The sequence below is a fragment of the Amblyraja radiata genome, chromosome 1 (assembly GCF_010909765.2).
Source record: "Amblyraja radiata isolate CabotCenter1 chromosome 1, sAmbRad1.1.pri, whole genome shotgun sequence".
In the NCBI taxonomy this organism is placed as follows: Eukaryota; Metazoa; Chordata; class Chondrichthyes; order Rajiformes; family Rajidae; genus Amblyraja; species Amblyraja radiata.
In genome coordinates, this window is record NC_045956.1 from 168,920,971 (window position 1) to 169,035,250 (window position 114,280).

The 114,280-nt window shown below is 43.6% G+C and overlaps 2 protein-coding genes across 3 annotated transcripts in view; both read left to right on the plus strand.

The window, feature by feature from the left end:
- LOC116981912 (vomeronasal type-1 receptor 51-like) overlaps positions 1–619 on the plus strand; it is a 1,549-nt gene extending 930 nt beyond the window's left edge. The window contains exon 1 of the mRNA XM_033035105.1: positions 1–619. This exon is cut by the window's left edge and continues 930 nt beyond it. Within this exon, the coding sequence (XP_032890996.1) occupies positions 1–192 (192 nt within the window). The 3' untranslated portion in view covers positions 193–619.
- Positions 620–26,518: 25,899 nt separating this feature from the next.
- On the plus strand, positions 26,519–105,768 carry ddrgk1 (DDRGK domain containing 1). Of its 2 annotated transcripts, none has more exons than XM_033035117.1 (9): positions 26,519–26,636; positions 68,272–68,424; positions 73,589–73,701; positions 81,893–81,994; positions 95,823–95,945; positions 98,644–98,682; positions 103,117–103,173; positions 104,128–104,176; positions 104,532–105,768. In XM_033035117.1, the coding sequence occupies exons 1-9, from the start codon at positions 26,549–26,551 to the stop codon at positions 104,702–104,704; spliced, it is 897 nt and encodes a 298-aa protein (XP_032891008.1). In that variant the 5' UTR covers positions 26,519–26,548; the 3' UTR covers positions 104,705–105,768. The 2 variants fall into 2 exon arrangements, with proteins under 2 accessions (XP_032891008.1, XP_032891019.1); XM_033035128.1 differs by having other exon boundaries at positions 68,275–68,424.
- The last annotated feature ends 8,512 nt before the right edge of the window (positions 105,769–114,280 follow it).

Here is a 114,280-nt window from a genome sequence, read left to right on the forward strand (position 1 = left end):
GCGAGAATAGCGCCCGGACAAGATCGGAACCAGACACTAAAATACACTTCCAGTTTCCTCTCCTCTCTCTACTACTCCGCCAGCTCATACGTTCTGGTTTTTGGCCACAGGAACGTTAAAGATGTGTTCAACCCTGTCTGCAAACTCTTGAAACAGAGGAAGACCACGCAGTTTCAAGATGTGGAAATATAGTATACTGTTTTGGCGTTTAAAATAAAATAGCAAAATAACGAGGCAATAGAATGTTAACACCATCTGACTGGATAAGCATGGATATCAATATATCACCGGTATTGAATCACTAATAGACTAATAGAAATGGTCATTTGTAATTTTACAGTAGAAAGGAAGAATAACATTAGGACAGATTGATACAGAACAGAAGGTGTGCATTGGGTTATGTGGGTTGGTGTATTTACCCCATTAATCCCATCAGGAGCAGAAGGCCATCAGGATGGTTTGTAGGTAGGAACTCAGTCTGAGCCACTCGAGGCCTGGCCACTGCTCATGCAACCAGGGTACTGAGGCCTCCTGGACGTTGGGAGCTCCCTGGTCACCATGGTAAATCCAACCAGCGGCATCACCTGGGTGGTGAGTCTATGGAATTAATTGTCACAGAAGGCAGTGGAGGCCAAGTCAATGGATATTTTTATGGCAGAGATAGATAGATTCTTGATTAGTAAGGTTGTCAGTGGTTATGGGGAGAAGGCAGGAGAATGGGCTTGAGAGGGAAAGATAGATCAGCCATGATTGATCAGAATGGTGGTGTAGACTTGATGGGCCGAATGGCCTAATTCTGCTCCTATCACATAAACTTATGAAATCATGCAGAAGGTGAACACAAGTTGCAGGCTGGGTTAAACCGGATCCAATCCAGTACTCAGCTGAGGCTCAACAGAAGTTTGTAAAGATTCTGCATTACTTTTATTGTTTATATTCTCAATATTTTTGTTAATAAAGCCAAGATTTCATTTATTTTTAACATAAACTTCTCAATCTGTTCTGTCACCTTTAGCAACATTGTAGATATCATCTCTGTTGCTGAATCCCTTTAAAATGCTCAGATTGCTCACCTCATTATTCTCATGAAAATATATCATATTAAGTTTCATCCACCATGTGAATGCCCATTTGACATCCTCCTGAAGTCTGTCGCTGCTTACCTTACTACTTACTTCATTCCTAGCTTTCGTGCCTGGAAACGTTGTCACCCTTATGGTATACCATTAACACTACTTTCTGTAAAAGACCCGATGAATTAATTAAAATATATTTTATTGGATTATGGTAATTGTTAAACTGTCAATTTTATGTTACTGCAAAGGATGGTACCGAGCTATGAAAGATATATTTGTAATAGAAGGTACACCAGATTGATTCTGAACCATTCATCGAGGATAACATTTACACAATAACCTGATTTTGCAGTTCATGTTTTCCAACCAGACTCGAAGGCTAGAAGGCTGAAGTGGGAGCCTGATAGAATTATGCTTTGTAAATCAGAAATTCTGGTTATGCGTGAGACCCCCTCAACATTCTCCTCCATCAGCCCCCATCTACATGCATGCACACACCCACACACCCAAAGGCTCACCCTCATGCTCACCCACACACACCAGATGATGGACACAAACCAATTTGATGCAACCAGGGGCCACAGTCTTAGAATAAAGGGGAGGTCATTTAAGACTGAGGTGAGAAAAATCTTTTTGTGAATTTATGGAATTCCCTGCCACAGAGGGCAGTGGAGGCCAAATCACTGGATGGATTTAAGAGAGAGTTAGATAGAGCTCTAGGGGCTAGTGGAGTCAAGGGATATGGGGTGAAGGCAGGCACGGGTTATTGATAGGGGATGATCAGCCATGATCACAATGAATGGCGGTGCTGGCTCGAAGGACCGAATGGCCTCCTCCTGCACCTATTTTCTATGTTTCTATCATATGGATGATACCAAACAAGAGGTCATTAAAACAGTTTTAAATGGCACAGGATAGACACAGGATAGATACATTTACTGTTGGTTTGATAGGGTTTAAGATATGGATGCAGCTCTTATCGAGTCCTGAGCATTTAGAACCAGAGAGTTCCATATGGTTCTGTCGGGCGGTATTGTAATCAGATTCAAATTCAGATTGTCAGCATTCTTTGTCACTGAAATAAAAAATAATCGTAAGGTTTCTCCTTAATTGGCTGTGATATTACTTAGATCTTCATTTGTTGAAATACAATTGTTGGCATACACCAAAAAGCAAAATCATGGAGGAACTCAGCGGGTCAGGCAGCCTCTGTGGAGGGAAATGGACAGGCAATGTTCAGTTGAAGACTGAACTGCTGTCAACGATGCTCTTGTGTTGAGCAGGTTGTGCGATGCCCGTAGCTCCCTGTGAGTGGATGGATGTGGGTGACATTTATGAAGCTGACCATCACCACTATGTGGAAGCCAATAAGGATGTGTATTAAACAATGGTCTTTGTAGTCCATGTTCCCAAAATGATTGAATAAAAATTTACATGAAAAATATGATAAAAAGATCACCAAGAACTGCTGTTTGTCCTTTTCAGTGCAAGTAAAATTTTAATATTGTGGTTAAGGGCATGGTAAATGTCCTATAATGTGGAGAAATGTGAGATCATGCAATAAACAATGTGATGAATGATCAGGCAACATCTATGGAGGGAAATGTGCAGTAGAGGGATATTTCTGGTCGAGACCATTCATCTGTTCAGATGAAGGGTTCCTCCAGAAGATTGTTTGTTGCACCAGATTCCAGCATCAACAGTCTCTAGTGCCTCAGTGAGATCAATCATCCACTTTGGTATTAAAAATAGAAAGTCAGAGGTTTATTAAATGATAAATGATTGCATGGTGATTAGTGTGGGTGTCAGAGGTTATGGGGAGAATGCAGGCCAATAGGGTTGAGAGAAAAATAGATCAGCCATGATTGAATGGTGGAGCAGAATTGATGGACCGAATGGCCTAATTCTGCTCTTATGAGCTTATGATCTTCAGAGAGGCTTTGGGTGTCCAAGTGCATGAATCACTGAAGATTAACAGATGGGTTCAGCAAGCAATCAGGAAGGAAAATGGCAATAGACCAGATCTGCCATCATTAATATTTGGAATTAAATTATAAACATGCTAATCTGTGTTAATCGCGTAACATTATGACCCTGGCTAAGAAGGCATCGAGAGGATTATATGTTCTGACCTGTCTTCTGTTCTCACATTGACTCGCCCACACAGGAGAAGGTGGGGTAGAGGTGGGTGTCTATGCTTTAAGATCGTGCCATCTGGTGGCACAATATAAGCCTTCCGTGACCAATAAGTAGTTCAGGGATTGAATTGTTAAGGAGCCCAGGCCAGGAATATTATTGTTTAAATTACGGGTTGCCTTTGTTTTATCATTTAATTTTCAATAGTTGTGATTATTTAAGAGTGACCGTGCTTGTTTAATAACTCTGAGGCACCCCATTGCTCCTTCTTTTTCAATTACTGTTGAATTCACTGCCTTCTTATTGTTCATTTAAAAAAAAAGTTAGCATGACATTTACAAGGCTGTTGCCAGGATTTGCGGGCCTGAGCTATAGGGAGAGGCTAGGCAGGCTATACTTTATTCTTTGGAGCACAGGAGGCTGAGGGGTGATCTTTTTGAGGTGTATAAGATAATGAGGGGAATAGATTGGGTAAATGCACAGTCTTTTACCCAGAGTAGGGGAATCAAGAACCAGAGGTCATAGCTTTGAGGTGAGAGTGAAAGATTTAATAAGAACCTGAGGGGCAACCTTTTCCCACAGAGGGTGATGGGTATATGGAACGAGCTGCCAGAGGAGACAACATTTATAAAATATTTGGACAGGTATATGGAGAGGAAAGGTTTAGAGGGATATGGGCCAAATGCAAGCAGGTGGGACCAGTGTAGATGGGGGCATCTTGGTCGGCATGGGCAGGTTGGGCTGAAGGGCCTGTTTCTGTACTGTATGATTCTATGACATTACTTACGTGTATATAAAACTGCCATTATGTACTTGCTGCTTTTTTGTTATTTTTCTCTGTTGATGTCCATGTACTGATACACCGTTTTTTTTTCCTGTTATAATTCTCCAAATAATGGAAATGTAGTTGTTGATCTACCACTGAAAATTGTGCTACATCTGAAAGATACAGTTTCTCGTTAGTTTAAAATGTATCCAATTTTTAGAGACTTAATTTCATGCTTAATAAGGCACTGCCCATTAGTTTAAAATTCATTGATCTATTGTCTTTGGGAATTATGTAAGGATCTCTGGGATTATAAATAAGAGACACACACAAGAGACACCAGAGACTGGAAACTTTGAGGGAGAAAAATACTGATGGAGGAACTCAGCGGGTCAAGGGCCTGTCCCACTTTCTCGACCTTATTCACGACCTCTGCCGAGTTTGCCCTTGACTCATACTCGCAGCATGGTCGTCACGAGGTCGTAGGAAGTCATAGGAGGTCATAGGTAGGTCGTAGCAGGCCGTGATGCTAGTCGTAGGTACTCGTGGCATCAAGTAGGTCGGGGTGTTTTTTCTAGCCTGATGAAAAATGTCCACGAGTAAAAAAGGTCGTGAATTAGGTCATGAAAGTGGGACAGGCCCTTCAGGCAGCTTCTGTAGCGGGAAATGGACAGATGACTCTTCGGGCCATAACCTTCTCCAAACTGCCTGAAGGAGGATCCCACTCAAAAAGTCTTCTGTCCATTTCCCTCCACAGATGCTGCTTGGCTTGCTGAATTCTTCCAGCAGTTTATTTTTTTGCACTGGAATTTGATAATTGCACAAGGACTGCGGTCAGCTTTTAAATGGAAATATTTATTTTGCACAATTTTTCATCATAACACACTGATTTTAATGCTTTAGACTTAGAAATTATATTGTAGAATTACATTGTACAATTACTTTACCTTGATTTTTTTGACAGGGTGAGATTTGTTTGAAATGTACACAAGTACTGTAAAACCCGACAAATCTTCACTGTACCTGTCAAACTATATTCACATTCATTCATGTAAAAATAACCTTATTAGCCATTGGATCAAATCCTCAGTTGTTGGTTTTTTATGCCGACTACAGTGATATTGTTACAGTGCAGAACTTGTTTTTTACATATTCAATTCTGTCAAATGGTATTACAAAACGATTGTTGATATGAGATGAATGCAACAGAAAACCTTTTACACATTTTTAAGGCAATAAAAATGTATCTTAACATTTCATGAAATATTCATGATTTAACACGAAAATATAGATCTGATCAAAAGAGTTATCTAAAAATACCAATTATATAAAGCTTTGGCTGAGAACACTAAAACTGACATACAAAATTCCTCTTGTCAAATAGTTATTTTTTTCAGTTGATCATAAGGTCTTAAGGAATAGGAATAGAATTAGGCCATTTGGCCCATCAAGTCTACTCCACCATTCAATCATGGCTGATCCATCTCTCCCCCCTAACCCCATTCTCCTGCTTTCTCCCCATAACCTCGGTGTCAGAGGAACTAATCAAGAATCTATCTCTGCCTTAAATATCAACTGACTTGGCCTCCACAGCCTTCTGTGGCAAAGAATTCCACAGATTCACCACCCTCTGACTAAAGAAATTTCTCCCCATCTCCTTCCTAAAAGAACGTCCTTTAATTCTGAGGCTGACCTCTTGTCCCAGACTCTCCCACTAGTGGAAACATCCTCTCCATATCCACTCTATCTAAACCTTTCACTATTCCGTATGTTTCAATGAGGTCCCCCCTCATTCTTCTAAACTCCAGCATGTACAGGCCCAGTGCTGAAAAACGCTCATCATAGGTTAACCGTTAACCTACTAATTCCTGGGATCATTCGTGTAAACCCCCTCTGGACCCTCTCTAGAGCCAGCACATCCTTCCTCAGATACGGTGCCGAAAAATCACAATATTCCAAATGCGGCCGTACCAGCACCTTAAAGAGCCTCAAGGTTACATCCCTGTTTTTGTATACAAGCCCTCTTGAAATAAATGCTAGCATTGAGTTTGCTTTCTTTACTACCGATTCGACTTGCAGATTAAATTTATGGGATTCCTGCACCAGCACTCCCAAGTCCTTTTGCACCTCAGATTTCTGGATTCTCACCCCATTTATAAAATAGTCTACGCCTTTATTCCTATTACCAAAATGCATGAGTCCACTCATTGCTACACGTTATTCCATCTGCCACTTCCCTGCCCACTCTCCCAACCTGTCCAAGTCCTTATGCAGAGTCACTACTTTCTCTACACTACCTGCCCTTCCACCTATTTTTGTATCATCCGCAAACTCCAAATCATTAATATACAACGTGAAGAGTAGCGGCCAATCTGCTAATGAAACTGTGGGAACACCTGTCTTTGAAACACATTAAATCATATCATTATTGAAATAGTAAACGGAAACAAGCCATTTCAAACATAGAACAGTAAACACAGAAATTGGTCCTTTGGCTCACAATGTTTGCACCGATCGTGATGTCAAGTTGAACTGATCTCATCTGCCTGTAACTGATCTATCTATATATTACTAAAACTCTCATCTTGACCACTTCCTGTCTGCGTTGTAATTAAATTTGCGCAAAACGATCGCCACCTCACTCACCATTATTCTCCACCTTACTCACCATTCTCCTCTGCTGCAAGTCGAATAAGTTTGGTGAAATAGTACAAAAGTTATGTTCCCCCTCCCCCACTACCACCCCTCCCCTACCTCCCCTCCCCCACGCCCCCCTCCCCCATGCCCCCCTCCCCCACATCCAAGGTTTTATAAAATTGGAGTCTATCCTCCCTGCTATCAATGCCCTACCGATGAAGATCAGTACTCCATAAGTCTTCCCGACCATGTTGTCCACTAATGCCTTCAAAGATGTATGAACTTATATTCTAAAGTCCCTCTGTTCCTCAATACACTTATGACCCTACCATTCATGGTACATATTCTAGACTCATTTGTGCTCCCAAAATGCATCACCATATTTTGTCTGAATTAAACTCAATTTGCCATTTTTCAACCAATTTCACGAACACACTGATATCTTTGCAGTCTAAAACTACTTTCCACACTATCAACAACTCTACCAATTTTTGTGCCATCTGCAAACTGGCTGATCTTGCCTCCCACATCCACACATTCATGTACATTACATTACATTGCAAACAGCAAGGGTCCCAGCATAGATCTTAGCAGGACACCACTAGTCACAGCCCGTTACCATCACCCTCTGTTTCGAATTGCTTTGTAGCTTTTAGTTTAGTTTAATTTAGGTTCGAGGAACAGCAAGGAAACAGGCCCTTCGGCCCACCGAGTCTGTGCCGACTAGTGATCCCCACACACTAACGCTATCCTGCACACTAGGGCCAATTTACAATTATACCAAACCAATTAACCTACAAACCTGTACGTTTTTGGCGTGTGGGAGGAAATCGGAGCACCCGGAGAAAACCCGGGCGGTCATGGGGAGAATGTACAAATTCCGTATAGACCGCACCCATAGTCAGGATCGAACCCGGGTCTCTGGTGCTGAACGGCAGCAACTCTACTGCTGTGCCACCGTGCCGTCCCATATGTATATGCAGGGAATGGAAGGATAAAGTTTATGCGCAGGCAGATAAAACTTGGTCTTAGCATCATGTTCGGCACAGACATTGTGGGCCTTCCACATTTTCCTTCACTGCATATTTATCCAATTCCCTCTTGAAGGTCACAATAGTATCCACCTTCATACATGTTCCTGAAGTCTATTCCAGATGCCAACACATGCTGTGTAAAGAAAGGAAGTTGTTTCCGATCATGGCACAATGGTGTCACAATACAATACAATTCAATTTATTGTCATTTGGACCCCTTCAGGTCCAAACGAAATGTCGTTTCTGCAGCCATACATTACAAACAAATAGACCCAAGACACAACATAATTTACATAAACATCCATCACATTGCTGTGATGGAAGGCCAAAAAAACTTCTCTCTCCACTGCACTCTCCCCCCCGATGTCAGAGTCAAAGTCAAAGCCCCCGGCGGGCGATGGCGATTGTCCCGCGGCCATTAAAGCCACGCCGGGTGATGCAGGGTCGCACACCGGGTCTTGATGTTAGAGCCCCCGGCGGGCGCTCGCAGTCCCGCGGCCATTCCAAGCCGCGCGGGGCGATGATGTAAGGCCCCGCTCCAGGAGCTCTTCAACCCCGCAACTCGGGCGGGAGAAGTCGCCGTTGCGGAAGCCCCGAAAAGCGGTCTCCCTCCAGGGACCCGCGGGCTCCCGGTGCCGCCCGCCAAACCCGCAGTTGCAGCCTCCGAATCTCCGGGGGTCGGGCCGCAGCAGCGTCCACCACAGCTCCACCCGCTCTGGACTCGGCCAGCTCCGCGACGGTGAGGTGAGTAGTCGGCACCACAGCCCCCGGTCTTCCTGTTGGAGGCCGCTCCTCGTTGCAGCCCCAACGACAACGGAGACCCGACAAAGAAAAGGTCGGGTCTCCCGTGCAGGGAGAGATTTAAAAGTTACCCCCTCCCCCCCACACACATACCCCAACAAAAAATAACAAAAACTACATAAAAACAAAGACATAAAATAATAAAAACGCAGACGGACTGCAGAGGCCGCTGCTGACGAAAGTCGCGCCGCCCGCCGCATGGTGACTCTTGCCTGCTGGTCCCAGAAGGAGGATATACTATCACCTGGTACACAACAATGCTGGAGAAACTCAGCAGGTGCAGCAGCATCTATGGAGCCATCCATATCCTATGGAGCCATTCCAGCATCTGCAGTTCCTTCTTATATACTATCACCTGTTATAATACTCCTCTCCATTAAATCCCTATTGTGCTTGAGTTTGGGTTGATTGCATTTATGTATAGTATTATCTGATTTGATTGGATAGCATGAGAAACAAAGAGTTTCACTGTATCTCAGTACAGGTGAAAATAATATTAAACTTTAACCTAAATCTCATGTCACTCTTCCCCTTTATTATCCATCATTCAATATTTGTTGGTCTTAACTCTTTGCTGCATAATTCCTGTGTTTATTATAATGATACATTTTAAACCAGGATTGCTCATAGTTGCTTGCCAAACCATGATTCATGTTTAAAATGTGATTCAGTATCTTTAATGATCTGTGTAGTGCAGTCCGTCATTGTTAGTGATTGAGAAACAATATAATATAATAAACACAGGAATGATGCAGCAAAGAGTAAAGACCAGCAAATATTGGATAATGGATACTGGGAGTTGTACAAGGAACTAATCCAATTGAGGAGGTCATAAATTGTGAGATGTTGAAAATGTAAACACATTAGTGAGCAGTGGCTTATGCAAAATAAACTTCCAAATGATACACATTGCATTAACTCCCAGGCACTGCATGGATGAGCGAACCATAACACATCATCTTTCATAAATGGCTCTTACCCTCGTCGTGTGTACTTATTTGTACAACCTTTCACTCATTTTTTTTTTTTATTCCGATGAAATCTGACTGTGTTGCTGATTGTGGACATGTTGCAGCAGCAGTTTTTACCAAGAAATCCTGGGATGATGAATGTGGTGTCAAGTACCTGGATGTGAAAACGGTCTGAAAAACAGTGAGAAATAAGTTAACCTGTAAATACATGCTCTCGCATTGTGAAGTATTCTTGAACATATAACATGCTATGGGCACAAAGTTTGTGACCTGGTTTGCAGCAGACCGGGCATAATGTAGTCATTCAATTTTCCTGATTATTCATTAGAATTCCGACCATTTTGGCAAATGAAGTACAAGCTAATTGGAACACATTTGAAAAGTGTGGTAGAAAGGGAGACCTGGACCATCAAGCACTATTTACACAAATCATACAAACATAGAAAAATAAGTGCAGGAGTAGGCCATTCGACCCTTCGAGCCAGCACCACCATTCAATATGATCATCTAAAATCAGTACCTCATTCCTGCTTCCCCCCCCCATATCCTTTGATTCCTTTAGCCCTAAGAGCTAAATCTAACTTGCTCTTGAAAACATCCAGTGAATTGGCCTCCACTGCCTTCTGTAGCAGAATATTTCACAGAATCACAACTCTCTGTGTGAAGAAGTTTTTCCTCATCTCAGTTCTAAATGGCCTACCCCTTATTCTTAAACTGTGACCCCTGGTTCTGGACTCCCCCCACATCGGGAACATTTTTCCTGCATCTAGCCTGTTTGCGATATATATAAATGACTTGGACATAAATTTAGATGTGTTGGTTAGTAACTCGGCAGATGACACCAACGTTGCTGGGGTTGCAGACTGTGAGGAAGGCTGTCAAAGTGTGCAGTGGAATGTGGATCAACTATAGAAATAGGCAGAGAAATGGCTGATGGAGTTGAATCCGAGCAAATGTGAGGTTGCACTTTGTAAGATCGAATGCAAGGGGAAAGTATACAGTTAATGACAAGACCTTCAGTAGCCTTAATATTTAGAAAGATCTTTAGAAAGACCATGCCCATAGCTCCTTGAAAGAGGAAACACAAGTAGATAGATTGGTCAAGAAGGTTGGGGTATTGTGCCTAAAAGTCAAGAAGTTATGATGCAGCTTGATTGGACTTTGGTTAGGCCACATTTGGAATCTAGCATGCAGTTCTGGTTGCCCCATGACAGGAAGGGTGTGCTTGGACAGGATGCAGAAGAGGTTTACCAGAATGCTGCCTGGATTACAAGGTACTGTATTAGCTATAACGAGAGGTTGGGTAGAGTTGGATTGCTTTCTCTGCAATTCCGTAGAGTAAGGTGAGACATGATGAATATAAAATTATGAGAGGCATAGATAGGATAAGCAATCAGAAACTGCTTCCAGCGTGGAGATCTCAAAGACAAGGTGGCATCGTTTAAGGTGAAAGGAGCAAAGTTCAAAGGAGATGTGTGGGGCAAGTATTTTACACAGAGGATGTTGTGTGCATGGAATGTGCTGCCAGGGCTAGTGGTGGAGGCAGATCTAAAAGTGACGTACACGAGGCGTTTAGATAGGCAGATGGATATGCAGAGAACGGAGAGATATGAGTCATGTGCAGGCAGATGAGATTATTTAATTGCAACAGGTTTAGTACAGACATTGTGGGTGGTAGGGCTTATTCCTATGCTGCACTTTTCTATATTCTATGTTCAATTGTGTAAAACTCAAGTTGCTTGGTTGCCTTCTCAGAATTCACCAATGGCAAATGGTGCCTGTATTGTGTCGCAGCCAAGGGATGCAAGTCAGAAATATCTTTAAATTTATCATCCATCCATTCAACTATGATCTTGTGCACTTATGGTTTGCATGGTTTTTCTATTTGCGCAAAAACGGTACACAATAGCGCTATGGTTTTTTGCCACCTTACTCACCATTCTCCTGTGCTGCAAGTGCAACTAATTTTGTTCCGATCGGTGTAGTGAAATGCTTATTGTCATTGCCGCACATTAAAAAGAATACAACTTAACAATAATAAAGACATTTAAACATAAAACCATCCCCCCACAATGGTTCCCCATTATGAGGGAAGGCACAAAGTCCAGTCCCTATCCGCTAGGGGGCGCCACCCTGTATGATATGGCTGCCCAGCCTGCAGCTGTCCGTTTTTTCATCTCTTTTTTTTATTTTTAGTTAGTTAAAGTGTTTTGTTCTGGAGTTCTAGTCTTTTTTTATGTGGGGGGTGGGGGGGGGAAGGGGGAAACTGCTTTCTAGGGTCCCTACCTGGTCGGAGAGGCAGCTTTTCTCCGGGCTGCAATTTCGACCCGTCCTCGCGGCCTACCAGCGGGCCTGGAGTGGCGTTTCCTGTTGGGGACCGCCCAGAACCTCGGCTTCGGTGGCGGCACAGCGCTGGAGCGTTATCGCGGAGCGGGTGATGTCTTGCCCGGGTCGCCGCGCTGGAGCTCCGGTGAGCTGGGACTGCCGATGAAACATTGCGGAGCTGCGGGACTGTGGAGCGGCCAGCTGCGGGTGGCGGCGCTGATTTTAACATCAGGAGCCTGGGATCTCTCACCGAGATCGCCAGTGGTGGAGCCCCATCTCAAGTAAGGAGGCGGCCGTTCCAGGTGTCCCTTGCCACTGAGAGGATTCTCCCGGAGAGGACCCTGAAAAGCAGTCCCCCCCCCCCCCCCCCCCGCCTCATCCTGGGTCCTAATCCTTCCTCTACCAAAGTCCACAATCAGTTCATTGGTTTTACTGATATTAAGAGCCAGGTTGTTGTGCTGGCACCATTTGGTCAATCGGTCAGTCTCACTTCTATACTCTGACTCATAACCCTCTGTAATTCGTGCAACAACGGTGGTGTCGTCGGCGATCTTGAAGATGGAGTTCGCACTATGTCCGGCTACACAGTCATGAGTATAGAGTGAGTAGAGCAGGGGGCTGAGCACACAGCCTTGAGGTGCTCCCGTACTAACAGACTGTGGTCTGTGGATGAGGAAGTCAAGGATCCAATTGCGGAGGAATGCGCAATTCCTCCAAATATGCCCCATTTCCTTACAGGGAATGGCACCTTGGGCGCTCCGATGTCCAGAAAATCACGCCCATCCTGCTGGACACAGAAGCTCCCGTCAACTACATCCTCCCAGTCCAGCATCATCATCAGCTGGCGCCGGAGGGAAAGAACTTTGCGCAGCTCCTTCCTGTGGAACACCTGGGATATCGGGGTAATATCTGTGAATACCGTCCCCAGGGTGTGAGAATGAGGGCCTTGTTTGTGATGCAGGGCGGGACGTTGGACAGGACCACACGCTGCGCGGTGGTCACCAAGGAATCGACCTGCAGGAATGTTCCCCCCACTGAGATCCCTTTACTCACGGACGCCTTCACCCGCTCAACGGACTCGAGGATGAACACGGCGTACCCGAACATCCTGCCCATGTACAGGACGCCTGCGGGCTTGGCTGCCACGGCCACGACAGCCGCGGGCTCACCAGCTCGCTGAACTTCATCGTCTAGGTTCATCTGGGGGGGCAAGTAGCACCTTATACCATGCTTGAAAGGCAGGGTTCCTCATGGGGAACCGGGCCCCCAAGGGGAGCAGCTGAAGCAGCCACCTCTGCATAACTCACGGAAGACCCCGATCCCCAGAACACTGCATGGTATCAGGTGCTACAATTTAAGCAAAGCACTTAAACAAAGTGCCAGACATACATGGACAGTCCAAATAGCCCGGGGCCAAGTCCACACACAAAACAATATGGAACTGTTCAAGGGAGGGAGGCAAGCTGGTGTTGCCTCCAACGTTGATAATGGCGGCTCCCACGAAAAACTGCTCCGTCACCACCTCTTCGCCCGACTATCTTTGCTCTCCTGCGTTCCCTGGCGAGCTGCTAACCTTTGCAGATAAACCCAGTTGGCCTTTACTGCTCCTGCAGCAACTAAAGGGATTTGCCTGCAGTCTTTGTTGTTGGAAGCCTCCTATCTCTGCTGGAGTTGCCGAGAGAAAGGAGGCTTCGTCATCTCCAGGTTCCAAGGCCGCAGAAGGAGGTCGAGACGGTGCGGTCCCACACCGCACGAAAACCAGAACGGCCTGTTCAGCATCGACGAGGCAGTAAGCAGGGGTTGTTCCGGACGCAGGTGTAAAAGTCCAGAAAAGACTTTCTCCCCCTTTTGGTGCGCCACAGTTTCCTAGCAGGTTGCCAGCAACAGGTAGTGGGAGCTACGCAGTTAGCTGATAATACTGCTCGCAGTCCCAAAATATGCACACACTTTAAAACAAATCTCTGCAGCGTCGCAGCGATACATAAAGATGTTTAAATGTACTATTGTACCTCCTCCGAATTACAAAAAGATGTTTAAACACACTCTTTGTTATGTTTGGACAGGAGCTCCGCAATACCACACCTCCTCGCGTAACCAGCTTTTTTTGGTATCAAAAATAATTAATTTAATTACGAACACGATACAAAAACTAAAAAAAAACTAAAAACCGTGGCAACACACCCACCACCACAGTACAAAATCACAAAATTATCCAAATTTTCAAAGAACTATGTTACAATCCTAACAAATATACTACATAACCACTATACAACTATGTCCCTCTCTAACACCTCCCGGGCACGGACGTAACCTCGGAGAAGGGGAAAGCATCTTGCTCGGGCAAAGCCCTCTTCCGCCTGGCGCTGTGACTTGCGGATGGCCAGCTTGACTAAGAGCAACCCAATCAGGACATCTTTGGCCCTGCCCACTCCCTAGAACCCGTCACCAGTCCTTTGGTCGCTGACAGCAGAGCCACTCCTCCCCCTTCAGACCCTAGATGGAGTGGAGGTGCTCTTTGCCCTCCGGACCCTGGCTACAAGGGGGACAACAACAACAATCTGTTTTATTTGTCACATTGCACACAAAGTGCAAGTGAAATGAATTTGCCAGCAGCGGTACAATGAAAAAGAACACACAAAAACACACTAAAAATTTAACACAAACATCCACCACAGCATTGATCACTGCGGTGGAAAGCACAAATATTGGCCAGTCCTCCTCCATTTTCCCCCGTGGTCGGGACCTCAACCCTCCGCAGCCGTCGCTGCGGGCGTCCAGATCTGCAGACAGGGTAAAAAGTCCAGGTAAGTCCTGAAACGGTGCCTCCCCCACCGGAGACCGCGGCTTCAAGTTGGTGTAGGCCGCAGGCCGGCGGTCGGAGATTTAAAGTTCGTGCCGCAGCCAGAAGCACCGCAGACCGCAGGGCCGGCAGTCGAAGCTCCCCTGCAGGGATCCCCGGCGAGGGAACCCGCTCCTGATGGTAAGTCGCCGCCGCGCCCGCGGGCCAGCAGTGGTGGCTACTTCTTCTCCCCGGATCCCCCATGAGGGATCCCAGGCTGCGGACGCCGCGCCATCTGGAGCTCCGCAGACCGCGGCCTCAGGCTGGCTCAGGCCAGCGAACGGACCGCTCCCCTCCGGCGAGGGCTCGCCCGCTCCACGCCGAGAATCCACGCGGCTGAAGTCCCGGGCGCGTCTCCGGGAAAGGCCGCACCGATCCTTGCTGTTAGGCCACGGGGGAGGCGACATGGAAAAAGTCGCCTCTCCGTGGAGGAGGCGACTAAAGCGGTTTCCCCCTCACCCCCCCCCCCCCCCCCGCACACCACCCCCCACACAAGACACACCAAGAAACATTAAAACCATACATACTAAAAAAACAAAAAAAGTAGGGAAAAAACAGACACGCTGCTGACAGGGCTGCCGGCTTGCTGCGCCCCCACCTCTACTGGTCCCTCTACCCTCAACAGGAACGAAGCTGCTCTTAGTCTTGGCATCCTTCTCCAGGTTGTCCAAGAAGGACCTGAGCCGGTCGTTCCCCTTCACCTCCTGCTGCAGCTCCTTCCTGTGGTACCCCTGGGATATCGGGGTGATATCTGTGAATACCGTCCCCAGAGTGTGAAGGTGCGGAATGAGGGCCTCGTTTGTGATGCAGGGCGGGACGTTGGACAGGACCACCCACTGCACGGTGATCGCCAAGGGCTCGACCTGCAGGAATGTTCCCCCCACTGAGATCCCTTTACTCACTGCCGCGTTTACCCCCTCAACGGACTTGAGGATGAACACGGCCTTCCCAAACATCCTGCCCACGTACAGGATGCCTGCGGGCTTGGCCGCCACCGCCACGGCAGTCACGCAGTCCTCCAGGTTTATCTGGAGGGGCAAGTAGCACCTTATCCCATGCTCGAAAGGAAGGTTCCTCATGATGAAGCAGCCGCCTCTGCATAGTTCCCGGAAGGCCCCGCTCCCCCAGAACACTGACCCTGCATGATATCAGGCGCTACAATTTAAAAACATCGCACTTAAACATAATGCCAGACAGTCACAGACAGTCCAAATGGCACAAGGCCAAGTCCACACACAAAAACAATATGGACCAGTTCGAGGGAGGGAGGCAAGGTGGTGTTGCCTCGAACGATGATAATGGCGACTCCCATGAAAAACTGCTGTGTCACCACCCCTTTGCCCGACTATCTCGGCTCTCCTGCATTCCCTGGCGAGCTGCAGACTTTCGCTGGCAATCCCAACTGGCCTTCGCTGCTCCTGCAGCAACGAAAGGGATTTGCCTGCAGTTGTAGTTGTTGGAAGCCTCCTCTCTCCGCCGGTCTTGCCGAGAGAAAGGAGGCTTCGTCACCTCCAGGTTCCAAGGCCGCAGAAGGAGGTCGAGACGGTGCAGAAATCCTCCCACACCACACCAAATCCAGACCGGCCCGGTCTGCACTGACGAGGCAGTAAGGGGGGGGGGGGGGGGTTGTTCTGGATGCAGGAGTAAATGTTCAGAAAGTTTTTCTCCCCCTTTTGGTGCCACAGTTTCCTGGCAGGTTGTGGGAGCTACGCTGTTAGCTGATATGGTGAAACCAAAATGTATAAAAATGGCCTTTAATAATATCTGATAATGTGCACTTTAACTACATGTGATTTTTTTCTATTACAAATCTCAACTCGTGGAGATAACAGAGGCAAATAAATAAATGATGGGTCTTTCCAAACTCACATGAACTTGAACTTGTCCCAAAAGTTATGGAGGGCATTGTATGAACCATAACCAACCTCTCAAAGCGCTTGATCATCACGGATGTAAGTGCCACTGGCCGCTCGTCATTGAGGCGCGTCACCTTACTCTTCTTGGGCACCGGTATTATTGATGCCTTCTTAAAGCAAGTGGGAACCTCAGACCTTAGTAATGAGAGGTTGAAAATGTTGAGAACTCGAAGTAGTATGATTTGAATTGACTGGATGAGGTGCTAATAAAAGCTTTTCACTGTATCACAGTACATTTGACAATAATAAAATAATACCAATACCAGAGGTTCCCCACATTATTGACTATAAGTCTAGATAGCTCACCTAAAATTAAACAGCTTGTTTTCCCTGATCTTCAAGTTTATTTGCCACCTATACCTATAGAAACCACCAGAGGGAGCCACAATGCACATTATAACAAATCTTGCAGGCAGACAAAAATGCTGGAGAAATGCAGCGGGTGAGGCAGCATCTACGGAGCGAAGGAAATAGGCGACGTTTCGGGTTGAGACCCTTCTTCAGACTTATAACAAATCTTGCTGTAAGTTTTCCAGTCGTATCATTAGGTAGACAAAAATGTTGGAAAACTCAGCGGGTGAGGCAGCATCTATGGAGCGAAGGAAATAGGTGACGTTTCGTGTCGAGATTCTTCTGCCACTTTGTAGGGTACGTCGAACAATCCTTGTTCGAGGCGTACTGTGGCCCTATCCCCGAACTCTTCCACCTCTGCTACATAGCCAACTGCTTTGGTTCTACCTCCTGCACCCATACAGAACTCACTGACTTCATCCATTTCACCACTAACCTCCATCTATAACAATTACAGCACGGAAACAGGCCATCTCGGCCCTACAAGTCCGTGCCGAACAACTTTTTTCCCTTAGTCCCACCTGCCTGCACTCATACCATAACCCTCCATTCCCTTCTCATCCATATGCCTATCCAATTTATTTTTAAATGATACCAATGAACCTGCCGCCACCACTTCCACTGGAAGCTCATTCCACACCGCTACCACTCTCTGAGTAAAGAAGTTCCCCCTCATGTTACCCCTAAACTTCTGTCCCTTAATTCTGAAGTCATGTCCTCTTGTTTGAATCTTCCCTATTCTCAAAGGGAAAAGCTTGATCACATCAACTCTGTCTATCCCTCTCATCATTTTAAAGACCTCTATCAAGTCCCCCCTTAACCTTCTGCGCTCCAGAGAATAAAGACCTAACTTATTCAACCTATCTCTGTAACTTAGTTGTTGAAACCCAGGCAACATTCTAGTAAATCTCCTCTGTACTCTCTCTATTTTTTTTAATATCTGGCACTCAAATACACCTGGACCATTTCCGACATCTCCCTACCGTTTCTAGACCTCACTATCTCCATCGCAGGTGACAGACTACTGACCGACATCCACTATAAACCCACTGACTCCCATGGCTATCTGGACTGTACTTCTTCCCACCCTGCTTCCTGTAAGGTAACCATCCCCTACTCCCAATTCCTCCATCTATGCTGCATCTGCACCCAGGATGAGGTGTTCCACACCAGGGCATGTCCTCATTCTTTAGGGAACGAGGGGAGGTTCCACTCTTCTACTATAGATGAGGCTCTCACCAGGGTCTCTTCTATACTCCGTAACTCTGCTCTCACTCCCCATTCCCCCACTCATAACAAGGGCAGAGTCCCCCTTGTCCTCACCTTTCACCCTACCAGCCGTCACATACAACAAATGGTCCTCCGACATTTTCACCACCTCCAACGGGATCCCACCTCTGGCTACATCTTCCCATCTCCTCCCCTTTCGGCTTTCCGCAGAGACCACTTCCTCCGTAACTCCCTGGTCAATTTGTCCCTTCCCACCCAAACCACCCCCTCCCCTGGTACTTTCCCTTGCAACCGCAGGAAATGCTACACTTGTCGCTTTACCTTGCTCCCTGCATTCAAGGACCTAAGCAGTCTTTCCAGGTGCGGCAGAGGTTCACCTGCACCTCCTCCAACCTCATCTATTGCATCCGCTGCTCTAGGTGTCAGCTGCTCTACATCGGTGAGACCAAGCGTAGGCTTGGCGATCGCTTCGCCCAACACCTCTGCTCGGTTCGCAATAACCAACCTGATCTCCCGGTGGCTCAGCACTTAACTCCCCCTCCCATTCCGAATCCGACCTTTCTGTCCTGGGCCTCCTCCATGGCCAGAGTGAGGCCCACCGTAAATTGGAGGAGCAGCACCTCATATTTTGCTTGGGTAGTTTACACCCCAGTGGTATGAACATTGACCTCCAATTTCAGGTAGTCCTTGCTTTCTCCCTCTTTCCCCTCCCTTTCTCAGCTCTCCCACAGCCCACTGTCTCCGCCTCTTCCTTTCTTCTTCCTGCCCCCCTACCCCCCTATCAGTCTGAAGAAGGGTCTCGACCTGAAACGTCACCTATTTCCTTCGCTCCATAGATGCTGCCTCACCCGCTGAGTTTCTCCAGCATTTTTGTCTATCTTCGATTTTCCAGCATCTGCAGTTCTTTCTTAAACAGTCGTATCATTATATCCTTCTTGATAGACATAGAAACATAGAAACATAGAAATTAGGTGCAGGAGTAGGCCATTCGGCCCTTCGAGCCTGCACCGCCATTCAATATGATCATGGCTGATCATCCAACTCAGTATCCCGTACCTGCCTTCTCTCCATACCCTCTGATCCCCTTAGCCACAAGGGCCACATCTAACTCCCTCTTAAATATAGCCAATGAACTGGCCTCGACTACCCTCTGTGGCAGGGAGTTCCAGAGATTCACCACTCTCTGTGTGAAAAAAGTTCTTCTCATCTCGGTTTTAAAGGATTTACCCCTTATCCTTAAGCTGTGACCCCTTGTCCTGGATGTTCTTGTTCCTGTGTTAATTTGGCAGTCATGTCTGTAATGCACCCAGCTCTTTCTCCAATGATTAAACGTCAAACACACACATAGGATACGTTTTCACGAACCTGCACTTGCTCTCCACAAAGCAGTGAAAATTCTGCTTTTCTCTGAATAGGGGGAAACTATTTCAACTGATAGTTGTCAGTAAGATAATTGGCAACGTAATCAAAAGGGAGATTAGAGAACATTTTACATGCCATGTTTATGATTAAATTGAATATTCTACTTGTAAGAATGGAGAAGGTGGTTCAAAATTAACTTTGAAAAGATGATGGGACAGCATAGTTGTGCTTGTGCAGCAGTTAATGCTGCTGCCTCAGACTTGGTTCGATCCTGATCTTGTATGCTGCCTGTGTGGAGTCTGGACATTCTCTTTGTGACCTTGAGGGTTTCCTCTGTGTTCTCTGGTTTCCTTTCACAAACCATAATGTGCTGGTAGGTTAATGGGCCACGATAACTTACTCCTTAATGTAGGTTAATGACAAGGGAATCAAAGGGGAATTGATGCATATGTGAGAGGGAATAAATTGCAGAGGTATTGGGAAATGAGGAAAGGGAAAACAGATTACTCCCCTTGGAGCCAGCATAGACCTATTACACTATTACACTATGTTTGAATTTCCTAATCTTCTAATCGATCTTGTTGCAACTCTTGCATTCTTTTTAAATCCTTGTTTTCTCTGCAGCTTTAATGCCATATTTTGGACTATTTATTTTCTCTTTCGCACCACCGGATGCATAATACGACTTTCCTGGATTGTACACAAAACAAAGGAACTGCAGATGCTGGAATCTTGAGCAAAACACAAAGAGCTGAAGCAACTCGGTGGGTCAGACGGCATCTGTGGAGGCAATGGACAGGCAACGTTTCAGATTGGGAACCCTTCTTTTTCACTGTATTTCTGTACACGTGACAATAATAATCAACCCCAATACTAAAGGGCCAAATGACCTCCTTCTGTGTCAAAATAACTAGAATAATTGAATAATAAATGCTTATGTTGGTATTGTATCTTTCAGGATGTTTTAAAGCTATGAAGTTTGTAATAAGTTGTCAGTTATAATCAAAGAAATAAGCTCACACTAAAATCAACATGGCAATGAGCAAATATTAACTTTTTGCCCGCCTCTAACTCAGCCTGAGATGCTGCACCACCATACTCCGGAACAGCTTCTTCCCCTCTGTTATCAGGCTTCTGAACGGTCCTTCCAAGAGCTAGGATACTGGCCAATTCACCTCTACCACACTTGAGTAATTAATTGTGGACATTGGACTTTGTCTATTTAACTGAAGCACTGCAATGTGTTACTTTGTTCTATCTATTGCACTTGAGTTTGACTTGATTGGATTCATGAATGTACATCTGATCTGTTTGGTCAGCAAGCATGTTACAATAATAAACTTAAACCTATCTAGGGGCCAAGAGCTTGAAAATGGAATGAAGTATAGATAGGTAGTTAATTGCTGGCACAGACACAGAGACACAGAGAACACACCTCTGACATACGTTTATCCATATTTCCCAACAAGGAACCAGCATTTTCTGATCTGGAATTTCCCTTGTGTTGCCTATATGAGTGCATTTATGCTTGGTTAACAGATGTGGTGGATTGTTACGTGTAGGCAATATAAAACATCATAACCACACTTGAGTAATCCTTTCACCTACATTCTGACTCAATTTGTCAATAGTTCATTGTACAAGCTATGGAAACAACCTCAAAAGTCTCTTCCCATATGCCACTTTTTAACCCACAGGCAGTGCCAACGATGGAAGGGCACCCAGAGTAAAAAATCTTGTGTTGATTCTTAAACGTAATTTAAAACAAGATTTTTAAACTTAATTCATTCAAGTGATATGAATGTAGTTTGCATGCCAGCAGTCATTGCCCATTCCCAGTGTGTCCAAAACAGGCAATTAAATGACAGATATCTGGAGTCTCATTTAGTTCAGGAATGATCCAGGAATGAGTAGGTTAACCTATGATGAGCGTTTGTCGGCATTGGGTCTGTACTCGCTGGAGTTTAGAAGAATGAGGGGAGGGGGGGGGAACTCATTGAAACGTACAGAATAGTGAAAGGCTTGGATTCAGTGGATGCGGAGAGGATGTTTCCACAAGTAGGAGAGTCTAGGAAGAGAGGTCATAGCCTTAGAATTAAAGGACATTATTTTAGGAAGGAGATGAAGAGAAATTTCATTAGTCAGAGGGTGGTGAATCTGTGGAATTCTTTGCCACAGAAGGTTGCAGAGGCCAAGTCAGTGGATATTTTTAAGGCAGATAGATAGATTTTTGATTAGTACAGGTGTCAGAGGTTATGAGGAGAAGGCAGAAGGCAGAAGGAGGGGGAGATAGATCAGCCATGATTGAATGGCGGAGTAGACTTGATGGGCCTCTGACATCCATACTAATCAAGAATCTATCTATCTCGGCCTTAAATATATCCACTGACCTTGCCTCCACATCCTTCTGTGGCAAAGAATTCCACAGATTCAACACCAAACAAGATGAGAGCCCATGGTATTAGAGGGAACATACTACCATGGATAGAATATTGGCTGAATGGCAGAAGGCAAAGAGCGGGAATAAAGGGGGCTTTTTCTGGTTGGCTGCCAGTGACTAGCGGTGTTCTGCAGGGGTCCGTGTTGGGTTCGCTACTCTTCACGTTACATATCCATGATTTGGATGATGAAATTGAAGGCTTGTAGCCAGGTTTGCGCATTATTCAAAGATAGGTGGAGGGGCAGGTAGAGTAGAGGAAGCAGGAAGTCTGCAGAAGGACGTGGGCAGGTTGGGAGTGGGAAAAGATGTGGCAGATGGAATACAGTGTAGCCATTGTGTGGAGTCATGCATTTTGGTAGTAGGAATAAAGACTATTTTCTGAATGGGGATAGAATTCAGAAATCTGAGGTGCAAAGGACTTGAGAGTGCTGATGTAGGATTCTGAAAAAGGTTAATTTGCAAGTTGGGTGACAATTACTCCAAAGTGGAGTTGATGGTGACAGTGAATAGATTATGCAGATGCTAAAGTTGCTTGATGAAAACACAAAGTGTCAGTGGGCATCTCCATATAAACTGGCATTGGGCTAGAACAATGGACCTTTATGGCCAAGCTACAACTCTAACATTCCCCCCCTCCCATGGGTACGGAGCTTTTGCATTTTACAGCTTGAAATTGTGCAATCTGGTGCATACTGTAGCGAGTCTTTTAACTTACACTTGAATGCAATATTTATGCTTTAAATTGGATTAGCTATGAATAAGGTTAGGCTAAATTACATTCCACAGTAGAGCCAGGCTCCGATCAACAGATGCAGCACATGAATTATCTTAGTATATTCATGTATGGAAATCAGATTATAATCAAACACTTGGCCCATGTTAATCAACCTGGGTCTCACTGCATACCTGGTACTCCTCCTGCCGCTGACTCCAGTTGCATACCTTCTCTCATTCCTGACCCTGAATCCAGCCTTACACCTGGCTGCCTTTACTACCCTGATCATAGCTGCTTACCTGCTTAGGTTCCCAGTGCTGAACACTCCCATTGTCCCAGCTTTGACTGCACACCTTGTACTATTCCAGACCTTGACTCTGGATGCACACTTGGCCTTACTCCTAGCCCCTCTGCACTGACAATATATTTGGCCCACACATAAAGCCCCATATCTGACACCCTGGACTTAACCTAGTACGTTCGAGTCCACAGGTGCTTATCTAATGATGTAATCTTTTATGGGGTACTTCACAGAATTGTAATGTGTAACAAAATTGTTATCTTCCTTGTTATCTAACATACTAGTTACTTTGTCAAAGAAGTCATCAATCGGTTGAACACAATTTCTCATCCATAAAATTATACTCACTCAGTTGTATAAGTATTCTGTTACCATTTCCTTCATTTTCCTAACAAACGGCCCTGAAATCATTTTCACCCCCAATATTTTCAGTATTCTGCTGTCTTCCTCTCTGCTGGGACTTTTCTGAAATGCAAAGTCCAATAACTATATATTTAAGCAATATTATTCGATTAAATGCGATCTTGAGAGTACATATTTTCTGTGGTATTCATAACACAATGATAAACACATCTTTGTTTTGATTGCACCTACCAACATGCATACATTATTATATTACAGTTAATATGTACCGAGGGCAAATTTTTGTTCCATTGCTCCCCATTCCCAATTACTTTTACATTGAAGTGATTCAAATCCAAGTGAAGTTTAAATGGCATCAGAAAAATAAAACCTCCGGAATGGATGATATTCATTACGTGGTTGGCTGGAGTCAGTATCAGCACAATTACTATATTAAACTTTGAATCTTCAGATGTATCTCTGTCACTCCTTTAAAATATGCCCCTTCTTTGAACAAGCTCTTAAACATCACATCTGAAACAGTTTCCATCTGATTACACTTCTTGAGGATGTTCATCTAGTGTTCAATTAATAAAACAATGAGATTGGGGACATTTCCATTCAACCTGCCAAAGGAATTTGAGGGGGGTTTAGAAATAGTCAGTGAGGTAAACAAACATAATAGTTGAGTGGCAAATGACAATAGTGCTACCTGCCCAATGTTTAACTGAAGGAAATAATGGGTTATCGGAGCTGTATGTTGTGACAGACAGATTGACACCTTGCATGTCATTTTAATATTAAACTTATCCCATCCCCCTGGATATTCCGGATTAATAAATTAAGGTTTTGTCAACAAATTACAAATCAGGCTAATTACATATCAATAATATTAGTCAACTCCGAAACACGAAGCGCTGAGCATTGGGATCCAGACATCACGGACAACCGGCCTCAGTTCCCCGCTCACATCTGGCAGTGTTCTCTGTCTGAACCAGAGGCCACGGAGCGTTTTTGAAAGTGGGGGGGGGGGGGGGGCTGAGCGTCATTGATCACTGGCCTTGGGGGTACCCAGTGAGGGAGTGGAGCAACGGAGTGGGGAGAGGAGCAACCGAGTGGGGAGAGGGTGTGGGAGGGGGGGGAGGGTTGCCCCCCTCCCATGGTAGGAACATTATGAAATCGTGTTTTAGTGCATTGTAGAAGTATGATTTCAATGTTTTTTGTTTGTAGTATTTTTAAGAGGTAACTTTTTACGGGGTAACTTTTTCCACAAAAAGGATGGTGGGTGTATGGAACAAGCTGCCAGAGGAGGTAGATGAGGAAGGGACTATCCCAACATTTAAGAAACAGTTAGACTGATATATGGATAGGACGGGTTTGGAGGGATATGGACCAAAAGCAGGTAGTGTAGTTGGGACATGTTGGCGGGTGTGGGCAAGTTGGGCCGAAGGGCCTGTTTTCACACTGTATCACTCTATGACTACATTAGACCTCCACCATGCATGAATGCTTCTAAATCAAGTGGTTGAGTTTTATTGCCATATACTCAAGCATAGAAACATAGAAAATAGGTGCAGGAATAGGCCATTCGGCCCTTCGAGCCAGCACTGCCATTCAATATAATCATGGCTGTTCATCTAAAATCAGTACCTCTTTCCTGTTTTTTCACCATATCCCTTGATTTCCCTAGCCCCAAGAGCTAAATGTAATACTCTTGAAAACATCCAGTGAATTGGCCTCCACTGCCTTCTGTGGCAGAGAATTCCACAGATTCACAACTCTCTGCATGAAGAAAGTTTGTCCTCATCTCACTCCTAAATGGCCAACCCTTTATTCTTAAACTGTGATCCTCTGGTTCTGAACTGCCCCAACATCGGGAACATTTTTCCTGCAGTTACAGTAAGTGAAAATCTAGCAGGCAAGCAGGATGCTTTCTCCAACCACCCCCATTGGAAGGCCACTATCTTCCACCGTTTCTACCCAGTGTTTGGTACTTACTTCCAGCAGCCACTGATTTTCCTCCAGAATGCACCGAGCCGTAGCCTGGTCCATGCCGGTCACCTGGGCAAATTTGGTGCAGAGACTCTCACGGCAGCAGCACAACGCTTCCGATGCCCCGGGACTCTTGCACTGAGGCTGCTCCATGGCCGGAGTGTAAGCCTTCGACGGCCCCGTGGCTTGCATTGAGGCTGGTCCATGGACGGAGCTGCAGCGAGCGACTCGCCAGCCCGGCAAACACTCGCCAGCCCGACAAACACTCGCCAGCCCGGCAAACACTCGCCAGCCCGGCAAACACTCGCCAGCCCGGCAAACACTCGCCAACCCCGGCAAACACTTGCCAGCCCCGGCTCCCCGTCCGCATCTGTCTCCACTACTGCTTCTGCTTCCATCCCTCATTCAGCCCCGGCTCTCTTAACACCCGCGGCCCATGCAGTTGATATGCGTTTTTAAATTTTCGTTGTTCATAGAATTTCTCACGACATAGCATCAGAAATTTGTGATCAGTGTGAGAATTTGTCGAAATGCGTGATTATCACTCTCAAGCGTGAGAGATGTAATCCCTGCTATACTGACTAATGTCTCATCCCATCTGCCTGCATTTCGCCCATATCCCTCTAAACCTATCCTATCCATGTCTGAAGAAGGGTCTCCACCCGAAATGTCACCCATTCCTTCTCTCCAGAGATGCTGCCTGTCCTGCTGAGTTACTCCAGCTTTTTGTGTCTATCTTCGGTATAAACCAGCATCTGCAGTTCCTTCTTACACACAATCCATGTACCTGTCCAAATGATTGCACCTAATGTATAGCAGGATTGTCACTGATCTGTATGCAAAAAAAAAAGATTTTCGCTGTATTTGGGTACACGTGGCAATATACTATTGAGCCATTGATACTGCTTCAGGTACACACACATACACATTGACAGGTGAGTCTTTGGCCAGAGCCCACAATGATGACAGTTCACTCTTCCAACCGAGCGATGGCGCTGTGAGTGACATCCAGGTTTCTGCCCGCTCCAGGTTGGAACCACGCAGCCTGAGGGGGTTATTAATTTTGTTTAAAATTACTTAATAGCTTTATGCACCCAAAGAAAATACGGCATAAGGCAGATGGATAATTTAGTTGAATGGTATAAAGGAGTTGATTTTATCAATAGCCGGGGCTAATGTTTTTTTGCCACATGGGATTTCCCGCGCTCCTCCCCCCCCCCCGGTCGGGCGCATGGTTTGGCCCAGGGGTAGCTGACGTCAGAGGAGGGTGGGCGGGGCTGGCGCTAGAGGGGGCGGGGCCGGCGCCAGGTAAACATGGATCCCGTGCTGTACGTCCTGGCCGCCGTCATCATCACCGTCTTAATCTTCTTCGTCTCGCAGTTCCGACGGCAGTTGAAGAAAGGTACGAGCTCTGCGCCCATTGTCTGCTCTGTAGGGTTGAGGTGAAGGCGGCCGCTGGCACCAGGCGGCGGCGGCGGCGGCGGCGGCTTCAGCAGCAACAGGCGGCCGTTGTCACCGTCACCGCCACCGCCGGCTGAGGGGAAAATGGCCGCCGCTCCCCGGCCTCTGACCTCATCGCCCCCGCGTCCCTCATTGGAGCAGCGGGGTCGGTGACGGCCGTCCATCCCCCACCTGGACAGAATTCACTCCAACAAAACTCAAAGTGCTGGAGGAACTTAGAGGGCCAGGCAGCATCTGTGGAGGGAATGCAATGCAATGCAATGAAATTAAATTAAATGCAAGGCAAGGAATAAAATGCGATGCAATGAAGATAGACACAAAAAGCTGGAGTAACTCAGCAGGTCAGGCAGCATCTGTGTAGGGAATGCCATGCAATGAAATTAAATTAAATGCAATACAATTCAAGTTCAAGTGAGTTTATTGTCATGTGTCCCTGTATAGGACAATGAAATTCTTGCTTTGCTTAAGCACACAGAAAATAGTAGGCATTTACTACAAAACAGATAAATGTGTCCATATACTATGATATAAATATATACACACATGAATAAATAAACTGATAGTGCAAATAACAGAAAGTGGTTGGTAATAATCAGAGTTTTGTCCGAGCCAGGTTTAATAGCCTGATGGCTGAGGGGAAGTAACTATTCCTGAACCTGGTTGTTGCAGTCTTCAGGCTCCTGTACCTTCTACCTGAAGGTAGCAGGGAGATGAGTGTGTGGCCAGGATGGTGTGGGTCTTTGATGATACTGCCAGCCTTTTTGAGGCAGCGACTGCGATAAATCCCCTCGATGGAAGGAAGGTCAGAGCCGATGATGGACTGGGCAGTGTTTACTACTTTTTGTAGTCCTTTCCTTTCCAGGGCGCTCAAATGAAATGAAATGAAATGAAGATAGACACAAAAAGCTGGAGTATCTCAGCAGGCCAGACAGCATATGTGGAGGGAATGCCATGCAATGAAATTAAATTAAATGCAATGCAATGGAATAAAATGCAATGAAGATGACACAAAAAGCTGGACTAACTCAGCAGGTCAGGGAGCATCTGTGGAGGGAATGCCATGCAATGAAATTAAATGAAATGCAAGGCAATGGAATGAAATGCAATGAAGATGACACAAAAAGCTGGAGTAACTCAGCAGATCAGGCAGCATCTGGAGGGAATGCCATGCAATGAAATGCAATTAAACACAAAAAGCTGGAGTAACTCAGTAGGTCAGGCGGCATCTGTGTAGGGAATGCCATGCAATGAAATTAAATGAAATGCAATACAATACAATGAAGATAGACACAAAAAGCTGGAGTAACTCAGCAGATCAGGCAGCATCTGTGGAGGGAATATAATGCCATGCAATGCAATTAAATAAAATGAAGATAGACACAAAAAGCTGGAGTAACTCAGCAGGTCAGGCAGCATCTGTGCAGGGAATGCAATGAAATGCAATTAAACACAAAACGCTGGAGTAACTCAGCAGGTCAGGCAGTATCTCTGGAGAAAAGGAATAGGTGACGTTTCGGGTCCGGACCTTTCATCAGACTGATGTCTGAAGAAGGGTCTCAACCCGAAACGTCAGATATTCCTTTTCTCCAGAGATGCATTCTGACTCACTGAATTACTCCAGCTTTCTGTGTCTATGGTTTAAGCCAGCATCTGCAATTCCTTCCTACACATGGTTTGAGTTTTGTTTATTGCCACCTGCACTGAGGTACAGTGAAAAGCTTTTGTGGCGTGCTAACCAGTCAGCGGAAAGACAATACATGATTACAATCGAGCCATCCACAGTGTACATAATGATGAAGGGAATAACATGATGAAGGGAACATACATGATGAAGGGAATAACATGAATTATGTTTAGTACAGATAAAGTCCAGTAAGATAGACATAAAATGCTGGAATAATTCAGCGGGACAGGCAGCATCTCTGGAGAGAAGGAGTTTATGACGTTTTGGGTTGAGACCCTTCTTAGAAGTCCCTTCTGAGAAACGGAAAGAATACACATGATTACAATCGAGTCGTCCACAGTGTACAGATACAGGTAAAAGGGCTGCTCAGTTGACAGGATGGTTTAGTTGTTGATAGGATGGTTCAGTTGCTTGATAACATTTGGGAAGAAACTGCCCCTGTATCTGGAGACAGGCAACGTTTCTGGTTAGGACGCTTCTCAGTCCGTTCCACAATCCCCTCCACAAATGCTACCTGACCTGCTGGGTCATATTCCAATATGAAGATATTGGAATATTGAGTAAAACACAAAGTAAAGCACAAAGTGCTGGGTTCCTCCAACAAAAACATAACATGATGGAAACAGTCAGGCAGTTTCTTGGAAAGTGTAGTGGTTAATGTAATGTTTTAAGTTGAACAACCATGTGAAGCTCAATTTGAATAAGGATCCTGTGAATTAAAATATTCCCAATTTTGTAAAGATTTACTTTTCTTAAGAAGGGTCCCGGCCCGAAATGTCACCTATCCATGTTCTCCAGAGATGTTGCTTGACCCACTAAGTTTCTCTAGCACTTTGTGCCATTTTCTTCCTATGATTCTACATGTGTCATGGGAATGTATAAGCAAAAAGTAAGCAACAGCGAGTTTTATTTTGTACAGTATAATTTGTCAGCAGTGGTGTAATTTTTAGAAATATAATGGGGTAAATTGGACAGTCATTCGGAGTGCAAATGCCATGATAGCTAATGCAGCTCTTTTAAGTCATCATGAGTCTCTTGTAAGACTATAAGACATAAGAACAGAATTAGGCCATTCGGCCCATTGAGTGTGCTCCGCCATTCGATCATGGCTGATCTATTTTTCCCTCTCAACCCCATTCTCCCTGTAACCTTTGACACTTGCTAATCAACAATCTATCAATCTCCACTTTAAAAATATCCAATGACTTGGCCTTCACAGATTCACCACCCTTTGGCTAAAGACATTTCTCCTCATCTCCATTTTAAAGGTACATCCTTTTATTCCAAGAATGTGCGCTCTGGTCCTAGACTTTCCCATTACTGGAAACACCCTCTCCCCCACCCTATCTAGGCCGTTCATTATTTGGTGGTCATTACACCATAAAAATATAATTGTGTGTTTACTTTTGTTCTGTTCTACACTGCTTTGCTAAGTTATAGTGGAGTGTCCTTAAATAGTGTAATAGAGACTTGTGATGAGCCATTCCTCCTAGATTAGTAAATATCTAAGCTATTTTTCACTTGAGTCACTGCAATGTCATGATACTGAACTTTTTTCTTGATGTCTGTACCTCGAGAATTGAGGGTGATTCTGACGAAGTCAAAAACAGATACACACTCACTCTCAGGATCCTTGCAGGAAATCTCTGCTGAAATATAATACATTGCTGCATTGTGGAAGTTAGATAAAGCTCAACTGACACTTTTGGTAAATGTTTTTTCATCTGCTTCCCGATAGGGCACTGCGTTGCAAATATCACTAAAGTGCAGGCAAAAAGCCCACACAGAAGTCTCCGATATCTATTCTTTCGCAAGTGCCATTCACATAAGGAGGCTCCAATCCAAGGAAGGTTTCAGACTCACGTAGATATGCAGGGAATAGAGGGGTATGGATCACTTGCAGGCGGAGGAGATGAGAATAACTTGGCATCATTTTCAGCACGGTCAATGAAGGGCCTGTTCCTGTGCTCTATCAATATGCACTGTCCTTCAGATTTCGGGTTGGGTTTCTCTACCATCCCTCTCTCATCATTGTAGCATGCACTCATTCCTGACATATTCGAACCAGCCATACAAAATGATCATGGCTGATCATCCAAAATCAGTACCCCATTCCTGCTTTCTCCCAATATCCCTTGATTCCGTTAGCCCTAAGAGATCTATCTAGCTCTCTCTTGAAAACTTCCAGTGAATTGGCCTCCACTGCCCTCTGTGGCAGAGAATTCCACAGATTCACAACTCTGGGTGAAAAAGTTTTTCCGCATCTCAGTCCCAAATGGCCAACCCCTTATTCTTAAACTGTGGTTCTGGACTCCCCTAACATCGGGTACATTTTTCCTGCATATAGCCTGTCCAATCCCTTAAGAATGTTACATGTTTCGATAAGGAATCCCCTCATCCTTCTAAATTCCAGTGAATATAAACCCAGCAGTTGACCCATTCTTTCATCATATGTCAGTCCCGCCATCCCAGGAATTAACCTGGTGAACCTACGCTGCACTCCCTCAATGGCAAGAATGTTCTCCCTCAAATTAGGAGACCAAAACTGCACACAATACTCCAGCTGTGGTCTCACCAGGGCCATATCCAACTGCAGTAGGACTCCTTGCTCTTATCCTCTCGCTATGAAGGCCAACATGCCATTTGCTTTCTTCACTGCCCGCTGTACCTGCATGCTTACTTTCAATGATTGATGTACAAGGACACCCAGGTCTCGTTGCTCCTCCCCTTTTACTAATCTGACACCTTTCAATGCATCCGCTGTTCAAGGTGTGGACTCCTGTATATCGGATAGACCAAGCGCAGGCTTGGCGATTGTTTCGCTGAACAACTCTGCTCAGTCGGCCTAAACCTACCAGATCTCCCGGTTGCTCAACTCTTTATCTCCCCCTCCCATTCCCACATTGACCTTTTGTCCTGGGTCTCTTCTATTGTCAGAGTGAGGCCCAGCTCAAATTGGAGGAACAGCACCTCATATTTCGCTGGGCAACTTACACCCCAGCGTTATGTACATTGAATTCTCTAATTTCAAATAGCCCTTCCTTTCCCTCTCTCTCCATCCCCTCCCCTACCCAGTTCTCCGACCAGTCTTACTGTCTCCGACGACATTTTATCTCTGTACCTCCGACTCCCCTGACATCAGTCTGAAGAAGGGTCTCGACCAAAAACGTCACCGATATCTTCTCTCCAGTGATGCTGCCTGTCCCACTGTGTTACTCCAGCATTTTGTGTCTGTCTACAATTCAGATAATAACCTGCCATCTTGTTCTTGCTACCAAAGTGGATAACCTCACATTTATCCACATTATACTGCATCTACCATGCATCTGCCTATTCACCCAACCTATCCAAGTCACCCTGCAGCCTCGTAGCATCCTCCTTGCAGCTCACACTGCCACCCAGCTTTGTGTCATCCGCAAACTTGGAGATGCTACATTTAATATCCTCGTCTAAATCGTTAATATATATTGTAAATAACTGGGCTCCCAGCACTGAGCCTTGCGGCACCCCACTACTCATTGCAATTCTTAAGGACTAATTCTTCAAGTCCGAGTTGTGAGAGAAGGAGCAGGAAATTCAACACCTAATCCCCATAGTTTTTGACAGAACAAACGTTGCAATAGGCTCCACATATTTAGCAGTTTAAAAAATAGTGTTAATGTTTCTTTCTTCTTTCGATTTCGGATAAACCTAGTGGTGGAGCAAAAAAGGCTTAACTACCACTGAGAAAGAGAATTCCAAAGACTCATTGTTATACAAGAATTTTCCTGAAGTCTGTGACATATAGCGCTGTGGCCATAGTGCTATGTGGAAAGCCCATAGCGCTTTGTTTAAAGCCCGTAGCGCTCCAGCCGGTAGCGTTATTTTTAGAACCCATAGCTCTGTAGCCGATAGTTCGCTTAAATTCCCACGCGTTAAACTGACACCACTCTGTTTAAACCTGGAGCGGGACAGGTAGCCTGGGAGACCAAACTGTATGCTGTACTCCAGGTGTGGCCTTGCCATCATTCTGTAAAATTGCATCAAAACGTCCCTACTTTTATCCTAGTAACAAAGCATTCTGAATCGCTTGTCACACTTGAATGCTTTTTATGGGCTTCGTGTACGAGCAACTCCCTCTCCTCTTGTACCGACCACAACATTTTTGTGGTTTCACTCTCTGTGTGAAGGTGCTCAAATACTGAAAATTTATGTGGGAAAGTAGAAATTGACACGGGTGTTTTCTGTGGGCAATGGATGTCTCTCCAATATTCATTTGATCTCTTTACCAAATTGGTTTTCAATTTCAGTATAAGTTCTCATCACACCAGATAACATGTATTGGTTTCAGGGTAAGAACTTGAATTCCCAAACAAATGACATCTATGTATTTTTTTGTCTTATTTTAAAATAGTATTCACATCCTGTGCTTATAGAAGATACAGTGCCCTCCATAATGTCTGGGACAAAGACCCATCATTTATTTATTTGCTTCTGTACTCCACAATTTGAGATTTGTAATAGAAAAAAAATCACATGTGGTTAAAGTACACATTGTCAAATTTTATTAAAGGCCATTTTTATACATTTTGGTTTCACCATGTAGACATTATACATGTTTATACATAGTCCCCCCATTTCAGGGCACCATAATGTTTGGGACACGTGGCTTCACAGACGTTTGTAATTGTTCAGATGTGTTTAATTGCCTCTTTAATGCAGGTATAAGAGAGCTCTCAGCACCTAGTCTTTCCTCCAGTCTTACCATCAACTTTGGAAACTGTTATTGCTGTTTATCAACATGAGGATCAAAGTTGTACCAATGAAAGTCAAAGAAGCCATTATGAGACTGAGAAACAAGAATAAAACTGTTAGAAACATCAGCCAAACATTAGGCTTACCAAAACCAACTGTTTGGAACATCATTAAGAAGAAAGAGAGCACTGGTGAACTTACTAATCGCAATGGGACTGGCAGGCCAAGGAAGACCTCCACAGCTGATAACAGAATTCTCTCTATAATAAAGAAAAATCCCCAAACACCTGTCCGACAGATCAGAAGCACTCTTCAGGAGTCAGGTGTGGATTTGTTAATGACCACTGTCCGCAGATGACTTCATGAACAGAAATACAGAGGCTACACTGCAAGATGCAAACCACTGGTTAGCCGCATAAACAGGATGGCCAGGTTACTGTTTCCAAGAAGTACTTAAAAGAGCAACCACAGTTCTGGAAAAAGGTCGTGGACAGATGAGCCGAAGGTTAACTTATATCAGAGTGATGGCAAGAGCAAAGTATGGAGGAGATAAGGAACTGCACAAGATCCAAAGCATTCCACCTCATCTGTGAAACACAGTGGTGGGGGTGTTATGGCCTGGGCAGTATGGCTGCTGAAGCTACTGAGTGGCCAAGTCAATCACCTGATCTGAACCCAATTGAGCACGCCTTTTATTTGTTGAAGAGAAAACTGAAGAGCCCCGAAAACAAGCATAAGCTAAAGATGGCTGCAATACAGGCCTGGCAGAGCATCACCAGAGAAGACACCCAGCAACTGGTGATGTCCATGAATGGCAAATTTCAAGCAGTCATTGCAAAGTACATGTGTATTTTTACAATACTGGCACACAATAATGTGACAAGGGGTCAAATTTCAAATTTCTTCAAAAAAGTTGACAAGCACTTTATTGGGTTCATGACTAACATAGCTCAATAAAAAATATAAGAAAAGATAGGATATTGATTGCAAGTTTCCGAAAATAGCATCAGAATACACAAATACATTTTGGTACAAATCAACTCAAATTTCACTACACCAATTGTGACAATAAATGTTCTTTGTCCTTTGTCCTTTGTAATGGCTGTCATGTGGTATCCACCAGTGACCTTGCTGGCACAGTAAGTGCACTTATTTAGACAGAGGTTCACCTGCATCTCCTCCAACCTCATCTATTGCATCCGCTGCTCTAGATGTCAGCTGATCTACATCGGTGAGACCAAGCGGAGGCTGGGCGATCGCTTCGCCAAACACCTCCGCTCGGTCCGCAATAACCAACCTGACCTCCCGGTGGCTCAGCACTTCAACTCCCCCTCCCATTCCCCATCCGACCTCTCTGTCCTGGGTCTCCTCCATGGCCAGAGCGAGCAACACCGGAAATTGGGGTACAGTACCTCATATTTCGCTTGGGGAGTCTGCATCCTGCGGGCATGAACATTGAATTCTCCCAATTTTGTTAGCCCTTGCTGTCTCCTCCCCTTCCTCAGCCCTCGGGCTGTCTCCTCCCATCCCTCAGCCCTCGGGTTCCTCCTCCTTTTTCCTTTCTTCTCCCCGCCACCCCTCATCAGTCTGAAGAAGGGTTTCGGCCCGAAACGTTGCCTATTTCCTTCGCTCCATAGATGCTGCTGCACCCGCTGAGTTTCTCCAGCATTTTTGTGTACCTTCGATTTTCCAGCATCTGCAGTTCCTTCTTAAACACAAGTGCACTTATTTCTTTGTTTCTATGTTTATGAAAATCACATGGAACAATAAAATTGCAAACACGGTTTGCATTTCATTCACCTGATCATGTAGTAAAATACTGCATCCATCTGAGTGGACACCGCAACGCGCGTTACACGATCGTACATACAAACGTACGTTGCGGTGGACTCGCAAAGGTTTGGTGTCCCAGAAAACGAACGTTACATTATTAGAGAAAACCAAATTACATCCATAGATAGAAAAAACGGTACATTACCTTATGGATTTGAGCTATATCGATGGCCGATGATTCGTCGGAAGGTTTGATTTGGGATGATTTTTTAGTAAAGTTAAATATCTCTGTAACGGTCGTTGTGGAGCTTCCAGAGGATGACACGAAGGAATGAAGTAAGCGACTTGGTCCGTACGAAACGTAAACAAGAGATAGTGTGATGCCAAATATAAGATTGGCTCAGTTCTTAGTTTGGATGACCAATTTATGCCCCCAAATTTTTTTTTATCGACTTTAAGATGTCGTTTTTGACACCACGATGTTTTTCATATATTAAATGTGAATATAAGAAAATGAATTAACTCGCCCAAAAATCACTACTACCATAGGATATATTGTTCGGGTTTGTGAAAAGCAGTAGAGGTTTGGAGCCTCCGTGGTTTAACTTACGGAGATACCGTCCCCGATAACGGTTGTTGTGACAAAGGACACCAAGCACAACTACCGTTACAGGTTCTTTGCTGGGTGGAATACCAGACATGTTACTGCATTTTTCTTCTGGTATTGATGAAGATACTTCCCTAGATCAATTTCAAAACATATATGCACGAGGGGCCATATGAAGTTTATTTATGAATTAAATATTCATGACTAAATGTGGCAGAGTTTTTATGTCACATTTTTGGTGTCCAAAATGGTGGTAAAACGATGAAAATTTGTCTGTTATGAAATTAATTTTGACTTTCGGTCTTGAAGTTATCTAATTTATATCTGTTATTTGTAAGCTTTCAGATGATGGGTAGATTTTTGTTAAGAACAGTGTATTGGTGTAAAAACCTGAATAATAATCTTGTTCCTCAAAATCTCTCCAGTATTGTAAAAATACACATATGCAACAAAATACTAAACATGACTACTTTCATTTACATTATATTGCTGTTCCAAACATTATGGTGCCCTGAAATGGAGGTCTATGTATAAACACTGCTGTAATTTATACATGGTGAAACCAAAATGTGTAAAAACGGCCTTTATTAAAATCTGACAATGTGCACTTTAACCACTTGTGATTTTTTTCTATTACAAATCTCAAATTGTGGAGTACAGAGGCAAATAAATAAATGATGGGTCTTTGTCCCAAACATTATGGGGGGCACTGTACTTTGGTTAAGATAATTTCTAAAAATAAATCGGGAGCTACCATGGATGTTTTGCTTCTCCTTCTGTAAAGTGCACAGGTTGCTTTAATCTTTAGAAATGATTGTATCCAGTACTACCTGTCAATTACACATTTTGAAAATATGCTTCAAAGAATTAAAAAAAAAACTTGTAGATGACTCTTAACACAACCAAAATCATTTTGAAACCATGAGGGGGAAAAAGCTGAAAGTCCTTGGTTTTGAGGGAGGGTGATTACATCGTACCATTGTTGAGAATGACGCTCCCTGTTCCCCCACAATGGCAGTGGAAACGAATTTAGCTTTACCTTGTTTTTGATAAATCAAGGGGGTAAAGGAACAATAAATCTGTGGTGAGCTTTGTTTTAAGGCTCATGTCTAATTTGCCAGGCTTTCTTGGAAATTCTTATTTTTGAGTCACCGCCTAAATATAGGTAAGTTGCAATGATACCGGCACGCTAAAAATAAGGGGACATTTTACTGCACAGGATGGTTAAAAAGAAACCATGTAATGGAACATGTAATGTCCCTATAGACTAATCATGATTGAAAACTACATTACTGGTTAGGCAAAAAGTTTCATTCACCTTGGGTAATCAAATGACTAGAGCTATACATCATGAAAACGATCTCTGGCCTAACTTGCCCATGCCGACTAAATTGCTTAACGAACTTCCTGTGCCTGGGCCATATCCTTCCAAATCTTTCTTATCCATATATCAGTCTAAGTGTCTTTCAAATGTTGTAATTTTACCTGTCTCTGGTAGCTCGTTCCATTTATGCAACACCCTCTGTGAAACAGTTGCTTCTTAAAAATCTGAATTGGATCAATTAACTTATCTGATTTTTTTTTAACGTATTCATTCTTTATATGAGAAACCCAATGAAATGTGAGATATGGAAACATTCTATAAATCAAACAAAAATAAGTGATAGCCACATGAGTGAACATAACTACAGAATCCACGTAGAAACAAGGATCTGCAGATGCTGGTTTATACCAAAGATAGACATAAAGGGCTGGAGTAACTCAGCAGGGTCAGGCAGCAACTCTGGAGAAAACGGACGGATGACGTTTCGGGCCGGGATCCTTCAGAATCGATTTCAGTTGCATCCTGGAAACTAGAGCATCATTCTTTTTTTTATTGTTGGTTGAGTTTTTGCATCTGTTTAGCAATTTGTGCACGATTATATCACTCTTATTGCAATTTGCAAAGTTCTCAGGAAAGCTGTCGTCATAATTACTAATTAAGAAATTAATAACTAATTAATGTTATTAAGTTTCTTCACTGGAACTTTTGCCTTCTTGCCACTAATTCCGATACATATTTTCTTCTGAATTCTGTTTTCATACGGTACGTTCCTGCCAACTGTTTTCTTGGCTGTCACTGTGTTGTAATATTTTAAGTATCAATCTCATCTGTGGTTTCAGAACTGATTACTGTTATTAATTTAAAATAATCTCTTGCTTTTTGGCTTGATTGTATAGAATTACCTGATCTGATTAGATAACAAACAAAACAAGCTTTTCACTGTACCTCGGTGCACGTGACATTCATAGAAACATAGAAAATAGATGCAGGAGTAGGCCCTTCGGCCCTTCGAGCCTGCACCGCCATTCGATATGATCATGGCTGATCATCCAACTCAGTATCCCATCCCTGCCTTCTCTCCATACCCCCTGATCCACAAGGGCCACATCTAACTCCCTCTTAAATATAGCATAAATCTAAATCTAAGAAAGGTCAGGGCGGCACAGTGGCGCAGCGGTAGAATTGCTGCCTTACAGCTCCAGAGACCCAGGTTCGATCCTGACTATAGGTGCTTTCTGTATGGAGTTTGTACTTTCTCCTGGATAGACGATACCTGCATTACTGATAAATGTGAGATTAAATAAGTAATGATGAAGCCACTTAATGAGGGCGAAACTGAAGTAAGTTTATCTGGAAGATTAAATAATTAAAAACTTTGGAAAATAGAGCTGTGTAAAGAAGCATTCAGATATAACCCTTCCTTCACAGCACTCCATGCAATGAGCCAAGATCAAGAATAATTTGCATGTCATGTTGATTTAGGAGGTAGGGATTTAACTGGACCCAGATCTGAGAGGCAAAAGAGAAGAATGTAGATGTGCAGATGAGGATGGGTAAGGAGGGGCAGATGAAACGTGTTGCAAGAACTAAGAATGGTGGATTGTGGTATGCCAGGACTGATTTCCTTTTCTGGAGTTCTCATTTAATAATCCTTCCCTTAATTATCTAATAAACACATGTTGGCAGGCACTTCGCATGAGAGCACATGGACCAACCCTTTTTCCTTCATGTTATTTTTAGATTGGATTTACATTGACAATCATGACTATTCCCTTGGGTTGTCAAATGATCTCACATTCAGAAAACCGATCACATGAACCGCAAAGTACTTTAAATACTTTTTGCAATGGGTTCTTATTTAGTTGAGGAAGTAAAAAATATATCTAATATGTATTTTTCAAGACCACAACAGTGTAGCTGTATCACGTACAGTGTATTGTATAGAATAGAATAGAATAGAATAGAATGCAATTTATTGTCATTCAAACCTAGGTTTGAACGAAATATTATTTCTACAGTTTTTTACATTACAAAACAATCCAAGACCCACACTTAACACAGTTTACATAAACATCCATCACAGTGAGTCTCCAACATCTCCTCACTGTGATGGAAGGCAAAGTCTTTATCTCTTCCCTTTGTTCCTTCTCCCGTGGTCCAGCAGTCCAACTGCAGTGTCGAGGCGAACTGGGGCTCCAATGTTAAAGGCCCCGGCGGGCGATGGTAAGTCCTGAGGCCGTTTAAGCCACGCCGGGCGATGTTAGGCCCCGGCTCCATGTCCTTAAACCCGCGATTCCAGCGGGAGAAGTCGCCGTTGCGGAGCTCGGAAAAGCTGTCTCCCACCAGGGAGCTGCGAGCTCCCGATGTTCCCGTCCACCGGGCCTGTGGCTGGTGCCTCCGAACTCCAAAAGTCGGGTCGCAGCCGCGCGCCACCACAGCTCTTCCCGCTCCGAAGTTGGCCCGCTCCGCGATGTCAGTTCCGCAGGCTCTGCAACTGGAGCCCTCAGGTTAGTTCCGGCCGGAGGTCGCCGCCGGCTCCACGATGTTAGGCCCAACGACATCCGAGACCCGACAGGGAATAGTCGGGTCCCCGCACAGGGAAGAGATTTAAAACGGTTTCCCCCACAGCCCCCCCACCACCCCCAACATATACACAGCTAAAAAAAAAATAAAAACTAACTCAAGACATAAATTTAACAAGACAAAAATAAAAAAAGACAGACGACTGTAGTCGAGCCGCTGCCGTTAGGCGCCACCACTAACCCAATTATAGTGCAGCTATATGTGCACACTAATAATGAATAATAATGGATGGGATTTATATAGCGCCTTTCTAATACTCAAGGCGCTTTACATCGCATTATTCATTCACTCCTCAGTCACACTCGGTGGTGGTGAGCTACTTCTGTAGCCACAGCTGCCCTGGGGCAGACTGACGGAAGCGTGGCTGCTAATCTGCGCCTACGGCCCCTCCGACCACCACCAATCACTCACACACATTCACACACAGGCAAAGGTGGGTGAAGTGTCTTGCCCAAGGACACAACGACAGTATGCACTCCAAGCGGGATTCGAACCGGCTATCTTCCGGTTGCCAGCCGAACACTTAGCCCATTGTGCCATCTGTCGTCCCACTGTAATTGAAATTTGAGCTATATGTCCACATATGAAGTTTGAATGCAATGTTTTGTATTTGAAATTAGCATGCATGCATTGTATGAAAGCAATGAGCCCTTCTTGGGAGATTTCAAATTTGCATTAATTTTCTTTCCATGCGTATGCGGAATTTATATAAAACATGGGGGCATGAAATTTGCAGGAAATAAGGAAAACAGAAGGCATTGACTGTGCTGCATAGAAATAGCTGCTTGGTTGATCTATAGAATGGAGAAGTAAATCCATATCTTTTTACTCCTTTAAATTCTTCTTCAGAGGAAGGCAATCTTTTGAATATGGCCCAGGCATTCCTGAATTTCATCTACATGGCATTCTTCATGGTTCGAGTAGCCTGTTATTCAGCTGTATCCTATTTATCGCTAAATATGCAGTTCCATTTGGATTTGTCATCAAAGAAGTTTGGCTGCATTGTTCGTTCACATTTTAACCTCGTAGCCAAGTGCTCTTCTGAATGAATTCAGCAAATATAGCTGAATATGTCAATATACAATCTTTTAGCAATAGTTGCAGCTATTAAAAAATTGAAGTATTATTAAACTCTGGATTAGACACGTTTTTTTCATATGGTTAATGCAAAGTGGATGGATGACCTTTAAATTTCCCTGTTGCATAGTTGGTGGTAGACGTGTGGTTTTTATCAAGCATACTATCAGGAACCACCCATCTTCAGTTAAATACTTTGTTTTCTCCCAACAATGACACTTAATTCATACAATGACAGAGATCAGCTTGTGAGGGCTAGACACAAAGCTGAAGCATTCACAAACATGTTTAACCAGATGTATCCATCTTGATCAGACTTTACTGGCTTGATCTTGCGCTAAACATTATTCTTCCCTTATTATACGATACGATACGACAACACTTCTATTCATCACCAGATGGAAATAGGTCTGCCAACAGTCACAACACACAGCGAGGTACACAAAAACTTGAAATTAAAAGTGAAAAAAAAGGAAAAGGACAAGTGGCTGTTGGTTGGTTGCCACGTGTACAGTGCCTTCACCGGAACAAACTGTAATGACCAAACGAATGCAGACTTATCCCCTGGGTAGAGGATTCTAAAACTAGAATGCCACCCCCCCCACACCGGGTCCCCCTTTGTTCACCCACCGTCCCTCACGGCGGTCCCCTCACGCTGGGACCTTCATTGTCTTCCCCATCCCCCCCCTCACGCTCCACCACCGCCGAGGCTCCCGCCGCCGCTGAGCGTACCGCTGTTGCCGAAGCTCCCGTTGCTGCCGAGGCCCCACCACCGTCGAGGCTTCCGTTCCCATCGAGGCTCCCACTGTCGTCGCTGAGGCTCCTTCGGCCCAGGCAGACCTTCGCAGTCCCCTGGGAGGCCTGTGGGGCGAGGCGTGTTCTGTTCGGCGCCGAGATTGTTTGGCGTATGGATCGGGCCCACGTTGCTCTTCGGGACACTCCCGCCGATTGCGTGACTCCGCGGGACACATGTATCTGCACGCTGTGAATGGCTCAACTGTAATCATACAGATCCTTTCTGATCTTTTATGACCATTAAATGTTTGGTGCCTCGAATTTGCTTGTGGAAGTTTTGAGATTGGGGAGGTGGGAGAAGAAGCAATCAAGCTGAGTTATTTGAGCTATATCAGAAAATTCGACTATTTTGATTCAGCTTTTGTTGTAAGTTTAAGTTACCTATGAAACAAGCAATACCAAGAAGTGACGCATTAGTAATATATCAAATTGATTGAGAAAAAGCAAATGAAACCTCAATGAGATTATTGTATTACTGAATTTACTAATGTAACCCACATCGAGAATTACAAGTTTCATACAGGAAAATGAATTTTGTTATGGTGTATTTCTTAATAATTGCAGTGGATATTTTATCTTTGACTTGTAAGAGCGCGGTGCATAATATTTCATTAGAAGTAGACATGCCGTAAACTAATACCCAAAACAATGCATTTGCTTTGAACAACTTGAAGTGAAAATGTTATAGCGGCGCATTTGGAAAGCATTGACAGGATTGGTCAAAGTCAGCATGGATATATGAAGGGATAATCATGCTTGACTAATCTTCTGGAATTTTTTGAGGATGTTACAAGTAAAATGGATAAGGGAGAGCCAGTGGATGTGGTGTATCTGGACTTTCAAAAAGCCTTTGACAAGGTCCCACCCAAGAGATTAGTGTGTAAAATTAGAGCACAGGGTATTGGGGGTAGGGTATTGCTAAATTTTGTAAGGTGTCCTTGAGACTCTTGAAAGGCGCCCATAAATAAAATTTATTATTATTATTATTATTATTGACATGGATCGAAAACTCGTTGGCAGACAGGAAGCAAAGAGTAGGAATTAACGGGTCCTTTTCAGAATGGCAGGCAGTGACTAGTGTGGTGCCGCAAAGCTCAGTGCCGGGACCCCAGTTATTTACAATATATATTAACGATTTAGACGAGGGAATCTCCAAGTTTGCAGATGACACAAAGCTAGGCGGCAGTATGAGCTGCGATGAGGATGTTATGAGGCTGCAGGGTGACCTGGATAGTTGGGATGAGTGGGAAGATGCATGACAGATGCAGTATAATGTGGAGAAAAGTGAGGTTATCCACTTTGGCGGCAAGAACAGGAAGGCAGTTTATTATCTGAATGGTGTCAGATTAGGAAAAGGGGAGATGTAACAAGACCTGGGTGTGCTTGTACTTCAGTCACTGAAAGTAAGCATGCAGGTACAGCAGGCAGTGAAGAAAGCAAATAGCATGTTGGCCTTCATTGCGAGAGGAATTGCGTTTAGGGGCAAGGAGGTCCTACTGCAGTTGTACAGGGCCCTGGTGAGACCGTACCTGGAGTATTGTGTGCAATTTTGGTCTCCAAATTTGAGGAAAGACATTATTGCTATTGCGGGAGTGCAGCGAAGGTTCACCAGGTTAATTTCCAGGATGGCGGGACTCAAGAGGGGATCTTGTAGAAACATATAAAATTCTTAACGGATTGGACAGTCTCGATGCAGGAAAAATGTTCCCGATGTTGTCCAGACCAGGGGTCTCAGTTTAAGAATAAGGGATAGGCCATTTAGGACAGATGAGGAAAAACTTCTTCACCCAGAGAGTTGTGAATCTGAAGGTAGTGGAGGCTAATTCACTGGATGTTTTCAAGAAAGTGTTAGATTTAGCTCATTGTGCTAAATAAATCAAGGGATATGGGGTAAAAGCAGGAATGGGGTACTGATTTTAGATGCTCAGCCATGATCATATTGAATGGCGGTGCTGACTCGAAGGGCTGAATGGCCTGCACCTATTTTTGTAAGTTTGTTTCATCACTTTCTATCTTTATTTTATGTTTTTATTGTCAACAATTTTTTTAATCTAGGTGGTTAACTAGACTATGCAATTTAAATTTAAGGAATAAGCCTTTTGCTAAAAGTTAAAACTCAAGCCAATTATCAGCTATCTTAAAATCTACTCTATATAGAATTGATTTAATTTCTCATTTCATTGATGCAAGAATTTAAATCCTGCCATTTTTGGTTATTAAAAGATCAATATTTCAATCTGATGCATTGCTGTTATATAGTTGTGATCATAGAAGAAAGAATAGTTTAGCACAGGAACAAGCCCTTCAGCCCACAAGGTCTGTACCGAACATCATGCTAACACCAATTTTTTCCAATGTGCTTGCAATACTCTGTGAAACTGCAGCAAGAATGTTAAGAAATAAGAAATTAATTTTGCAGCAAATGTCAATATCAAACAGTCTCTGGGAGGAACCAAGCATTCTGGAAAGCTGCCAAACGCAATGCTGAATATAAAAATATTATGTGTAAAAATTGTTTAAAAAAAATGTCATTAATTGAGAAACAACAAAAAAACACATCTTGTCCAGAAAGATGGGGGACAATTATTGGTATTGCTATATTATTGTGACGGGTACTGAGATACAGTGAGAAATTTGTTTGTTTGCTGTCCACAGTTTAGTTTACTTTATTGTCATGTGTACCGAAGTACGATGAAAAGCTTTTTGTTTTGTGCTAACCAGTCAGCCAAAAAAGACTATACACGATTAAGGTCGAGCCATCTACAAGTGTACATGTATATTATAAAGGGAATACCGTTTAGTGCAAGATAAAGTCCAGCAATGTCCAATTAAGAATAACCCAAGGCTCTCCAATGAGGTAGATAGTAGCTCAGGACCGCTCTCTAGCTGTTGATAGATTGGATCAGTTGCCCGATAAACAGTTGGGAAGAAACTGCCCCTGAACCTGGAGGTGTGCGTTTTCATACTTTTACACTTCTTGCATAATGGGAAAGAAGAGAAGAGGGAGCGATCGGGGTGAGACTTGTCCTTGACTAAGCGTGAGTACAATCGAGCCATGCACAAGTAAAATTAGTCGCTAAATAGAAAAACATACTAGAGTGTAGAATATAGTGTTACAGCATTAATCACTTAATGGGAAGAGGAGGCTCCTTGAATACCCCTAACCCCAATAATAACAATGCCTAGCATGTGATTTCCAGGTATAATTCAGAACCATGTTCAGCCAGATGTATCCATCTTGCTTTCTCTTGAGATTCCCCACCCTCACATAAGCCAGTCTTCAGCCAATATCATTCATTCCATATAATGTCAAGAAACGGCTGAAAGCATAGGATGCAGCGAAGGTTATGGAATCAACCACCAGCTGTTGTACTAAATACATATACTGCAGAGCTTGTTGTGCCTCGAGTCAAACTGCTCCAGCACAGTTACAACAGATATTTACCCGACCATGTGGAAAATTATCCTGTTCACAAGAAACACGACAGATTAAATAGAGCTAATTAGTGTCCAATCGTTTTCCTGATCATCAAAAAATCAGAAAGTACAGCTCTTTGCATCAGCCTGCCTGTGCCAAGCGTCAAGGCAAAAACACTCGAGTGGTCGGAGTCCTTCCTTGCACAAAGGATGTTGGCTGGAGCTAACGAAATGCCTGGATAAATTGGATGTTGGGAGGATGTTTCCAGTCGAGGGAGAGTCTAGGACCAGAGGGCACAATGTCCGAATAAAAGGGTGTGGCTTTAGAATGGAGATGAGGATATCTTTGGCCAGAGGATGGCAAATTTGTTGAATTCATTGCCACAGATGCCGTGGAGGCCAAGAGTCATTAGGTAATTTTAAAGTAGAGATTGATAGCTTCTTGATTAGTGAGGGCATCAAAGTTATGGAGAGAAAGCAGGAGAATGGGGTTGAGATGGAAAATATATATCTGCCATGCTCGAATGGCAGAGCAGACTTGATGGGCCAAATGGCCTAATTCTGCTCCTATGATTTATAGGACATATTATTGTTGCCTTTTTTAAAATTCAATAATAGTGAGAGCACTTAGCACTCCTTAAGAGTTTTTCACTGTTTTCATCTCAGGCGGTCATTGAAAACTGATGCCACTATTGTCTCCATAAACATTTCTTGATTTCTCTCTTATTTTAAGATACTTCTCTGACCAACTATTTTGACATCATCTGTGAGTAGTTTGGCACTAAATTTAGTTTGATTGCATTCCTGTGTTAAAGATGTCTTTATGAATGCAGTGCTTTGTAACACTTGGTTGCACACCACTTGTGTTATGATGAATTTTCAACTTTTAGTTCTGGTGACATTTAGTGACATTTTGTGAATTTTATCTCTATAGTGGGAGACTTGGCTATCCCTCAGTACAGCAACATCAAGAACGATGTTGCTGTACTGAGGGATAGCCAAGTCTATCCCTCATTGCTGGCAGCTGATGGGAAGCAGCTGTAAAGTGGGCCTGGTCAGCACCGCCTGAGCGGCACAAATTGGCTGGGCCACCAGGGGTAAAGTTGCGGGGAGGGCAGGAGCGTTGAGAAGAAGGGGTCGGGGATCATGCCAGCAACTCACTCACTCGCCGCGGCGCTCCGAGCGCGGAGCCACCGCATTGTGGCCGGGGAGGGAAGTAGCTCGGGTGGCTGCGAGTGGCCGCCGGGACTGGACAGCGGAACCGGCCGCCACCTCCGTGCCTTCTGCCGGCCGGCCAGCCACGGTGTCCTTCGGCACAGGCACAACTGGTTCTCTCTTTCTATCTCTCTTTCTCTCTCTCTCTCTCTCTCTCTCTCTCTCTCTCTCTCTCTCTCTCTCTCTCTCTCTCTCGCTCTCCCTTTCTCTCTCTCTCTCTCTCTCCTAGTCCCGGGGCGGGCGACCTGGGCGCGACAGCCCGTCCCGAGGCTCGGAGGCGACCTGGGAACTGCAGCCTGTCACGGGGCACGCAGGCGATGTTGCCGACCCCTGGACTAAACCAAACCCTTGATTCTGTCCCGCAATCCTTTTTTCAAAATGTAGCAACTTAAATTGGGGGTGCGTCTTCGACGCAGGTGCGTCCTCATTGCCGGGAAATACGGTACTTCAAAACACGTGACAATAAACTAACCTCGGTACACGTGACAATAAACTAAACTAAAACTAAACTGAACTGCAGGTGCGGGTTTACAACAAAGGACATAAAGTTGTGGAGTAACTCAGTGGGTCAGGCTGCATCTCTGGAAAACATGGAGGGGTGGCGTTTCCGATCGGGACCCTTCAAAGACGCTTCTTTGTTTGTACATTTTGACTGCTCCTCTACAAAATATCCTAAGGGTATGCCTACTTTGAAGAGGTTCTCCAGGAAGAAGGGTCCTGATCCAAAACGTGCCCTATCCATGTTCTGCAGAGATGCTACCTGGTCCGCAGAGTTACTCCAGCAATTTGTCTTCTTAATTTGTATTCACTATTTCACATATAATAGAGCTTCATGTTGATATAGTCTCTGCCATCTATGTCAATTATGACTGAATAATGCAGGCCAACTAAAATGGCACTTCAGGCAAGAAAGTACTTGAAAGTCAGGTTTGCCAAAATGTCTTCAAGAAATACTACAATTTGACTAAGAAATAACATTGGTATGTGTAATTAGAGGAGCATTAGATTTGCTAATCAAAGCAGTTGCACATGGACTCAAACGCACAGTGTGAAAATGGCAGGTGTACAGAGAGGCAGAAAGATATGGGAGGTGCACAAATGAGTGTTGTTAGCTTGTTTTATTGTGCATCATTGCTGAGCTATTCTGGTCTTACTAAGTATCCGTGCATGTCTGTTTCCAGCAGTTTCATTCCGTTTTTATCTTTTTCCTGTGCTGTGTCCATATAGGGTTAAATAAAATAATGAAGTAGACAGGTTATGTTTCAGTTGCCATGTAGCTCTGTGTAAGATAATAAAAACCTCAGTACGATAAGTAAAGCAAAATATATTAAGATTGTACAAAAAAATGTTGTTATCCAATCTAACTTAATTCAAACCCACTAGATAGATATTCGATTGACATCGACATGTAACCATTTCCATTGGGCACCATTACATTATGTAATGAAACATCAGTTCATGTTTCCTTACGACATATAAAGTGCAACTCAGCCTATTGAGTCTATGCTGACACACAAAACAATCCCATTAATCCCATTCCCCCACATATTTCCCTGTAATCTATTCTTTTACACACCCCGCACCAATTCTCCTATCACCCACCCACACTAGCGGCAATTTATTGTGGTGAATTGACCAGCCTTACAAGTCTTTTGGATGTGGGAGGGAATCCTTGCAGTCCCAAGGATGTGTAGGAATGAACTGCAGATACTGGTAAATGCCGAAGATGGACACAAAAGATTGGAGTAACTCAGCGGGTCAGACAGCATCTCTGTAGAAAAGGAATAGGACATTTCGGGTCGAGACCCTTCTTCGGTCTGAAAAGGAATAGGTGACATTTCGAGCCAAACCCTTCTTCAGACTGAAGAACAGTCTCGACCCGAAACGTCACCTATTCCTTTTCACCAGAGATGCTGCCTGACCCGCTGAGTTGCCCCAGCAGTTTGTGTCGTAGCTTCAGTTACAGGGATGTGCAAGCTCTGTGATTACTGCACCAGAACCACTTCATAACAAGAGGATTTCAGTATAGGAGTAAAGAGATTCTTCGGCAGTTGTATAGGGCTCTGGTGAGACCACATCTAGAGTATTGTGTACAGTTTTGGTCTCCTAATTTGAGGAAGGACATCCTTGTGATTGAGGCAGAGCAGCGTAGGTTCACGAGATTGATCCCTGAGATGGCGGGACTGTCATATGAGGAAAGATTGAAAATACTAGGCTTGTATTCAGTGGAGTTTAGAAGGATGAGGGGAAATCTTATAGAAACATAAAATTATAAAAGGACTGGACAAGCTAGATGCAGGAAAAATGTTCCCAATGTTGGGGAAGTAGAACAGGAAAGTAGACTATTATCTGAATGGTGGCCGATTAGGAAAAGGGGAGATGCAACAAGACCTAGGTGTCATGGTACACCAGTTATTGAAAGTAGGCATGCAGGTGCAGCAGGCAGTGAGGAAAGCGAATGGTATGTTAGCATTCATAGCAAAAGGATTTGAGTATAAGAGCAGGGAGGTTCTACTGCAGTTGTACAGGGTCTTGGTGAGACCACACCTGGAGTATTGCGTACAGTTTTGGTCTCCTAATCTGAGGAAAGACATTCTTGCCATAGAGGGAGTACAGAGAAGGTTCACCAGACTGATTCCTGGGATGACAGGACTTTCATATGAAAAAAGACTGGAAAGACTCGGCTTGTACTCGCTAGAATTTAGAAGATTGAGGGGGGATCTTATAGAAACTTACAAAATTCTTAAGGGGTTGGACAGGCTAGATGCAGGAAGATTATTCCCGATGTTGGGGAAGTCCAGAACAAGGGGTCACAGTTTAAGGATAAGAGGGGAGTCTTTTAGGACCGAGATGAGAAAATCAATTTTTACACAGAGAGTGGTGAATCTGTGGAATTCTCTGCCACAGAAGGTAGTTGAGGCCAGTTCATTGGCTATATTTAAGAGGGAGTTAGATGTGGCCCTTGTGGCTAAAGGGATCAGGGGGTATGGAGAGAAGGTAGGTACAGGATACTGAGTTGGATAATCAGCCATGATCATATTGAATGGCGGTGCAGGCTCGAAGGGCCGAATGGCCTCCTCCTGCACCTATTTTCTATGTTTCTAGTTTCTATGAACTGAATTAAAACATACAGTAGCTGTAAAGGGGGACATAGCGTCACTTAGTGATTTAAGACTGAAAATGGATAGTTTCTTTTTTTTTAGTAACCAAAGTTATCAACGTATAATTTTTTGTGTGTTGGAAAACAGAATATAGTGGCACAGCTGGTGGACTTGCTGCCTAACACGCCAGAGATCTGTATTCGATCCTGTTCTCGACCACCGTCTGCATTGAATTTGCACATTCTCTCTGCAAGTGTATGGGTTTCCTCTCACATCCCAAAGACACATTGGCTTTGTAGGTCAATTTGTCTCTGTAAAATTGCCCCTAATGTGCAGGGAGTGGGATAACAGAACTTGTGTGAATGGATAGATAAAAATGCTGGAGAAACTCAGCGGGTGAGGCAGCATCTATGGAGCGAAGGCAATAGGCGACGTTTCGGGTCGAGACCCTTCTTCAGACTGATGTGCGGGAAGGGGAGGGGGGGGCGGGAAGAAGAAAGGAAGAGGTGGAGACAGTGGGCTGAGGGAGACCTGGGAAGGAGAGGAGAAAGCAGGGACTACCTGAAATTGGAGAAGTCAATGTTCATACCGCTGGGGTATAAATTTCCCAAGCGAAATATGAGGTGCTACTCCTCCAATTTAAGGTGGGCCTCACTCTGGCCATGGAGGAGGCCCAGGCCAGAAAGGTCGGATTAGGAATGGGTGGGGGAGTTGAAGTGCTGAGCCACCAGGTTGGTTATCGTGAACCGAGCGGAGGTGTTGGGCAAAGTGATCGCCAAGCCTACGCTTGGTCTCACTGATGTAGAGCAGCTGACACCTAGAGCAGTGGATGCAATAGATGAGGTTGGAGGAGGTGCAGGTGAACCTCTGCCTTACCTGGAAAGACTGCTTGGGTCCTTGGATGGAGTCATGGGGGGAGGAAAAACGTCAAGTGTAGCATTTCCTGAGGTTGCCAGGAGTGGGGGTGGTTTGGGTGGGAAGGAACGATTTGACCAAGGAGTTACGGAGGGAGCGGTCTCTGCGGAAAGCCGACGGGAGGAGATAGGAAGATGTGGCAAGTGGTGGAATCCCGTTGGTGGACAAAAAAGCTGGAGAAAATCAGCGGGTGAGGCAGCATCTATGGAGCGAAGGAATAGGCGCCGTTTCGGGTTGAGACCAGTCTTCAGACTGATGTCGGGGGGGGCGTGAAAAAGAAAGGAAGAGGCGGAGACAGTAGGCTGTGGGAGAGCTGGAAATGGGAGGGGAAGGAGGGAGAAAGCAAGGACTACATGAAATTGGAGAAGCCAATGTTCATACCGCTGGGGTGTAAACTACTCAAGTGAAATATGAGGTGCTGTTCCTCCAATTTACGGTGGGCCTCACTCTGGCCATGGAGGAGGCCCAGGACAGAAAGGTCTGATTCGGAAAGGTAGGGGGAGTTGGAGTGTTGAGCCAACGGGAGATCAGGTTGGTTATTGCGAACTGAGTGGAGGTGTTGTGCGAAGCGATCGCAAAGCCTGCGCTTGGTCTCACCGAGGTTGATCATACGCTGAATAATCCAACCACATTTTTGTTTGAAAGTGGAAAGAAATAATAGAAATTGCATTCATTGCAACGTGTAAAAAGAGTTGAGATACTGTATTGTAATTTTGCTGCGTATATATCATGTCTTGATTGATGAATATGTTGTTTGTGACTTTATTTGAAGCAGAAATAATATGTGAATGCTTCATTGGGCATAATTCCAACTGGTAACTAGGCACTTCGTCCGAGCACATTGTCGCACGCGTCAAGCAAGCAGTCTTAAATAACCACCTGAACTGTCATTTGGCAACCTAAAAACCTGCCGAGGTTGCCCGGCTGGCAACAGGGAAAAGAAGTTAAGTGAGAGCCCTGAAACAGGGCTTTGGTTCTGTCTTCACTAAGGAAGACATAAACAATCTCCCAGATGTACTGGAGGACAGAGGATCTAGGGAGACAGAGGAACTGAAATAAATTTGCATTAGGCAAGAAATAGAATAAGTGGGACTGAAGGCTGATAAATCCCCAGGGCCAGATGGTCTGCATCCTAGCATACTCAAGGAGATGGCTCTAGAAATTGTGGATGCATTGGTGATCATTTTCCAATGTTCTATAGATTTAGGATCAGTTCCTGTGGATTGAAGGGTAGATAATGTTATCCCACTTTTCAAGAAAGGAGTGAGAGAGAAAATGGGGAATTATAGACCAGTCAGCCTGACATCGGTGGTGGGGAAGGTGCTGGAGTCAATTATTAAAGAAGTAATAACGGCGCATTTGGATAGCGGTAAAAGGATTGGTCCAAGTCAGCATGGATTTATGAAGTGGAAATCCTGCTTGACTAATCTTCTGGATTTTTTGAGGATGTGACAAGTAAAATGGATGAAGGAGAGCCAGTGGATGTAGAGTATCAGAAAGCCTTTGTTAAGGTCCCACACAGGAGATTAGTGGGCAAAATTAGAGCACATGGTATTGGGGGTAGGGTATTGACATAATTGACAGAATTGGTTGGCAGACAGGAAACAGAATAAACGGGTCCCTGTCAGAATGGCAGGTTGTGGCAAGTGGAGTGCCGCAAGGCTCGATGTTGGGGCCACAACTATTTACAATATATATTAATGATTTAGATGATGGAATTAAAAGTAACACCAGCATATTTGCAGATGACACAAAGCTGGGTGGCAGGGTGAACTGCGAAGAGGTTGCTAGGAGGTTTCAGGGTGACTTGAACGGGTTGAATGACTGGACAGATGCAGTATAATGTAGATAAATGTGAGGTTATCCACTTTGGCAGCAAGAATCAGGAGGCAGATTATTATCTCAATGGTGTCAGATTAGGAAAAAGGGAAGTGCAATGAGACCTGGGTGTCCTTGTACATCAGTCACTAAAAGTAAACATGCAGGTACAGCAGGCAGTGAAGAAAGCTAATGGCATGTTGGCCTTCATAACAAGAAGATTTGAGTAAAGGAGCAAAGAGGTCCTTCTGCAGGTGTACAGGGCCCTGGTGAGACCACATCTAGAGTATTGTGTGCAGTTTTGCTCTACTAATTTGAGGAAGGATGTCCTTGCTATTGAGGCAGTGCAGTGTAGGTTGGGATGGCGGGACTGACATATGAGAAAAGATTGGAAAGACTGGGCTTGAATTTACTGAAATTTCAAGGGATGGGAGGGGATCTTATAGAAACATATAAAATTATAAAAGGACTGGACAAGCTAGATGCAGGAAAAATGTTCCCAATGTTGGGGGAGTCCAGTACTAGGGGCCGTAGTCTAAGAATAAAGTGGAGGCCGTTTAATACTGAGATGAGAAATAACTTTTTCACCCAGAGAGTTGTGAATTTGTGGAATTCTCTGCCACAGAAGGCAGTGGAGGCCAATTCACTAGATTAAATTAAAAGACAGTTAGATAGAGCTCTAGGGGCTAGTGGAATCAAGGGAAATGGGGAGAAGGCAGGCACGGATTTACTGATTGTGGATGATCAGCCATGATCACAATGTATGGCGGTGCTGGCTCGAAGGGCCAAGTGGCCTCCTGTACATATTTTCTATGTTTCTATCACAATGAATGGCGATGCTGACTCGAACGGCCAAATGGTCTCCTCCTGCACCTGTTTTCTATGTTTCTATGGGTTTGCTCTGCAGCAAATAAACAAACTCTCTGCCGGCTTGCAGTGTGCAGAAAATTTCCCACCTCCGACTCCTGCACCCGACTTGGCTCACTGATTGGCTTGAAGAAGGATCGCGACCCGAAACGTCACCATTCCTTCTCTCCAGAGATGCTGCCTGTCTGCTGAGCTGCCTGTCCCGCTGAGATACTTCAGCTTTTTGTGTCTATCCTCGGGTCAATGCAGACATTGGCCTGACTTACTACCCGAGACCTAGACCTAGCCCACGTTCCAGCCTTGGCTTCCAGAAACTGGCCTGTTGTCCCAGGTGGCAACTCTGTGCCTTTGACCTGCTTGATGTAGATTTATCCAGATGGAATGGGCTGGGCCCTCAGTTGCAACATGTTCAACCAATCTGGTAGCCATTACCAACAGCTTGGTAAGCAATGACAAAATGGTTCTTAATAACCTTTAGGAAATTTAAAAAAAACAGATGAGTTTGAAAGCCTCTAACCCTTTTCTTCTACTGTCAGCGCTTATATGTGGGAAGGAAGAACACAAAGAAACACTGCAAAAGAAATGCGTGGGACAAAAGTGTTTTGAAACAGACGCTCTCCAATATTTATCATATTTTTTAAAATTTTTTAATTTGTGTCGCCCATTGTTCAGTATTCACAAATACTCCTGTTTGACTCAGTATAACAGGCAATAATTTACTTTTTCAGAAGAGGCAAATGCTCACTTTTAATTTATGGTTGGAGCTACATTCTTGACTTGTGACATATGTGGTTGATATATTAGCAGCATTTGCAGCCCCACTTTCTTATCCTTCTCATATCCAGCAAGCAACATTTGAAAGCTTTGTAAACTGATGATGAGCGATTTCGTTTTTCCAGACAGTCCTGAAGATTTGAGGAAAACCTGTGTACGCTTCAGTTTGTGGGTTTTGCTGTGGCTCACAGGGCCATTTTGGGACCTGTACAACTTAGACCTTGGGACTAAAGAGCTGCTTGAGCGGGGAGGGCAGGAAGTTGATAGTTTAGCTTAGTTCAGTGATACAGCGCAGAACTTGTCCTTCGGTCCACCGACCAGCAATCCCCGTACACTAGCACTAAGCTGGTTACCAAACTCGCAGAACTGGTCTCTGCGCATCCCTCTGCAATTGGATCCTCGACTTCCTCATCCACAGACCACAGTCTGTTCGTATTGGTGGAAATGTGTCAGACTCGATAACAATCAGCACGGGAGCACCTCAAGGCTGCGTGCTCAGCCCCCTGCTGTACTCACTCTATACTCATGACTGCGTAGCCGGTCATAGTGCGAACTCCATCATCAAGTTCGCTGACGACACCACTGTCGTGGGACGTATCACTGATGGGGATGAGTCCGAGTATAGAAGAGAGATTGAGCAACTGTCCATATGGTGCCAGCACAATAACCTGGCCCTCAACACCAGCAAAACCAAGGAACATGATTGTGGACTTTGGAAGGAGTAGGATGGGGACCCACAGTCCCGTTTATATCAACGGGTCAATGGTTGAAAGGGTCAAGAGCTTCAAATTCCTGGATGTGCACATCTCTGAAGATCTTTCCTGGTCCGATAACACTGATGCAATTATCAAGAAAGCACATCAGTGCCTCTACTTCCTGAGAAGATTACGGAGAGTCGGTTTGTCAAGGAGGACTCTCTCTAACTTCTACAGGTGCACAGTAGAGCATGCTGACCGGTTGCATCGTGGCTTGGTTCGGCAACTTGAGTGCCCTGGAGAGGAAGAGACTACAAAAAGTAGTAAACACTGCCCAGCCCATCATCGGCTCTGACCTTCCTTCCATCGAGGGGATTTATCGAAGTCGCTGCCTCAAAAAGGCTGGCAGTATCATCAAAGACCCACATCATCCTGGCCACACACTCATCTCCCTGCTACCTTCAGGTACCTTCATCTCCCTGCTACCTTCAGAGCCTGAAGACTGCAACGACCAGGTTCAGGAATAGCTACTTCCCCACAGCCATCAGGCTATTAAACCTGGCTCCGACAAAACTCTGAACATTAATAACCCATTATCTGTCATTTTGCACTTTATCAGTTTTTTTATTCATGTGTTTTGTAGTCAATTATGCCTATGTAGTGCCTATTATGTTCTGTGTGCTGAAGCAAAGCAAGAATTTCATTGTCCTATCAGGGACACGTGACAATAAACTTGAACTTGAACTTGAACTATCCTATACATTAGGGACAATTTACAAATCTTACCAAAGCCAATTAACCTACAAACCTGTATGTCTTTGGAGTGAGGGAGAAAACAGGAGCACCCGGAGAAAACCCACGCAGTCACGGGGAGAACCTCCATACAGCCAACATCAAACAGTCAGTATCAAACTCAGGTCTCTGGTGCTGTGAGGCAGGAACTCTACTGCTGCGCCTTCATAGAGTGGTGCATTTGTTCCCTCATTTATCAATGCTTTATTGTGCTCCCAACGAAGGAAATGAATGTTGTCAGTGCCATCCTGAATGATCCATTTCCACTTTGTGGGTGGTCTTGAGCAGAAATTTCCACATACCAGTGAGAACATTGCATTTTTTCAAGGGATCTTTGAGAATATGTATAATTATTTTCCTCTGTCTAATTGTAATCTCTTGCCTTGATGGTTACTGCAAACATCAAAAGAAAACTGCACAAGCAGTAGGAGGACCAGAGGCAATAGCCTCAGAATAAAAGGACGAACCTTTATAAAGGTGATGAGAAGGAATTTCTTTAGTCAGAGGGTGGTGAATCTGTAGAATTCATTGCCACAGATGGCTGTGGAGGCCAAAGGCGTGGTGGAGATTGACGGATTTTTGATTAGTAAGGGTGTCAGGGGTTATGGGGCAAAGGCAGGAGAATGGGGTTGAGAGGGAAAGATAGATCAGCCATGATTGCACGGCAGAGTAGAGCTGATGGGCCAAATGACCTTATTCTGCGCCTGGAACTTATGAACTTTTGAGGCGGGAAATCTAAAAAATAAACTGAAAATGCTGGAAATTCGTAGCAGTCAGCCTGATGAAACAACCTGATAAACACTCTTCGACCTGAAACACAACTCTGTTTCATTTTCCACAGATGTGGCCTGACCTGTTGAGTATTTTCAGCATTTACTCTTTTGATATTGGAATAATGTGACTGTTTTAAGAAGCCTGGCATTGGAAATGGCAGTTACTTTCCTTGTCCCAATAGAACCAACTGAACATAATTAGTGTCTCAATCACTAATCGCAACATGACCCCAGACTTAATATCCAGTCAGCACCACAAGAATTAAAATAGATCCTTAGTGTATCTTGATTGCAGTCTAACGATTCTTTGTGTGGGGAACTCCATATGTGGGTGTGAATGTCATGCAAGTGTAGGGTTATATCTCTTGTGATGCCTCTGATGGTTGAATTGTCTTTTGACTGTCTGGCTCCTCATTTGAATAATGTCTACTTGACGGCTTAACTGAAGAGCATTAGGTGAATTGCAATATTTTTCGTCAATGAGGCGATAAAATAAATTATTAAAAGAATTGTACGATTCTTTCCTGAAATTAAGCATTTCATTCTTACTGCAGTAGAACGCTGGAATACAAGCACTTTGCTGAAGTGTGTGTTCTAAGTGTAGGTCATACATAATGTGTGCAATACACAAGAGCTGAAAGTCATCAGTTTTCCAGCTTCACCGACTGCATTGTGTGATTTCACGGCAGTGGGCCACATGGGTGGCAAGGGTGGGGGATAAATTTGTGTAATTTGTGTAAACAGTAATGAATGTATGCATAGCCTCCAAGAATGTTGGATGGAGTCGTGTAAAGATCGTGTATTGGATATCTTTATTTCTCGAATAAAGTATATTTTGAAATTTTTTTAAATTAAAAAATGCATAGTGTGATATCCAGAGAACTGGTACCATGATTTTCAGCCCCTTCTGGTGTTGCCCCGTAAATATCCATGGAGGGACAGTCTGATGATCTGATCCTTCACTTGAGCAGAGCTCAATCATGGAGTCATAGAGCATGGAAACGGGCCCTTCAGCCCAACTTACCCATGCTAACCTATACCAGTCCCACTTGCTCGCATTTAGCTCATATCCTTCTAAACCTTTCCAATCCATGTACCTTTCCAAATGTCTTTTAGATGTCAAAGATAGACACAGAAAGCTGATCACACAGCATCTCTGGAGAAAAGGAATAGGTGACGTTTCGGGTCTCATTGGTTTAAACCAGCATCTGCTGTTCCTTCCTATACACTCCTTTAAATGTCACCTGCCTCAACTACCTCCTCTGGCAGCTTGTTCCATTTACTCATCATTTTCATAACCCACATCAAGTTAAGAAAATAATTATGAATAAACTGGGATCTACAGCTTTAAAATGCCTTCGCCGTTGAGTTGTCACACTTTACATTGTGGTGATGTTAATCTTGAATATTAATTCAAGTTGTGTCCACCAGCCACTGATGTGTTTGAAAGGATAAAATACATGGTAAGAATGGGCCATTGAAATATAATTTCAAAAAAACAAAGCTAAATTCCATGGGCATGAGGTATATGAGGTAGTTTTAAAATTCTGAGCCAGACCTCTTAAACACTGCTTGTGTTTGCTGTGCAGGAACACAAGTGAAGTATTGCGATGTAGAGATGTAGAACATTGTAATAGGCCTTTCTCATGGGGCGACTTGACGCAAGATGTAACCAGAGTGAAGTGGTCGTGGTCTAGCACGATATCACACGATATAACGGGGGGTAGATAAAGAGTTCCCACGGGTACTCGGCATTTCTGTTATTTGTGCGAGTGACTTGTCCGTCTCCCGAGCTTTCCCGTTAAATCTTGAATAAACATTGTGAACTGTGAAGTGTTGTTAAATCATCACGTGGCACAAATTATGTCCCTTTTTTTTTCACACACTATTATCCTCCCTTGGTTGAATTGGCTTATTTGGAGAAGTAGTTTCGAGTACAGGATGGTGGTGTTTTTAATTGACGCGCTGTATGCAGCAGCCCTCTATGTGAATCGAGGACGCTTGCGTGAAGGCAGAAGGGTGAGATTAATTAAAAAGAGAATTAAGAGGAAGTCTCACTGGGTGAAGCCCATCTTTCAACGGAGACCTCTATTTGGACAATATGATAAACTGCTTAATGTGCTTAATCCACAGAGGAATCTAACTAGGGAACAGAGGATCTTCAATTACAGGCTGTCAAGGGCTAGGAGGGTTGTAGAAAATTATTTTGGCATCTTGGCAAACAGATTTAGATGCTTTCTCAAGACAATGGAGCAGAAGCCCAAGAATGTTGAGACTATAGTATATGCAGCATGTGTTCTGCACAACCTGATCCGAATGAGAGGTGCAGCTGCAGGATCAGCAACAGCCATCCAGGACGGTGACCTAGTGGATAGTGACACAGGGGGAATAACACTAGGTACATCGAGAAGTGGTGCAACCAAGGCGGAAATGGTCCCACTACAGCGTTTCAAAGGTAACTCGGGCACATACAGTGGGAAAGAGCAAAGAGGCCATCTCTGCGCTTACTACAATTCACAATTGGGGAGTGTGCCGTGGCAGGACAGCTCTATTGATGGGTAGCCGACCACAGGAACACTACTGCATGTTAGCAGACATGCATAGAAAATAAGCTGATAATAATGTCCCGTTGTAATCCTGCTTACTTCTCTTTGTTTCACTTTCTAGTGTTGTCCTCTGAAAAGTGCTTCCTATAAGATGGTCGTCCGCAAAACCTGCCATTTAGCACATTGCATTGTCCCTTTTATTGCCTGAGTTTAGGCTTGTTGCGGAGGTTAATGAATAGAATCTGTTTTAAAAAATCTAGCGTGCCTCATTTGTTGATTTTCATGTTTGCGAAGCCCTTTTTTAGACAAATGTTGTTTGGTGTGATGCACCTTCTCTCAATATGTGCAAGAAGTCGTCTTTTTATATTGTCAAATAGGAATAAAGACTTTGTCTCACATTGACCGTGATGATTGTCTTATTTAATTACCTACTGAGAGGTGAAACTTTCAAATGTTTAAATAGCTCAGCAATTGAGGGACATGAACACTCAAAAATGAAAAAGAATGAAAATGTGATTATATCACCTCCCTTCAACTATTTTGTGTTTCAACATGAGAGGGATTATAACATTAGAGACATTCATCTTGTAGTGATGTGTTAATGCAGAATTGCAGACATCAATCTGATAGTAAAAAATATATTTATTTAACATAGAAACATAGAAATTAGGTGCAGGAGTAGGCCATTCGGCCCTTCGAGCCTGCACCGCCATTCAATATGATCATGGCTGATCATCCAACTCAGTATCCCGTACCTGCCTTCTCTCCATACCCTCTGATCCCCTTAGCCACAAGGGCCACATCTAACTCCCTCTTAAATATAGCCAATGAACTGGCCTCGACTACCCTCTGTGGCAGGGAGTTCCAGAGATTCACCACTCTCTGTGTGAAAAAAGTTCTTCTCATCTCGGTTTTAAAGGATTTCCCCCTTATCCTTAAGCTGTGACCCCTTGTCCTGGACTTCCCCAACATCGGGAGCAATCTTCCTGCATCTAGCGTTTAACAATGAGGTAAACAAGCACTGACAATCAAACTGCTGAGTTAAAAGCTTTATCACACTTCAGGCTATAATAAAATGTGGAGCCTCCAACAGAAACAAAGTAATGCCCAAGAGGAAAAAACACACATTAACATACAGACATTTATAAAGGACTCTAGATGTCACACCAAATGGTGAGTGGCCAACAACTAAAATAAACTAAAACTCAAACTTCCGGGTTCACCGTTCGCAGGAGTTCCCACGGTAAACGCAAGAGTTATTACGGATATCGCACTGGCCACTACGTCCATATAATGTTTCAATGTTCAACCACAAGTGTACAAGTCACTCTTAGAGAAGTTCAAGCTTGCTTGAATTTTCTCCCGAGTCGACAAGTTACACGAGTACCTGCCGTTAGCGCCACGGTGGTCCACGAATGCCGTACGGTTATCGTACGAGGTTCCCACGATGTTCAACTCTGGTTACCTCTTGCGCCAAGTCGCCTCGTGAGAAAGGCCTATAAAGATGTTACAATTTACACATAGTTCTCTGAGCAAATGAGGAAAACCGTATGAAATTGCAACCTGCCACTTTCATTTGTGGTTTCAGGGCTTTGAAGAGATCTGGCACCGTTTTGCCCTCCTGAGTGACCTAGGATTCATCACCCTTAAAGTCTGAAATGTTGATATATGTCTGTGCTTCATCATGACTTCGAACATGAGCGCATTGACATTTTGAATGAATGAATGAATGATTGTCACATATACCTTGGTACAGTGCTGAGTGATTCTCCATCTAGAGCTTTTCAGCGTATTACATCCAGATCCAGATCCAGTGGAATTTTTTGTTTTGCAGTAAGTAAGTGTCGCCATGTGTTGGCGCCGACAAAGTTACAAAAGTACCGAACAGTCCTGTCTATCGCATGCAGCCTCTCGTGGCAGCAGCCTCCCCCACCATGCTGGGCCCCCCTCTGTTCTCAGTCCATCCCCCCCCCCCCCCCCCCCCCCCCCCCCACACCGGTTCCCCCCATTGTTCTCGGCGGCCCTCCGATTCCCTTTCCCAGTCTTTGGCAAAACGCCGATCCCAAGGGATTGCTTAAGAAGACCAGGAAGGAGAATCCACACTACGTTTATTTCCATTAATAATCTTCACTCTCTAGCAACTTATCATGATATGGTCATGGAGAAGAATGTTCCATGTGAAGGCCAATCAACACCTAATTGGCCCAACAATGTCCATGCCAATCATGATGCTCAGTTAAATTAATTCCATCTTCCTGCACATGATCTACAGCCTTCCATTCCCTACATATTTGTGTGCCTATGTAAACGTTTTCTAAATGCGACCATCATATTTGCCCCTGCATCCTGGCAGCGAGCTTTATGCACCCACCATTCTTTGGGTAAAAAAAGATGCTGCACACATCTCCCTGAAACTTTGCCCCTGTCATCTTAAAGCTCTGCCCTCTAGTCTTTGACATTTCCACCCGGGGGAAGAAAAGTTTTGTCAACCTTATTTTTGCCTCTCACAATTTTTATAAATCTCCACCAGGTCACACTCTGACACTCCAGGGAATGCAATTCAAATTTGTCCATCCTCTGTAGCCAAAACTCTCTAATCCAGGCAGCCCTCCTGCACCCTCTCCAAAGCCTTCATATCCTTCGTGTAATGGGGCAACCAGAACTGCATTCAGTTGTCCAAATGTGGTCTAACCAAAGTTTTATAAAGCTGCATCATATCCTCCTGACTCTTATATCAATGCCGACCCATGTAGGCAAACTCTTCTTGCAGCTCCCTGAAAGTAGCAACACAAAATCTATGTATTATTAGTTAGTAAAATTATTCAAAATTCTATTAAAGACATTAGTTATTTCAGAATAGAATCCAATGCCTTATTGGTCCTTTTATAAAAGCATTTGTTTCCAAATTATGGGTAAAAAGTTTTGCTTTGGTTTCTTGGTGACCATTAGAGTGCACAATAGGCTAGCTTTGGCATTTTCTAAAGCTGAACTTTTGCAAGCTGCTTAAATGTCAAAATGCTGCAATCTTGCATATCTTGGTGCACAGCTAACTGGTAAATTGTTTTGTAGACATTACCAAAATGAGAACACTCATGGCTCCCATCAGTCATGTCAGCCATTGTATGTAATTGTTTGTGAGCTAACATAAAATAAAATTCAATTAAGTTTAGTTTTGAAATACAATGCGGAAACAAGCTACCGAACCCATGCCGACCAGAGATCCCCGTACTATAGCACCATCCTATACACTAGGGACGACCGAAAGCGGTTCCCCCATTCCCAAGACACAAGACACACCAAGAGACACCTAAACTAACTTTTAGACTGATTTACCTCTATCCCATTGTGGACATTGGACGTGGTTGATGGAACTGATACAAAGCTGAGAACTATATTCTGCAACTATCGATTGTACGTGAGTTTGGGTTGATTGTATTTATGTATGGTATTATATGATTTGATTGGATAGCATACAAAACAAACCTTCTAACTGTTCCTCTGTACGTCAATAATAAACCTAAACAAACCAAGGCCTGAGATGATACCGTACTTCGGCAGTTAAACCCTCTCATAAGAAAGGCTCATGTACTATTTATGCTCATGATCACTTGCTTTGCATGTTGATCTTCTGAAACTTGTCTGCAATTACACAAAGATCCCTTTAAATATCCATACTAACCAATCTATCACAATTTAAAAATAGTCTTCAGTTCTGTTGTGTGCAAACTGCCTTTTAATTTTAAAAAGGCGGTCACGGTGGCGCAGCGGTAGAATTACTGCCTTACAGCGAATGCAGCGGCAGAGACCCGGGTTCGATCCTGACTATGGGTGCTGTCTGTACGGAGTTTGTACGTTCTCCGCATGACCTGCATAGGTTTTCTCCGAAATCTTCGGTTTCCTCCCACACTCCAAAGATGTACAGGTTTGTAGGTCATTGTAGGTTAATGTAATGGCTTGGTAAATGTAAAAATTGTTCCTAATGGGTGTAGGAAAGTGTTAATATGCGGGGATCGCTGGTCGGTGCGTACCTGGTGGGCCGAAGGGCCTGTTTCAGCGCTGTACCTCTAAACTAAAACTAAACTGAACTAAACGATTGCATATATTTCCTCTCTTCCTTATACCTTATATTCTATCTTCCGATAAAAATAGTTTTCAAAAAGTCAGTATCTTGATCTTCTGGGTAGGTACTGAATGTTTTCGAGTGAGAGTTAGATTTAGCTCTTCCGGCTAACGGAATCAAGGGATATGGGGAAAAAACAGGAATGGGGTACTGATTTTGGATGATCAGCCATGATCATATTGAATGGCGGTGCTGGCTCGAAGGGCCGCGTGGCCTACTCCTACACTTTTTGTATGTTTTTATCTTTTTACTAGAATGACAGTGTTTCTGAATACTCCTCTTTAAGCAGTTCTGATCTGACTAAGATTGATATGGTGATCGAAGAAAAAGTAGGTGGCAGCAGCCACCTGGTTCTAGCGATCTGAGTATGTTTGTGACCTTGGATGCTGTATAAGTGTGGAGTTTGCTTGTTCTCCCTATGACCCATCTGAGTTTCCTTGGAGTGCTCTTTTCTCTTTCCACATCCGAAAGGCTAATTGGAATTTGAAAATTGCCCCTTGTGCAGGCAAAAGAAACAAAAAGAAATTAATGGTCATAGAGTGTGGAAACAGGCCCTTTGGCCCAACTTGCCCACACCGACCAACGTGTCCCATCTACATTAGTTCCACTTACTTGAGTTGGCCCGGACTACAATTTTAAAAACAGCTTCTTCCCAATTTATGTTGCTTGAATGTGAGAGATGAACCTGTACTTTAGCCTGAAGGAAACATTTATAAATCTCATTTTTTAAGGGATTTACGAAAGCAATGGGAATAGAGTAATATTAACCCACTTTCACAGAGACAATCCCATCTCCAGGCTTAATGCTCCCAGTCCTCTCTCAAATCTTACCCCTATAATCTCCAGTTAATTTCTTGCAGGAAGGGTTTTTGCCCATGTTTTCACATGCAAGTATGATTTTATTGTGGAGTTTGCCTTATGTCTTGTTTATCATAAGATCATAAGTGATAGGAGTAGAATTAGTCCATTCGGCCCATCAAGTCTACTCCATTCAAATATGGCTGGTCTATCTTTCCCTTCTAATCTCATTCTTCACATCCCTATACTTATAAAACTCTGATCTTGGATGTGAATTTATTTGTGTGATGTTCATGTGCGTTTCACATCTCCTCGAAAACATGATGCGCTCACGGCAAAATTTTAAATATTCTGATAGAGAATTACGGCACAATGTCAAAAATTAATATATTAATATAATATCAATGGGGGTGGTTAGTGTGTGTGGGGGATGGTTAGTGCGTGTGTGTGAGGAGCCAACGGGTCCCACTTGGTCTAGTATCCTCTAAAACCCGTACTAATCAAGAATCTATCTCTGCCTGAAATATATCCACTGACTGACTCCACTGCCATGTGTGGCAAATAATTCCATAGATTCAGATTAGATTAGATTAGATCCTTTATTTGTCATTCAGACCTTTCGGCCAACCTATATGACAGTATATAGCTATATAATAGTATATAGCTGCTAAAGAGCCTTAGATTAGACTTTCAGTGTTTGATATGCACGTTATTTTGTCTTTTTAAGCACTGAAGACTTCCCTTTTCTCTCCCTTAGCTAGGTGTGCAGTTGGAAAGTAAATACAATTGAATTTCATGAGTGTTTGAATGTGTTTATTTGACATAAACACCGGATATGAACCAGAACAATTAAATTCATACTTGCTGAAGCCTCACAGGCTTATCAGTTTCAACAAAGAAAATGCAATGTTATGTTATTCTAAGTTAACTAGATCATGATAGTGTAAAACCAAAGACATAGAGCATCCATACTAGTGCAAATCCATAGTGGTTCAGTGGGGTTGTGGTTAAGGTTGTGCAGGGTGGTTCAAGAAAGCAGCTACGATCAATAGTGCATATCGTACTGGTTGCATTCTCCCTCTCTTGCTGCTACTTTTGGGAAGAAGGTCGATGGCCAACCCTGATGGTCAATGGGAGGAAGCTGTTCTTGAGCCTGGAGTTAGCAGTTCTCAGGCGCCTGTACCTTTTTTTCCAACAGTAACAGCAAGAGAGAGAGTGCAACCAGTGTGATGTGCTTTATTGATATTACCTGCTTTCTTGAGACAGCATTTCCTGTAGAACCTATTGATGGTGGGGAGGTCAGTACTTATGATGGTCTGGGTTTTCTTCAGCCTCCTTCATTCATGAGCATACAAACCAGGCCGTGATGCAACCAGTCACAATATGTTCTCCATGATATACTTGGAGAAGCTCGATACAGTATCTGGCGAAATGCTGCATCTCCTCAAATTTCTGAGGAAGTCGAGGTGTTGGTGAGATGTTTTGTAATTGTTGGGCCCAGGACAGGTCACCTGATTGTGTGGCAAAATATGCAGAGTGCCAACTATGGTGCTGCTGAAATTGAAAACTATTTTAAGAAGTAATTGCTTGAGCCTGAAAATTTGCTGACTAAAAGGGATTTTTAGAGCCTAGTGTGAGGAGCAGTAATTTGCAGAATGTAAATGTTCTGAATGTTTTGGACTTGCTTAGTTCCTGACGGTTTCCTCTGCTGTAGTTTATTATTATCTTAGTTATATGTGGTGTTAATTTTATCTAGTGGAAATTTGCATTCTTGTTTCATAGCTTTATTATTTTAAGAATTATCTATTTGTGTCAACTTTTCAACAACAAAACTCATGCTAATAATGTATTAGTCCAGACTTAAAGCATGGGCCAGTATATCTTTTATTATATCTACTTCTGTTTTATGTTGAAAGCTGCCAAGATACTCGGGAACAAAAGTAGAAAGAAAAAAGGACGCTTGAGCCAAATAAAAGCTTAGCTAAAGTGATTTTCTGGAGGGTCTTAAAAATGGAGCTCGAATTGTGGGACACTTGGAAATTTGGGAGTTGATTTTTTAAGGAGCAGATTACAGAAGAAGGGAAGGATAAGACTTGTGAAATTTTCAAGAAGTTCCATTCTACCCTACTGAACGATTTCACATTGACCAGTACAATGTGGCTCTAAAAGCTGGAGTAACTCAGCGGGTCAAGCAGCATCTCCGGAGAAAAGGTGATGTTTTGGGTCAGAACCCTTCTTCAGACCCTTGTTCTGACCTAAAACGTCACCTATTCCTGTTCTCCAGAGATGTAGCCTGACCCGCTTTTTGTGTCTCTCTTCAGTGTAAACTAGCACCTGCAGTTCTTTCCTATACAATGTGGCTCTAGTTTCTTATGAATAACTAAACCTGTAACTCCAGAGTGCTCATTCTAATTAGTGGAATTGACGTGCTGCCAACCATACCTTTGTACCTTTGTGGACAAACACCAGTCTGCAAAATGTAGGAAACACCAACTGAAGGAACAAAATCCACATGGTGCAATTTTGTTTTAATGCCTTGTTTTGGGGGATTACTCCAGAAATTGAACTTAAATTAGAAATTTAGAAGAGGGCAGAAGTAACGTTTCAATTTGTAAAATCTAGAAAACGTTGAAAATGTGAATTGTCCACCAGCAAATGACAATGAATATCAGTTTAATCCAAAATAGACACAAAATGCTGGAGTAACTCGGCGAGACAGGCAGCATCTCTGGAGTGCAGGAATGGGTGACGTTTCGGCTCAAGACTCTTCTTACATAGATATATAGACAATATGATTTGGACGAGGGAATTGAACGCAACATCTCCAAGTTTGCGGATGACACGAAGCTGGGGGGCAGTGTTAGCTGTGAGGAGGATGCTAGGAGGCTGCAAGGTGACTTGGATAGGCTGGGTGAGTGGGCAAATGCATGGCAGATGCAGTATAATGTGGATAAATGTGATGTTATCCACTTTGGTGGCAAAAACAGGAAAGAAGACTATTATCTGAATGGTGGCCGATTAGGAAAAGGGGAGATGCAACGAGACCTGGGTGTCATGATACACCAGTCATTGAAAGTAGGCATGCAGGTGCAGCAGGCAGTGATGAAAGCGAATGGTATGTTAGCATTCATAGCAAAAGGATTTGAGTATAGGAGCAGGGAGGTTCTACTGCAGTTGTACAGGGTCTTGGTGAGACCACACCTGGAGCATTGCATATAGTTTTGGTCTCCTAACCTGAGGAAGGACATTCTGGCCATAGAGGGAGTACAGAGAAGGTTCACCAGACTGATTCCTGGGATGTCAGGACTTTCATATGGAGAAAGACTGGATAGACTCGGCTTGTACTCGCTAGAATTTCGAAGATTGAGGGGGGATCTTATAGAAACTTACAAAATTCTTAAGGGGTTGGACAGGCTAGATGCAGGAAGATTGTTCCCGATGTTGGGGAAGTCCAGACCAAGGGGTCACAGTTTAAGGATAAGGGGGAAATCTTTTAGGACCGAGATGAGAAAACATTTTTCACACAGAGAGTGGTGAATCCACAGAAGGTAGTTGAGGCCAGTTCATTGGCTATATTTAAGAGGGAGTTAGATGTGGCCCCTGTGGCTAAAGGTATCAGGGGGTATGGAGAGTAAGGCAGATACAGGATACTGAGTTGGATGATGCCATGATCATATTGAATGGGCAGGCTCGAATGGCCTACTCCTGCACCTATTTTCTATGTTTCTATGTGCAGGAGTAGGCTATTCGGCTTTGGGCCAACACCGCCATTCAATGTGATCATGGATGATCATCCACAATCAGTACCCCGTTCCTGCCTTCACCCATATCCCTTGATTTTGCTAGCTGTAAGAGCTCTATCTAACTCTCTTTTGAATGTATCCAGTGAATTGGCATCCACTGCCTTCTGAGGCAGAGAATTCCACAAATTCACAACCCTCTGGGTGTAAAAAGTTTTCTACTTCGCAGTTCTAAATGGCCTACCCCTTATTCTTAAACTGTGCCTCCTGGTTCTGGACTCCCCCAACATCGGGAACATGTTTCCTGCATCTAGCGTGTCTAATCCCTTAATAGACAATAGACAATAAGTGCAGGAGTAGGCCAATCGGCCCTTCGAGCCAGCACAGCCATTCAATGTAATCATGGCAGATCATCCCCAATCAGTACCCCGTTCCTGCCTTTTCCCCAAATAGACTAATAATAATTTTATTTGTTTCTATAAGATATCCTCTCATCCTTCTAAATTCCAGTGAATTCTTCAGACTGAATGTCACTGGAAAGGGGAACGAGAGATATACACAATAATGTAGAGAGCTATAGAACAAATGAATGAAAGATGTGCAAACAAGTAACAATGTTAAAGGAAACAGGTCATTGTTAGCTGAAGTTAGGTGAGAACGAAAGACTTGGTGGGAGAGGGATGGAGAGAGGGAATGCAGTGGTTACTTGAAGTTAGGGAAATCAATATTCATACCCCTGGGTTGCAAGATGCCCAAGCGAAATTTGAGATGCTGTTCCTCCAATTTGCATTTAGCCTCACTCTGACAATGGAGGAGGCCTAGGACAGAAAGGTCAATGTGGAAATGGGAAGGGGAATTAAAGTGTTTAGCAACCAGTTAGAGACGCAAAGGACTGCAGATCCTGGAATCTTCATCAAAACTCAAAGTGCCAGAGTAACTTGGCAGGTCAGGCAGCAGAATTCTTGAGACTAAGAGTCTGATGTCTTTAGACTTTAGAGGTACAGGCTGTTCGGCCCACCGAGTTCGCACCGACCAGCAACCACCCTGTACACTGGTTGTACACTAGTTGTACACTGCAAACCTCATGTCCATATTGATGAGGTAAACTATACCTGAAGATTTCAGTTGAAGAACATTTTGGTTACTTCTCACATTCACATTGCACCCTTCAATTTGAAAATGCCTGTTTGTTCGCTAACATGCTCATTGCGACAGGAGGAGACCTTTTGATGAATCAGGTGGAGTCTGGCTCCAATAAACATTTTAAAGTAGGTAGAATAATTCAATCTTACTTACAAGTGACTGATCCTTTGAGAAATTTAGGAATCTCGATAACATTCAGCTCTGGCTCTGTTTTGTTTTATTGCGCCTCTATTGTTTAATGTGATTTATAATAAAATATATATTTTTCTCATTTTGCCACCTCAGCAGATCAGAATCAACAACAAAATGTGGCAGCTGCTGTTGGAAGACCACGGCCTCTTAATGAAGATCGGGCAGCAGGTGCTCCCAGGATACGGCGCAACCTTCGATACAGGGTGATGGCTCGGAGATTGCAAGAAGCTGAACAGGAAGCAGAAGGTGACTTACTAAATTATAAACGTTGTGTAGTCTCCCATTTAAAAATCAAAATTTCTTTTCACCCACCTCAAATGTTAGCAGGAAATCTGACTATTTTTATGCTAAAGTCATTTGGAAGGGTAAAATCTTTTCAGTGAAACATTATGAAACAGGAAAGATCAGATCAGATCAGTGCAGGAAGGAACTGCAGATGCTGATTTACACCGAAGCTCGACACAAAATGCTGGAGTAACTCAGCGGGGCAGGCAGCATCTCTGGAGAGAAGGAATGGGTGACGTTTCGGGTCGAGACCCTTTTTCAGATTTAGCCACCGCCAAAGTTACAAAGTACCCCTTTTTTGCCCCAATGGTCCATCCCCCCCCCCCCCCCCACCTCCCTGGAAGAAATCTTGCTTTCATACTTAATCTACATAGAAATTAGGTGCAGGAGTAGGCCATTCGGCCCTTCGAGCCTGCACCGCCATTCAATATGATCATGGCTGATCATCCAACTCAGTATCCCGTACCTGCCTTCTCTCCATGCCCCCTGATCCCTTTAGCCACAAGGGCCACATCGAACTCCCTCTTAAATATAGCCAATGAACTGGCCTCAACTGCCTTCTGTGGCAGCGAATTACAGAGGCTAGGGCTACTTGTTGATTCCCTGCATTATGTGGATAATTGTTATGTCCTTAGGGCAATGGAAACAAACTTGATTGTAATTAGAATTGTACTTATACTTAAATTTTGGAAAAATACATCCATACCAACGTTGAAAATGTGGATTTCAAACACGTCGGAAACCTCACATCTTGAAGAAATGCGACTCCTCCTAACAGACAAAGCAGACCAATTCTTAATGATTTGGTCTCCATTTATCGACATCTTACAAGCATATGGTGCAACATGACCGTAGAAATTAACTGTTTCAGGATCGGGTGGTCAAGAATAATAAATAGCTATTTCTCCTTCAATCTCCTGTTTTCTATTTCTTCTTTTTCTCTCTCTATTTTCTCTCTTTTCTTCTTTCCTACTTCTCACTGTTCGGTATCACGCACTTCTCTATTTTTCTACTATTCTCTTTCTTTTCTTTCTTTTACTGCTATAAAAAAAAAAAAAATAATAAGAAGTTGTACATAAAATGTAACATATCAATATATATTAGGTATCTACAAGGTACCACATTATTGTACTTCTAAGAAAAAAAAGAAAAAAAAGGGGGAAAAATAAAAAAAAAGTAATTAGAATAATCTTTATTCTATCAAATTTGGATCAAATTTAAGAAAACTATTAAAACATGTTTCAAGCATGGTCAGAGTTTAAACAAACTTTGTCTCACCATATGGAGCAAATACCTGACATAGATAGTGGACTTGGAATAAAAGGGTTTCTGATAGACATTTGTCCACGGGCCATTCATAATCCACAGTCTGAAGGAGATTATTTGCTGAGGCTGCTGGTAGCCAGATGACTCTTTTGCCTCAAGGTTTCAAAGTTGGTTAAAAGCTAAGTACAGTAGGTATATTTGCATATTGCCAAGGTTTGTGTGCAGCCTAATTTCTATATATGTTGGATGATCTGTTATTTTAGCATCTGATGTGTGGCATCAGCACCTTTCAAGATTTCAGATTTTTAAAAAGATATTTAACTTGCTCCCTCAAAAAGAATGCATGGTTTATTTTTCACTTCCAATTTTTTCAGTTGAAATCATGGCATTCGGTAAAACAAAAATGGGAATTTACTTTAATTTTAGAAACCAGAGACCCTGCTCATAGCCGATGATGTACATAGAGAATGCACATCTGAAATTAGTAGAATAAAGTAGATACTAGCTGTAGCAGTTTGAAAAAGGGGTGTTGTTTAGATCCATGTGTGTTCACAAAAGAGAGGAACTGTGATACTTTGCTGGAGGCTTGTAAAATTACAGACCTGGGCCTACCTAGGCTGACATCTAATTCCTTCTGATTATCAGTGATCCCTCTGCTCTACAATACTCCTCAGGGGTCTGCCATTTACTTTGAAGGTCCTGTCCTGGTTTGACTTCCCAAAATATAACACTTTGCACATATATGTATTAAACTCCATTAGCCAAGACCCCTTGCGCAGCTGATCAAAATCCTGCTGTAATTTTTTGATAACTATCTTCACTGTCTACAATACTACCTACTTTAGTATCATCTGCAAACTTACTGATCAGGCCTTGTTCATTTGTGCCCAAATCATTGATATAAACTACAAACGGTAATGCGCCCAGCACCGATCCCTGAGGCACACCACTAGTCATAGGCCTCCAGTTCAAGGAACAACCTTCGACCACCACTCTCTGCTTCCTTTCATGGAGCCAATTCAGTTGGCTAGCTTCCGTCGATCTAACCTTCCAGAGCCGCCTACCATGCAGAACTTTATCATGGGGCTTGCTGGTCCATATAGACAAAGTATATGGCTTTGGCCTCATCAACCTTTTTGGCTACTTCTTCAAAAACCTCCAGTAGATTTGTAAAACCCACGCACATATCAATGCTGACTATCGCTAATCAGCCCCTGTTTATGCAAATGCATTTTTATCTTATTCCTCAGAATCCCCTCCAGTACCCTCCCTACCTCAGACATTAGGTTCACAAGTCCCTGGTTTTTCCTTGCAGGTATGATTTTATCCTTAAATCATAGCACAGCATTCACTGTCTACAATACCTTCCAATCTTCTGGCACCTCACGCATGTCTAATGATGATGCATATATCTCAGCCAAGGATCCTGCAATTTCTTCTCTAACTTCCCACAGTGTCCTCATATACATCTGATCAGGCCTGGGGGATTTATCTAACTTCATACGTTTTAGGAAGTCCAGCATCTCCTCGCTGTAACAGGAACTGTCCTCAAGACATCTCATGAGGCACACCACTAGTCACGGTCTGAAAATCCATCATCAGCCTCTGATTCTTTCCATGAAGCCAATTTTCTATCTAGTCAGCTAGCTCTCCCTGGATCGAATGCGATCAAACATTCCAGAGCAGCTTACCATGCGGAACCTAGTCAAATGCCTCGCTGAAATCATATGTTCAATGTCTACGTTCAAAGCTTCTTTATTATCACATGTACTGAGGCACAGTGAAATTGTTTTTTTGCACAGTTCAGTAAATTATTATTATACATAGGCACAAACTCAGATTAAGTGCAAAGTATATAGAAATAGCCTGCTGAGACCTTATACCAATCAATTTTTTGGCACCATTTTCAAAGTCCTAGTTGCAAATGGCCATATTTCAGTAACTAAGGCAATGATGAATGAATTAGAGCTAGCAGCTGATGTGATACTGTACAGTGTTAATAGTCACATCTAGAGGATGTCCTGTGCTTCTAACAGCTACTTCAACACATATTTTCCAGGTGATGATAGATGAGATTGTAGGCTTGCCAAATGAGCATGTGGAACTGCTGAGTAAAGAATCTCCACTGATGCATTTTCATTATATGAATATGATATTTACAGGCGGTACTTCTGAGTAATTATTGACTGTTGTTTGTAAAACAAGGTCACGCAAATTGATTATTAACTCTTATGTTGCCTTTTCATTCCACCAACTGGAAACAGCAGTGGGTAGTTCTTAGCTAAGGAAATGTTTACTGAAATTTGTACAATGCTATATTTTTGGATGAATTACTCGTAAGCCAACTTCCAGCCCATGTCACACGAGGATTCTCATTTACTTTTTTTAGTAAAATGACCGCAATAGTTGCCTTCATTTGCAACCCACCCATTCTCACACAGCTGTGCGCTAACTGTGGGTTTTGAAACCATTTGTAAAGGTGGGACCTAATGTCAGCTTCTCAGCCTTGTGTTTCATGCTGAATGCCCACTGTCTCTTTGAGCTCTTTTACTTAGGTTAGTTATAAACGCTGAATGCATTCCTTATGACGCTTTAGTTTTTTTCAATTTTGCACAAAAGACTCCAGGGAGGTTATGCATTCTGCAGTTGTAGGTTGTGATAATTGTTTATTTTCCACTTGTCACAGTTGGTCACATTTACTATTAATTTTGTAGACAATTAATGAACATCCAATTTCATTGTTTAGCATGTTATAATTGGTTTAATAAGTTGGACTGGAAGTTAGATGATAATTTCTGATACATGGTATTGACAACAGCATCAACAGCAACACCTCTGAAGTGTTTCTTATCTTGTAATGTATACTTGATGTATCCTATTTTACATTACCACACACCAATGTAAAATCTCCATGGATGAGTAATCTTAAGCATTTAACTGATCAAGTTATTTGGTTCTCTTATTGTGGAAGTTATTGAGTCTCCCAGGACAATGCACTTTAAGCCTCTCTCGTGTCAGTAAAATTTAATTCTGTACAAATTACAATATATATGTAATAAAGAGACAAAATGCTGGAGTAACTCAGTTGGTCAGGCAGCATCTCTGGAGTAAGATGGCTAGGTGATGTTTTGGGTCAGGACCCTTTCTCATTGCTCCAGAGATGCTGCCTGACCCGCTGAGTTACTCCAGCATTTTGTGTCTTTCTATGGTATAAACCAGCATCTGCTGGTTTACATATATATATATGTTTACATACATGTATGTTTACATACATAAATGTGTCAAATATATCTAAAAATAAACAGCAAACACTAGCCTAACAGGTAATTAGTGTAAAGCATTTGACAAAAGCAAATTAGAAAGGCTACCACTGTGATCTTCATATAAAGTAGGTCATCATACTTTTATGCATAGTTCAATCTTCCCAAATTACAAATTGAAAGGGGCGGTGTAAACAGCTATTAACAAAGTGTATTTATACAGACCATGGAAATGAGAAATCCCTTTTTTTCTTTTTTTGTGCAGATACAAATTCATAGGTGGTAATTTTACACTATCAATAGTTTCTAATGAGCCGTGTTATTACTGATTATGATCTGGAAATGCTGCACATCCAATTGAAGTGAATAATATTTTGCTCAATCTTCCAAAATCATGTGCTTTACATTTATATATTTTTTATGTTTACTTCTATTGTCCAAAGGTCACATTTGTCGTCTTTTTTTTATAGTGCTTAAAAAATGTTAATCGTCCTCATTTGTCTTGAACTATGGCAGAGAACATTTGGATGTTTGTAAGTTTATTTTGTTTCTAGTTTGACAATTAGATCATGCGTATTTATTTTGACTTTGATTAACAGTTGATGAAGGGGATGCAGAAAAAGTCGATTCTGAATTTCATGCACAGGGCAAAATTGGAGCGAAGAAGCAGCGGAAATTGGATGAAAAAGAACAACGTAAAACACAAAGAGAGGTAAGAAAATATTTTTAATAAAGGATAACACAGAAACTCAATGCTGTTACAACAAAATGTAAATTCAGCAGTTTTCACAGGTTCCTATAAGTGATCTGTTGATAACCTCATTGCTTGGCCTAAAGAAGGGTTATGGAAAAAACAAAGATCGTCTGATTCTGTCAGTAGTTTTTGACCTTGGTACGGCCAGGCACGGAAATCGCTATCAAAGCATGGGGGGGACTGGGGGAACACAATTTCTCACACACACACACGCGAGACTTCGGAGGCTTCAGCCCTGTGGACGGTAATTACCGGAACGACGGCCCAGGCTTACGGCCAGCACGGAGAAGCAGCGCTAAATCCAGCTCAACTCTGCCTGCCTCGCCGGGTTAACCTACCTGGACTGACGGGACACCAGTCCGGATCCGTGGTGCTAGCGCTGCTTCTCCACGCTGGCCGTAACCCTGGGCCCTCGTTCCCGTAAGTCCAGGCAGGGCTGTAGGTTAACTTGGTGGGACAGGCAGAGTTGAGTTGGATTTAGCGCTGCTTCTCTGCGCTGGCTGTGGGCCTGGGAGCACCGCTTCCGTGTGACTACCGACGTCTCTAGCCACCCCCGGGCGTGGGGTGGGGGGGGGGGGGTGTCACTTGGGCGGGGATGGTCTAGTGGCGGTTCGACAGCGATTGCAGCGCCGGAGAGCCGGGATCGATCCTGGCTGCGGATGAGGCGCAGGTCTGTGTCCATGGCTGCCGAGATTGTTTTTCGCTTGTGACCCTATGACCTGGGCAAGCAATTTAAGCTCCGCTCCATGATCTTTGCTCCACCAGGACGTCTCCCTCCTCCAATCACCGCGTTCTATCGTCAGTCCCACCCCCCTACTTCCGCCTCTGACCGATACCTCCCTCCTCCAATCATCGTGCTGAATCATCATGTCCCGCCCCATTGCCTGCTGACTGCCGTCTCTCTCGTCCAATCGCCGCCCTCGATTATCAGTCCCACCCCCACTGTCTCGCGGAAAGCGGAGATTTCACCGAGTTTTAAAATCCGGATTACAAAAAATGGGGGGGATCGTCCCCCACCTCTCAAAACAGGGTCTTGACATGCGAATCTGGTAATGATATAAACACAGTGAAGTGCTATGTAATTGCAATTAGTTTTGCTGCAATTGAAGTTAAATAAGCACTGATATGTAGCCACCTGCAGAACATTTAATTTATCTTCCGTATTCTGTGATAAACCCGATAGGTTTTTCATTGTTTAAAGTTTTCATTGTCCAAAGACTTACTGGGTTGTAGGCTATGGCTTCGGTAAAAAAAAATGTAAGTTGTCCCTGGTGTGTAGGATAGTGCTAGTGTGCGGGCTGGTCGGAGTGGACTGTTTTTTGATGTTCAATCCAAGGGAATATTTTACAAGTACTGTAACGGGCACAAAGAAATACCATGATTCTCAGCTATTAGTCTGAATTAAGTTAAAGATTTGGGGGAATTTACTGAAAGAGAGAATCCTAGTGCAATCCAATTCATAATAGTTCTTTAGAAGAACAATTGGTACACCACACCTTTTGATATTAGGCGAGGGGGAGGATATTATAGTAGTATTCAAAGAGGATGAAAGGACACTTTGGTAAAAGTATGTCTCACGATTGGTAAAAAAAATATTTTCCTCGGGTTAGACAATAGACAATAGGTGCAGGAGTAGGCCATTCGGCCCTTCGAGCCAGCACTGCCATTCAATGTGATCATGGCTGATCATCCACAATTAGTACCCCGTTCCTGCCTTCTCCCCATATCCCCTGACTCTGCTATCTTTAAGAGCCCTATCTAGCTCTCTCGTGAAAGTATCCAGAGAATCGGCCTCCACCTGAGGCAGAGAATTCCACAGACTCACAACTCGGTGTGAAAAAGTGTTTCCTCATCTACGTTCTAAGTGGCTTACCCCTTATTCTTAAGCTGTGGCCCCTGGTTCTGGACTCCCCCAACATCGGGAACATGTTTCCTGCCTCCGGTATGTCCAAACCCTTAATAATGTTATATGTTTCAATAAAATCCCCACATCCTAAATTCCAGAGTATAAAAGCCCAGCCGCTCCATTATCTCAGCATATGACAGTCCCGCCATCCCGGGAATTAACCTTGTGAACCTATGCTGCACTCCCTCAATAGCAAGAATGTCCTCTTGTTCCAATACTCAAATCCTCTTGTTATGAAGGCCAACATAACATTCGCTTTCAGCACTGCCTGCTGTACCTGCATGCTTACTTTCATTGACTGATGAACAAGGACCCCCCAGATCCCGTTGTACTTCCCCTTTTCCCAATTTGACACTATTTAGATAATAATCTTCCTTTTTTTGCTACCAAAGTGGATAACCTCACATTTATCCACATTGAACTGCATCTGCCATGCATCTGCCCACTCACGGCAGGAATTATTCTTGTTCAAATACCATTGTGCACTTTTGTGCCCTGCTCATTGAAGTAATGTTTTCCTTATGCAAAATGTGCTGATGCTAACCTTGCTAGTTTAGAATTTCCATTGGCAACCTGTGACCATTGTAGTTTAGGTTTAAGTTTATTATTGTCATATATCAAGGTTCAGTGAAAACATTTGTTTTGCATGCTATCCAAACAGATCATGTATACCATACACAATGCAATCATCAAGCTCAAGTACAATAGATATGGCAAGTGATACGCCGTGCTTTTTAAATTATATTTTTGTATTTATGAAGGGCACCCTGCTGAGAAAAGGATATAATGCGAGGAGTAGAAGCAGTTAACCAAAGGTTTCTTATGCACAATCTTGTACCTCAGTACTACTTTCCTGCACTGCTCTTATTGTCCAGCAACTTATTGATCTGTCCTGAAAATCCTAATTGACTGAATCTCCGCTGCACTTTCGAATAGAGAGAATTTCAAAATTTGCTATCTTCAGGGTGAAAAAAATTCTTCTCATTCTGTCATCCCCGGAATGACTGACCCATTATTTTGAGACAGTGACCCCTGTTCCTTTTATCTCAGCCAGGGGAAACATGATCCCCACGTCCACCCAGCTTAATCCTGTAAAAATTTTCAATGTTTCATCAAGGTCACCTCCCATTTTTCCAAATGTAAGGGAGCATAAATCCAGTCTGCTTAATCTCTCCTCATATGACAGAACTACCATCCCTGGGACTAATCTGATCAACCTTCGCTGCACTCCTTCTAATGCTTCTTCCGTGGGATGGGAGAACAGTGCTGTGCACAGTTGTCTAAATTCAGCTGTATCAGGCCGCTACACTTGCACGCAATGCTTCATGCAATATAGACTAAAATCCTGTTTGACTTCCTAATACCTTGTTGTACTCATAAATTCATAAGCGATAGGAGCAGAATTAGACCATTTGGCCCATCAAGTCTACTCTGCCATTCAATCATGGCTGATCTATCTTTTCCTCTTAACCCCATTCTCCTGCCTTCTCCCTATAACCTTGACACCCGTACTAATCAAAAACCTAACTATCTCTGCCTTAAAAATCTACATTGATTTGGCCCCCACAGCCATCTGCGACAGTGAATTCCACAGATTCACCACCCTCGGACTAAAGAAAATTCTCCTCATCTCCTTCCTAACGTAACATTGTTTAATTCTGAGACTGACCTCTGGTCGTAGACTCTCCTGCTGGTGAAAACATCCTCTCCACATCCACTCTATCCCGGCCTTTCGCTATTCGTTAAGTTTTACTGAGGTTCCCCCTCATCCTTCTAAACTCCAGCGAGTACAGGCCAATGCCGTCAAACCTTCATTATATGTTAACCCACCCATTCCTGGGGTAATTCTTGTAAACCTCCTCTGTATCCTCTCCAGCGCCAGCACATACGTCCTCAGATATGGGGCCCAAAATTGCTCACAATACTCCAAAAACTTGTGTGTTAACTTTCAGTAATTTGGGTATCAATTCATCCAGGTCCTTTCGAACACCAACATTTTTCAGTTTTGCCACTTCAAAGATATTCTGTGCTTCTGTCTACCCTGAGACCAATTTCTGATGTGGCATCGGTTTAAACAACTGTGGCCTCTCCATGAAATATATTTTTGTTGACTCAACTCTGCAAGTGTAAATTGTGGTTGAGCTATTGATCTCACTGGACTCCAGTTTAACGTTGTTTGTGGTCAGGCAGCATTGTAGTTGCAGCAGCTGAAAGTAATGCACGTAACAACCAAATGATCAGACTGCCATTCAGTTGTTAGGGAGATGCATTGAGAGGCTGACATTCAACACAGTGAAGTGTATGATTATTCAGCAACATGAGACTACAGCTGAAGTTGATTGTAAGCTCTGCACCTATTGATCTTATCAAGGAACATAATATGGTACAACCAGTGATGCGTCATCATTTGATTAGTAAAGGTGTCAGGGGTTATGGGGCGAAGGCAGGAGAATTGGATTGAGAGGGAAAGACAGATCGACCATGATGAAATGGCAGAGTAGACTCGAATGGCCTAATTCTTCTCCTAGACCTCAGGAGAATCGCTGCTTGAAACAAATGGACCTGTTCACTCTCTTATGCAGCTGATCATGCTCTCTTATGCAATCTGTCATTTTCAATTCCCTGCATTACCAATGGGGTGAAGGGTGAGTTTCTGGGGAAAAAGTTGCATACATCTGTCATCTCAACATGACACCAGTCACGAATGTCTCTGCCATTTATTGACATCCCATAATCACTACCCAGAGCAAATCAAGCAGAAATAAGGTCATAAGGTTATAAGTGATTGGAGTAGAATTAGGCCATTTGGCCCATCAAGTTTACTCTGCCATTCAATCATAGCTGATTTATCTCTCCTTCTTAACCCCATTCTCCTGCCTTCTCCCCATAACCTCTGACACCTGTACTTATCAAGAATATCCACTGACTTGGCCTCCACAGCCTTCTGTGACAAAGAGTTCCACAGATGCACCACCCTCAAACTAAAGACATTTCTCCTCATCTTCTTCCTAAAAGAGCTTCCTTTAATTCTGAGGCTATGACCTCTAATCCCAGACTCTCCCACTAGTGGAAACTAGTGGAACAAAGAATTATGTATTGCACGATAATAATCAACTTCCCAGTGGGTGTTAGATGCTATCTGTACCTGAACAACATTGCCGATACTGCACAAATTTAAAAAAAAATCTTTGATTTACTGCTATTTTTTTGTAAGGGAAATGCATCGTTCAATGTGTGGACAATCAAGATATAGTTTGAGCACGCTATCTGCAACCTTTCAAGGTGAAGCTGGACAGAGTGTCGAGCAAGTAGCTGCTACAACACCACATAGTTGGCTATGAAATGCATGTGAATGCATTGCACCAGTGCTAGTACCATGGCACAACTTTATACAATGGATAATCAAAACAAACATTTCTGGTGGTGTGAACATGGGGGCTTTGGTTAAAGAAATAGGGTCTGTCCAAGCTGTAGTTTGTATATGTGTCTGACTGAATGACTGAGAGCTTGTGAGAAGAGTCTTCATATTTGTATAAATATCACTACATAGAAACATAGAAAATAGGTGCAGGAGTAGGCCATTTGGCCCTTCGAGCCTGCACCGCCATTCAATATGATCATGGCTGATCATCCAACTCAGTATCCTGTACCTGCCTTCTCTCCATACCCCCTGATCCCTTTAGCCACAAGGGCCACATCTAACTCCCTCTTAAATATAGCCAATGAACTGGCCTCAACTACCTTCTGTGGCAGAGAATTCCACAGATTCACCACTCTCTGTGTAAAAAATGATTTTCTCATCTCGGTCCTAAAAGACTTCCCCCTTATCCTTAAACTGTGACCCCTTGTTCTGGACTTCCCCAACATCGGGAACAATCTTCCTGCATCTAGCCCGTCCAACCCCTTAAGAATTTTGTACGTTTCTATAAGATCCCCCCTCAATCTTCTAAATTCTAGCGAGTACAAGCCGAGTCTATCCAGTCTTTCTTCATATGGAAGTCCTGCCATCCCAGGAATCAGTCTGGTGAACCTTCTCTGTACTCCCTCTATGGCAAAACTACACTATCTTGGATCATGACATTTCTTTTAGCATTAAGCCATTAAGCTAGGATTCACATTCTTGGCCAGTACCACAATGGTCCTAGAGCACTGTCCGATTCCTTTTTGAGCACAGGACCTCTCCTGGCATTTATTTCACTCAGCAGGACTCCATTATCATATTCTGAATATCTTTCCCTTTGAGGCAAACAAAATATAACAAATAATTAGGAGGACTGTTGGAATGTTGGCCTTTAGTGCAAGGGGTATTGTGTATGCATATAGGGAAGTTTTGGAGCAATTTTACACACCATACCTGGAGTACTGGATATAGTTTTGGTGACCATATTTAAGGAAGGAAATACTTGCATTGGAGCAGATACACTAGCTTGATTTGTAGGATGAAGGGGTTCACGCAGAGAAAAGTTTATCAGATTGGACCTGAATCATTGGAGCTTAGAGGAATGAGAAATTATCTTAATGTAACATACGATTCTGAGGGAAATTGATAGGAAGAAAGTTGAGAGGATGTTTTCTCAAGTTACAATACTAGAACTTGGGTTTTGGGGGGGTGGGGATTACTATCAGAGTAAGGGGATATATATCTCAGATTACTCAGAGCTGAGGGAATTAAATCTAGACACGGCATAAATTGACAGACCTTTGAAGTGCATGAGAGTGTGGGTGCATGGGTTGAGAATCAGAAAATGGTGTTAAGGCCAAGTTTAGATCAGGCATAGATCTTGATAACATCATAAAATGCTGGGGTAACTCAACAGGTCAGGCAGCATCTCTGGGGGAAAGGCGTGATCTTAATGAATGAAGAAGCAGACTCGAGGTGCCGGGTGGCCTATTCCTGCTTCTTGTGTTCTCCTTGATGCTGTAGTGTGGCTACCATGAGGAATATGCTTTAAAAAGTTTACACACTTCTGAGATAGGTGCACACCAATGTGTTCTTTGCTAAATTGGGTGATGGCCCATTGGTAACAGTGCAGGTCATTATTTGGTCCATGATTTTGTGCGCAGATTTCATAATTTTTAATGGGGAAACTAAGTTGGCACTATCGTCATACCTTCTGAACCCTCTGAATTTGTAGTCGGCAGGGCAGTAATCTGCATATCGCCAACTCATATGCAGCCTACTTAGTTCATCATGAAAGGTGGAATCCAATTCTAGGTAAAACATTCATATCTCAACTGCATTAATATGTTGAAGAATAGGAAGTGGAGATGCGTGTGGCAGGGTGACTAGTTTGTTAACTAATTACTTACTCAGAAATTTGATTCTTTGTCCAAAGTTGTAATCTATTTTGGAAACCCCCCAATCATAATTTTGGATTTTTTGGTCCCTTCGGCCCCTTCAAGTATTTTTTTTTTAATTACGCAAAATTAGTATTGATTAAACAATTGACTTAACTCAAGAATATTTATGAGAATGCTTTTACTTTTATTCTATTTGCTTCTTTGCCAACCTGTGTGATATCCCAGTGTATAACACTAAATGCACTGAAAACTAATTTAGGGCAGCATAGTGGTGCAGCTGGTATAGTTGCTGCCCCATGGCGCCAGGGACCCGGGTTCGATCCTGATATTGGGTGCTGTCTGTGTTGAGTTTGCACGTTCTCTCTGTGACATTGTGGGCTTCCTCCAGGTGTTCCGGCTTCTGTCCACATCCGAATGACGTGCTGATTTGTAAGTTAATTAATCTCTGCAAATTGCCCCTATTTTGTAGGGAGTCGTTAGGAAAGTAGAATGACAGAGAACTTGTGTGAACGAACAATGGATGGTCGACATGAACTAAGTGGGCCGAAGGGCCTGTTTCCATGCTATGGCACTAAACACCAAATAAAAACATGTATTCTTGCTGGAATAAAATTAATAGCAAAATGAAAGACCAAAATGCTATCTGCCTGCATTATGGTAGATTTCTTTAATAAAACTACATGTGGATTAAAATGTCACAAGATACAGGATTTTGTGAAGTGAAGTTCCATTTTGAAAACTATTGAATTCTGCAGTAATCTTTTGATTATGTATCCGATTTAAAATATAACACATAAAAATAACTGAATTATCAAACATGTATTTACGATGCATTGTACAAGAAAAATTAAAACTTTCAATCAATTTTATTGGGCTAGAATGTACTGGGAAGTAATTTGAATTTGAATTGATTTCACTGTTTTTGTGTTCCTTCAAACAAAGGCTGAAGAAGCAGACAGAGATGAACGCCGAAAATTGCAGCATCAGCGAGATGAAGACAGGAAGAAAGATGAGGAACGGCTTCGACTTGAAGAGCAGAGGAAGGTATAGAAACTGTTTTGCTTTTTTAAAATGTGTTTTAGTTGGTTCAGCAAACTACACATTTCGCAGATTAGTGTGCAAAGCTGATGCAACACATGTAGTTGGGCATAGAAAATATTCTGCTGTTTGAAATAGTTTGTTGCTGTGCAGAGAGACAAAGCAGAGCGGCTGCAAAGCCGCTAACAGAGTTACATTTGGATTATTGATAGGCTAGAGCAAAAATATATTACATCAATTTACATGTTTTGTTGCACAGATGGACAATAGGCACCTTATGAATGCAGTTCAACTCTAGTGGGGGAATTGGATGGACAATGGCCTGAGAGCAAGATGCTTACACTTTAAGCTGCTTCACATTTAATTGGAAGTGGTGGATAATTTAGCAAGTTCTGTAATGAACTCGGGAAATGGTCAGGCATGGCAGGTATATTGACTACCTTCATTGTGAAAGTCTAGCCATGACCACCTTTAATTACTCAGAAAATGTGTTCATCAATCATAGATGGCCATGGCTTGAAATGGACACAGATGCTTTCCTAAAATAGGGAAGATGTTGTATGTCCTCTCACTTCTTCTGCAAGTTATCTCAAACACCATTGACCCAGTGTCTTTTGGGGAAATAATTCGAACTAGGAAATCTTAGGGAGATTAAGGATAAGGACCATCGATCAATTTGGAATGCTAATTTTGTTTTGTCATAAACACTGCTTGACCTTCAAAGTATTTATAGCAGTTTGTTTTTAATATTAGTTTTCTAGTATCAGCAATCTATTTAGCTACAGTTAAGTTCTTGGATGGCAGGAATAAATTCTGGTATAGATTATCAATTTAATCAAATAATTTTTGTTTGCAATATCTTGCAGTGTGTCTCAATATGTACAAGTATCTAGCTTGGGCAGGTGGAATTTTAAGGAAGACTAGACCAAGTGTGACCCGTTTTGGGGGGGGGGGGGGTGGCCTGCAGGTCACACATACATTCTCCACCCCTCACACACACACTAACCACCCCCCCCCCCCACAGACACACACACATACTTACCCCCACACACACACACCCACAGACGTGCAGAGAGAAAGCGGGCAGCGGGGCGCGCGTCAACCAAAGGACTGGGAATTCAGCGGCTTTAATCCAGAGCCTGGGGAGAGGAGGGGTCGTCGCAGGGGAGGGCTGGTTCCCGAACGCAATACTTGCTCTCTCCTGGCTTCAGGGCCCGAGTACGGGGGGGGGGGGGGGGGGGGGGGGGGGGGGGGGTAGTGGTCGGTAGTGATTTTTGATCATTTTGATAAATAATGAGAAATAAAGCAAGAATCTTTCAGGTAAGACGATTTCGGAGTACACGGGATAAATCTCTACCAGAATATGTAAAACATTTACCGTTAGAGCATCGTTTTTTTCGAGCAGATGTGATTTTACACCCACACACACATCCAAGATCAGAGTTTTATAATTATAGAGATGATAGCGCTACAATGACAAAACTATGCATTTTCAGATGCATTTTTTGAGCCATCTTTGAATACCTAGACTTGCACACGTGCACTTCTGCTTAAACAAATGACCACATATGGATAATTGAAACCAGGCCAAATTCATTGCCGTGCTAAAGCCAGGAATTCAGCCAGACAGTCCAGCTGTCATTAAATGTTCTTATTTCCTAATATGTTTACATTTAACCAGGAGGGGCCTTCTCTTAGATCTAGAAGATAGATACTAAATGCTTGGCTGACAAAGGAAATTGAGACGTTAGTCAAAAACAAGAAGGATGCATGGGACAGGTAAAGGCAGCTGGGATCAAGTGCATCCATGGAGGAGTTTTGGGAACTAAGGAGTAAACTAAAAAAGGAAATCAGAAGGGCAAAAAGGGGCCAGGAGATAGCTCTGGCGGGTAGCATTAAGGATAATCCCAAAAGATTTTATAAATACATAAGGGGAAAAAGAGTAACTAGAGAGAGAGTGGGACTTCTCAGGAATCAAAGAGGTCACCTCTGTGTGGAGCCACAGGAGATGGGCAAGGTCCTAAATTAGTATTTCTCCTCTGTATTTACCGAGGAGAAAGACAGTAGGATGGAGGAAATTGAGGTGTCTTGAGAGCAGTCAGGGTTACTGTCGAAGAAGTGCTGAAGGTACTGTCGTGTTTGAAGGTAGACAAATCACCAGGGCCTGATCCGATATATCCGCGGACATTGTGGGAAACTAGAGAGGAAATTGCTGGAGCCCTGGTTGAAATTTACGAGTCGTCCTTAAATACAGGAGAGGTGCTGGAAAACTGGAGGGTGGCAAATGTTGTGCCTCGTTTCAAGAAGGGCTGCAGGGAAAATGCTGGAACTAGAGGCCGATGAGCTTAACATCTGTAGTTGGTAAGTTATTGGAGAGTATTTGAAGGGATAGGATATATAGGCATTTGGATGGGCGAGGGCTGATTAGGAACAGTCAGCATGGTTTTGTACGTGGGAGGTCGTGTGTGATAAATCTGATTTATTTTTTTGAAGACGTGACCTAAAAGGTTGATGAGGGCAGAGCTGTAGATGTTGTGTACATGGACTTCAATAAGGCGTTCGGTAAGGTGCCGCATGGTAGGCTGCTCTGGAAGGTTAGATCGCATGGGATCCAAGGAGAGATAGCTGAAAGGATAACGAATTGGCTCCATGGAAGTAAGCAGAGGGTACTGGTGGATGTTGCTTCTCAGACTGGAGGCCTGTGAGTAGTGGTGCGCCTCAGGGTTCGGAGCTGGGCCCGTTACTGTTTGTCACCTACATCAATGATTTGGATGAGAACTTACAGGGCAATATTAGCAAGTTTGCTGATGATACAAAGTTAGTGAACTAAGTTAGTGAAGATAGTGAAGATGGTTGTGAACGATTGCTGCAGGATCAGGATCGATTGGCCAGGTGGGTCGGAGGAATGGTTGATGGAATTTAATTCAGAGAAGTGTGAGGTTTTGCATTTTGGGACGTCGAACAAGGGCTGGACCTACACAGTAACTGGTAGGCCTCTGGGGAGTGTTGTTGAGCAGAGGGATCTAGGGGTACATGTGCATGGTTTCCTTGAAGGTCGAGTCGCAGGTAGATAAGGTGATCAAAAAGGCTTTTGGCACTTTGGCATTCATCAATCAGCGTATTGAGTATAGAAGTTGGGAGGTCATGTTGCAGTTGTATAAGACGTTGGTGAGACCGCATTTAGAATATTGTGTTCAGTTCTGGGCACCATGTTATAGGAAAGATATTGTCAAGCTTGAAAGGGTTCAGAAAAGATTTAGGAGTATGTTGCCAGGACTAGAGGGTGTGAGCTATAGGGAGAGGTTGAGTAGGCTGGGTCTCTATTCCATGGAGTGTAGGAGGATGAGGGGAGATCTTATAGAGGTATACAAAATCATGAGAGGAATAGATTGGGTAGATGCACAGAGTCTTTTGACCAGAGTAGGGGAATCGAGGACCAGAGGACATAGGTTCAAGTTGAAGGGGAAAAGATTTAATGGAATCCGAGGGGTAACTTTTTCACACAAAGGGAACAAGCTGCCAGAGTAGGTAGTTGAGGCTGTGACTTTCCCATTGTTTAAGAAACAGTTTGACAGGTACATGGATATGACAGGCTTGGAGGGATATGGGCCAAGCCCAGGCAAGTGGGACTAGTGTGGCTGGGACGTTGTTGGCCTGTGTGGGCGAGTTGGGCCGAAGGGCCTGTTTCCATTCTGTATCACTCTATGACTCTATGAGAGAAATCTATATTCATACCACTGGGCTGTAAACTGCCCAAGCGAAATATGAGCTGCTGTTCCTCCAATTTGCGTTTAGCCTCAATCTGACAATGGAGGAGACCGAGGACAGAAAGGTCTGTGTAGGAATGGGAAGGAAAATTAAAGTGTCCAGCAACCGAGAGATCAGGTTGGTTCACGCGGGCTGAGCGAAGGTGTTCCGCGAAATGATCACCCAGTCTGCATTTGATCTTGCTGATGTTTAAGAGTCCACATCTTGAACAACGGATACAGTAGATGAGATTGAAGGAGGTGCAAGTGAACCTCTGCCTAACCTGAAAGGACTATCAGGATCCCTGGACAGAGTCGAGGGAGGAGGTATAGCAACATATTTTGCGGTTGCAGGGGAAGGTACCTGGGGAGGGGGTGGTTTGGGTGGGAAGGGATGAGTTAACCAGGGAGTTTCGGAGGGAACAGTCGCTGCGGAAGGTGGAAAGGGGTGGAGATGGGAAGGTGTGGCTCGTGGAAGGATCCTGCTGGAGGTGGTGGAAATTTCGGAGGATTATGTGTTGCATGCGACGGTTGATGGGGTGGAAGGTAAGGACTAGGGGGACACTGTCTCTGTTGCGACGGGGGGGAGCAATGGTGGAGCTGCGGGTTACCGAGGAGGCATGAGTAGGGCCTCGTCTATAATGGCAGAGGGGAACCCCTGTTCCCTAAAGAATTAGGACATTTTGGATGTTCTTGTGTGGAACACCTCATCTTGGGTGCAGATGCAGCGTAGATGGAGAAATTGGTAGTAGGGGATAAGAGTCTTTGCAGGAAGCAGGATGGGAAGAAGTCTAGTCGAGATAGTTGTGGGAGTCAGTGGGTTTGTAATAGACGTCAGTCTATTTCTTGTGATGGAGACTGTGCGATTAAGAAAGGCGAGGGTGGTGTCGGAGAAGGTCCAAATAAATTTGAGTGCAGGATGAAAATTGGTGGTGAAGTTCAAGTTCAAGTTCAAGTGAGTTTATTGTCATGTGTCCCTGTATAGGACAATGAAATTCTTGCTTTGCATAAGCACACAGAAAATAGTAGGCATTTACTACAAAACAGATAAATGTGTCCATATACCATGATATAAATATATACACACATGAATAAATAAACTGATAGTGCAAATAACAGAAAGTGGTTGGTAATAATCACAGTTTTGTCCGAGCCAGGTTTAATAGCCTGATGGCTGAGGGGAAGTAACTATTCCTGAACCTGGTTGTTGCAGTCTTCAGGCTCCTGTACCTTCTACCTGAAGGTAGCAGGGAGATGAGTGTGTGGCCAGGATGGTGTGGGTCTTTGATGATACTGCCAGCCTTTTTGAGGCAGCGACTGCGATAAATCCCCTCGATGGAAGGAAGGTCAGAGCCGATGATGGACTGGGCAGTGTTTACTACTTTTTGTAGTCTTTTCCTTTCCAGGGCGCTCAAATTGCCGAACCAAGCCACGATGCAACCGGTCAGCATGCTCTCGACTGTGCACCTGTAGAAGTTAGAGAGAGTCTTCCTTGACAATCCGACTCTCCGTTAGCTTCTCAGGAAGTAGAGGCGCTGATGTGCTTTTTTGATGATTGCATTAGTGTTCTCGGACCAGGAAAGATCTTCAGAGATGTGCACGCCCAGGAATTTGAAGCTCTTGACCCTTTCAACCATCGACCCGTTGATATAAATGGGGCTGTGGGTCCCCCTCCTACTCCTTCCAAAGTCCACAATCAGTTCCTTGGTTTTGCTGGTGTTGAGGGCCAGGTTATTGCGCTGGCACCATATGGACAGTTGCTCGATCTCTCCTCTGTACTCTGACTCATCCCCATCAGTGATACGCCCCACAATAGTGGTGTCGTCAGCGAACTTGATGATGGAGTTCGCACTGTGGTTCGCTACGCAGTCATGGGTATAGAGTGAGTACAGCAGGGGGCTGAGCACGCAGCCTTGAGGTGCTCCCGTGCTGATTGTTATTGAGGCTGACACATTTCCACCAATACGAACAGACTGTGGTCTGTGGACGAGGAAGTCAAGGATCCAGTTGCAGAGGGATGCGCAGAGACCCAGTTCTGCGAGTTTGGTAATCAGTTTGGAGGGGATGATTGTGTTAAATGCCGAGCTGTAATCAATGAATAACAGCCTGACATATGAGTTTTTGTTGTCCAAGTGGTCCAGTGCGGAGTGGAGGGCCAGCGAGATCGCATCCACCGTTGATCTGTTGTGGCGGTACGCGAACTGCAGTGGGTCCAGGTTTTTGTCGATGTAGGAGTTGATTTGCTCCATGATCAACCTCTCAAAGCACTTCATCACCACCGGCGTTAGTGCCACTGGTCGATAGTCATTGAGGCATGTCACCTTACTCTTCTTGGGCACCGGTATAATTGATGCCCTTTTAAAGCAGGTGGGGACCTTAGACCTCAGAAGTGAGAGGTTGAAAATGTCCGTAAAAACTCCCGCCAGTTGGTCCACACAGGTTTTTAGAACACGACCGGGTATACCATCAGGACCAGGTGCTTTTCGGGGGTTCACCCCTCTGAAGGATTTCCTGACATCGGCCTCTGTGACTGAGACTGAAATGCCATCGCAGCGAATGGGGGATCGGGAAGGCACATCAGTATTCTCCCTGTCAAAGCGTGCGATGAAGTCCATGATTTCTGCGTGGGTGCAGGAGGTAGCACCGATGCAGTCATCAAATTAACGGAGATAGCGGTCGGGGATAGGGCCAGTGTACTCCTGGAACAGGGATTGTTCAACGTACCCTACAAAGAGGCAGACCTAGCGAGTGCCCAAGCGGGTGCCCATAACTACGCCTTGGATTTGGAGGAACTGGGAGGAGTCAAAGGAGAAGTTGTTGAGCGTGAGGACCAGCTCTGCTAGGTGGGGTGGAGTGCTAGTAGAGGGAAATTGGATGGTTCTGCAGTCGAAGAAGAAATGGAAGGCTTGAAGGCCATCCTGCTGGGGGATGGAGGTGTAGAGTGGCTGAATGTCCATAGTAAAGATGAGGGAATGGGGGCTTGGAAAGCGGGTCATTAAAGAGACAAAGGGCATGTGAGGTATCTTGGATATAGGTCGGGAGAGATTGGACCAGGGGAGATAGGATGAGGTTGACGTACATGGAAATCATTTCCATGGGAGAGGAGCAGGCAGAAACAATGGGTCTGCCAGGGCAGTTGTGTTTGTGAATTTTGGGGAGCAGGTAAAAACGTGCTGTGCGGGGCTAGGAAATGATAAGGTTGGAAGCTGTGGTAGGCAGACAGCCAGAAGTGATGAAATCGGTAATGGTGTTTGAAATGAAGGCCTGGTGCTAATCTGTGGGATCATGGTCCAAGGATAAGTAGGAGGAGGAGGTGTCTGAGAATTGTCGCCTGGCCTCAGCCCAACAGGTCAGGTCAACACGCCAGACTACCACGGCAACTCCCTTTTCGGCGGGTTTGATTATAATGTCAGGGTTCCTGCGGAGCGAGCGGAGGGCTGTACGTTCAGAGGGGGTGAGTTATATATAACTGTAACTGGACCATTCTTCATCAACAAGCAACCTAGGAAAAGATGCAATGTGAAAAACGTTTAACGCATTAAAAATATCCATGACTTGGATTCCACAGCCGTATGTGGCAATGAATTCCACAGATTCATCACTCTCTGGTGACTAAAGAAAATCCTCCTCATCTTTTTTAAGGTATTGTATGTCCTTTCATTCCGAGGCTCCGTTCTCTGGTCCTAGACTCTCCCACTAGTGGAAACATCCTCTCCACATTCCCATGTTAGTTATCTTTCTTGTTTGATGCGCATTTCTGTAAAAATGTTGTTCAGTTCATGATTGAAGGTCACACTGTTGTTGAAGGATTATGCTTTTGATTCTTTCACATTTTTTTCGGATTGTAAACATTCAAACATGCCTGATTATGCCAATCATTTATTTAGAGATATTGATTTTTGCCGTACTGTTCTTTAAATGCTTCAAATATATGTTTTTTTAATTTATAGTTAATTTTACATCAAAATTTGAATGCTCCAGTAAAGAACGGCAAACGACATATTTTTAAGCACGGCTGTTCTTGTGTGTCTGTTAGTGGAGGCGGACAATACCCACAGTTTTGCAACTGCCACTCGTGGTATGATTTTGAGTAGGTGGTGCTTTGAGCACCTAGGTTATAGGTCAGCAACCATGTTTCCAAGTACTCTAACGACCTAACGTCAACTTTGGAGATATTGTACCACGATATTGTAACACTCTGGTGGGCGGCGCGACTCACGTCGCAGCGGCCTCTGCAGTCCGTCTGTCTTTTTGTTATTTTTTGTCCCGTTTTAATGTAGTTTTTATTTTTTTTTGATGGGGTATGTGTGTGTGTGGTGGGGGGGAAACTTTTAAAATCTTTCCCCTGCACGGAGAACCCGACCTTTTCCCTGTCGGGTCTCCGTTGTCATTGGGGCTGCAACGTGGAGCGGCCTCCAGCAGGAACGACCTGGGGCTCCAGTCGCGGAGCCTGCGGGACCTACTCACCATCGTGGAGCTGGCCGAGTTCGGAGCGGGTGGAGCGGTGGTGGCGCGCTGCTGCGACCCGACCCCGGGGATTCGGAGGCTTACCGCAGGTCCGGTGGACAGTGACACCGGGAGCCCGCGCGTCCCTGCTGGGAGACCGCTTTTCGGGGCTTCCGCAACGGCGACTTCACCCGCCCGAGTCGCGGGGTCGAGGAGTGCCTGGAGCGGGGCCTTACATCACCGCCCGGCGCGGCTTCAACGGCTGCGGGACTTTGCTAGCGCCCGCCGGGGGCTCCAACAACAAGACCCGGAGCAGGGCCTTGCATCACCCGGCGCGGCGTTAATGGCCGCGGGACAATTGCCATCGCCCGCCGGGGGCTTTGACTCTGACATCAGGAGGGGAATGGGGAGTGCAGGGGAGAGATAAGTTTTTTTGCCTTCCATCATAGCGAGGAGGAGATACGCTGTGATGGATGTCTGTGTAAATTGTGTTGTGTCTTGGGTCTTTTTTTCTTGTGTGTATGACTGCAGAAACAACATTTCATTTGAGCCTCTATGAGGTTCAAGTGACAAATAAATTGTATTGTGTATTGTGTAATATATCGATAGAAATTAGTTACATGATTTGTTTGCTTTTTATAAAGAATATCTTTTAATTGCCTAGGCTTCATTGCAAGAATTATTTAAACCTCATCCCAGACAGTTAAACAAATAATCTAGATTTTCTCCTCGGTGCAGTATTCAGGGGCCGCCTCTCTGCCTGATATGTGTTGGTGAGATGTTTAAACCAGATCTTGTCTGCTCCCTCTCTGGTGAATATAAAAGGTCATAATTCAACAAAAAAAGATCAAGGGCTGTTCATTCAGTTGCTTGGCTGCTCAACCAGCAACACTACCGATACTAACACATGATTAATCTGCATGTTCAAGGTGGCACTTCTCATCGCAAATCATTTCCTGCAATACACCGATGATGCCTAAAAATGACACAGCGCCCTCCATAATGTTTGGGACAAAGACCCATCATTTATTTATTTGCCTCTGAACTCCACAATTTGAGATTTGTAATAGAAAAAAATCACATGTGGTTAAAGTGCACATTGTCAGATTTTATTAAAGGCCATTTTTATACATTTTGGTTTCACTATGTAGAAATTACAGCTGTGATTATACATAGATTTTTGGAGGATTTCGCAGTTGCAACATTGACACTACTTTACCAACATTTTGAGCTGCCCGTTTCAGATAGTCCATGTCTCAGGAACATACAAGATTGCAGGGATCTCAGCTGGCCATAGACTGAGATTGGCACTGGGTTTGAAGTCTTGATTTTCAAACACTCTATTTCTTAGATAGCCACGGTTGTGCTGGATCTGTGGAGGCAAAGAAGCATTTATTCATTTAAGTGCGGTTAGCTGCTGAGCCGGCCCCTGCTCGGAGACCGTGGCCTGCAGGGGAAGCCACAGAGCCGGCCCCTATTTTTGAGTCTTCCCCCAAAGACTATGGCACCCTTGAGGACGATTGCAGTAGACTCCCCTGCGGCATAAAGGTGGATGAGCGAGGAGACGGACGTTGGTTTGCAGGTCGACCCGCACGTCCAAGGGAAGATGACTGCTGGAGGCCCGCAACAGCCTGGGGCTCGCCTGGAACGGCACCGCTCATAATACCTAGAGCATAGACTGGACTCTGAAAATTGCACCAAAACATGGCGCCTCTTGCAGGCAGGATCAGTAGACTATTTCTGTACAATTTGCTAAAGGGGGAATATGCTAAGGTATGGCAATACTCTACTGGACTGTTTGTAAGAAAATAATTTCACTGTGCACTTACACTTCACACGTATGACAATAAAAGCACCATTGAACCATTAATCTGTTAAGAGATGACTCCCGAGGTGTGGAAGATGGTCTGTTTTGATTGTGGGCCTTTAATTAATAGTGGAGTTGTGGGGTGTGTTGGTATTGAACTGCATGGGAAACTTGGTAAAGGGCACTTGATTTTCGGATGTTTACTAAAAAGCCCATTCGCTTATACGCTTAGAATAAGATGATGTCTTGGAGTTCAGCATCTGAATGACTGAGTCAAAGACTTGTGTGAGGTCAAAAGGGCTAGGTATAATGGTTGTTGCTGTTCCCGCCATCACTCTTAGAGTTGGCACATGTTTAAGATCATGCCCACTGTAATCCTAGGTGGATGGAACCCAAACGAGAGCACTAACATTTTTTCCTTTAATTATGTTGTTCTGATATGTATAGGGAAATGTTCACTACTGTGATGCGGATTTGCACGGTACTATTTCCTGCGTAGAGCATCAGCAAACAATTCTGATCTCAAGTAAATAAAAATGTTATCAAGTACAAAGTTACTTCTGACCTACATTGGAATATGTAAACAAGATCTAATAATTACATTTAAAACTAACTAACCTTTTTTGCTGATTTTGGCTGATCCTATCCTGATTATCTGAATAATGTTGGTTGAAGCTCAACCTTAAAGTATTCTGGAATGGCAAAACTAATGTTCTATATGGTTATAAGGAATTCATTTTCTGCATGATAGACACAAAATGTTGGAATGAGTAACTCATCGGATCAGGCAGCATCTCTGGAAAAAACGGAATAGGTGAAGTTTTGGGTCGAGACCCTCCTCCTCCACTGACTTCATCCACTTCACCACCAACTTCCATCCGGCACTCCAATACACCTGGACGATTTCCAACACGTCCCTACCATTCCTTGACCTCACCATCTCCATCGCAGGGGACAGACTCCTGACCGACATACATTACAAACCCACTGACTCACATGGCTATCTGGACTACACGTCTTCCCACCCTGCCCCCTGTAAAGACTCCATCCCCTACTCCCAATTCCTCTGCCTACGCCGCATCTGTTCCCAGGATGAGACATTTCATACCAGGGCATCGGAAATGTCCTCGTTCTTCAGTAAAACGGGGATTCCCCTCCGCCACCATAGATGAGGCTCACACCAGGGTCTCATCCATACCCCGTAACACTGCTCTCTCTCCCCATCCCCGCACACGCAACAAGGGCAGAGTCCCTCTGGTCCTCACCTTTCACCCCACCAGCCGGCAAATACAACACATAATCCTCCGCCATTTCCGCCACCTCCAACGTGACCCCACCACTCGCCACATCTTCCCATCTCCCCCCATGTCTGCCTTCCGCAAAGACCGCTCCCTCCGCAATTCCCTCGTCAATTCTTCCCTTCCCTCCCGCACCACCCCCTCCCCGGGCACTTTCCGTTGCAACCGCAAGAAATGCAACACCTGTCCCTTCACCTCCCCCCTCGACTCCATCCAAGGTCCCAAGCAGTCGTTCCAGGTGCGACAAAGGTTCACCTGTATCTCCTCCAACCTCATCTACTGCATCCGCTGCTCTAGATGTCAGCTGATTTACATCGGTGAGACCAAGCGTAGGTTGGGCGATCGTTTCGCCGAACACCTCCGCTCAGTCCGCAATAACCTACCTGACCTCCCGGTGGCTCAGCACTTCAACTCCCCCTCCCATTCCCAATCCGACCTCTCTGTCCTGGGTCTCCTCCATTGCCAGAGTGAGCAACAGCGGAAATTGGAGGAACAGCACCTCATATTCCGTCTGGGGACCTTGCGTCCTTATGGCATTAACATAGAATTCTCCCAATTTGGCTAGCCCTTGCTGTCTCCTCCCCTTCCTTAACCCTCTAGCTGTCTCCTCCCACCCTCCCATCCGCCCGCCCTCGGGCTCCTCCTCCTCCTGCCCTTTTCCTTCTTTCTTTCCCCCACCCCCCATCAGTCTGAAGAAGGGTTTCGGCCCGAAACGTCGCCTATTTCCTTCGCTCCATAGATGCTGCTGCACCCGCTGAGTTTCCCCAGCAATATTGTGTACCCTCCTCAGACATTGCTCCTTTGTTTACTGATTGATTTGGGCATAAATCAAAATTAGGCATCTAGTGGTACGATGCTGGTTACATCAGACTGCAGGTGCTGGAATCAGGAGCCACAAACAATCTGCAAGAGGAACTCAGTGGGCTGAGCAGCATCTGTGGGGGGGGGGAAGGAGTCCTCACACAGGGCTCTGCCAAAATGTCAACAGGTCCTCATCTTCGCCCCCCCCCCCACCCCCCAACAGATACTGCTCAACCCACAGAGTTCCTCCAGCAGATTATTTGTTGCTATCTTATAATGTAAATGTGCTCATGTCTGCTTTTAATATACTATAGGGTCATAGACATGCGATTCTGACATAATATTAATTGACATTGTTGAGAGTTAGGAAAGTCCAGTTTGTAACTCAGAACATTCCCCAAAGGACTATCTTTGGTGCAGTAATAATTCAAACGACCGCTGAGGGCCCCAAGGAACTTGCATATCAAGTTTGACGGTACGATTGTCATATGAAACTCGATTCTGCCCTGAAGATAAGAGATCTTGTGGTTGTTTTAGAGCTTTGCTTATCGTCCACTAATCAATTGTGTACGATTTAAGATCCAGGCAGTTTTATAGTGTTGAATCATAAAGTCGTATCTCAGTACAGTTGTTAACTGGTTTATTCAAAATGGGAAGATAAAAGCAGTCTGAGTTACTTGCCTGTCTTTTTTCCCTCTCTTCTTCTATAGAATGTTATACTGGCTAATACTTGAACATGTGATTCTGTCATAATATTAATTGACATTGTTGAGAGTTTAGAAAGTCCAGTTTGTGAGTCAGAACATTCCCCAAAGGAATTCTGAATGTATTAAAGAGCGGTGCATTCCAGTTTATAATGAAACATAATTTTCACTTTACATTTAATGAATGCCTAGTTCAGTTTAGAGACACAGCGCAAAAACTGGCCCTTCATCCAACCAGGTCTGCGCCAACATTGATCCCCGTACATTGACACCAAGCTACACACTAGGGACAATTACAATATTTACCGCAGCCAAATTAGCCCACAAACCTGAACGTCTTTGGAGTGTGGGAGGAAACCTGAGCACCCGGGGAAAACCGATAGTTTCATCGGTTTAAATTCTTCTTTAAAACACACGGATGAACCGACAGTTCATCTTCCTTGGTTTCTACAATAAGAACACCCATACCTTCTGTTTGTTGCTCTCTGATGTGGACATAATTAAGGCTGGCATTTATTGCCGATTACTAGTTTCCCAGGGAAGGTGGTAAAGAACTTCCAACAAAGTGGTGCTGAAGTTACTTCCTTGAAGTGGTTGAGGAAAAGATTTTAGGATTTTGGTGAAAATAGAAAATGACAGTAACATATCTCAACATCAGAATGATATCAGATCAGAGCTGATAGTGTTGTTTATAGTTTGAAGTGTTTGAGCCTTGAATGTTCTGCCTTGCAAAAATGGCATTGTGACATCTAAGCTGAACTGTTGGGGGTGTAAAGGGACTTCCCAACACCAATTAGGAAACACAGTTATGCAAATTGCCAATGTTGCTTCCTATATAAGTGTGGCATATCCTCATAAACACACAAATGCAATGCACCTGCATGGGTTATATATTTCAGTTGAGCACTTGTATAACACAGTGTGCACAGAAAATTAGATTTTTTAAATTTGATTCGCGTTTAAGTGTAGAATGGAGTTTATTGAAATATCTGTAATGCCAATTTCATTTTCTTTTGTTGCCATTAAAAAAAGGAAGAAGAATTTAAAAAAGCATGGGAAGAAAAGCAGCACAGAGAACACGAAGAATACTTGAAGTTGAAAGAAGCATTTGTCATTGAAGAGGAAGGAATTGATGCCGAGGAAACCGAGGAAGAGGTAATTGTTCACACAAAACCATTAAAAAACTAAGTTAATAGTGCACATTAGCCACCAGTCTCAGCTGTATGGTAGAATTTTAGAAAAAAATTATGTGGTGTGTTATTTACTGATTTAGAAGTACAAATACAGTGAAATTGTCGCAAAGTAATGAATAATATTCACATTTAATAGAAAATTATTTAAGCATCATTAAAACTATGAATAATTCCTTAATTTAGTGGGTGATGAGAAGAATTCCTGTCATTTCCTGACAGCTCATTGCATTTTTTTAAGGGAAAAGACTTTGACCAACTATTCTGAATAATACTTATTAAACTTATTAACATTGACATCATTTAGTGGCTGGATATTTGGAGTGTAGAACTGTTTGTAGCTTATTGCAAGATCAATCTGACGGTCCCATTCTTCAACTCTTTCCGGGTGGCACTGCAATTTATTTTCCCTCTGATATATAGATTAGGACTTTTGAGATTATTTATTCTTGTAAGTGGGACTGCATAGTGGTCCTGCCGATCGTGCAGCTGCCTCTGCTTTCAGCGGCCTGGGTTCAAGTCTGACTTCCAGTGCTGTCTCTGTGGAGTTTGCACGTTCTCCCTGTAAATTGAGGTCTCTCCCGAGTGCTCTAGATTCCTCCCACATCATGTTGGTTGTTACAAGGGTGGCACAGTGGCGCAACCTTGCTGCCTTACAGCGCCACAAACCCGGGTTCGATCCTGACTACGGGTGCTGTCTGTAAGGAGTTTGTACGTTCTCCCCGTGACCTGCGCGGGATTTCTTTGGGAGCTCCAGTTTCTTCCCACACTCCAAAGACGTACAAATTTGTAGGCTAATTAGCTTGGTAAAATTGTGAATTGTCCCTAGTGTGTAGGATAGTATTAGTGTGCTGGGATCGCTGGTTGGCGGGGACTCAGTGGGCCAAAGGGCCTGTTTCTACACTGTACCTCTAAATTAAACTAAACCAAGTAAAATTGGCCAGTAAGCTGTCCATGTTGTAGAAAGGTGTAAAATAATGAGGCTGGAGTGGCCACAGCTGGTGTTAATAAGACATATAAGAGAATAGAGTACAGGGAAATTAGAGGGAATGAGACGGATAGAATCACTCTGAGAGCCAACATAGACTTGATGGGCTGAATAGCTTTAATCTATATCTAAGTATATATAATAACATTGCTAATCTTTGGTGATGCTGGATATTTTTTATGTTTCAATTAAACAAGCCTTTTGTAGTTGCATATTATTTGTATATTCATTCATAACCATACTTTACCTCTGTCTTCATAAAAACCAAAGTATAATTGAGATGTCTTTTCCGTGGGGCTAACTAAATGCACAATCTAACCATTATAGACATTTACAAGAGGTGTACAAGAGGTGATTGGTTTCGTAAGATAAATAGAGGGAATTTGTTGCATAGTTTAAGGACCAAGTGACACAAATTTAACATTTTGGGCCAAAAATGTAAGGGCGATTTGAGGGAAAAAACATGTTACCGGGGAGTGGTGATGATCTGGTATTGACTGCATTTAGGGATCGTAGAAACAGAATGAACCAGAGACAAAACAAAACAAAACGAGATAGGCATTTCAAAAATAATAATTTGACTGACTATGGGGGAAAAAAGCAGGGGAATAGATTTATACCAGAGTCTACCAAACTTTGTGTGAAATGGCCTTCTATGCCGTTACAATGGATGATTGCCTGAGGTGCAGTTCTCACATTGTTATTAGATATCTCTTGTATTCAATAACTCTTCTTGCCATGTTTGTTCTTGCTGGTTCACCATTATATTGAACATCAAATGTAAATGTTACTATGACAAAACTTAACAGCTGATCCAAAATTTGTGGTGAACTTTACCTGAATTTGACGACATTCGATCAGTGGACTGCAATTTTGTATGAAACATGGTTTCTGAAACCTGTGTGCTTTCATGTCTAAGTTGAAGGAGGAACAAATTTATGAGTTAGGCGCTGTCTTAAGTTATGATATTGCAAGACCAGCCGCTGCTGCAGTGTCTGGCTTGTTCCTCCCGCTCCCAGCATTATGTCTGAGCTGCTCTGACTTTCATAGTCATAGAGTCATACAGCATGGAAACAGACTCTTCGGCCCAACATGCCCACACCGGCCAATGGATCCCAGCCACTTGCCTATGTTTGACCCATATCCCTCTAAACCTGTCCTATCCATTAATGTCTAATTGTTTCTTAAATGTTGCAATAAACTCTCTTCGTCAATAATCCCAGAGCTTGTTGTTTGCCCATTCTGTCCCACAACCAAACCTGCAATGTTTCTGCAGTGGGCTCTGCAAACTAAATTGGTTCAAGATTGGAGCAATGTACCCACGAATGCTTATTGATCAAAAATAATAGCTACAAAGATAAAATACTCCATACACGATTCAACAGCATGATTTAAATATATATTTTAATAAAAGAATGCTTTTGCAGTTCATATGCAGTTTAAGCTGTTTCTTACACAAAAAGAATTAACTATTAATTCTCGACCAAATCGACCAAAATGATAGGAACCCAATGAGTCAGGCAGCATCTGTGGAGGAAATAGACAGACAACGTTTCAGGATATACATTAATGTAAGAAGAGCATCCGAAATAGACTAAGCTTGCAAAATTGTAGTAGTTAGTGATGTTTCTCATTTTTCTTTTTGTTTATTTCATTGTTCTTGTTTCTTTCCTAGTCTGAAAACCTTTTGGAATTGTTCATCACCTACATCAAGGTAATGATAATACTTTGTTTCATTTTACAAATGTGTGAAGTGTGAAATGGCAGGCATACCAATATATATTCTTATTTTGCTGTCTTATTTTGGCTTTATTGGGACTATTTTGGTACAGTTTAGAGAAGCATGTGGAAACAGGCCCTTCGGCCCACTGAGTCCACGCTGACCTGGCCTGACCGCTTCTATAAATTGCCCCGAGTGTGTGGGATGTGAAACCTGTACACTAGTTCTATGTTATTCGACTTTCACATCCTACACACTAGGGGCAATTTATAGAAGCCAAGTAACCTACAAACCTGCACATCTTTGGGATGTGGGAGGAAACCGGAGCACCCAGATGACATCCACGCCCATCCACGAGCTTGCAGAGAGAACTCTGCAAACTCCACATAGATGGCACCCGTAGTCAGGATGGAACCTTGGTCTCTGGGGCTGTGAGGCAGCAGCTCTACCACTGTGCCCGTGTGCTGCCTTTGAGGAAAATAGTTCATTTAAATGTTTTGAAACACAATGTTTTATTTCAAGTTTTAAATAAATGAGAAACAAACAGAGAATAAAATAGATCTGCAATATCGAGATCTGCAATGTTGGATAGAGAGACAGGTTCAAGGATGATAATTTAAAAGAGAAAAAGAATAAGTATTTGAAAATAAAAAAATATGCTGGGCCATGGTGAGAGGATGGGGTAGTGGGACTAGATTGTTCTCACTTAGACATGATGGGTTGAGTGGAGTCATGGAAGATTGAACAGTACAGCACAAGAACAGGCCCTTCAGCCCAAATGTCTGTGCCAGATATGATGCCATGACAAAATGCTGAAGTAACTCAGCGAGTCAGGCAGCATCTCTGGAGAAAAAGGATGGGTGACATTTTGGGGCGGGACCCTTCTTCAGCCATCCCTTTTCTCCTGAGATGCTGGTTGAACCGCTGAGTTACTCCAGGACTTTGTGTCTATCTTTGGTAGGACCCAACATCTGCAGTTCTGTGTTTCAACATTTTGACCTCATCGCTGTTCTTTACAACTTCCCAGATCTTTGTCCCTTCATAACATATCTACATCTTGTCTTCTTTCAACCAAATATGTTCCCACCTACACCGTGAGCTTTTATTTTCAACATTAATCTTTGATGCCTTGCAGAAATGTAAATTTAGTACATCCCCCGATTTATCCACACCACATAATTATTCATGGCACAATTGGACCCAATAAGCTGTAAATTATCTGTGATTCTAATATTACAGTGATATCACTGGATTCCAAATGAGTGATAGACCAGGGCAAATATTGTAATTTACCAAAAGTACTGTTGATGTAACTAAATACTGAACAGTTATCTCAGGAATCCATAATTTTGTTGAATACTAGACAAATACTTTTTTTTGGGTAAACAAAAATGTTGGAGAAACTCAGCGGGTGAGGCAGCATCTATGGAGCGAAGGAAATAGGCAACGTTTCGGGTTTCGACCCGAAATGTGGCCTATTTCCTTCGCTCCATAGATGCTGCCTCACCCGCTGAGTTTCTCCAACATTTTTGTCCACCTTCGATTTTCCAGCATCTGCAGTTCCTTCTTAAACATTTTTTTGGGTAAACGTTTGTTTTAAAATTAAGTATATATTTGTAATATGTGTTTACAAATTTTTAGGTTTAGGTTTATTATTGCTACGTGTACCGAGATACAATCAAAGATTTTGTTGTGCATGCTATCCAATCTAATCAGATTAGTTAATGCCTACAATAAATGTGCATATCGAAGGAGGTTAAAGATGCTAATTTCGGAATAATACCAAGTGAGAATGTATGTACAGGTGCACAACCTTTTATCCGGAGTTCCGGAAACCGAAAAGCTCCGAAAACCGGACATTTTTTCCAGAATGTCGTCTGCACACCAAAGCTCGCGTTTGGCGCCAAACCTGACCCGAAACGACCCACGATCAACCCAGGTCTGTACTACTGTAGGGGCTGCCTCCTCCCCGGAGACCGGGGAGACACTTAAACATCTGTAAATCATTGCTTAAATGTTAGTCAGTTAGTTTGGAGGGCTTTTATGTGAAGGGGGAAACTTTAATTCTTAGTCCCCTACCTGGTCGGAGAGGCGGGGAGCAGGCAATGCCTTACCGGGTCGCCGTGCAGTAAGCTCCGGAGCGCTGTGGCCGCCGACTGGCTGCGCGGCACTCCAAATCCAGCGCCGCCCGCGGCCGGACACCCGCAGCCCCAGTTCCGCGATGTTGGGAGTCGGCGGCCACAGCGCTCCAGAGCTTACCGCACGGCGACCCGGTAAGGCATTGCCTGCTCCCCGCTAGAATCCCAGCGCTGTGGCCTCCGACTCCCAACATCGCGGAGCTGGGGCTGCGGGCGTCCGGCCGCGGGCGGCGCTGGATTTGGAGCGCCGCGCAGCCAGGGGTAGAGTTGCCGGGGTCGGAGCTCCATCCGGCGCCGCCCGCGGCCGGACGCCCGCAGCCCCAGCTCCGCGATGTTGGGAGTCGGCGGCCACAGCGCTCCGGAGCTTACTGCACGGCGACCCGGTAAGGCATTGCCCGCTCCCCGCCTCTCCAACCAGGTAGGGGACTAAGAATTAAAGTTTCCCCCTTCACCCACCCCCCCCCCCCCCCACCACATAAAATCCCTCCAAACTAACTGACTAACATTTAAGCAATGATTTACAATGATTCCCCGGTCTCCGGGGAGGAGGCAGCCGCTCCTATTTTCAAGCCGCCCGCGCTACCTACCTAATCTACGCTAAAAATCTTCCATTCCGAAATCCGAAAAATTCCGAAATCCGAGAAGTGTCTGGTCCCAAGGCTTTCGGATAAAAGGTTGTGCACCTGTATATATTTTAAATTATCCTCGGTTTTGATGTTTTGGAATTTTACTTTACAATCTTTGATTTTTATAATTTTGAAAAGTTGAGCCACTACAGTCACACATTAATTAGGTCTTTTGAGAATGGTATTGCTATGTATTTGTCTAATAACCATCCTTTCTCCACATCTCCAGAGAAGAACCGAAGAGAGATGTTGGCAGTTCCTGGCTCTGAGAACTGAATTCCATGGGCTGGTTGTTCACATTATTTCTCAGTCCATAGTAGCAGTTCTCCGGCTTGGCTGCTTTGTCCTTCAGCATTTCTTTGGCCTTAATTAAATTTAATGAATTTCTACCTCTTTGCATGACTCTTTTGAAGATTTTTACTCTTTCATGTTTAAAATGAATTTTGTATAGTCAACATTGTTTTTCAGCCTTGTACATTGGTACCACCTTTACTTAAACCCTACTGATTTATTACAGTGCTTTTGATTATGGAATCCAGCATGCAAACTTAATGCCCAGTGCCCACCTTAGTGTGTTATCATTGAGAAATCTCTCTGCTGAGGAGAGTTGAGCAGCCAAATAAAGAGAGGAGGAGACAACAATAGGAAAGTTTAGTTTAGAGATACAGCGCGGAAACAGGTTCATCGGCCCACCGAGTCTGCACTGATCAGTGATCCCCACACACTAGCGCTATCCTACACACACTAGGGACAATTATACCAAGCTGATTAGCATACAAACCTGTACGTCTTTGGAGTGTGAGAGAAAACTGGAGCTCCCGGGGAAATCTTACTAATCTTAATAAACCTACCTACACTCTCCTCCTCCCCTTGTCGTTTAAACCAGTTCCACAGTTCTTCACATTGTATCCACCCTGCCCGAGATCATTTGTGGCTGGCCCTGATTGGGCCTAGTCTTTTCTTGTCTCCACCTCTTCACTCCCCCCCACACCCCCTACATTCAGTCTGAAGGAGGGCCCCGACCCGAAACATCACCCATCCTTTTTCTCCAGAAATGCTGCCTGACCTGCTAGGTTACTCCAACACTTTGTGTCTATCTTTTGTATAAACCATCATCTGCAGTTCTTTGTTTCTACATCCTGTCAGTCATGCATCTCTCTTGCATCTAGTGATGTCTTTTATTGCTAATTCCACAAACACTCTCTTCCCAGATAGACTTCCTGAGCACTAACCGAAGTACCGGTGATAACCTGATTGTTAATTGTAGTAAAAACAGCACATGTTACCAGGTGCTGTTGTTTATACAGCTAGATAGTACTTTTTACATAAAATTAATTTCAATGGAAATGAAAAGAAATTCGGGCAAGGAAATAAATAAGTTTTCTCCCGTAAAATTAACACTAATTCTATCACTTCTTACAGTCTGGGTCATTCCGTTTTAGTCACCTTGAAACTTCATCATTAAGTATTTGTTTGCATTTTGGCAACATGTGGAGGTTGGTTCAATGGTAGCACCTTGGGATTATGTTTTCTAAATCTACATTTTTGAGTAAGCACTGTAGAATTTTCTTCGATGATGATTCTTCAAAAAGAGTATTTTAAATATCTGGAATTGTAATTGTTGTGAGGCTGAATGACAGTTATCTTACTATTCCTTTCCCCAGAAAAATAAAGTTGTTCTTTTGGAAGATCTTGCCTCTCATTTTGGCTTGAGGACACAGGTAAGTGAATTAATAGTTTCTTTTTCTGGAAGTGAATTAAAAGTAAAGTGCTTCTCACATGGCCTCAAATTAATATAAAATTGTTTAGTTCTGGACTTTGAACTGTAAACACAATTACGTGAACAGTAGATCAAACATTTTGCATTTCTTCCTCAATGCATTTCAGTTCAGTTTAGTTTATTGTCATGTATACTGAGGTACAGTGACATTTTGTAGTTGCGTGTTATCCAGTCAGCAGAAACACAATACATTGTTACAATTTAGCCATTACAGTGTATAGATACATGATAAGGGAATATTGTTTTATGTCCCAATCACTACATGCTGAGCTTTGTTTGAAATTGGCTTCTTTGTTCATGATTAGACAGGATTATGTTAATCTGTGATGCCTTAAATAGGTGTATAAGTGATAGAGCAGAATTATGCCATTTGGGGCATCAAGTCTACTCCGCCATTCAATCATGGCTGATCTATCTTTCCCTCTCAGCCCCATTCTCCTGCCTTCTCCCCGTAACCCTGACACCCGCACTAATCAAGAATCTATCAATCTCCGCCTTAAAGATATCAATTGACGGCCTCCACAGCACTTCGTGGCAATGAATTCCACAGATTCACCACCCTCTGACTAAAGAGATTCCTCCTCATCCTTCTAAAAGTACATCCCTTTATTCTGAGGCTATGGCCTCTGGTCCCAGACACTCCCACTAGTGGAAACATCCTCTCCACATCCACTCCAGGCCTTTCACGATTCGGTAAGTTTCAATGAGGTCCCCCTTTATCTTTTTATACTCCATCAGGCCCAGTACCGTTAAATGCTCATCATGTGCTAACCCACTAATTGCTGGGATTACGTTGTTACTAATATTCTTAATAATAACACATTCTGAATTATAGGGTTATATTACGATTCAGTTCATTATTCAGACAGATTATTAATTTGTAATTTCTTTTCAGGATGCTATCAGCAGGCTCCAAGAGTTAATTGCTGAAGGATCTCTAACAGGTAAGCAGCTGGTGCAACTGAGATGTAACTCACTGATACATTTCTGCAATTATATTTTCAATTATGCACCTATGTATATGGCTCAAGTAGGATCATGACATTTAGTCTTCTTCTTGCATATGGCATGCACAGCCTAAAGTTGTTCTATTTGATCTCATTTGATTGTGCATGCCAGGTTGATTGCATTCGTTGAAACAGGGCGGACCACGTGATGGTTGCAATCTCCCACTGCATGGCATTTAGTAACAACTGTTCATTGTTCACTGGTGTTAATTTTTTCCTCTAAGTAAACTGCCTGTAATATTGAGAACTAGTTATTCATTTTTTGCCTCAAGACAGATTATTTTTCTTCTAGGTGTTCTCGATGATCGTGGGAAATTCATATACATCACTGAACAGGAACTTGCTGCCGTGGCTCAATTTATTAAGCAGCAAGGCCGTGTTTCCATTGTGGATCTGGCACGGGCCAGCAACTCTCTCATTAACCTTAACCCAGACTCGAGAACTATTCCTGAATCTGTGGCCTAGCACTCGCTGACTTATTTAAGCAAAAATAAAGTTGCAAAATACAAATTTTTAATTATAGCAAATTTTGTGTCACATTTTTGTTTTACTATATCTTCCTTATTTGTTTACAAGGCAACAATTTTGCCACATGTCCACGCTCTGTATGAGAGAAGCCTGTCATTTGTTCTCTAGATAATGTGCAGGGGGGTTTTCCAGTTACTTTTGCTGACCTGTAGCTTAACTTAATATCTGTTTACCATTCTTACTTTACATTAAACATTGCTCCACAAATGAGAACTGCCAATTCATTACATGCATAGATAAACAAGCTTTTGAGATCTGATCCTAGATATATGATTCTAAGTGGCAATTTTTTTTTTTAGCATCAACTAGCAGGCCAGTGTGGAATTGTTAAAAGTACAGCAAAATGCAAAGAGCTGGAGGACCTTGTTATATCAGGCAGCATCTGGAGAGGGAATGGACAGGTGATGTTTCGGGTCAGGACTCTTCTTCTGACCGATTGTTAAAATTAGCTTTGCAGTATTAACAAAACTCAGAAAACTATCATTTGCAGAAGTAAATGGTTGACTAAAACTTGAAATCTCTATCAGGTTTGCAACATTTAGGAATGGAAGGCTGCTTCTAAAGTGAACAGCCACTGTGCTGCCGCAATTCTTGGCATTTGACTTATTGTTCTTACCTGTATATGTGAGTTTTTGTGAAGTTAATAGTTTTAATTGACTACAGGGGTATGACAGCGTTGCTCTGCAGATAAACTGTGGGATGTGGGTTGAATATCTGAAATTGCTATGCATAAAATGGTGACCTTTCATCAGTGCGTATATGTATTTGGGGTAGCCAATCTTTATGGATTATGGATCTTAATTTGCATTATTTTCAGGTACACAGGCCATATTTGTATCAAAAGTATGTTTCGCACCAAATATCAGTTATTATGAAAAGTAAGATTAACCTGAAGAAAAGTGAACACCATTCATGACATTTGATTATGAATAGTTATCAAAGTTTATTTTGAAAAGCAGGCTGTAGATACTTAAAAAAAATAAAAAAATTATCAATTGCCATTTTTGTTCATTTTTATTAAAAAATCTAATTTTAGACAGCTTCAACCTGTTAGAATTTCAACCTTTTGGTGAATATCTTAAAATGATATCTATCTATATACTAATAAAAGTCTTGTCTTGTTTGTTTGTCTGTCTGTGAGATCAAGGAACTACGCCAAAACGGTACACAATAACGTGAAAGTTTTTGCAGAATCTTACTCAACTTTTTCCCGTGGTCGTTAATATCAAGTTTCTTCACATTTGATGTTATAATTCACGTTATTGATATTTAAAGTTTAAAAAAAGCCAACTTTGAAAATGATAACTGCCTGTGAGAGTAAGACTTTTCTAGCAGTTTCCAGTGATGATGTCACAATGGCATCTCTCAGTTGTCCAATCACGATGGGATCTCATTTTACAAGCTGCCGTGAAGATTCCGACAACCGCAAATGACATCACAATGGGATCTCTGCTGCCAATACAGAAGCTGAGAGTTGATGGAGTGAGGTATGGGAGGAGAAGAAATGTTATTTAAACATTGTCTTTAGTGGGGGAGTGCGAAAGAGGAGAGGAGAGGGAGGGAGTGACTGAGGGTAGGCAAAAGGAGAGGGAGGGAGAGGTGACAGAGAGACAATGGGATCAGCAGCTTCAAAGGGAGTAAGGAGAGTGAGACCCCCCCCCCCCCCTACCCCCAACGTGGGAAGGATTGATTGGCTCAAGGGAGCACCGACACAGACCCAAAGGTCGAGTCCATTCATTGGCTCCGGGAAGAGCCGACTGCCTCCCCCCCCCCCACCCACGTGGGAAGGATTGATTGCGTTGGGGGAATGGGTGAGTGGTGGAAACGGGTTGCGTTGTGAAACGGGTGAGTGATGGAATATTGCGTTGGGGAAAGGGGGCCAAAGGGGGTGGGGGGGGGAGAGGGGTTAGGGGGGGGGGAGGGACTGGCTGAGGGTAGGGGAGAGGAGAGGGAGGGAGAGGTGAAGGAGGGGAGGAGATGAGGGGAGAGAAGAGGGAGGGTGAAGAAGAGGGGGAGGGAGTGTTGGGGATGAGGGGAAATGAGCCGCGCCTGTGCAGTTGTGGGCTATGGGTGAGTGGTGGAATATTTCGTTGGGCGAACGGGTTACGTTGGGGAAACGGATGATGGGGTGATTGGCTCCAGGGTGAGCCACGTTCGTGGACCAGCCCTCCCGTGTGACGCCGCGCCCCACCCCCACATTGGGGGACGGGGCCAACAGGTTCCACCTGGTCTAGTAACTATATAATTTGCAGAAGTGGTGCAGCTGGTAGAACTGCTGCCTCACAGTGCCAGGGACCCAATTTGATCCTGACCTCGGGTGTTGTCTATGTGGAGTTTGCACATTCTCCCTGTGATCATGTGGGTTTCCTCTGGGCGTTCCGGTCTCCTCCCACATTACAAAGACGTGCGGGTTTCTAGGTTAATTGGCCTCTGTAAATTGTCCCTAGTGGATGAGAACTTGACATAACAGAACTAGTGTGAAAGTGTCTGTTTCCTTTCTGCAACTCTAAACTAAACTAAATGGCTTTATTGTTGCAAGTTACTGAGAAGAATCATTACTGGATTACAAAATATATTCCATATATAACATATGCAAACTAGAAACCTTACTACTGGCAAAACATTAAAACATTGTTGAGACAACAGATCAGATTAATAACACTCCAAAGAATTTATCTTCTCAATCCACTGCAGCTGACATTCTGTGCTATCAAGCACAACCCATCATGATATAGCGGAGAGGAATGGACAGACAACATTTTAGGTCAGTACCCTGCTCAGTCTTAAAAAAAAAAGTTGCTAACTTGGTTAAGCTGCAGCACAAAATTATATGCATGATAGCAGTAAATTTATCACAAAATATTGATGTGATTTCGCAACCAATGCATCAGAGCAAGCTCTGCCAACTTCGGTTCACATGAAACATAGAGTCATACCACATGGAAACCGGCTCTTCTGCCATCACATCCATGCCGACCATCATGCCCCATCTAATCTAGTCTCATTTGTCCACATTTGGCCCATATCACTCTAAAACTTTCTTATTCGTATGCCTGTCCAAATATCTTTTAAATGCTGTTACGGTACCTGCCTCAACTATCTCCTCTGGCAGCTCATAAAAGATTCTGTGCATTCATCTTATCTATTCCCCTCATGATTTTATACACCTTTGTACGATCACCCCTCATTTGAACCAAAGAATAAAGTTCCAGCATGCCTACCTACTGCTATAGCTCAGGCCCCCGAGTTCTGGCCACATACTTGTAAAGCTTATAACCATATAACAATTACAGCACGGAAACAGGCCATCTCGGCCCTACAAGTCCATGCCGAACACTTTTTTTCCCCTAGTCCCATCTACCTGCACTCAGACCATAACCCTCCATTCCTTTCCCATCCATATACCTATCCAATTTATTTTTAAATGATAAAATCGAACCTGCCTCCACCACTTCCACTGGAAGCTCATTCCACACAGCTACCACTCTGAGTAAAGAAGCTACCCCTAAACTTCTGTCCCTTAATTCTGAAGTCATGTCCTCTTGTTTGAATCTTCCCTACTCTCAATGGGAAAAGCTTATCCACGTCAACTATTCTATCTGTCTATCCCTCTCATCATTTTAAAGACCTCTATCAAGTCCCCCCTTAACCTTCTGCGCTCCAAAGAATAAAGACCTAACTTATTCAACCTTTCTCTGTAACTTAGTTGCTGAAACCCAGGCAACATTCTAGTAAATCTCCTCTGTACTCTCTATTTTGTTGACATCCTTCCTATAATTGGGCGACCAAAATTGTACACCATACTCCAGAATTGGTCTCACCAATGCCTTGTACAATTTTAACATTACATCCCAACTTCTATACTCATAACTATATTCTCTCCACTCTTTCTAGCTTAATGACATTTGAAGAGTTTGGTGTATGAAGAAATGCTGAGCAGGTTGGGCTTATAGGCATTGGGATTTGGAAGAATGAGAGTGGATCTAATTGAAACGTACACAAGGATTGGCCTTATGGATACTCAAATTTTTCACTAGTGCTGTATGTGGAATGAGGGAGTGTGATTTTGTAATAAGTCACCCATTTAAGATGGATTTGAGAGAACAGCCCAGAAATTTGTGGTGGATATTTCAGGTGAAAGTTGGAAGAATAGAGAGCGAAGCGTGTTTAATTGTCATTTGTACCAGGACCAGAATAATGAAATTATTACCTTACCTTTAGCTTTACAGCCACGTTAAGCACAACAACGTAACAAATAAATATGCAATAAATTATATGCTATTCTAGGTAACCAGAATACGACAGAAGTACCAGACAATGATGAAATCAATCCAACATGACCCCCTGACATCAATGGCAGTACCTTCTTTGGATTCCCCCACTGTCAATTTCCTGATGGTTACTATTGTCCAGAAACTGGACTGGAGTATCCATGTATACAATGTGGCTACAAGAGCAAGCCAGAGTCTAAGAATCCTGCAGCAAGTAACTCACCTTCTAACTCCTCACTAGAAAATATCCTGACTACATCACGGCCTGGTATAGCAATTCCAACATGCTGGAATGCAAATGTCCGCAGAGAGTGGTGGACTCAGCCCGGTCCGTCACGGTCACAGGAATCCCCACCATCGAAAATATCAACACGAGGGGCTGCTTCAAGAAGGTCTATCATCAAGGATTCCAGCCATCTGGATAAGGCCCTCTTCTCATTGCTACCGTCAGGAAGTACAGAAGCCCAAAGTTGCACACCAGCAGGTTCAGGAATAACTACTTTCCTGCAAACCTTGGATTCTTGAACCGACACACAACCCCAACCCTAACCTGGCAACGGGACACAAGGGACCATCTCTTGGACTAATGCAGGTCGGCAAATTGGTTGGCACAGACAAGGTGGGCCCAAAGGTCTGTTTCTGTTCAGTATAACTGTATCCTCTGTCATGCATTCATTATCCCCACCTCCATGAAGGCTTTTTTTGTAATAAGCTTTTGCCTGACTCCATATCAAATATCTTTTTAAAAGACAGACTTTACTACTTTGTCACTCAAGCTTTGTAAAACACCATGGAATTCATAAAACAAGATTTTTTTTCCATAAAACGGTCGATTCTCTTATTCCCTGTATCATGGTTTTCAGTATCCATTGTTTTGAACGAATAATAGCATCCAGCATTCTCCCAACAACTGATGTTAAGCTACTCGGCCTGCAGTTCAACAAAGTTTTATTTAATTTATTGCTATGAGATGGTTGCAGAGCATTCTTGTAAAATATAAACATTTTGTTCATCACATCATCATTTAACATTATTTAACTATGTTGGGTGAACTTTATATCAAAATCAGACAATTTACTTACAACAACAACATACAAAAGTGTATCAACCCATTGAATGTTTCTAAATGTATGTTGCATGTTTATACTGTTTCCAAGTTGAAAACATTGATGCAGAAATATCCTGTGATTTAATTAATTAATTGCTCAAAAAGTCAATGGATGTGAAATATAAGAAGAGGGAGGTAGCAATAAAAGGGGAGGCCAATCCTGATAATCATAAAATGCATATTCTCCACCATTATGTTCCTTTTTAGACTTAGTTTTGGAGGCGTTGTAGTGTTCCTCACCTCATCTTTGTTCTATGCAAGACTTTTATCAGTCTTTGGACTGGGTTGGAGACATCCATTCCCTTACCCTCCCTGTGGCTTAAGCTTATTTTCTCTCCTTTCCAGTTCTGAAGAAGGGTCTTTAACCTGAAGCATTTGCTCTGCTTCTCTTCCCACAGATGTGGCCTGATCTACTGAGTAGATTTCTACCATCTGCGTATAAAAACAAATGTCATCCAAAATGTTGTTGTCAAGCTGGAAAGGGTACAGAGAAGATTTCCGAGGATGTTGCCAGGACTAGAGGGTGTGAGCTATAGGGAGAGGTAGAGTACGCTGGGACTCTATTCCTTGGAGCGTAGGAGGATGAGGGGAGATCTTATGGAGGTGTATAAAATCATGAGAGGAACAGATCGGGTAGATGCACAGAGTCTTGCCCAGAGTAGGGGAATCGATGTCCAGAGGACATACGTTTAAGGCGAAGGGGAAAAAATTTCATAGGAATCTCAAGGAAAACCTTTTTTGCACAAAGGGTGGTGGGTGTATGGAACAAGCTGCCAGAGGAGGTAGTTGAGGCTGGGACAACCCCAATGTTTAAGAAACTGTTAGACAGGTACATGGATAGGACAGGTTTGAAAGGATATGGACCAAAAGCAGGCAGGTGGGACAACTGTAGTTGGGACATGTTGGCTGGTGTGTACAAGTTGGGCTGAAGGGCCTGTTTCCACACTATCACTCTATGACTCTAAAACTCTGTTGCCTGTGACCTAGGTCTTACCAAGTGTAGTTCACTATCACCCCACACATGATGACTAGCACTGCCTTATGATTAAGGAGCACCTCAATTTTTAATTTCTAATCCATGTATTTAAATCACTCCTTGGCCTTACCTCTCTTAGCTCTCTAATCTCCTCCTGACATCAGCTCTGAATAAATCTGTATGCCACCAATTTTTAGTTTAATTCACTTTAGAGATGCAGCGCAGAAAACAGACCCTTTGGCCCACCGAGTCCACGCCGACCAACGATCCCCATACACTAGCACCAACCTACACACCAGGGACATTTTATTATCTTTACCGAAGACAATTAACCTGCAAACCTGTATGTCTTTGGAGTATGGGAGGAAACCAGAGCACCCGGACAAACGCCCGCTGGTCACAGGGAGCACTTGATGTATGAAGGGAAGTTGAGAGGACTATTTTTTCTGAAGTTTAGAAAATATTTAGAAGACTAGAGATGTTGAAACTTGCAAAATGTAGTTATGGTGTTGAGAGTCGAGATGCAGCAGGGATGTACAAAGCCACATACTATTCTGATTTGTAGGTAGTTATTGGTAGTTATTGCTTCATTATGAGAGCCAGTTCACTGGAATTTAGAAGGATGAGAGGTTATCTTATAGAGACATCTAAAATTCTTAAGGGATTGGACAGGTATATGGAGGAATTTTTTTCCTGATTTTGGGGGAGTCCAGAACCAGTGGTCACAGTTTAAGAATAAGGGGTAGGCCATTTAGGACTGAGATGAGAAAAAAGTTTTTCACCCAGAGAGTTGTGAATCTGGAATTCTCTGTCACAGAAGGCAGTGGAGGCCAATTCACTGGGTGTTTCCAAAGAGATAGAGATATAGCTCTGAGGGCTAACGGAATCAAGGGATAAAAGGAGAAAGCAGGAATGGGGTACTGATTTTGGATGATCAGCTATGATCATGTTGAAGGGCGGTGCTGGCTCGAAGGGGCGAATGGCCTACTCCTGCACCTATTGTCTATGTTTCAGTCACCCCCATGTGATGATCTGTTAGAGTCAGAGAGTGATACATGGTGGAAACAGGCCCTTTGGCCCAACTCGCCCACACCGGCCAACAATGTCCCAGCTACACTAGTCCCATTTGCCTGCGCCTGGTCCATATCCCTCCAAACCTGTCCTATCCATGGACCTGTTTAATTGTTTCTTGAACATTGGTATAGTCCCAGTCTCAACCATTTCCTCTGACAGCTTATTCCATACACCCGCCACCCTTTGTGTGAAAAAGTCACCCCTAGGATTCCCATTAAATCTTTTCCCCTTCACCTTGAACCTATGTCCTCTGGTCCTCGATTCCCCTACTCTGGGCAAAAGACTCTGTGCAACTACCCGATCTATTCCTCTCATGATTGTATACCTCTATAAGATCTCCCCTCATTCTCCTACACACCATGGAATAAAGACCCAGCCCACTCAACCTCTCCCTACAGCTCAGACTCTAGTCCTGGCAACATCCTCGTAAATCTTTTTTGAACCCTTTCAAGCTCGTTCTGCTTTGAGTGTTCACTTGCTGCACTTAGGGAGTAATTTCCACAAGCCATCTGATGTTTATGGCAAGATCTTGGATGTCGAGGAACTGCTCAAATCCTAGCCCACCAATCCCTGTGAACAAATTCCCAAGGTAGACTCCTTCACAGTAAACAACCCTCTGTGGAAATCAACCAGAAACTAGTCAGCAAACACATGATCCGATTTGAATAGTGCCGAAGGATGCTTCCCAAAGTCTGCTGAACAAGTCAGTGTAGTTTACAGTTTAGCGATACAGCGCGGAAACACACCCTTTGGCCCACCAAGTCCGTGCTGCCCAGCGATCCCCACACACTACCACTATCCTACACACACTAGGGACAATTTACAATTATACCATGTCAATTAATCTACAAACCCGTACGTATTTGGAGTGTGGGGGGGAAACCAGAGATTCTGGAGAAAACCCACGCAGTTTACGGGGAGAACGTACAAACTTTGTACGGACAGGTTGACACAAAATGCTGGAGTAACTCAGCGGGACAGGCAGCATCTCTGGAGAGAAGGAATGGGTAACAGATACATGGATAGGACAAGTTTGGAGGGATATGGACCAAGCGCAGGCAGGTGGGACTAGTGTAGCCAGTGGGACATGTTTGCCAGTGTGGCCAAATTGGGCCGAAGGGCCAGTTTCCACATTGGATCACTATGAATTTATAACAGGAGATTGATGTTCAGGTGGACTTGGTGATCTGAAAGGCCTGTTTTCATTCTGTGTAGGAAGGAACTGCAGATGCTGGTTTACACCGAAGAGAGACAAAATGGTGGAGTAACTCATCGGAACAGGCAGCATCTCTGGATAGAAGAAATGGGTGAAGTTTCGGGTCGAGACCCTTCTTCAGACTGAAGTTTCAATTTAGTTTCTTGTCACGTGTTCAGAGGTACATTGAAAAGCTTTTCGTTGCGTGCTAACCAGTCAGCAGAAATACATGTTTGCAATCAACCAATTAACAGTGTATAGATTTGGTGTCGACTTGAAGAAGGGTCTCGACATGAAACGTTACCCATTCCTTCTATCCAGAGAAGCTGCCAGTTCTGCTGAGTTACTCGCGCATTTTGTGTCTATCTTCGGTGTAAACCAGCATCCACAGTTCCTTCCTACATATCCAGATGTACCATACATAAATACAATTAAGTCAAACTTGATCAAGCCCATGCACATTGCACTGGACAGGCGCTCCTGGAGAAAATCCATGCAGGAAGGAGCTGCACGTCATGAAATGGAACCACGCCGTGTCGCAGAGACAAAGGGACAGCATCGTAAGGAGAGAGAGAGGAGGCTCGACGACTGCCAGGCTCTTTGGAGCATACTATCAAGGTACCGTTGTAACGACAAGTATATCAGAATATTGAGACTTCTACATAATGTAACACCGCCATCATGGAGCTTCAGTACGACTGCACCATTGCAGCACACTCTGGGAACAGCTCTGCCCAGGACAGGAAGGCTCTGCAGAGTGTAGTGCATTTGGCCGAACGCACTTTGGGAACTACACTCGCCCCCCCCCCCCCCCCCCCTCCCCCTGCAGGACCTATACACCAGGAGGTGCAGATCCAGAGCCAGCAACACTATGGGAGACCCCTACCAC

What these genes read in the sequence shown, in the direction of transcription:
- ddrgk1 (XM_033035117.1), top strand. Translation starts at nt 26,549, where the DNA reads ATGGATCCCGTGCTGTACGTCCTGGCCGCCGTCATCATCACCGTCTTA. An exon ending in AGCTGAACAGGAAGCAGAAG is followed by an intron (nt 68,425 to 73,588) that starts GTGACTTACTAA and finishes TTTGATTAACAG; the next exon opens with TTGATGAAGGGGATGCAGAA. An exon ending in CCGAGGAAACCGAGGAAGAG is followed by an intron (nt 95,946 to 98,643) that starts GTAATTGTTCAC and finishes TTTCTTTCCTAG; the next exon opens with TCTGAAAACCTTTTGGAATT.